The 144,179-nt window shown below is 33.8% G+C and overlaps 2 protein-coding genes across 2 annotated transcripts; one reads left to right on the top strand and one right to left on the bottom strand.

The window, feature by feature from the left end:
• The first annotated feature begins 27,407 nt into the window (after positions 1–27,407).
• LOC129226955 (forkhead box protein F1-like) lies at positions 27,408–103,376 on the top strand. Its single transcript, XM_054861584.1, has 3 exons — positions 27,408–28,740; positions 97,175–97,240; positions 103,318–103,376. Exons 1-3 carry the CDS (start codon positions 27,408–27,410, stop codon positions 103,374–103,376), a joined length of 1,458 nt encoding a protein of 485 aa, XP_054717559.1.
• A 24,268-nt stretch (positions 103,377–127,644) lies between these two features.
• LOC129226479 (uncharacterized) lies at positions 127,645–136,454 on the bottom strand. The gene is made up of 2 exons (XM_054861090.1): positions 136,352–136,454; positions 127,645–128,776 (listed from the first exon to the last, which is right to left on the bottom strand). Exon 2 carries the CDS (start codon positions 128,722–128,724, stop codon positions 127,969–127,971), a length of 756 nt encoding a protein of 251 aa, XP_054717065.1. The 5' UTR covers positions 128,725–128,776; positions 136,352–136,454; the 3' UTR covers positions 127,645–127,968.
• Between the last annotated feature and the right edge of the window lie 7,725 nt (positions 136,455–144,179).

The following is a 144,179-nucleotide window of genomic DNA, read 5'->3' as shown; positions in this document are numbered from 1 at the left end:
CATCCACATACAACGTCCTTCCTCAATTGTTTTCGACTGACCAAAGAGCTCTAGATTATGTAATAGATAATGGTCAGATATGCTGGATAGAACTGGAATTTAGCTCACAGAATGTACACGTACTCGCTGCAAGGAGAAAGAAAGTATTCTGTTTCGCACAAAGTTCAGGGTTTCTCAGACACTTTTGTGAGATATGGATCTTTCGATACAAAATTGATGGTAGCTGAAATGACTGATACTTGATTACGTAGATATTCGAAAAGTATTTTAGGCGAAAAGAGGTTACACTAATCGGGAAGCCGTAATATCGAGGACAAGTAATAGTTTTGAGTTGCTCAAAAATGTTGTTGGATCTTTTTTGCAGTATGACAGGGGTGCCCACAAAGGGGGATTATGGCGCAAGTTGCGCCATCAAAATTTGGGGGGGGGGGGGGATTTTTAAAATTGCTTTTTATTTATTGATTGATTTATTTTTATTTAAATTAGTATTTATTTTATTTTATTTTATTCTGTTTATTTTTTATTTCATTTATTTAGTTTTGTGTGTGTGTCATTGGCGTAGCACAGAAATTTTCTAATAAAATATAAAAATAATTAAATACATAAAAAAATAAAATATATTTAAAAGAATAAATAAATAAAAAATATTAAAAAGAAAAATAAATAAAAATTATTTAAAAAAAATAAATAAATAAAGAGCTAAAAACAAAAAGGGGGGAAGAGAGTGTAGTACAATTTGAGGGGGGGCTTTGCGGCATTGAACTTGGGGGGGGGGATGGGCACTCCTGCAGTATGAATAATGATGATGCAAATGTTGTATCTCTTAGTAACGAAATTAAGTTGTATATGTGTTACAGTTTTTACTGCTATCTATCTATGCTATCATATAACCTCACTCCTTAGCGCTATCTGTATAAGAACAACAACAAAAGTGGTGTTTTATCTCCAGGACGAAACATTCAAATACTCAAATAGAGTCTATCAAACTACAGTATAACCTCGCTTTGGCGATTGTCAAGGGACTGTAAAAAGCAATTGTTGAATCAAGGACATCATTAAATCGAGGAGAATATACATTCAATGCAGTTAAATCCAAACTACAGTATAACCTCGCTTTGGCGATTGTCAAGGGACTGTAAAAAGTGATTGTTAAATCAAGGATATCATTAAATCGAGGAGAATATACATTCAATGCAGTTAAATCCAAACTACAATATAATCTCGCTTTGGCGGTTGTCAAGGGACTGTAAAAAGTGATTGTTAAATCAAGGATATCATTGAATCGAGGAGAATATACATTCAATGCAGTTAAATCCAAACTAATAACCTCGCTTTGGCGATTGTCAAGGAACTGCAAAAAGTGATTGTTAAATCAAGGGTATCATTAAATCGAGGAGAATATACATTCAGTGTAGTTAAATCCGGACTAGTGAAATATATCATTAAATTGATATGAGGAAATCGTTAAATCGAAGTTATTTATTGGAATTCGAACTAAAATAGTTGAATTCTTCGCCAGTAGCGCCACTCATCCTCTGAGGGTGGTGGGGAACAATTTCTCGTTCAATTTTCAGCAGTTCAAAAATACTTAACATTAGCACATACCGGGAAATTTAAGACAAATATAAATATATAGGGGAATTTTCTTCCAACAAATAATGTTGGAAAAAGCTCCTGACGAAGATGTTTTTGATCTAGCTATTTTAAGGGTAATTTTTGAACAATTTAAAAATTTTGAGCATCAACGACAGTACGAAAAACATTTTTTTTTTTTTTTTTGTCATCGGAAAATTGCAAAGATTTTGCAGATTTTGAATATATTCTCAAGTTTTGGTTTCAAGAAATAGAAAAAAAAGTTACTGATAAAAATTCAAAGATCATGTCTCGTAGTTATGTTTGGAAAGCTCCTCTGACAAAGATTTTTTTAAATTTAGCTTTTTTAAAGGTAATTTTGGAACAAGTTAAAAATTTTGAGCATCAACGATACCAGAAAAACATTTTTTGGTCCCCAAAAATAGCAAAGATTTTGCAGCTTTTGAATATGTTTTCAATTTTTGGTTTCAAGAAATAGAAAAAAAAAGTTATTAATAAAAATTCAAATAGTCTAGGTCAGAGATAAATATGGCTGAATCAAACTGACACGAATTCAAAACGCAAATTTTTTTACCATGACTTCAGAATGGAAAAATGAGCAACTCCCGACTCCGACTCCTAGAATTTTACGACCTTCGATTTTGACTCCTGTTCTTCAAAATCAGTCCGGCTCCGATTCCGCAGTCTTAGCAGAAATACATACTCGGGAGGGAAATGACGGACTCCGTGGTTTGAAAGGTGCAACTACAGAAGTGCCCACCCCTCCCCCTAGTTCAATGGCACAAACCCCCCCCCTTTTTCTCAACCCTCTTTCCGTTTTTTATTTTTTATTTCTAGCTCTCTTTTTTATTTCATTTATTTTTTAAATATTTTTATTTATTTTCAAAAATCTTTTTTATTTATTCATTTATTTATTTATTTTTAATTTTTATTATTTTATTCGAAAAGTTCTGGGCTACGCCAATGACATACACAGACACACAGACACACACACACACACACACAAACAAACTAAATAAATAAATGAAATAAAATATAAATGAAATAAAACATTAAAAAAAATGAAAAGAATAAAAAAATTAATTTCAACTAAAAATAAACCAATAAATAAATTTAAAAAAATTAAGAATCCCTCCAAAAATTTTGACGGTGCCAACTTGCGCCATAATCCCCCCCCCTCCCCCCCGCCTCCGTGCTACTACTTCATTTGTCCGTTAATTTATTTTTTACGCGGCCATTTCATCAGATAAGAGTGGCACATTTTGTTTTAAAAAAACAGCTAAAATTATAAAAAGTCATGTTTACCACAATTTGTAGTCTTGGCTAATTTTGCAGTATTAGGAGAATATTGAACAGATGCTAGAAACTCGTTGATGGTAACCAGGAAAATAAGCTCGTTTAGTTCTGGACGGAAATTCTAGTTTATCTAAAATAGGTTCATTTATACAGATAAGGAAATGATCTTTTTTGCTTGGAACCAATTGTTTTTAAGCATATAGAATAGATAGTCGTGTCACATTCAAATCTTTCTCTCTACTACTCGTTTTATAAATTTACTGTACAAACAAAATTTTCCCCCATCACCACCTACGCACTCTTTACCCTCATAACGAAGTCATGAAGTCGTCTGCACAGCATCAGTCATCACCTATCTCAGAATGATGAGAATAGTGATCTAGAAAGGGAAAGTGCCCGATTCTTTGGGATTCTGGATGAGATAAACCAAATCAAGAATGTAAAATAAATACGGAAGATTTATTGATTTATTATACCGTTTATTTTCTACAATTTAGAATCAGTGTTAGCAGATTGATAATTATTGATATAAAATGCACTTCGCGTGCATTTCTTGAAAACACTTGTTCTTGTTATAACAACCTAAATATACCGTATATATTTCAGTAAGGGACTTAGCCGGAGTGCTTGAAGTTTCATTTACGATAACTTATTACGGAAATAAGTTAGAAATTATAAAGTAGCCATAAATATGATGCATGTATGTATGCACACACATACATAACAGCGTGTTTTAAAGCTCTTGGTAAATACTTTGTAAACTGGGGGGTTAACCCCCCTACGCAGTGGCGTAGCCAAAGGGGTCCAGGGGGTCCGGACCCCCTCCGAAATGACTAAGAGTAAATAGCCGAAAAAAATGCATTGTGTTAGTTTTAAAAAATGGAGCAAGAAAAATATGCATATATGTTTATCTTGTACAATGTATACCATACAAAAAAAAACCTTGAAGGGAAAATTGATAAAGTAAAATGGGCTTGGGGAAGGGGGGACGAAATGAGGGAGCGCTGCAAGGCGTTGAGCTTTTTTGCAATGATTCTCAATTTTTCGCTAGTGTGCGAAAATATTCTTCTCTGCAGTCTCTGAAACATTGGTTTCCCTTGTATCATTGAAGTAGATGCAAATTCTGAGAATATACCTGTTTAGAATTTAACAAAAGGCACTTCTCCTTTGTTTAGTTCCCTCCAAATTTCTTAGAATTTTGTCGATGAGTGGGTTTCCTAGGGAAATGGGGAATCTAGTTTGCATTAAATTTTGCTGCCTGTTTTAAATTCAAATGCATTGAAAATTATTACTTGTCAGAAAAAAAAAATTAAATAAAATTTTCATCTGTAAAATATATGTTGCTTATTTTGAAGAAAATCTCCACATTAATTTGTCAAATTTCCTTACCCCCCCCCCATGAAATAACTTCCTGGCCACGCCACTGATTGGACCCGTCCGAAATGAAATCCTGACTACGCCACTGGAATTACGTAGAAGATTTTCAAGGGAATGTTAGGGTATACCAGAAAAAAGAAAAAGAAAAGAAAAAACAATCATTGATTCAATTTTGTTTCAGAAGAGATTATTAAACAACAGTGTCAGTAAACTGATTAATGTTGCCAAATTGATTGATGTGCAAAACAACCTCACCTAAATCCTAGATTACCTCAAAAAAAAATTCTTTACTTCTTGGATTTTACATTTTCTAACAATAATGTGTTCAAAAAAAAAAACTTTGTACAGAATGTTACATTTTGTGTGAGAAAATATTTAAAAGTTTATTCATTAACTAGTTTCAGCTGTCCAAATCAACTCCAATTTCCTGATGCTTGTATTAACATCATGTTGGGGGGGGGGGGGGGTGATGTGACTTCATTCATAAACCGAGTGATCAGAAAATGAGCAATTCATTTCGAAAATAAAAAATGCGAATTATGATAATTTTACAGGAGAGAGGAAAAGCTTTTTCTGGCGCATGCAAAGGATGCGAACCGCACTCTTTTAGCCCAGGCAAAAATAATAATAATAATAATAATAATAATAATAACAATGATAATAAAATTAATTTGAATTTTGACATCTTGAATTCAAATTATGTTTTTCGCAATCACGAGTGTGTGTGAGTATGTAGGTGTGTGTGTTTGTGTCTGTGTGCAAGCATGATTGTCTGTGGGTATGTGTGTGTGTGTGCAGGCATGAGTGCGTGTGTATGTGCGTGTGTAGGTGTGGCGTGTGTATGTGTGTGTAGGTGTGTGCGTGTGTATGTGTGTGTAGGTGTGTGCGTGTGTATGTGTGTGTAGGTGTGTGCGTATGTGTAGGTGTGTGCGTGTGTGTAGGACATGGACGCAACCTGGAGACGGTGCTCGCAGGAGCAGCAGCATCGGAAGGGGCCAGTCGACGGTGGTGCTGCAGAGGGAGGCGGGGGGAAATAAAATTATAGGACGGCAAAAACAGTCAAATGAGAACAATAAGCAATGTGATTGCTCAAAAAAAAAGGATTTTTTTAAAAATAATTCTGTTTACATGGCTCGATGCGGATTAGACTTCTACATATAATGCAATAATAAACGGAAAATCGCATTTTTTGGACTTAATCTGTCTGGCTCTGAGGTACAGATATGTAAATCAGTAAAAAAGGACGCACATGCTTGAAATGACATCGGGTTTGATTGAAACCACGAAAAAAAAAAAAAAAAAAAAAACATACGCAGGATTATTATGCAGAATGGCGTTCCAGTTTCCACCCCATACTGCTAGACGTTGTGAAATATATCTTGTTACTTGACGTCCCAGGTCTCCAGATCGCACTTCGCATGATTATTGGCTCCGGGGATACCTGATGTCTACCTGAAGACTATCGCGATCGACCGGCATCGGTAGGTACGCTAAAAGATAACATTCAACGCCAATGTCTCAATATAATTTTGTTCGTTAATTTAATAATTGCGAATGAGGAAAGTTAAGGGGCGAAGCATTTTGAAGAATATTATTTTCAGACTGATTGGAAAATAAGGGGAAATGAAATGAATTTGCTGATTATTAATCTGCATCGGTTGAAAATTTTAGGTAACTTTAATGATTAAAAAAAAAAAAAAAAAAAAAAGAGTTCAGAATTTTTTTTTTCTCAACATTAACAAACAACTTCTCCTAATCCTAAATTGCCAAACATTGAAATGCAATGGGGCCATTTCCGAAATTTTAAAAGCATTTTGTTCTTAAAGTGTATGCTTAAAAACATAGTATTTGACAATTTTTTAAATAATTTGACAAAGTTTAAGATTTTTTAAAACTTATTTTAATCGGTGCGCAGATTCAATTTTATTTTCTGCGCTTCTGCACATGACATCACAAGTGATGAAATGCCCTTAGCGGAGAGCGCAGTATTTAAATCGCTTGTGAATTATCATGAGCTGGAAAAGCGGTCGACAGCAAGCGTAAGCATCAAGTGCACCAGTGGAGTAGCGCACCAAAGTTCATCCCTTGTGACGTCATAAGGACCACGCGCGCTATTTGAAAAATCAGACATTTTAAAAAATAATAAAAACTTAAACGTTTTGAAAATAAAAGATTTTCCTCGCTCCATGATATTTTTTTGCTCAGTCTATTAACTTCAGTGACTAAAAGTAAAACTTTTGACTGATGGAAACAACCCCGTCATTGAAACAATTTCGAATGCGGTTGTTTCTTTCAGTCAAAAGTACTACTTCCCAGCCGTGCGGGGGGCCCGCTACGCCGACCCCCCGGACGGTGGAACCTAAGGCTTACATCTAAGTGGTGGGGTGTGTGCGGAGAAAAGTACACGTGAGTAAAGATGCGAATTAAATATTGTGCTCTTCTGAATGGTAACAGTGAATGGCATTTCATCGTTTGTGATGTCATCGGCAGAAACGCTAATAATAAAAGCGTGCCGATTTAAGTATATTTTTAAAAATAAATAACTTAGTCAAATTATTTAAAAAATTGTCAGTTCTTATGTTTTTAAGCATGCTCTTTCTGATAAAAATACTTTTGAAATTTTGAAAATGACCTCATTCTTTCAATACATCTAAACCGACGTTCCTGTCGATCCCAGAATTTCAAATTCAAATAATGTCATTCCTTTGACAACACGGCTTCATACTTTGTCACATTCTATCCGGGTGGTCGCAGGGAGCGTTGTGTACGCAACCCCGGACGACTTTATTGTCGGCTGCGCGCAAGGAAGGAGGGAGAAATATACGAGTTCATTGGATTAAGCCCCGCCTCACAGCGATAGGGTGTTGACGGATCCTTCCGATTCTTTTCTCTTGCTCTTCGTGCTCTGAGATGCTCTCGTCCTTTGTGATAACGCAGACGACTCTTTTTTGGCGACATACTGCTCTTGGCGATATTTATTTCTGGGTTAGTTATTTGAAAAATGAGCACATGGGATTTTCGCTGAATGTCACATCAATAAACAGCATCTACACGAACGAATCTTCGTAAACAATATTGCCCTGCTGCAGCAGAACCTCGATTATCTGGAATTTTTTAAATCGTAACCTCGTTTAACCGACGTCGGTTTCAGGAGATAAATAGAAGATTCGTTTTCTGCTCAAGCCGGTGCGGCAAAACAAACATATGTTTTATTCTGCCAAGTGTTTCGTATAAAGTCAACTGAAACTATTATAAATTAACTACGTAATACAAGCAAACTGTTAAATCAAGTTAACTGGGATTTAACGAATAAGTAGTCATGCGACTTTATATGAATGAAAAAGAGATACGTACCCTCGTCATATTATGACTGGTGATTTTCTACAATAGGTAATACGAGGTATATCCATAAAAAAAAGAAAATTTAATTGCGATGTCGGAATAAGATATGATGGTTATTAGGTCCAATTTGCAACGGTACACTTAATATAAAGATTACTAGCTACGTGCCCGGCGTTGCACGGGCTACTTAAAAAATGAAAGAGATGTCCAACTGATGTTTTTGCATTACTCTGACATCAGTTTCTAAAGCGCTAAGGAGTAAATAAATACGCGTAATGCGAGGTTTGCAAAACACCAGTAGAGCATATTTTTGGAAAAAATCTCTTTAACGTCGATCATAGTTATCAATGACACAAGTTATGAGTATTTTCAATTAGCACAAAAGATGAAAATACATGCATTATCAACTATAATCTGTGCTCACGTTAAAATGAATAAATTCTGATAGACTATATCTGAAATATTTATGTACAATTACAATCAGCTTTTCACATAAAATGACACACACTGTTTGGTTGATTACGTGAAACTAAAGCACCAAGACTAAATAAATGCCAATAAGCATTAATTTAATACCAAGTCATCAGCTTCCAATTTAGCTTTAGTTAAAATCCTTAAAAACAATCTTTTTTGTTCAACTCTGTTTCACTTAAAGAAATCCAAACAATCTTAATTTAACATGTTCTTTTAACGATGCAAATTGTATTTCAAAAATAGAAACAGGAAGGAAAAAGAGTTATTACAATTCGAAAACTCACCCATGTGACGGGAAAAAGTCCAACAAAATAAACATAATTAATCGCACATCCTAAATGTTCCAAAATATGAGGCCGGTGAATGATAAACTTACACTACAATCAATAAACATAGCTAAAGAAACAACTTTCATATGCTGAAAAAAGTTAAGAACGTTGAATGCAAAAAAAAAAAAAAAAAAAAAAAAATTAAAAAAGGACAGACGATAAAATAAAGGCTATGTCCGAATAGAGCAATCAATTTTAAACTAATTTAAAATGAAATTCTAGATGGAAACGTTGTTTTAAGATTTGGACAGCAGCCAAAAAAACCTCCTTTAAAACAATTATTGGAATTTTACTTGCTCACACATATGCAAAATGGCAACAGGAAAGAAATAAAAATTCCTGAATAACGTTATGTTAATTAACGTTTTAATTAATATCTCCACTAATTAAAGTCGCACAATTACGAGATCGGTCCTATTGTTTTCTTTGGAAAATTTCGAATTGATCGGTATCTCGTTTGACTCCCGATTCGTAGCGGTTCTCGAGAAGATTGATCTTCAGACAGACAGAGAGACGGACGCGAACAGATTTTAATATTATAGTGGACTAGCTGCGTGCCCGGCGTTGCACGGGCTACTTAAAAATGAAAGAAATATCCGAATGATGTTTTAGTATTACTCTGACATCAGTTTCTAAAGCGCTAAGGAGTAAATAAATACGCGTAATTCAAGGTTTGCAAAACACCAGTAGAGCATATTTTTGCCGAAAATCTCTTTAACGTTAATCATAGTTATCAATGATACAAGTTATAAGTATTTTCAATAAGCACAAAAGATGAAAACATATGCATTATCAACTATAATCTGTGCTCACGTTAAAGTGAATAAATTCTGATATACTATACCTGAAATATTTATGTACAATTACAATCAGCTTTTCACATAAAATGACACACACTTTTTGGTTGAATACGTGAAACTAAAGCACCAAGACTAAATAAATACCAATAAGCATTAATTTAATACCAAGTCATCAGATTCCAAATTAGCTTCAGTTAAAATCCTTAAAAACGATCTTTTTTGTTCAACTCAGTTTCACTTAAAGAAATCCAAACAATCTTAATTTAACATGTTCTTTTAACGATACAAACTGTAGTTCAAAAATAGAAACAGGAAGGAAAAAGAGAGTTATTACAATTCGAAAACTCACCCATGTGACAGGGAAAATTCCAACAAAATAAACATAATTAGTCGCACATCCTAAATGTACCAAAATATGAGGCCGGTGAATAATAAACTTACACTACAATCAATAAACATAGCTAAAGAAACAACTTTCATATGCTGAAAAGAGTTAAGAACGTTGAATGTTAAAAATAAAAAAAAAAGACAGACGATAAAATAAAATCTATCTAAAATCTAGAGCAACCAATTTTAAGCTAATTTAAAAGGAAATTCTAGATGGAAACGTTGTTTTAAGATTTGGACAGCAGCCAAAAAATCTCTTTTAAAACAATTATTAGAATTTTACTTGCTCACCCATATGCAAAATGGCAACAGGAAAGAAATAAAAATTCCTGAATAGCGTTATGTTAATTAACGTTTTAATTAATGTCTCCGCTAATTAAAGTCGCACAATATCGAGATTGATCCTATTGTTTTCTTTGGAAAATTTCGAATTGATCCGTATCTCGTTTGACTCTCGATTCGAAGCGGTTCTCGAGAAGATCGATCTTCAGACAGACAGACAGACAGACAGACGGACGCGAACAGATTTTAATATTATAGTGGATATTTACAGTGTAAAAGATTACGGCATTTTTATTTCTAACCAATGTCCAAAGTCTTGATTATCAAAACATAACCAAATTAGAAGCTATTCCAACAATGCAAATTTTAAAAGTACATCCTGTCGTGAAACACATGATGAATTTCATTTTTTTTTTCAATCAAAGTTAAACCTTTCCTGTCATATACATCTATTTAACCTTGCAGCAGGAATTAAAAAATGGAGGGAGAAAGTTCAATCATTGGCTTAGCAAAAGCTGACCCGTAGATCCCAAGTCACGTGACTCAACAACGACGAATGGTTGGCATGTTTTGCGTGAAATCAGAGAAAGAAGCCTGATTTCTTCCAATGCTTTGCTTTAAAACCTATCACGTGACTTGGGGTCTTGGTTTCATGAATGAAAGTCTTCACTTCCTCTGTTTCATTTCTTCTCATTGATTTAAACACGTAAAATGTTGCGAGAAATCTTTTTAATAAAGAAGTAATTTACAGCCGTCATATACCATGACGGGAGCCGGAATAGCCTTGTGTGAAACTTTGATTGTTTTGGAATGCTCAAATGTAAATATTACACAGCGTAGCTAATTTTGAAACTAGCTTTAAGTAAGTGGTCCGTGGAAAGCAGGGGTGCTCCCCCTACCCAAGTTCAATAGCGCAAATCCCCCCCCCCCCCAAAAAAAAAGTTAAAACCCTCTTTACCTGTTTTATTTTTTTTTTTTTTTGCTCTTTTTCATTTTATTTATTTTTTAAAGTATTTTTTTTATTTGTTTTAACATTATTTATTTATTTACTTATTTCTTCTTCATTGTTATTATTGTTATTGTTTTGTTAGAAAGTCGCCTATCAAGGCATGGAGGGTAAAAATTGCTTCTGCATTTGAACGAAGCCATTGCCTGTTTGGTGATATTTTGATAGTTGAAATTGTAACCCAATCCAGTGGATTAACCCTAAACTCCAGTAAGTAGCGTTCATTGTTGACCATTTTATCGTTTCTTCATTCCCGTGAAATGACGCAGTCTTACCATTAAAACAGTCAAGTTACCGGATCAAGTTCAAACTTGCCACAATAAAGTCTTTCCCTGCATGTTAAACATTACCAAAACATATTATCAAATTATCATGCCGTGGCTCGAGTTTCATTGTTGAAACACGCGCCTTACTCGATCAAGGGCTATTATATATAAAAGGATTAGAAAAGTTCGGTGCTACGCCAACAACATACACATACACACACGCAAACAAAATAAATAAATAAAATGAAACATGAAGAGAGTAAAATAAAATAAAATAAATCAATAAATAAATTTAAATGAATAGAAAAAAAAATGTAACTCCCCCCCCCCCCAAATTTAAATGGCGCCAATTTGCGCAATAATCCCCCCCCCCCCCATGGGCACCCCTGGTGGAAAGCAGAAGAATTCGAATAGCGTCTCACAGTGCAAAAAATACAGTTTACCCTCTGATGATATGGAATTGGCAAACGTCCAGTTTAGACGAGTCCATCTGAATGAGGGGGGGGGGGAGTAAATATTTGATGCGCGTGTTCCACTCATTTGAATAGTGACTTTGCTTAATTTAGACAGAGGTTAACATATATCTGGAAAAGATGACATCCCCGAAAACTAATAGATGCGTCCATTTCCGCCAGTAAACCGGATGTTTGCCTTTCTATAAATCAGTAGTCAGACCGCATATTCATTTAAAAACGAACATTTGTCAATTTTTCATTTGCTATTGCAATTGTGCACATTTTATATCTATTGCATAAGAAATTTATCTAATTATTGTGCCATGCATTACGCTTTAACTTTTAATGTGATCTGATTTGTTAGATTTTATTTTGTAAAATATATAGCGCATTACTTTTACTTGAAAAGAGTAATTCATGCCCTGAATCAGATAATATTCTGAAATTAATGCATCAATTTTTGAACATACACTGTAAAAGCAAATCAGAACGTTCTTGGAAAATAATGGGCAGCTTATTTGCCCAATTTGTGACAGTAACACATCTTGCAAAAAACACAAACGTTTTCGGCTAAAATTCAGTAACATTCCTAAAATTATCTAGAAATCTTTCTGAAACATTCAGAATCTCAACGGTTAAAGCTGTGCAATAATGATAATAAAAATAATAATAATGAAACAAAAGTAAATGTCGAAAAATTAAAAATTGGAAAGTAGAGTTTTGAAATGGAGAAAAAGTCTGTCTATCGGTAGGTCTGTGTGCCTGCCCCCTCCCCCCTAAGTGAAAAATCCGATTCAATCACTTTTTTTTTGTTCGAAAGATCTGGATTCCATATTTCATTTTTAATTTTGAACACTTTTTTGTTAATTTTGAACTGTTTTAAAAAAATTTAACATTAGCGCCTACAGGGAAAATTAAAGTGAATATTAATCACGAACTTTAAGACGGATTTGCTTCTAAAAAAACTATGTAGGAAAAATCTCCCGATGAAAAACGTGTATAGAAAAGATCTTTTGACTTAAACGATTTTTCGTTCAGTTTTGAACAGTTAAAAAACCTTAAACATTAGTACCTACAAGAAAACTAAAGTCAATATAGCTCCCGGACTTAAAGGCGGATTTGCTTCAAACAAACTTTGTTGGAAAAAGCTCTTGATGATCAACAGAGTTACATGAATGTTTTCTGTTCTCATAATTTTATACATTTCTGAGCAATCGCGATTGCTTTTTGCTTTCATTTGACTGTTTTTGGCGTCCTATCATTTTATTTTCCCACCGCCACCCTCCGCACCATCACCGTCGACCGGCTCCTCACGATGCTGCTCCTACGTATAGCGAAAGCCGTCTCCAGGTTGCATCCATGTCCTACACACACGCGCATACATACACAACTACACACACACACACACACACAACACATACACACACATACATCTATACACACGCATACATACAGAAACCTACACATACACAAAAACATGCACAACACATACACACAACTACCCACACACTTATGCCAGCACACATACACAAACACACATGCCTACACACACACACATACCCCCTACACACAAACACACATACCTCCCACACACAAACACGCCTACATACACACACTCGTGATTGCGGAAAACATAATTTGAATTCAAGATGTCAAAATTTAAATTAATTTTTTTTTCTTTTCTTGCTCTGACTGCATTGTCTATCGGGGAAGCAAAAAGTGCATGTATAAGCGCAATTTAATACCTAAGTGTTCTTGGACTTCTCCAGTTATTTTTTTTCTCTTGTCATTTAAATATTCTAGTGTTAAGACATTTTTACACTACTTCCATGGTACATAATCTATCTCAATAAATCTTAAGTAATCAAGCATATTAGGTAGTATATGAAGTTTTGGTTGAAATATGCTTTTTGGACTATTTTGAAATGCAAAAGACTGAAAAAAGAATGATAATTAAAAAATTATAAATTAGCTACTTGGATTTTTTTCCATGTAATTTTAGAAAAACTTAGTTGGTCTGCCTTTTATATTTATGTATTTGATAGGAAAGCTGCATAGATTTTAAAAAAGGAAAAAACGAAAGAAAAACTATTTAGCAAACTTGCATTACCTTAAAAAATATAAGTTTCTAAATTTGTTAAATCTATAATTTATCTATAAAACTTTGCTAATTACTTTGCATTAATTAGATTTTACTCTTCGCAATAATTTGTAAAACTTATGAAAGCATTTGGGGGAAAACAATGAAATTTTTCAAAAAAAAAAAAAAAACATTTTTGAAAAAAAATCACTTTTTTTTTTTAAACACTTGGTTTAAACCAAACAACCCTGGTTAATTTAAGGACATTTTTTGAACAATTCAACTTTTTTTAACACTAAAGACAACTAGAAAAATTATTTTTGAACCGAAAAATTGAAAATATTGCGCCGATTTTAAATATAACCTCAATCTTTGATTTCAAGAAATAGGAAAAAAAAAAAAAACTATCAATAAAAATCGAAAAACATTGCTTCGTGGATGAAACATTGACGCATGTCAGAGACAAATAAATATAAATGAATCAAAACGGAATGAGTTCAAAATGCAAATGTTTTTATAAGGGCTTAGCGATGATTTCAGCACAAGATTGTTTGCCTAATTGATAATTTTTTATTTTTATTTTCTTCTATATAATTACCAGAAAATATCTCGTCAAGATATGACGGGTGAAAAGCAACTTCCTGTTTGGTGATGCTTTGATAGTTGAAATTTTAACTCTAACTCCTGTAGATTAACCCTAAACTCCAGTAGATAGTGTTCATTGTTGACCACTTTTCGGTTCTCCATTCTCAAAAATGAGTCTTACCAATAAAACAGTTAATTTACCAGATACAGTTCAGTCTCGTCAAAAAAAAAAAAAAAAAAGCATTTCCCTGCATGTCAAACATTGCCAAAGAATATTATCAAATTGTCATTCCGTGGCGCGAGTTTTATTGTTGATGAGGTCAGAGCGTTACTCGATCATTGGCTATTACATATATGAGGATTTTAACATCGTGGCATTTGATTAAGTCATTTTTTTAAAATTATCATTAGATGATACAAAGTGAAGGGATCTGCCCTCCTGCAGCCTTCTACAGTATTCGAAGAACATAGATGGTTTCCTAAGTTTATTGATAAAAATACAGAGAATGTTAATCAGAATTTATTGTTTTTATTTGAACCAGCGTACAATATCTAAACAAAACACGATCACATGTTTGACCTTGGAAAGAAAGAAAAAACCCCAATGCTGGAACGCATTTTTCACTTTAAAAATATGTAAACAGAAAAAAAGGGAGGAAATTCATGAAGCTAAACACATACAGAAATAAGCAAAACTATCTCAACATGTGATTTATTGAAAAAACAAAAAAGGCAAAAAGGGAAATTGTAAACATGAACGTTAAAATACGACAAAATTTGAAAAAGCATTTTTGACAGGTTTTTTTTTTTTTTTTTTTTTTTTTAGGGATTCACGGAGTCTCCGAAAAGGTTTTGTGAACTTTCCACTGAAGTTGTTTTTGCGCTTTTTGTCAGACTTATTTAATTCCATACCCAACACAGGTTTTTCATTGATAAAGGGGCATCTTGCCTGCCTGCAACTTTTTGTAAGAATTTGTGATGTTTTTTTACTTTATTTTACAAAAAAGGAAGTATTGCATTCGCGAAAACGTTTTCACTCAAAAATCGACCTTAATTTCCATTTTTCTCGCCCCCGAATGAAAGTTGAGTTTTTTTTTTTCGACCCGACCACACGTGGATATATGCCTAGGAACGTACAGACACCCGAAATGTCCATTTTGACGATCACCGAGTTAATTACGACGAGTTTTCTCGTGACGTCTGCATGTACGTATGTATGTGCGTATGTGTGTATGTGTGTATGTATGTCGCATAACTCAAGAACGAAATGTCCTAGAAAGTTGAAATTTGGTACGTAGACTTCTAGTGGGGTCTAGTTGTGCACCTTCCTTTTTGGTTGCATTCGGATGCTCCAAAGGGGGTCTTTTCCCCCTTTTTGGGGGGAAATCATTGTTAATTTCGATGTAAACTCAAGTTGTGTTATAATTTGGCAGACACTTGGCAATATATCGCCGGTCTTTTGGTCGCCAAGTTTTGTCGCCAACTTGGCGACAAATTTGGCGATTTTTTTTTAAATTTTTTTTTAAATGTGGTTTCAATTTGGCCACTCTTGGTGATATTTAGAGAGTAAACTATTGAATCACCTTAAAACTGCAAATAATGAGAAAAATGACATTAAATTAGAGCAAAAGGAAGTCATGTGATGCACACATCAGCTCGTTTTATCATAGTGCTATTGTTTATATATTTCACTTTTTAACACAAAAGTTTTGACTGTTTGTTCCATAAAAAGACATTAATTCGGTCACGAGCTATTTTGATGTTCATGATTATGAACTTTGCACCTCTCTAGCTCCTCAGAAGAGTGTTAATGGCTAATATAATGCTTCCTTCCCCTCCAAATAAGAATAATGACTGAAACTGTCGAAAACTGAAAAGAATTGGGAACAGACTCGGTACCAGGGGTAGTCGACCAGTGCCACCGCCTAGGCCGTGGTGACCTGATCGGTAAAGCGTCGGACTTTTGACTAGAGGGTCCAGGGTTCGATCCTCGCTGGTCGAAGACCCACCGTCTTCATAAATGGTGACAGGGGGACGTTGAATATGCTCGTGGTCACAAAGTCTTCCAAGTGAAACGATACCTCTGGGGGTACTGGACCAGGGATTGCTCAGTTTCTGGTCTGGATCAAAAAATCAGCAATCGACAAGTTTTATGATGGCAAAATGTAATGAGGCAAAGAAAAAAAATAAAAGATGAAAAACTCAAAATTATTCCTTTGTTTTTTTTTTCTTTGCAGTTAAATTGCAGCAATACGTGACAGTATGCTCAATGATTTAAAAAATATATGTATAATATTTAGACGAGGGGGCAGGCCCGGCTCCTGGCATAGGCGACCTCGGCGGCTGCCTAGGGTGGCAGATTTTAGGGGCGGCAAATTTCGAGATTGAAACTTTTTTTAAAAAGTATGAATGTCTGTTTAAGTACCATAAAATTCACTGTTTCAATGTTTAAATAAAATTAAAAATAGAGTGCTTGGATATGCAAAACATAGTTCGGAATTTAAAAAGAAATTCAATTCAATGGGAATGTTTCCTTCAGTCGAAAGTAGTACTTTTTGTCACTGAAATTAATAGAATAAGCAAAAAAAAAAACATGGACTGAGAAAATACTTTCATTTTCCCAACAGCTATTTTTTAATTATTTTTTTTTAATGTCCGGTTTTTCAAACAAAGCGTGGTCTTTATGACGTCACAAATGATGCACTATGGCGCATCTTTCTACCGCATTTCTACGTTATGATAATCAAGAAGCGAATTACAATTGCGCTCTACACTGCTATCAACCATATTTCTTTGCCAATACACGTGAGTAAAGATGCGAATTAAATATTTTGGACTGTGAATGGCAACACTGAATGGCATTTCATCATTTCTGATGTCATCGGCAGAAGCGTTAACCGATGAAAGAGCACCGATTTAAGTAATTTTTTTTTAAATATTTAACTTAAAGAAATTATTTAAAAAATGGTCAGATTCTATGTTTTTAAGCATGCTCTTTCAGAAAAAAAAATACTTTTAAAATTTCGGAAACGACCCCATTTTAGAGGCGGCAAATTGCGTGGTTTAGGTCTTTTGAAAATTTTAATATATGTTTCAGTGCCATAAGATGCACTACTTTAATGTTAGAAAAGACAATTTAAAGTGTGTACCAGTGCTTGGATATGCAAAACCCAGTTTAGAATTTAACTAGAAACTCACTTTAATTTTAAGCACTCTTTACTATTTTTTAACAATATATTATTATTTTATATTATTATTATTATTATTATTCAATGGGGGGGGAGGCAGTAGTCAATATCGCCTAGGGCGGCAAAACTACCAGAGCCTACCTGCGAGGGGGCAGCACTTGCCAACAATGCCTGGGGCGGCGAAACTACTAAAGCCGCCCCCCCCCCTAATAATAAAGCGCCATTTCATCTTCGAAGCAATTTTGCGACGATTCATCTTTCTCCTTGGTACTGAAGTTAGTATGCAATTTTTAATAATGCTTTTAAGTTTTTCAAATGTGGTTTAATATTTTTTTATACTGGTGATAAAAACAATTACGTTTGTAAAAACAAATTTTAAAAGAAGATCAAGAAAAGTTGACACTATGAGTTGATACTACAAAACATAGTCAACACTATGTTTTGACGTTTTTTAAGAGTTGGCTTTATGGTAGGCTTGCCAGACGTCCCGGTATTCAAACAAAATCACGGTGTCCCGGCCGGTTTACTTCACGTCCCGGAAAATGATAAATTTCATTAGAGATGATCAAAAAAAGTTTTAAAATAATTTACAGTGAAGAATATTTAAGGTAATTGTTTTGTCACTTGTTACATTAACGTGTAAAATTAATATTGGATTAGTTTGTGAATATTTTACAACAAGATTAAAATCAAAAGCTTTTAGCTGATGAAAAGTACATGTAAATTTTGGTCAAGTATTGTGTTTCTCATTCCGAGGGTTTTTACTTACTTGAGTAACATATAAATATAAACATGTAAGATACAAAATGTTTATGTAGATACAAAATGTTTCTTTGCTTGTGTCATGTATTATCACCCCTGGTTTTGGTTCATAATTAGTAGCCATTTATTCATAGCATGGAGAATGAACTACCCTCTAAAACCAGCCAAACATTTTTTAATAACCACGAACGGGGGGGGGGGGCGTCACAGGATAAGGGAAATGTCCCGGTGTCTTGGTGTCTGAAATGTCCCGGGTGAACATTTCAGAAATCTGGCAAGCCTACTTTATGGGGACTTGTGTTCCAAGTTGGGATTATGGACACGACTCACTTATCTTAAAAATCGAATTTTCATCAGGCCCCAACCTCCTTGCATTCAATTTCATGTTAATTATTCTCCATATGTCGGTGTTTATTTCTTTTATTCAGAGTTTTTTTTAAAGATGGCTCGAAATTTGGCAGCAAAAATAAAAACAGAAATTTAAAAGTAAAATGAAAAAAAAAATATTTTACCTTCTCTTGCAACTTTTGCACAGTTAAATCCAAAAACCAAAAGAACACCTTTTGAAGCAATCTTTATCTTTGCTAATAATAAAGCTGAAAGTCTCTCTGTCCGGAGGATGTCTGGAGGATGTCTGTAGGATGTCTGGATGTCTGGATCTCTGTGACGCGCATAGCGCCTAGATCGGTCGGCCGATTTTCATGAAATTTGGCACAAAGTTAGTTTGTAGCATGGGGGTGTGCACCTCGAAGCGATTTTTCGAAAATTCGATGTGGTTGTTTTTCTATTCCAATTTTAAGAACAAAAAAAAATCATAAGATGGACGAGTAAATTACGAAATTATCATAACGTGGAACCGTAACATGGGCACAAGCCAATTGGCGAGGTACGAAATTATCATAACGTGGAACCGTAACATGGGTACAAGCCAATTGGAGAGAAGATTCACCATATATTACATGTAAATATACAGGCGAACCAAAAGACCTTTTAATTTTTCTATTACGGGCAAAGCCGTGCGGGTACCACTAATGAGTAATAAAAGAGTAGCATTTGTGCTTTCTTTTGCTGTATTGTTCGCACTCAGTGGCGGGAATATAGCATGAGTAAGGAACTGTTTCCGAACCATTCTTCAATGAAACACACATTCATTGACATTCTTCAATGAAACACATAGTGATGGACTGATTAGTAAAGTTGAACAAACGACAATTAAGGAAGTAGATAAAACAGAAATCGAGTACTTTTGACTGTAAAATTTAATTTAGGCATGGAGGTTTGCCTCAAAAAGTTTGTACATAACACAGAAGAAAATGAAAGTGTTGCTGACGAAGAAACAGTTGATTAAGAAGCTTGAGGATTTACTATTTCATAAATCACAGAACTGTTTATTACAATTCAAAGTGAGGGATTATCTTTAATAAATGAAAAAAAAAAAAAAAAAAAAAACCAAGGATTTATTTAAACATATTTTTCCCCAAATGTTTTAGACTGTATTGTGGACATTGTCGGAAACAAAATAGTTTACACTTTCTCTAATTTTACCAGTTATTCACGAATTTGTAAAAATTAAAATATCCTACGTTTTCTTTTAAAAATATTGCGAAACCGAAACTACTGGTATATGTCGAACTTCCGATTTGTCAAAGTGTTTCTTCGGTCCCGCTAGAATCGCGTTATCGTGAATCGGCTGCGCTGTATTTTTACATCAGTGGTCTTCGTAGCATGGGTGTCACCCAGAGCGGTAATTTTTGGTTCCATCTCTTTCCCTTCGAAACTAACTTTTAATGCTTTATGTGAACCCGAAATTTGTACAATCTTCAGAAGTAACTCGTCATTATGTTTGTGGTGTGGCAAACGTTTTACTTAAAAGACAAGTATAAATTACGAACTAATTTTATATAAAATTTGCCCTAGACGCATATGTATCTCCCCCCACACAGTAATTACACAGTAATAATTTTCTTTGAAGTTTGTTAGATTAAATATAAATTTAGATAGGGAGACGACGACTCAGAATTAAGTAATTTATATTTTAACAAGCATGTTTCTTATGTGCCCTGGAAATTTGTAGTGTAAAGTCTTTTTCCCAATGCCACTGAAACAATAGGGAGAAAGACTCAATATTAAAAAAAAAAAAAAAATCATGATTGTCTTATTTACTACTTCGTAATACATTCGCTTCACCAATATGTAAATAAAAAATTTGAAAAATCTTAAATAAAAAATATCTCTGTTATTTCATCGAAATAAGTAACTAAGGAAATTTAAGACTTCCATACATAGCTGTCACATAATTTTAGCTTATTGTTTTAGTTTTAAGTAAACCAACAAGCTTCTTCGAAATTTTTCGTTCAAATCTAGTGCAGTGGTTTCCAACAAAGTGCACTTTGGCTCTTCGAGGGGGCGATAAATTCGTGAGGGGCGACCAGTGGGCGATGAGTGTTCAAAAGACAAAATAATAACAATGAAAAGTGTTGCCAGATTGGGGGTAATTTCCCCATTTTGGGGAAATCTTGTGCTCTCTGGGGAAATTTTGGGGAAATGCGTTTTGAGGGGAATTCTTTGGGGAATTTTTTTTCCCTTGGAGAAACCTGAGGGGAAAAAACCTCAGGGAAAAATAATTTTTTTCGTATTTGAATTCGCGTTTTTACATCTGGTAGTTACATGCCACTGTAGTTACATTGTTTGTATCAAACAGCGTTGGTTTACATGAAATACACCGTCAGCTCAGACATTCCATCCGAGGACTGCAGTTTCGTGCTAGCACTGATCAGCCCGGCATAGGAATTGACTGAGCTGGAGGTGGAAAACCTCTTAAGGAAGCCAAGAGTGCCAAACAAACTGGTAGCTAATATAGAAGCTCCTATAGGGCGGTAACTTGCTGAAAATAGCGTTGTTTTAGCTTTGCTCAACTTTATTGCTACGGAATTCGCATTAATGTTTTACTTGAGTAACTAGTTGATAAGTGAAACGGGTAAAAGTAAGTGAATGTGATGAAGAAAAAATTTAAATAAATATATACGAAGTTCATAGTTTAAATGTACATACAAAAGCAGAGTAGTAACTGCGAGTAGAAAAAAATATTCGGCTATTTCTTATCTCTCGGTCAGGTGCTTGTATTTATGGAAAAAAAAAAAAAAAAAAAAAAAGAGCGAAAATGGAAAAAAAAAAAAAATTGAGGAATTTCGAAAACGTATACAAAACCGATCACAAGTTAATAGAGAAACAAATTAAAAGTTCTAAAGCTTCCTCCTCACATTTAAGTGTCAGTGCTTTTAATACAGTCAGATTTCACTTTTAAAAAGCAAATTATTTCATAAAAAATGTACTTTTGTTTTTGAGAAGTACGTTAATAATCTTAGTTAAGTATGTTTTTCCCTTCAAATAGGGGAGGGTGGCCCAAAGCGGGTAGGTTTTCGAAGAACTCTCGAAGATTGTAGTTGTTTTTTGTGCAATTGTTTTATTTATTTATTTATTTATTTTTTTTATTTTATTTTACGTTCACAAACCTGTGCGATTTCGCTTTTTTTTAATTATTATTTCCTTTAAACTCGCAAACCTAAGTATCATCGGTTTTTTCTTTTTTCACTTTTTTTGCTCCCCCCGCCCTTTTTTTTTGTTTGCGCCCTTTGGGGGGGGGGGTTGGCGCCATCTCGAGGGACCCAGTCCGCCCCTGCTTACCACCCAAAGAATAAACCTATAGAGGCATTCCCTTATCCGCCACGTGATGGGGGTAGAGTGCTCCCACGAGAGACCCTTAAACTAAAAACATAATTGAATAAATAAATAAAAGGAATTTTTATGTTTTTAAAAATTTATTTTACCAAACGCTCTTTGAAGGGAAATATTTAACTAATACTATTGACGAAATTTTCAAAAGCAAAAGTACATTTTTTTACGAAATTATTTTCTTCTTTAAATTTGAATCTGGAGGAATTAAAAAATGACACTTTCAAACTTTCAATTAAAAAAGGAAAATTTATTAATTGGCAATGAATAATGAAATACTTCCTTAAGATTTAACCGCGGTGTGAGGAAGGAGCTATACTGAACTTTAAATTGCATCTTTTTTAACTCGTAATTCCTTGTTTAAACTCTGAGCAATCGGTCTCATATGCGTTTTCGTTTTCAAAATTCACTGACTCTTTGTTATTATAACTAGAAAATCGCCCGTTAAGGTACGACGGGTGAAAATTGTTTCTACATTTTAACGAAGGAATTGCCTGCTTGGTAGGCTTGCCAGGCGTCCCGGTTTTCAGACAAAATCCCGGTGTCCCGGCCGGTTTACTTCACGTCCCGGGAAAAGATAAATTTGATTACAGATGATCAAAAAAGTCTAAAAATAATTAACTGGGAAGAATGGGGTCGTTTCCAAAATGTTAAAAGTATTTTTTTCTGAAAGAGCATGCTTAAAAACATAGGACCTGACCTTTTTTAAATAATTTATTTAAGTTTAATATTTTTAAAAAATTACTTAAATCGGTGCGCTTTTATAGTTTACACTTCTGTCGTGTGACATCACAAAGGATGAAATGCCATTCAATGTTGCCATTCACAGAACAAAATATTTAATTCGCATCTTTACTCACGTGTATTGGCAACGATATGGTTGATAGCAAGCGTAGAGCGCAATTTTAATTCGCTGCTTAATTATCATAACGTGGAACCGTGGTATAAAGATGCGCCAAAATGCATCATTTGTGACGTCGTAAAGACCACGCCTTGTTTGAAAAATCGGAAATTTAAAAAAATTAATTTAAAAAAAACTGTTGGGAAAATGAAAGTTTTTTCTGGGTCCATGTAATTTTTTTTTTTTTTTTGCTCATTCTATCCATTTCAATGACTAAAAGTAGTACTTTTAACTGAAGCAAACCAATCTATTATCTAGGACAGTTCTCTCCAACCTACGGCCCGTTAACAGATTTTGTCCGGCCCGCGGGAAGCTTGCAAACTTTTTTTTCCGGGAGACAGTGTCGTTGCAAATATAATTGAGATATTATTTTTAATTAAAAATAATTACTTAAAATCTTTTTACCGCTAATTTAAATCTTTTTGAATCATTTTTTTATCGTTAACTACTTTTGCAGCACCCATCTCTCTTTTTGCTCTTTCCGAGAACAAATCTCTTTTCTTCGCGCCATATTCTCCCGTTAGCCCCCTGACATTGGGCTTTTCCTGGCCCCAGGGAAAACTGTGCTCCATTTTACAGTTTTCTACCAGAAAAAAGACTTTCTTAAAAATTCATTCTAGAGCTATGTTTTATCTTTTTACATCTTCTTACAAGTGTGAACAGACACTTTCAAAATTATGTTGAATCTAAGTATAGATTTTCTTTATCAGACGAACATTTAAAATCACTCTTAATGATCGGAACTACGAAGTTTGTCCCTGAATGGACTGAAATTTTTAGCGGCAAACAAATGCAATCCTTTCATTATGTTTTTTAGCTTTTTTAATTTTTTTTAAAAGCTTTACAGGTATTGTGTTCTTATTTATTTCCAAATTTTTAATCGTCATTAATTCAATAAAATAAATTTGTAGTCAATCATTTTGTTTTGTATCACTCTCATCAGCCTTTTTTTTTTTAAAAAAAAAAACTTCATTTTTTTTTCTGACAAAGAATACTTTTTATTTCAGTTTCCTAAACTATTCTAAATTTTACAAGACTTTCTATCGTTGTATTATTAGAGATTTACGGGCACATAAAATGTAATTTAATTTAGCTAACAGCAAATATGTATAAGGAAATTTAGCAACTTAGAAGCAAGCCCAGAAATTTTCAAAAACCACCACTGAGCGCTTAATTTAAAAAAAAAAAAAAATCAAAATATTCGCAATGTAAAGATAGAGGGGGGGGGGGGGGCTAATGCTAAACAGACCATTTGAGTTAATTATTGGACTGGCCCGCCTCGCCTCTAAAAACTTACAATGTGGCCAGAGAGTGAAAAAGGTTGGAGACCCCTGATCTAGGATAATTACTTTGTCTTTTGTAACATCAACTTGAAAAATTAATATCGGATTCGTTTGTGAGGATTTTTACAACGAGATTAAAACCAAAAGAGACTTCATAAAAAGAGTCCTTGCGAATGAAAAGTAAAAGTAAATAATGTCAAAATATTTACTCCTCATTCAAAGCGCGTTTCTTCTTACTAAAATAACTTGCTAATATTAACATGCAAGAAGAAAATTTCTTAATTTATCAGCTCGTGTCATTTTTTATTACCATTGTTTTGGGTTCCTAATTAGTAACCTTTTACTCACATCACTGAGAATAAACTGCCCTATAAACTACTGTAAAAGCCAGCCGGGGGTGTGTACGCTTTTGAATACTCACAACGCTGAGGGGGGGGAGGGTATTCCGATGTCCCGGTTGAACATTTCAGAATTCTGGCAAGCCTACTGTTTGGTGATGTTTTGATAGTTGAAATTTTAACCCAAACTGCAGTGGATTAACCCTAAACTTTAGTAGATAGCGTTCATTGTTGATCACTTTTTAGTTTCTTCATTCTCTTTAAATGAGTCGTACCAGTAAAACAGTTAAGTTACCGGATCCAGTTCAGCCTTGTCAAAATAAAACATTTCCATGCATGTCAAACATTGCCAAAAAATATTATCAAATTATAAATAATTTACAGAATTTTTGGTGTTTCAACAATGAAACAATGCTGTCATGCATGCTATGACGCGAGTTTTATTGTTCATGACGTCAGAGCGTTATTCGATCAGTGAATTGGCTATTATATATATGAGGACTTTATCTTTTAAAAGCTCATCGCCCTTCAAAAATTTATCGTCCCCAGGTTGAGAACTGCTGTATATAGGTAGTATAAGTATTTGTCCTACATTCGCATAAGGGGCATTCCAAGCTATTTTTGACATTTATGTAGAGTCCGTAACGTGACCTTTTTTGCCATAACTTTTTAGTTTACTGTTTGATTAGCATATTATTTTATTTTGATCTTTTCCTACCAACACACCAGCTCAAATTAAAATAATTTGCAAATCAAATGGCAAATTAAAAAGTTATGGCAAAAAAAGGTCACGTTACGGACTCTACATAATTTTAAAAATACCGTGGAATGCCCCTTAAATATTTCAACTATTTGTTGCTATTGCTAAGATAAACTTACTGAATATGCCATGCCTTGCCTTCAATCTTCGAGCTGAACCGAACCATTGCTTCGGTCACTCGTCTGGTCAGTGCTAATTCTATATTAGCTACCAGTTTGTTTGGCACTCTTGGCTTCCTAAAGAGGTTTTCCACCTCCAGCTCAGTCACTTCCTCTGCCGGACTGATGAGTGCTAATAAGCACGAAACTGCAGTCCTCGGCTGGAATGACTGAGCTGGAGGTATATTTCATGTACTTCAAAAGGTATTAGTCTACAAAATAAAGTTCTGCAACTTCAAGAGTAAATAAACAAACAAAAAACAATAATAACATTTTAAGGCAAATTTTGTTGCAGAACAACAAAGCTCACGCCCGCTCATATATAAAAACAGCAATTTTACAATGGCGGGAAGAGAAAGGGGGAGGAGGCAATTAAATCTCCTAAATGACGGGCGGGGGGGGGGGGGGAATGGTGATCAAGCTTTTATTTCAATGAGCTTCTGTTTTTCCCTTTCCTTACAAAAATAAAATGAAACAAATTCATACCTCTTTATTACGGTAAAGCATAACTTTTGTGACATTAACATGTTTAGGTAACTATTTTACAACTCTTGCAAATGATGAATGTGTTTATTTGTACTTTTAAAAGTAAAATGGCCGATTTCTTGGTCCAGCTTCTTAAAAGTTCAATGACACAATGGATTTTTTTTTTTTTAAAGACCTATTTTAAATGAGGAAATTCCACAGTTACATTATCGTCTGATGTTTAGTAAGAAAATGCATTTACGCGAAACAATCGATTTGCTGCCGACGACACTTTTATTTTGTTTACATTCCATTTCACCTATCGACAACTTCAAACCGGAAACTAAAGGCTCATTTACCAAAGCATCCAGAACCTATTCGATTTCCGGAGGATTTGCGAAAAGCAAAACCAACAAGTGGCGAAAATAGACGCCAATTGTGCTTGAAATTATTTAAAGAAAAGTGATTCCTTTCCCCCCTTTTGCGGGATTTCTCTCCAAAAAAGAAAGGTGGAGGAGGGATGGAAACAGAAACTCCTTGTTGACCGGGGAAAGGAAATGATAGCAACCCTACGAAGCCAACCAAGATGCTGTTTCGTCATCGGAAGGATAGAAGATGGAAGTCAAGAGATAGTAAGAAGAGAAAAGAGAGAGAACTTTGGAGCTCCGACGGAGAGGGGATGGACACATTTTACCACCAGATTCAGTTTATTCCGAAGAATCATTGTGCGCCGTTTGTCACGTTTTTATCCATGCGCGGATTTGGTTGCCATTCTACAAGCTGTCATTGTCGACGGATAGCCATTGTTGTTAAAAGTTGTGTTTTATTGCTAACGGTGGACAGTTTATGGCGATCTTTGGATTTTTTTCTTGGTTATTGAGTTGCTTCAATGCGATTTGTTAAGTGTTTGGTGAAAGCATTACTATTTATAGAAGAACTGAATGCAAAGTTGTTTGTTTATTTGTAATTTTCGAAAGCTCTGTTGATGACTTGATGAACATTTCGAATGGAATTTGAATATTTTACCTTCTTATTTTCAAAATGATGACCACTACTCAACAATTCCATGGTGTTTCGATTTTGAAAATTTCTTACTCATAAAGTAAACTTTTGTTAACATTCGGAAATTTTTATATGACTTTGGAAAATCTTGCAAAATTTTAAATTAATTTGCTTCACGCGATGAAGTTAGAAGATCAAGTGCTCTCATACGGAATGGAAATACCTAAAAATATGGCTAAAGACGCCGAATATAATAATCATATTCATGACTCTCGTTCCAACAGCAATGTCAACATGAGTGTAAATATGGAAATGCAGGATTATGTGCCACACATAGATCGAAGAGAAAGTTTGTCAGCTTGTGTGGAAGCTTCTCTCATGGATAACAATAGAAACAATTTGGAGAGGACTTACAGCAACATTTATCAGCGAGTTCAACCTCCTTGCTACGAAAGCAATCAACATTTAGAAGATGCTCAAGAAAAGTACTGCGTTTCACCATATGCACAATCCGAAATCGTCAACAGACCATTAAGGAGTAACGACATGCTAGAAACGACGCAGTGTCAAAGAATTAAGGAAGAATTTGCGAATATTAGTCTCGAAACGGGGCAAGGTGTTGAGGAGAGTGGTATGAAATCTTGCATTGAAACGGGTAATGTCATGATGAAAGAAAATGATATAGGTGACAGCAAACCTAGCATTGTTCAGGATAAAATGGAAGACGGAAAGGAAAAGGATATCAGCGGGCCTAAAAAGACAGGTGCTGGGATGAGAAGATTGGAAAAACCACCGTTTTCTTACATAGCCCTGATCGTAATGGCCATTCAGAGCTCTCCTACGAAGCGATTGACTTTAAATGAAATTTACGAATTTCTGCAGCAAAGGTTTTCTTTTTTCCGTGGCTCATACCAAGGATGGAAGAATTCTGTCAGGCATAACTTATCATTAAATGATTGCTTCATCAAGCTTCCCAAAGGTCTTGGTCGGCCAGGTAAAGGCCATTACTGGACTGTCGATCCAGCCAGTGTCACCGTTTTCCAAGATGGTTCATCCAAAAGGAGACCGAGGGGATTTCGAAGGAAGTGCCAAGACATGCAAAGATACACGATGTTCTACCAAGGTGTTCCTAGTCCACCCATGATGGGATTTGACATGATGAACCAAGCAAATCTACCATGTGGTCCATACCCAGAAAATGCATTCGCTAACATATTTCAATCATATCCACCAGACAGCGAGGACATGAAACGAAATTCGAGAATAGCCGTCAGAAGAAAATGTGCGGTGCCTTTTTATCCATATTACTACCAAAACCCCAACCCCAGTGGCTCAATGGTAGGGTACGATGGTATTCCTCAACAGAACCCGAACATCCCTACCGGATCCGGCATCCAGCCTTGCCTGAGCCCGGACCAGATGATGATTCCGGGAGTCAGTACCGGATCATCACCCCATTACGGCTACCCGTTGGCCCCCGGGAACAACACTTCAGCGATTAATTTCGGAACGAGCGGTGGACATTACATGACTAGTTGCGCGGTGTCTACGGCATCCTCCGGGATGTCGCCTTTGAGTTCCCCCGTGGCGGGCTCGGATTTCGGCGGCATAGCCACCACGGCCACCCCGTCGATTGCGTACGCCGCGGAATTATCGTCTGCGTCGTGGGTCGGGATGGGGGCCGTGGAGCAGACGGAACGCATCAAGCATCCTCTAAGTCCGGCGAGCAGTGTGACCAGTTCACTCTCACCCAACACCGCCACCCCCACAACACCAGCGACCAGTGAAGGGGGCAATAATTATGCTGTTGCTTCTTGCCCAGAGCAGATTTGCCAAAGGGTCATGAGCAATGAGTCGGCCGAAATGCAGCAAATCGGTGGTGAGTCTAACTTCTAACTTTTTCTTTTTGCTGTTTCATGTTTCAAAATACAAGAGAACGTCGAAAATCCGAACGTCAAAAATACGAAACATAAAAAAAAAAAAAAAAAAAAAAAACCGAACGCACTCCCATAAAAGTTATAATTAACTTTCCTCTTCATTCGGTAAACAATGAGAGTCAATTTGAGTTATATTTTGTTGAGAAATGTAATTACATATTGCAGTGTTAATTACTGTGTTGTATATTATTTAAATGGATACTGACTAACCAGTTTAGTTGATTAAATGGTATATCATTTTCCTAAACGGGCATTTTCTCGGTTATTTTCTAAAATTCGAACAGTTTGAAGATCCGAAACGATCTATGATCCCAATCAGTTCAGATTACTGACGTTCTGCTGTAATAACCGTGAAGCAATATTTGTTGTTCTCTTGCGAGATAACTCTTTCATATATGACGTAAACTGGAAAAAAAAAAAAAAAAAAGAAAGAAAAGGTTTTGAGAATATTTTTCATATTTCAACTTCTTTTTTCTCCTTTTCCAATTTGTTTAAAAATAGTCTTCTAGCTATGTAACACTTTAAAGACTTTTAATTAATCTCTAGTTTGTACTTGTAACTTACAAGTACAAATAGAGATTAATCAAGTCTTACAAGTTGTAAGAAAACTTGTTGAGGTTGTTTAAATTTGGTTGAGGTTGTTAAAAGAGTGCACATTCCTGGAGAAGGGGGAGGGGGGGGGCATAAAAATTTCAAGGGAGACTTGAGTGTTTTGAAAAAATAAAATTAAAAGTTAAACGTAACCACGATTTACTCAATTTTGTGGTCATGTGTAAATCTAACCGACTAAGCTGCGAAATTGAGTGGAGTTACACGTCAAACTCACCTAGATCCTAAATTACCTGAAACAATTTTTTTCTTTGGTTTTTAAATTTCATCTGTCTCAATAATATGTTCCAAAAAAAAAGGTTTTTTTTGCAGTAATATACGTTTGGTGTGTAAATCTGTCTGTATTTTTATTTAATAACCACCTGCCTCGTCAATCTAAAACATCCGATTGCAATATTTGTTATGAAAACAAATGGCGGGGGGGGGGGGCACAGTATTTGAAATGTTGAAGAACCCTGGTCTGAATTATTGTACAGCAAATGTTGAATTTCTTCCTGCAAATGCAAATGAAGATTTTTTCCAAAGAATACTTTAATTGATTTTTTAATTTTTTTAATTATTGGGCTAGCAAATTTTAAGTTGAAGAAACGAAATATTGCAGTTTTTAGTCACTGACATTATTTATTTCTTTTCCTGCCTTACATTTAAAATATTTGTGGCATTTTAAAGACCTTTAACTAATCTATAATGTGTAACTTTTAAGAGAACTTTTGAGGTGGTCTTAATTATTGCACAGCAGATATAAAAATCCGTTTCTTCATCTTAAGTATTTTGGAAAAGGAATACTTTGTTGCATATTTTGAATTTGATAATTACTCGACACGCAAATTTTATATCAAACGAACGAAACATTGCGGTTTTCATGATTATATTTCATTCATTTTATAAATTTTATTTAAATTTATATATCCAACATCGTATTGAAAGATCAAGTGTTGAAATAAAAGTACTTGTACAATTAATAAGAAAACAAATGCATGTGTTCATGAAACATTACTGCGAGATTTCGAACAAATTTCGTTTTGAAGATTCATACTCTTCTTAACCTTTTTGTTGAATAAGTAAAAAAAATGCCCATATGTTGGGGCCCACATTATTCTAAAAACGTGTTAAAAACAAATGAATTTTTCAGGAAAATGTAAAAAATTTGATGAGTATGATTGATATTAGTATGAAAATACATGTATAATCAAGGCTCGTCATTTCAAAAAATTTCAGGGGGGGGGGTAGGGCAAAGGGTTTGCATTCCATACCATTTTGTTCCATACAACAAAATATATTCTAAAATGCATAATTTCTTTATGTTTCTAAATTCCTGGGGGAGGGGGGGGGACAATTGACCCCCACCCCCTTGATCGCTCAAAATGACGGGCCAGTTTTAATCATGTATGTAGTTGAAGAAAAGAGAATTTTGAGAGCGCTCACTTAATTCGCCATACATTAGCAGTTGATCTTGTTAATATCAAAACAGTAAATATGGGTCATTATTTAAAAAAACCCCGCAAGTTTTTGAAGTTGGAATTCATGAAAAAAAAAATAATTTTTTAAAAAGTTAATTTATATTGTTTCTTTTAGGCACCTTTTTACTCTCACATAGTTTGGCCCATTCTTTACTGGTTCTTTTGTAACTTTCTTTTGTAGTTAAAATTTTGGATATGAACGGAGGGTAACGGATCGCAAATATATATTTCAAATGTTATTTTTAAACTTTTCATTTAAATAAACTTGCATCTTGTATAAGGAACACGATTTGAACTGATTAAAATGTACACATCTTTCTTAAAATGGATTTTTAAAAAAAGTTGTATGCTCCATTTCTGATTGTATACCCTCCATTACATCTATACTGTAACGGAGGATACAAATGCTTATGTTTTGCTATGCACATTGTGTTGATTTAGGGTTAACGCAACATGTTATTTAGAATTTACTAAAAAAAAAAGTGATTCAATTTTAACTATAAATTTTTTTTTTTGAAAGCCAACAATTCTTTCCTTTTTTAATCAAGATTGGAGGACACGCAAAGTTAAGGACCTATTTGACTTCAAAGAGAATAATGCTGAAATTCTTTCACACTAAGTTGTTTAGCTTCACTATGAAGACCCAGTGTTGAAAAGGGCTAACTTGTGATTCTAAACCTCTGTAATGAGCTGCCAGTACTGCCCTCTAAAGGAAATTCTATTACTTAATTAAATCCTGAACAGAGAATACAAAAAATACTGTGACAGTGATTCAAAAGATTATGAATGCTATAAATTTTTTTATTTTATAACATAATTTTTGATAAAAAACCATGAAATGATTCAAATTCCACTATTAAATCTGTTACATTTTTTTGCATTGAGTAAATAAATGAAAAAGTGCATGGGAGGAAATGTGTTGTGACATATAACGGAGGCATACAAGTATCCCTCCATTTAGTGAAAAAAATATTTAAAAATATTATAATATTATTAATTAGCAATGATCGTTTTCAAAATTTGTTATACTTTTCTAAACCTCATAAAAAAAGTGTTTAAAAATAAATTTTTGAAACTAACCCTGGACCTAAAAAAGCGTGTTTTTTGTAGAATGACCCATATATGCGATACATCGAAATCATTAATAACCACAAACGAAAGTACAGTAAACCCTTCTTCATATATCACGCTTATCGGGAGACAACGAAAACGCATCCGAAAACGAAATGCAGTTCACAACCTCGGATTATCCGGACTAACTGGGATCGAAGGCATTCCGGATAACCGAAACTCCGGATATTTCGGATAATAAGCAAAACAGATTCTTAAATAAGCGAACTTATCCTTTATTACAGTTAGTGGCGCACACAGAAATTTTTCAAGGTGAGGGTCCAGCGTTAAAAGTCCTATTTTCATATCGTACCCCAATGTGCCGTCAAACGAATATATTTACTTGACTTTATCGATTCTCGAGAACCAAAAACAGTAAAAAATAAATTATTGAGTAAAAAATTAGCACTAATTATTAAAAAATATTAATAACAAATGCTAAATTAAATCACCAGAAAGCTAAAGGGTTTATGGATTCACTTCTCTCATTATTCCAAAATGAAAACAGCGAAGCAAATTCATGTATAGCACCAAGTGCCAAGTCTGAAGACCAAGAAAAATCTCATTTTGATCTTCAATTACAAAACTAAAAACATGATTATTATACGGTATTCATCAGTGTGGCTCCATTGACTTACAAAATATCGTAGAATAAAATCTAGTTTTCTAGTTCGTTTTTCGGTTTTGTTTATAACTTCCTCAGTGTGACGGTCACATTGTTTGCATTCAGCAGTGCCATGAAACGTTCATTATATACAGTACTTCTTAAGTACGTTTTTAGCCTTCTCTTAAATCGAGAAAAATATCTGGCTTGTACAATTCGTTTTAGGAAAAGTGCACGGGTTTTTTTTTTTTTTTTTTTTCAATCTTCTAACGGGAGGATTTTACTTTTTCACTTATTAGAACTGAAAGTTTTTATGTTTTCATTAAAAAAATATCTTACGTATAAAATACATAGAATCATAAATCGAAAAAAAAAAAAAAAAATGCTAGAGCTATGGGAGAGATCCGGACCCCCTCCCTTGTGTGGGCCACTGGTTACAAAAAAAAGCAAAGCTTTGATACAAAATTACCTAGTATCGTTTCTCGCAAATACTTTATTTATTTATAGTTTTAGCTGCTGTGTTGTTGCACTGACACTCAGAGTGCGCTATTATGTTTGTCAGATTATCGGGGTTACCTCCCTCTCCCCGAAGAGCAAGGGCACACCCAGTAGCGTAAATAGGGGCTGGCAATAGTGGCTCTCTCCAGGGGCGCAGCAGACGAGGGGGGGGGGGGTTGACTGATTTATAAAAAAAAATTAAATTTTTTTTTTGATTATAAAATTTGAAAAATGTTTAAAATTTTTTTTAAAAAAAACGCATATATATATATATATATATATATATATATATATATATATATATATAACATGTACTGAGAAGGAGCATTGAGCATCATTGAAAACAATTCTAAAAACGAAAATAAGAAAAAAGAATTACGATGCAGCCTCCTATTTGTCGAATCAATAAATCAAAATGTTCCAGAAAGGAAAAAAAAATTTTTTTTTTGAAGGTCACAATGACCTCCGGTGACTTACCATGTGGGCGACCCTGGGGGGGGGGGCACAATTTCTTTAGTTTGCCAGGGGTGCTAGACCCCGTAGTTACTGGGTACTCCGTAGTTACTACCCCCGCTTCTGGGATTACCCCTTTAAAACACCGCACCCTAAAAATTCCAACCGCACAGTCTGCGCCATGACCCCCCCCCTCCCTGGGTGGGCACCCCTTAGATAAGTATTGTACTTTATTGTGCGTTCTATGCAGGAGTTGTACGTTCAATCAAAACAAAAACCGAATATTGCCGTATTTATTGTTTCGTTCTTGCAATTATATAATTGAAAATTATTATTTAAGTAAATATATTTTTTGTAACTCTACAAATGTGGTCCGGATAAACGAGGCTCTACGGTAGAACCGAAATCATATAAGTGACGACTCAATTAACATGCAAATTGATGACATGTGCACCAACAAAAAGAATGGTTTTTAATCATATTGGGATGATTTTCTTGATAAAACGAAAAGGAACGAAAAAGACTAATAAAAGAAAAAAACTTGCTCACCAATTGTTCTTGTAAAATGAAAAGAAAAATAATTTATAATATGTCCCTTGTTTATGGAGGAATTCGAATCGAATGTTGTAGCTTGCATTGCAATGAATTCAGATGCACGGAAAATATACCAGTTTGTTCATCTAAGGGGGGAGGGGGAATCTTTTATTTTTTCCCGACGGTTTCAATTTCCGTTTTAAAGCAAAAAAAAAGAATCTCTATATATTCTTCGAATGGGGGGATAGATCGTGGGATTTCAGGTCCCTTTATCTTGTCTCATTTTTATAATTACAGTTAAGTCAATTTAAAGTTAAGAAACTTTTAAACTGTATCTTCACGGTCACAAGTTAAGCTTGCGGCATCTAGTGAACTGCTTCAGAAAAAGTTTTATTTGTTTTTTTAAATGTTTAACTATTGGGATTATTTAGTATTTAAATAAAAATTTAAATAATTTCGAAATATGATGCATCTTATTTAGTACAAAATTCAAGTTCTCTGATTGGGAGAAAGCAATGAACAGGGGGGAGCGCTCTCATTGGCTGTCTGCAAAGCCGGTTGGCCTCTTTTCAGGGCATTGTTATTAATTTTTAAATTTAGTGATTTTTAGTTGAAAAAATCGGTAATTAATGATTTATTTATTACTGATGGTAATTATAGGGAAAGGTCGGGTCACCATAGCAAAATTTAGTATGGTAGCGTTTCTGTGACATTAGAACTTGGAGTGATATTCATTTTTCCAAGTTCTTGAATTATTGTTTTGATAGTGGTTGTTAGAGTTTGTAGGAGAGGATTTTCTGAAATGTTTGAGACTTTATTAGTATTTTTAGTTTGAAGAGTTTCTAAAGTCTTGGGGATAATGTTTTCATTTTTAGCTTTTAGATTTTTTCTTAGATCTAATTTTTTCAATAACTGCCAGTCTAGCTGGACAGTTTGAATAATTTGCAGTGTGTTGGGCACCACAGTTAATGCATTTGGGGTTTATTTTTGTATCACTTTTGCTGCAGTGTGATGTTTTGTGTTCCCCAGCGCACACTAAGCAAACTGGAGGACGATTACATCCGAATGAAGAGTGATTGTATTGCTGACAGTTCCAGCATTGCTTGACATTATTTAATGGAATCAGTTTTTCTGTGGAGATTGGAATTTCTCCCAACTTTTTTATTTCCCAAATATTTTTATTTGAGCTATTTTCATTTAAGTGAATTAGGAACAGTGGAAGTTTTCTCTTTTCTGGTCCTTTGTGTAGTTGTGAAGGATGTATTATTGAAAAATTATTTTCTTCAAGTTTTTCTTTTATCCATTCTAGTCAGCACTAATTGGGAGGCCTCTTAGGATAACTTTCATAATTTTTTCAGTTTTAAGTCTTATGGTGTGGGTGTGAAATTTTATTTTCTGTGAGAAAATTTTTGAGTTTATGGTATGCTTCAATGTTAGGTGCATAGCATAATAGTTTATCATTTTTTATTTTCCCGGAAATGGTTTCATTTGCAACGTTTGAGTACATTTTTAGTTTTTCTTCTATATTTTTTGTGTCATCTACCCAAATGGGAGGGATTTGTGTTCTTTTTGGTTTTCCAGTATCCTGGAGTGAACTTGATTTATTATCAGAAGTTAAGTTTTCAGATGTGTTTATATCAAGTTCATTCTTGTTTTGGGAGACAAAGGAAAAGCACCAAAAATCCAAATGAGCGATATAGAGACTGGCTACACTGTATTTCCCATTTATTTTTGAAGCGTTCTATAACGAAAGCCTAAAACTGCCGCCGATTGTTAAAGCAATTGTATTATTTTTTTAGACAAGAAGTTCGTATAAGTGTAAGTAAGCCTACTTTCCCCTTTTATGTGACATTAGCACACCCTTTCTATTTCTCTTTCTCACCCGATGGGCGTAGACTGCCCATCAATTTGTTAAAATATATTTTTTCAACGATTAAAACAATTATATTAAATATAATATCTTTTAAATAAAAATAGAAACATTACTGCTATGAAAGTGAAATAAAAAATAATCAATAAAAATTGTTGGTGTTTATTTCAGCCGTTCAAATTATTAGTGTTTTTAATTGTAAAAACCTTTAATCAAGCACGTAATATGTCAGAGTACAAACGTAAGAAAAAAAAATGTATAGTTGGATTACGAAAATTTCACTTGATGCCTTTAACTTTAATAAACTGAATACGAACAAATATGTACAAAGACAATATATATTTTTTAACATATATTTTTTAAGGACTCTCTATCTTAAGAAGTTTTTATTTTTGAGCTCAGTATATTCCCCTCTCCCCTCCCCCTTTAAAGAAGAAGCGTTGTTCCTTCTTTTGCAAAACAAGACCAAAAAGAAAAAAAAAAAGTATTATTAACCTTAAAAGTTAAGGGTTAAATAAAATATTTATCGCTCAATAATCGTTGGCATCAAGAATAAAATCGAATCGTTTGCGGTTTTTTCTTTTGCATGGAAAACAAAGTGTTCGAAATTTTCTTAATTCGTTCATTGAATCTGAATGTGAAACCAACCACTGAAATTCATCAATAAAAATCTACATTTTTTTTTTTTCGTTTTTACCAAAACCCTGTAACTTTTTCTTCTTCCTTCTAGAATCGAAAACTCAAAATGTTTGCAATATTTGAAAAATTTTCATTTTTCAGTGCAAACATTTTATTTTCGACATTACTATTAACCCCCATCTTAGATAAATAGGTTTGAATTTCTCTCGTACACTGTGGGGGAAAAAAATGTGGTAAACTAGAAAATCTTCAGGAACTGGGGATTCCATAATTTTTACTGTTCAAGGCAAGGCCGCAGAGAGCTAAGGTGGGCCCCTTGTCAGTTATGCCGCCGGGCCCCTCCCGCGACTCAAAAAAGAGGAAAAAAAAAAGAAAAGGGTGAAAAGAAGAAAAAAGGGGGTAAAAGAAAAGAAAAGGAGGAAAAGAAGAAAAAAGAGGGACAGAGGCGTAGCTAGACCCGACTTTTTTTTGGGGGGGGGGGTTCTTCTTATATATATATATATATATATATACTAGCCGCCTGCGGCGACCAGCTGGTCCGCCTTTTTACGCCAGGGGTGCCGCCTTCGGCGGCTGCTTAAACAACTTAGCGACGACATTAATCAATGTTTTTCTCTATAAATCAGTATTATCATTCATTTTTTTACGCCAATGTTGCCGCCATCGGCGGCTGCTTAAATTAATTTCGTGGCGGTGTCAATCAATCTACATCTATCTATAACATTAATAATTTGAATAAAATATTTTCTAGATCTGTCTCCAGTTTCGTCGTTTGGAATATTTTTAAAGGAGGGGGAGGGGAGACGCAAACGACGTACTCTTCATGCAAATTTTGTCGAAAAATAACAAAAAACACTTCCACTTTTATGTGAAAGCATTGTTTTTTCAAAGTCATGGTGTATGTGGGGGAGGGAGGGGGCATTGACACCCAATGTGCAAGCAGCCACCTACGGCGGCTGTTTGGCTAACTTGTCATTTTCCTTTTTACTTCAAGTTTGCCGCCTTCGGCGGTTGTTTAAATAAATTTGGCAGCAGTATTAATCAATCCATCTCTATCATTTTTTTTGTGCCATTCACATTTTTACGCCAAGATTGCCGCCTTCGGCGGAAAACTACCTTTACAATCTATCTCTACATTTTCTTATCCATCTCTATTTATTTTGACCTCCTCACCCATTTCCTAATAAAAACAAAGAACACTCAAAAAACCGCTTTTTTTCATTAAAGTAGAGCAAAAAAAAAAAAAAAAAAGCTCAAATTCCCCGTAGTGTGCAAAAAGTAGCGTTTGACAAAGATAAAAAAAATCTCGCTGTTTTTATTGAATTAATGCGCACAACTATGAAATGTAACGTAATATAGATGCAGCGAAAGGTCCAGCTTTGGGGGGGGGGGGCGGATGGAAAAAGAAATAAATGCAGTCCCTAAATAAAACAAAAAAAAAAAAAGGAAAGAAAAAAAGCAAGCGCTGCCGAAAAAAACACGTGGTCAACACGTCAGAAAATGAAGTAAGCTATATAGTAAAAAAAAACGATTAACATTGCTTGCGATTAAGATTCCATCGTAAATATCGAATCGAAACCCAAGTAGTGACGTCACAGGCATAAAAGATTGAAGAACGCTTTTTTCGACTGATGCGTGAAAGGACATGATGTGTTCAGCATTAAAAATATTGTTAAAAAAAAACTATTGCGTATTTTTAAGAACTTTTTTCTTTTGAAGAGGGCGAAATGGTTTTACTATTACCAACTTAAATTTCAAAAATGAGGCTTTGATACTTCTCGCAGGATGATATTAGAAAAAAATAAAACCCAGGAAAACATGCAAATTAAAGGTTTTTTCAAAAATTCATAAAAAATACAAAAATTGCTCTATCTTCAAAATTTTTTTGTTCATCATATTTAAAATTAAATTTCCGACACTATAGTATCAAAAATATTTGTCAGGCGCGATTGGTTCGGGGTCTGTGAGGTTAAAAGTACTAAAAAGTGCTAAAAATCACATAAAACATTAAATTACTTTTTTTCTAATTAAAACATCAAAAATCGAAGCCCGAGGTGCACAACTTCAGCAAAAACTACACCTGTATACCAAATTTCATCTTTCTTCCTTACCGTTTTCCCGGGATGCGCGCCACACACACACACAAACATCTTATTTTATTATATGTATAGATATATATATATAATGTGTGTGTGTGTGTGTGTAAATTTTTTTAGTATTAAAAAAATAAGAGGGAGGTGAATCTTACATACTTTGGAATGGGGTGCCACAATTCCGATACTTGTGTCAAACAAAACAAAAGCAAAGAATTTTTTATTTTTTTAATGTTATGGAAAATTCAACTTTTTTTTCTTTTCCCTCCATTTAATTTAAAGTGAAATTTTCTTGCAACGTCTTGTCAAAACCAGTCTATCCAAATCAGGGGGAAATCAAATATCTGATGAGCGTGTTCCGTTCATTTCAGTGTGACTGCTTAATTTAGAGGCTAACACACATCTACAAAAGCTGGCATCCCTGAAAGCTATTCTATTCAAGAGTCACAACTGACTACAACTGTATTTATGTCGAGGACTGCATACAAAGTTCCTTGCCTCCATTATTTTATATACCGATAGATGGCAGCACCATCACCGGATCGAACAGTTAATGAGAATTTAGAACTAGTCCAAGAGCTAATAGCTACCTGGTACTAGCACCCCCAGAGGTATCGTTTCACTTGGAGGACATTGAGACCACGAGCATATTTAACGTCGCCCAGTCCCCTTTAATGACGACGGTGGGTCTTCGACCAGCGGGGATCGAACCCGAGCCCCTCCGGCCCCGAGTCCAATGCCCTACCGATCAGGCTACCACGGCCCTCTCCCTGAAAGCTAATAGATAATTCCATTTGGGGGCGTGGTAGCCCGATCGGTAGAGTGTCGGATTCGGGGCCGGAGGGTCCTGGGTTCGAACCTCGATGGTCGAAGACCCACCGTCGTCATTAAAGGGGACTGGGCGACGTTAAATATGCTCGTGGTCTCAATGTCCTCCAAGTGAAACGATACCTCTGGGGGGTGCTAGCACCAGGTAGCTATTAGCTCCTGAACTAATTCTAAATTCTCATTAACTGTTCGATCCGGTGATGGTGCTGCCATCTATCGGTATATAAAATAATGGAGGCAAGGCACTTTGTATGCAGTCCTCGACATAAATACAGTTGTAGTCAGTTGTGACTCTGAATAGGAATAGGAATAATTCCATTTCCGCCTGTAAACTGGATGTTTGACTTTCAATCTCATCGGTGGTCAGACTATAAAGATATTATATTTATAAAGATATATCTATAAAGATATTTATTTTTAATTTTATTAGCTGCTTTAGAGTTTACATAAATATCTATTTGAGAGAGCAACAGCAATTTTCGGGTATTATAAACAGAAGTCTTTTTTATTTTCTACTTTTTAATCCGAACCAAGCTAATAGAAATAATCTAGATTCATCTCGTTTTTAAACATTTTATTCATGTAATGCTATGCAGTTTTTCTTTTGAATTAAAATAAAATTACCTTCAGAAGGGTCCAATGGGACTAACGCTGCTTTACAGACTGTACTTCGTTTTCTTCAGACGACGTTAACTTTCTCTTTTTAGGGCAATCCTTTTCGTCATTTTAATTTTTTTCCTTGAGTTGAAAAAAGCTTGTTATCGGTCTTGTTCGTTTCATTATGCAACAACTTTCACTTAGAATGTACTACTTTAAACAGACTGTACGTTTCCAAAAGAATACGCAGTAAATACTGGTTGAAGAATCAATGTGATTGCAATGGATACTCTGGTTAGCAAATGTAGTTTTGACTATGACCTATGACACACGCGAGAACAGACCAACAAAAACCTCTATCGTCTCGAATTCCGGTTATGCTATCATTTTCGGATTCGAAGCCCAATGATCTTCAAAGCAGCAAACAAAAACATTTTCTTCAACTCAGAAACAGAGGAATTGTCTTCAGGAGCTGAGGAGGCAGTAAAAATGCGTTCCACGAATAGGCTTTCCAGGAAGATTAACCAAAGGACAGTCGTTTCGCGCACTTTCTTGGAAGAAGAGTTAAGGGGTGAAATTCACAGGTTTGGCACGTTAAGATGAACATTAAAGTTCATGGTTAAAGGACATTCAAGTTAAAAGCCATTTCGCTCTGTTATCTGGATTAGTACTGTTCTTTGGTTGCTCTCTTTCTTAAAATTGTGATTCCTTAGAAAACCGAAATGATAGGAGTGAAAAGAAAGTATAAGTTTTTTTTTTCCAAGTGATGAAAAAAGGAAAATCGTAGACTACTGGTCAAGTTAGATTTGCTGCAATTGCTAACCTCAAGAGGATAAATAATTAATCCAAAAAATAAAAAGAAAAAAATCAGGGACCAAAAAGCAATAAAAGACTTTTCTTGAAAAAGATATGCTTAAAGTTTCTTTTACTGTCAAAATGATTCCTTAAACTCGCAATAAAGCACTTAATAATGTAATAATAGAATAAATATCTACAAAACTAATAAAGAGGAATTTTAATCAAGAGCCCATATTGTCTTTAGTATCGATTTAAAATTTTCACCTTCATATTTCAAATTTATGTAAAAAATTTCTTAAAGCCTCCGTAATTCAAAACCTCTTTATCTCGATTTTTTTAATGGGAAATTCGAAATATACAGATTCGACTGTATGCAATATTCCCACTGCGCGGCTCATAAAAGTAAACATATTTAACAATTTGCAGAATCTATGACAAAGAAAGGCTGCCTATACGTGGATTTAACAAACAATCTCATTTCTAAAGCAAAGTGTGAAATTTCACTCAATTATCAAAAAATTGTTGCAGCAGAGGGAGGCGTCTTTATACTTGAAGGTCACTCATGGAGCAGATTTTCAATGGCATTGGGGGGGGGGGGAGCGAAGTGAATTTTTGACCTTTGTTACACAGAAAAAAGTTGTAGTGATTTTTTTCTTTTTCTTCTTTTTCTTCTTTTTTTCTTTCTCTTCCCTCTTCTTTTTCTCTTTTTTTTGAGACTAACGTTTTGGGGGGGGGGGTTGTCCCCCAAAACCCCCCTTAGCTACGCCCTTGAAGAGGGAACAAGAAAAGAAAAGGGGGAAAAAGAAAAGAATAGGGAAAAAAAGAAGAAAAAGGGGGGGGGAATCAAAGAATCAAAACTGCTTACTAGAAAACAATTAACTATATTTTAAGTGCCACGACAGTCAATGCCAAAAGAGTTAACTTTACTCAATCCTTACGTTTTTTCTTATTCGGAGGTTCCCCCCTTTTTCTTTCTTTCTTCCTTTTTTCCTTTCTTTTTTTCTTTCCTTCTTTTCTTTCTATTTTTTTACGTCAGTGTTGCAGCCCCCTCCTAGGCCCAGGCCCCTAGTTTCCGACTAGGCTGACATGGCCTCTTGTCGGGCCTGGTTCAAGGATACCACTTTGAAAAAAAGTAATATTGTCACTTTACTTAAGAAGACGTTGTATCGGTCCCTATAACAGTTTCTAAAACCCCAGCTTCCTAAAAATTACCGGAAAAAAAAAACATTGTAGGTGCTAATGTTAAACATTTTTTATTTGTTAAAAGCCGTGCAAGCAAATCAAAATTTAGCTGCAGTTTTACTTTTGAAGTTCTTTCCGGTAAAGTTAATCAACTCCTTTAAAATACAAGATTTAAAAATCCCCCCTCGCGCCGCGAGTTTTGTCCTTAAAGTTTCTTTTGACTGTTCAAAATTAAAGTCAAAAAATGTTCAAATGAAAAAAATGAAGCTTGGGAGTGAGATGTCATTACCAGCCAGGAATATTTTCGCCAAGTCAATAATTTTACGGTCAGTATAAAAAAAAATAAATAATAACCTAAAATTATACTCGCCGCATCGGAAAATCGCTCGTCTGTCTGGAGTAAATTATGCAATTTTCCCGCCCACCCTCGGTCGTGGTGAAAGTGATTCCTGGAAACAGTCACAGTCCTCGAGGAGGACCATTCTTTAAAAGCTCATTATAAAGATTTCCCTCGTCCCATAAACCTACTATCAAAATGTTTTCTTTTTATTTTTTTAGACTTTCGCTGAATTCGTTTATTTTATTTGTTGACTTATTCCTTTCTTTAGCAGTATCTTATGCGAATCTTCTTTGATGCTCTTCTTTTTATTTTTTTTCACAAAAGGAAGAAAAAACTAAACTTGAAATTTGGCAAAAGAAAAAAAAAGTAAGACACATTATCGAGTAAATCAGGGTATATCGCCGCAACCGGGATTGATGCCGCACCCCCTGTAATTCTTGTAATTATCAACGTAATGCAATCAAACGCACAGTACTGGTGCAAAATGAAATTTCCTTACTCTATGTATGTATAGCGTGAGTTTCTTTTCGGTGATTACGCTTAGCTGTGCGATCCTTATATTTTGGGTTTTGTGTATAATTTTCCAACTGAAACTTTTAAATACCTTAACTTTGAAATAGTTCTTATTCTTTCAGTATATTAAAATTTACAATTTTGAACTCAAAACTAAAGTGTAAGATTTGCATTGTGTACTGTGTGTATGAATATGCCATTCTCTTTTAAAAGTGAACTTGATCTAACCATGTCTTATTTTAATATGTTACCGACTTTTATATAACTGCAGTAGAATTGTCGGTTTTAATGCAATGAACTTTTTGAGCAGTCACATTGCTTATTGTTCTCATTTGAATGTTTTTGGCGCCCTATAATTTTATTCCCCCCCCCCCCCCCGCCTCCCTCTGCAGCACCACTGTCGACCGGCCCCTTCCGATGCTGCTGCTCCAGCGAGCACCGTCTACAGGTTGCGTCCATATCCTACACACACGCACACACCTACACACACATACACACGCACACACCTACACACGCACACACCTACACACACATACACACGCACACACCTACACACGCACATACACACGCACTCATGCCTGCACACACGCATACATACACTCATGCCTACACACACATACCCACACACAATCATGCTTGCACACAGACCCAAACACACACACCTACATACTCACACAGGGGCGGCATTTCAACATTTCATTTGGGGGGTCGAGTTTTTTAAACATGAATTTTCTCAATATGGAATAAAATACCAGTACATTTTTTTAAGTAAGGTCATTAAAGAAATTCAAATTTTAATTTCCACGCTTTTAATTTATTTGATAGTAAACTGTAACGGAAAAGATCTTGATACTGCCGTTTCTAAAGTAAATTTTTAATGTTCGATTTTTGGAATCCAAAAAAAAAAGAAGAAAATCTTGGTACTATATTCCGTCAATGTCCAGTGGCATTCTCTTGGCAGTATAGCTGAAGATGAAAGTCTTGCTTGTCCCATCATGCACCAAAAAAAAAAAAAAAATCTCTAACCTTCTGAGACACGAAAATGATCTTTCACAGTTAGCTGAGTTGATTGGAATTGGTGAAAAATAATTGAAGCTACAAAGTTATGTTAGAAAATGCATCTTTAAAATTTTTCTCTTAAAAAAAAACACGCAAGTTTAAAATTTGTGCTCTAGTCTTCATTTTTCATCATTGAAGTACACTGGCTCTTCACAAAACAATTCTTTTTGCTTCGTTCAACAACTTTTACATGTAACTGAAATATTTTATTTATCTTGCTCAATAACCTGCACATATAATATTAAACTTAGATTTATCACTAAATCTTGTGTTAATTTCATTAGAAACTGAATGAATCTATTATTTGATACAAAATATTGAGCCAAACATAGGACTTAGCATCATCATGTGAATTTTTGTCACTTTTTTAAATATTTTTTTAAATGGGTCTAATAATTCCAAATTAACAAGAAACTTGTAATAGGAGCTCAATCAAGAGTTCTAACTTTAACTTTTGAATACCATTTTGTACCTCTCAGTTAAAGAAATACAAAAGTAAACCCAACAAAAGTACTTGTTGATGCACGAATTTTTTTCAAAAATAGCGTGTCTTTTGTAAGAAGTTTCCATGAAAGTATACAATGTATTGAATTGCTCAAATATGCCTCTTAACAGAAGGAATCAATGTTCACTCACTAACTGAACGTACATTTTAAATATAATCGCAACAATGAACTCAAAATACCAAGGAACTTCTCGTAAAAATCGGGCCAGTCACACCTGTGCACTGCCCTTTCACATTAGAAGCAGAAGCATCATCTTAACTCTGAACTTAAAAGTATGAGGCATTTAACCCATATGAGGAAATTTCTTCTTCAGTTGAAACAAACTTATTCTCCATCTGTGTTTTATTCTGGAAGTTCTGAAAATGATTCATGAATTTCTAAGTTATTACCCTAAATAGCGAAAAACAGTTGCTCGTGTCTGGACAGGTCTCGAATTTCATCAACTTTTACTAAAGATCGCCTGCAGATTTTTTCTTTTTTTTAATTATTGCATATGATCACTGATTCGCGCGTTATGTGAATTGAATTTCCCGATTTCTTAATATTTTGCGCAAAATATTTGGGGGTGCAACCCGCCCCCTCTTGCTCCCCCTATTTGCCGCCCCTATACTCACACACACTCGTGATTGCGAAAAACATAATTTGAATCCAAGATGTCAAAACTCAAATTATTTTTTTATTTCTTCTTTTTCTTAACAACAACAATCTTTGAGATTATTTGTTTTAGACATTGGTGGATGGTTAAGTGCAAGTACCAAAACCACAGCACAAGAGTGAGTGAGGCAAAGGCCGTAGACGGGTTTATTTGTCAAAATGTGCCATTGTGCGACTTTTACGACTCGCACTTGGAGGATCATTTTGGCGTCGAAGAAAAAAAAAGCCAAATTTTCAGCTCTTTTTCTCAAACGACCTTCGAGTTTTTCATGAAAAACCTGTTTTTTCGATTTTTTCATAGTAAAATTCAAAATTAATGAATGATAGTTCTTTTCCTTATTTTAAGCAATAAAATACGTTGTAATCATAACTTTTAAACGAAAAGCCAATTTTTGGCGACGAAAATAAAATGTAAATATATTTTTTTCAATGCGTTTCTGAAAAGTATCACCTCCCCAAATTTTGTCAGAAAATTTCTTTTATACTACTCTACATTCAGGATTTGTATCGAATTTTTTGAAATGGTGGAGCAATACGAAAAAAATTAGTTTTTTTTCTTTTTACAAAATTTTGCGTTCAAACAAATTTGAATCTTTTTTATTGGTAAAAAATACATAAAAAATATTTTTTAACGAAAATATCATCTTACCAGAGTAAAAACTTAAAGAAAACCACAAAAAAACTAAGCAGATTCTGCATGAAATGATTACTATTGTGACCTCAGAAAAATTCTTTAAACCGTCTGAATGCAGTAGCACGAGATAGACATTAATTAGCTAAGCTGATTGCATCCGTTGAACTCACTCGTTTCGATCTAATTCTAATAACTTTATGCGGGATATATCTTAGATTTTTATCGTTTTCTTTACGTTTTTTCTCAGGTAAAACTATAGTTTCTAATTAAAATATTCCACTTACTTCGCTACTTTTTAAAAAATAATAAATAAAAAGCATGCACACAGTTTGAGGTTTGAACGAAAAAAATTCGATAAGTTTCTCAGATTAACAAATTAGCTCATTTGAACATGGGATACTACCTGGAATTGTCATTTCTTTCTTTTCTTTTTGAAACCGTTTTTACAAACATTCTCTGAAAGAAAGGAAAAAAAGTTGAAAGATTCAAATTTTTATAATTCGGCTATTTGTAAAATGCAATGTCGTTCATTTTTAATGAAATACTGTCCCCGCTTAATTGGGTAACGGATAAACGAATACCCCGCTTATACGAGTAAAACCTCCCGGAACCGAATATTTCCCCATAGACGCAATGTTCAACATTCCCTCTTGATTTTCCCCGGATAATGAAATAATATAGATCAGCTGTGGCAAATATTTTTGCTCAGCAAAATTTTGAATTAATTAAATGGGAAATTGAAGTAAAAATTAAAAGTAACATTTTTCGCCGACAACGGACGAAAACAATAACGTTCGTATTCCATCGAAAAATTTCCTATTTTTTTTTACCTTTTTTTTTGTCTGTGCCATTGCAAAAAAGAAAATAATAATAATAACGCAGTCGATAATTAAATTAAATAACACAAAGAAATATACACATTTTAGATGATAGTAAATTGATAAATACTAAATGTAAAACACAGTAGACGAGGAGGAAGAAAAAAAAAAGAGTCCGAAAAGGGTTCCCAAAAGACCTTGAACAAGCAAGCCATTACTATGGAATTTTTCAAAAAAGAATGTTCTAGAAAAGGTCTAGAAACAGATTTCATAACTCAAGTTGTGAATTTCTTTTAAAAGTTTTCACACGTACTTGCAATATACATACCAATTATTAAATTATTTTGTTGTTTATTTAACTTTGTTCAAAACCTTTTTGTCAATAACATTAATTATTTCCTTTATATAGCTATTGATTAATTATTATTACGTTTTAAGACAAATGTTGTCAACCTAGAAAGGAAAAGAAATTTCTCCGCTTAATCGAATAAAATTTCTTGGAACCGACGATAGTCGATTAAGCGGGGCTCACGTGCTGGACAAAATGACCGTTTTCCGTGGAATGGCCCATACTTGTTTGTATCGAACTACTCGCTACTCTGTTTTTTTTTTTTTGTGTTTTTTTTTTTTTGAAGAGTATTGCGCTACACTACAAACTACTAAAAATGTAGCTACTACGGTGGCGTCGCTACTTGTAGCGTGCTGCCTCCGACCACTGGTTTGGACTTCGCACGCGTTTGACCCAAAACTTTTAAAATGTCCACTTATATTCCTTTGCTTCTCACTTTGATATTATCAGAGCCCTTCTTGGAACAGATTGTCAAATCGATTAAATATACAAATGCGCACTTACTTAGAACGCCATTGGAACACAAAACTTTTAGACGCATTACAATTGGTAAATTTAGAACAAACAGCGCACTTAATGTTGCGTGTAACAGATATAGGTTTGAACTCATTATTTGAGGTGAGAAATTGAGTAATCAGTAACCATACCAACAATTCAGAATTTCTTAAGGTTGTTAAAGAAAATCTTTTAATCATTGGAGTGGGCGGGGAAGGTGGTGTATAGTTGAAACATTCATTATGCTTGAATTTCTGTTGAACTTAGCAATAGATGTAGTCGCAGTTTTTAAGGGGGAAAATTTTACAGCAAGCTGAAAATAAAAATAAATTCAGAACGTGCGTCGTTTAATGAACTAATACCAGTGAATTCGAAAAATCTTTCATGAAAGCCATTTTAATTTTTTTCTGAAATTTTACTTATGGAAATAGAAATTTATGTGTGCAATTTAACATTATGATCTATTGATATCAAGTTTTTCCAAATCTTGAGTCTATTTTCCCTTATGCCAACAGCAATTTTGTCACATAAGCAAATACAGTGGCTCCCAAAAGTGTTCGTACACCTTGAGATTTTGTAGTAAAACCAAAATAACGCAAAACTGAATTCGAATATGAAGTCCAATTTTTTTTCGCACCATTCCAATGCCATTCTGAATAAAACCCAGTAGTTTCTTTCAAAATAGTGCCAGCTTTTATTTTTGAAATTTGTCGAAAAACGAAGAGACAGAGAAAAAGTACGCCACAAAAGTCATCGTACACTGAAATATTTTCGAATAAATTCATGATTAAAATTATCATATGTCGTTTTTTTATTATTTTTGCATTGTATTGACCCTTAAAAGTCATTTGGCTTTAATTTTTTGTTTATTTATTCCTAATATTCTGCTTATTATTTTTAAATGGCTGGTATGCGTAGAAAACAACAAACACTATTCGAAATTTGTTTTTTCCCTCATAGTAGCCACAAATTGGTTTGAAATGTTCCTAAATTAGTTAATTTATACAATTATATAGTGAAGTGCTTGATAAAATGCTTTTAAGACAAGAATCAGATCGAAAACAAGGTAAGAAAAGGTCAACTGGCAAAGTTAATAAAGCATATCGGAGGTTTACAGTTAAAGAAATTATGAAAAATACGCATTTGAGTGCTGAAAAAGTTTCTGCATAGTTGAATGAAACATTTTACGTTTAATTTTCACCTAAAATTGTTCGCCAAGTTCTCTGGTTAGTTGCATTATAGTGCCTATAGTTGCATTAAAGGGGACCTCTTCCCGCAGAAATTTTCTTGTTCATGCGAAAAACACTAAGCTCACGCTTTCCGTCGTAAAATAAATGATAAATAAGCTCAAAACGTTTTGGAACAAAGTCGTACTTATAGAGGAAAATAAATTTAATATTTTGGGTTGAATTGTTGTATAATTGTCAATAGAAGAAAAAATGAGGAATTTAATCTTAGGAACTTAGCTGGATCAGTTAATCAGGACGGTGAGGTGTTCTTGGGTGAGGGTGCATAACTGTAGCAGGACTTAGAAATTTTGAATTTTTTGATGAAATAATAAATCATGCTGTTCATTTAAATATTTTAAAAAACAATTTCAAATTATTAGCCCAAAATTTGCTAATCGGAAACAACTTTTTTTTTAAATCAAAATAACGATTAGAAGTACACGTTTGCGTTTGGAGCCTCAAAAGTTGTCCTTAAACGTAGAAACATCTCTTCAGTCGCCAGATTTAAACTTAATGGAACATATTTGGAAACATCTGGTGGCTAGATTACGAAAATACACCATTGAAACGAAAAGTGAACTAGAAACAGTAAGACTCGAAGTGCGGCTGAATACTTAATCAGAAATTGCAGAAAAAAAAAAGAAAAAACAATGAAATCTATTCCCAGACGTTTAAAAGCTGTTGTTGATACTCCATGATACTCTACTAAATAATAATTTTATAAAAAGTTAGATTATTTACTAATTTTTTGACATTTTTTCAAAGTGTACAAAGACTGTTGTGAGATAAAATTTCCGGTACTTTTTGGTTTTTGATTTTTAAAAAATTTAGTTTTAATGTTTTTTAAAAAAATTTCGTGTAATTTTGTTAAAAATAGATCATATATCTTATAATTAAATACCTATTCCAAAATATTAATTCTAACCAATGCATAGGGCCCTATTTCATTGAAAGTCGTAGGTGTACGAACACTTTTGGGAGCCACTGTATAATTGTTACACTAGCATGCTTTAACTGCTATATTTCTGACTGAAGATATCTTTAAGCCCGATTTTTTCAAAGCATAATTTTCACTGGATTTTTCAGTATGTATCTGGAATATTGGACAAATTTTACACTGTATATATATATATATATATATATATATATATATATATATATATATATATATATATATATATATATATATATATATATATATATTTTCTTCATTAGAATCTGTTTACCTAAATTATTTGTATTTGTGTTTGCCCAGTGGTCGAAATTCTACCATATTTATAGCTGAAAATTTGAGAAAACTTATATGAATTTTCCTGTTTCCAGCATTTTTTTCCTACTCTTATGCATTCTGTTATTTCACATTTCGAAACATACAATTTCTATATGTATAAAAAACCAATTTTTACTTCAATTTTGCTTTTTATATGTTATTCTCAAAATAAAATGAATGAAAGGGGATATTTCGATAATTGGGAAAAAGGCGTGGTCATCAACTTCTTGGAGTGAATAATTTTATTTCGGTTACCATATTGCTTTGTGATAACCCTATGCAAATAGATACCTCCCTACTTTTTGTATTATCAGTGGCGTCCAAACAATAAAAGTATTTTTCACTTTTTAGTGCAATTACGGGCAGCAGTTTTAAAGTCGATTTTTTTTTCTTTTTCAAAAAAATATTTTTTTTGGAAACCGATATATTTTATCGTTATCATATTGTGACGGGCACACTTAAAACGATCGGTGGGCGCAATGGCGCCCGCGGGGATAAAGTTGGGGGTCGGGCCGCCGAGAGCCAAGGCGTGCCCCTTGTCAGTTTGGTCGCTGGGCCCCCTATTCAAGGGCGCCCATATAGGAGAGCAAGGGGGGCTCAAGCCCCCCTTTGAAATGAGAATTTCCTTGCATGTAGTGCTTTTTTCTTTGCAAAAATTTATTGAAATTTCTTTTCCAGCCATTAATGAATAAGTTATTAAAAATGTCAAATTTTACTATCTCTAATCTGTACTGACAGCGGTTTCCATAGGGAAAATATTTTGCTAAACCCATGGGGAAATTTTTGAGCCCCTTAAAATTTTGCGCGGGTGTCCTTACCCTAATCCCATAAAACTTATAAAATGTATGCTACATTAATTTTGATCCAGGCCCCTAGATTCCGATTAGGCTGACATGTTCTCTCATTGGGCTTGGTTGGGGATCCCTGCCATAGAATATTACAATTTAGGGCAGAAAATCTCAACAACTTCAAACCACTATTCGAGACTATCTTTTAATCGATATCTTAAGAATGAAAATGTGGATGACACAATAAACTGTGTACAGTGTTGCCAACTTATTTTGTAAAGTTACCTGTAGAAAACGGAAACTTACCAGCCAAGGGCGCCCATGTGGGGGGTGAGCAAGTGGAGGGTTCAAGCCCCCCCCCCCTAGAAATTAGAACTGCCTTGCTTTTAGTATTTTTTTCTTTGCAAAAATGTAAATACATTTCTTCGCCAGCTCTTAATGATTAAGTTATTAAAAACGTCAAAATTTTAATAACTCTAATCAGCGCTAAAATCAGTTTAAGTGGGGAAAATATCCTGCTAAACCATGGGGAAAATATCTGAGCTCTTCCTTACAATTTTGCATAAGGGCGCCCTTGTACCAGCATCGTGCTTCTTTGGAGCTTCTACATTTTCGGAAGTTAGGTGTATGAAATAGTATGATGTGGATCAAAGTTCACAAAAATTACAAGGTTGTAAACCTAAATCACTGTACAGGAAGATAAAACACCCGACAATTTTAGCACATTTTAATTCTTCATACAAGGAACCATATGTATATATACATTTTTTTTTTTTACTGAAAAAAAATGGGTGTCGTAAAGACACACGATAGAAGCGAAACTTTTATTTTTCCTTTTTTTGCATTCTGAACTATCACTTCAACCGCACGTTTTCCTCACACCACGCTGTTGTTTTTTCTGCACCTGACTAACGCACATTCACAACAAAATTGTATTTAATTTTATTGACGAAAATACATTATAAACGTCGAGAAAACTAAACAATTTTCGAAATCAGCTTTTTAATTGTTGCCAAAAACATAATTAAAAAAATAGTGATTATAAAGTTAATTTTTTTAGTAAAAGTTAACAAACTAATTTCAAGATTGAACTTAAGTTTTGTAGATTTCACTTTTACACTGATGACTTGACTTAAAAAGAAGAAACTTTCAAGTCAAGTCATTTTCAAGTCAAGAAAAAGAAGAAATTTTCAAAAACCTGCCTTCTTTAAAAAGTTCAAAATGAACAAAATCCCCAAATATATACCTGCTTAATTTCAGCATTCAAAATCGTTTGTTAAATTTATTAACAAATCTAACTTTATAGTTTACCATTATTTTTCATTGTTTTTGGCATCATTTAAAAAACAACTACGTCGCTTCCGACAAAAATAAAAAAGGTTAAGATCAAAATTTCAAAGTCCTCTCATAAAGAATTTCACTTCAATTGTTTCAAAATACATAAAAACTTTAAGTACTTTCAAAAATAAATACTAGTTCTGTCTTCGGAAAAAAAATCAATTATATCGTTTCGCATTGTTCGGGGTAAACGAGTAGCAAGTGACGAAAGAGGAAAATTATATTTAGTTTTGTTTATATTTAAACCGGAAATGATTTTCTTCAAGTTCAGCATCTTTTAAGTCATTGAACTTCTACTCGTAATAACACTTGACGAAAAACGACCCATCTGTAAAATGAATCATTTTCTTTATTTTCAACTTTTAAGAAAAACCAATCAATTTGACATTCCTCCCGTGTTCACGATACCGTTGACAAGAGTACTTCCTCAAACAATAAGTAATTTAATGAACAAAGTCAAAAGAGAGAATTCGTAAAATTTCTTTTGGATTGTGTTTCGAAAAGAGGAAAAAACACTTTTTGCTTAGTTTTTACAACTATTATTTTTATTTGAAATGTACTTAAGCGACTTTATACATAGAAGGGGAATGTGGGAAAAAGTTTTCACTTCGCTAAGATAACTTAACATTTTCAAAATGAACAAATTGAAATTTTGTTTTGAAAATTACAATACATAAGGAAATAACACTGTATTTCAAATAAAACTTGCATTGAAATATTATTTTGATTTTTGGCATTAAATTTGTGCCCTCACTTTTTTTTTTCATGGGGAAGGTGAAATATAAAATCCTTTCCTAATGAAATATTTTCCAGCTGATTATAAAAAAAATATTTTTGATCAAATGAATGAATAAATAAAATAATTAATTAATGAATAAATTGATAATCAAAAAAGAAACAAATTAATTAATTAATGTATTAGAAAAAATAAATGACTGAATGGAACAGTGAATGATGAAGAAGGTAAGGGAATAAATAAATGAATAAGGGAATTATTTAGTGAAGGTATTAATAAAATTTATTAATAAATTCACGTAAGTGATTTAATAAATAGAACATACTCAAACTGAACTATTTTGCTTTGCCCCTACGAACTTGTAATTAGACGGAATATCATTTGAAGTTCAAACGTTTAAAATCTTAAAACTTTTAAACAATTAAACTCTCCCGACGTTTCATTAAATTTGAAGATTCTCAAATGCTTCCCTTTCTCTTCTCAAAAAAACCCCTTCCTCTCTTCTCCAAAAAAGAGAGGGATTTAGTGATCAAAATTTCATGACTAATCCCTTCAGTAAAACGATCGCGATCTGAAAAACAAATTTTTTTCACACACAAGTATCGTAATAAAATACGTTTCATCATTTTTGAAACATGATGATTTCATTTTCATCATTTGTATTACTATTATTCCCCGAAAAGTGAGGCAAAACGTTCTCGATTTTTCTCTAAACTTCCTAAATTTTCACCTGCTGCAAGAAACGTTTATCACCACTTGTATGTGTTAGGTGAAAAGAGACGTTTACCTCTTTTAAAACGTTTCTGTTGTTCCAGACCTAAACCCTGATGGGTTTTTTTTTTTTTTTTACTAATCACGAACTGCATGTTGTTTTCACTTGACCGTTGAATGACGTCCGCGTCTTTTGATTGTTATTTTTCTATGTTTATAATGCAGGCGTCTATGTGCCTCGCATTCGAATTATTTATAAACGGCCCTTCTCGATTTTACATAATCCTTTTTACGCGAACGCAGCATCTAGCACACATCCAGCCCCTGGCATTCAATTGAATTTTGACGCCTTGAATTCAAATTATGGTTGCGATAAAAGCCATTAGTAGAAACGAGAAACCCAACGAGCTCAATCGCAATTCGTGATTGCAAAAAGCATAATTTGAATAAAAAGTCTCAAAATTGAAACTTTTTTTTTTTTTGAACTTTAAAGTGGTAAAGTATTCCGAAATTTGTATCCTGCCGGTTTTCCAAACGCCAAATTTCGTGGCTTACAGACTTAATTAAAAATAATTCTAGTTATATTTCATAAATCTCTTTTACGCTCTAACTTTTGTCATTAAATTTTTTAATGAAAAGCCTCCCCAATTTTACGTTCAAGGGCTATTCCACAGAAACGCATGCACTTTGTCTCACATGTCACAGATTTAATTTCAAAATGTGTAATATTTTTTTTTTCTTTTTGCCTAAGAAATTACATTTTTATGTGTGGTCTCTTAGGCAAAAGATCTTTGCTTATTACAATTTTAAATATATTATACTTTTCGCGCGAAATATAAAACTCAAGCGTCGGACAAAATGCCCGATTTTCTGTAAAATGACTCACAGTTTTTTTTTTTTTGAAAAGTATACCATTCAATAAAATTGCAACAACACATTCAGAGGATATATTGCTAGAATTGAGAATTTTAAATCAGATGTCCAAAAGCGTATCCCACACGTGGCAGGTATACTTAATTAAAAAAAAAAAAATAATAAATAAAAAATAAAGTTTTTTTGCTTAAGGAATCACAGCAGTCGAGTATTTTTGCTTGGTCAACAAATTTTTATCTTTCAACCCTGATTAATTTGTGCAGGCATCTCTTGTGTAACACGGTTAATTAGTAAGGTGCTATGTCGAAGCCGTGTTATAAGAAACTTATTTATAATAATTAATTAAAATATTGTTTTATTGTTTTAATATATTTTAAATAAATTATGTGCATACACAACTTAAAGCAGAGCAATATGTATCGTGTTTTATCAAAACCCTGATTTTAAACGCATTTACAACAGTATTTCACGCATTGAAAATCGAAAATAAGCTTTAAAACCCGTGTTTCGTGCTATATGATGAATAAATGTATGAATGAAAGCAAATTCTATTGATCATATAGATTTCTCCAGAAATGTGTTTGGCGAAACTAACGAACCCCTAAACAAAAATCTGGTTATGGCCCTGGTAGGTTTTCTTATCGGTGTTTCAAAAAAACTGTTTTTCAGCTAGAGTCCAGCCCCCCCCCCCCACTCCTTTTTTTTATAGACTTTCTACTAGTATTATAATGTAAAAGTTTTAACTTCTTACTCAAATTTTAAGAAGGTGCTCAATGACCCCTTCATTTAACATTAACCATTGCATAGTAAATGCCACAAATTTAGAAACAATTAATTTTTCCAGTTGTTTTTATGTAAATAATTATTGTATTGCAATGTATATGCATATTACTAGTGTATTTTATAATATGTAGCATTGTTTTTTCAATTCAATGTATTTTTTAATCCCACTCCCCATACTTAGGAAGTTTGGGGGAGGGGGTGGAGCACCCTCTTTCAGTTGAAGTAGGAAGCTAAAATTCTTCCAGTATATTACTGTCTATGAGTCTAAAAATATTGAGAGGTGTCCCGTTATCTAGGAGAAACTTTTTTTTTTACATGTATTTTTGAACCACCTTAATGGCCCTACATGCAGTAACAAAATACCAATTTTGAAGCATTTTGTATACCAAGTTCATTTCTAAGTTTGAAAAAGATCAATCCAAAACTGGAGGAAAATTCTCTCAGTTGATTCTGAAATATATGAACTAAATTTGGGTTTTCCACCATACATTTACTGAGACATCCTGAACTGAGACGTAACTTCCAGGGTATGGTCCAGATTCAGCTTCACAAGCTATTTGAAACTTAAATGAATTTAGTCGTTTCTAACAAATATTAGTTCATTTATGAGAAAAGATTATATATATATATATATATATATATATATATATATATATTATTTCTGTAGCCTGTTTTTGGTTTCTGCGCCAGATTTTCCTCAATTCTTGATCTATTTCTTTGATTTGCACCTTATTTTAAAGCTTATGGTGCTGGCTACTGACGAAAAATAGACCCACGGTCTAAAAATTGTTTTTTTCAGCCGAAAAACGCGTTTTAAAGAACCAGAATGAGGTTTTCGATCAAATTTATAACTTTAACTTGCACTGTGAGCAACAGAGCTGAATAGCTTGATTGGCAGAGCGTTCTCTTCTTAATCAGGAGAATGCGTGTTCGGGACCACGTCCGGACAACCTGCATCAAAAAATTAGAGAAATATCGCGTATTACATGAGCACTTATTTAAGTAAATAACATATATGAGGAAATAGAATAAATGAGAAGGAAACGCTCCTTGCTCTTATGAAAACTTGATGTGACTTTGTGCTAAATTACTTCTGAAATGTTCGTTTTTTTTTTTTTTAAAGCTTTGGCTCTGGTTAGAAAATTAAAGCATAATGTAAGCGAAAATATAAGTAACAGGTTTAAGATTTCAGACTACAATAGAATTGTTTTTTGTTCAGAAAAAAATAATAAATCGTATATTGAAATATATATTCTTCTAATGAGTTTTTGACTCTTTGTACAAATAAAAAAATTACTACCTCAATTTGAAGAGTAAAATATATATTTTTTCTTCTTTTTGCTAAAAAACAAATAGCTTATCACATTTTTACTACATTCGAAAGCATAGTTCAATTTATTTTGTATTTTAACCGTGCTGTTAAATGATGAACACGTGCTGCCATCTAAGTTATAACGGTTCAAGCAGCCCGCGGTAACAAATTGTAAAAATTTTCAAAAATAAAAACATTTTTCTTCAATATCTTATCTTATATATTATTCCCCTCACATTTTAAAACTTATCAGGCGCTAATGACGAAAAATAGACTTACGGTCGAAAAATCAAGTTTTCAAAAAACGCCCCTTGCTGTCTCAAAACCTTGATGCAGCCTGTAGTTCTTATGCATTTTTTTAAAAGCAAAGTTCTAATGCAGTTTTCCATTTATTTACGTCACTTTCGGCAAAAAAAAAAAAAAAAAAAATAGCCTGTGTGTGTGTTCATATTTTAATAAAGCTTAAAAGCACTGAACTTAGTTGTTCGGTTAAATTGATAAGTTTTTTTCGGTAGAGCGTTCGGCTATAAACTATCTGAACTTCGGGCAAGTTTGGGCTGTCCGACATAATATCAAATTTATATTAGTATTACGCATTACATGTACTCATAACATACAAACGTAATAAAATAAATGCAGTGGGAATGCTACTTGGTTTTTCGACTTCTTTATGCAGGTTACAGTTATCATCCGGATAAGTTGACTGTTAATCGAAGGGTGTTCTTCCTTTTTTTAAAGCTTTGACTCCATCCAGACCACTAAGCATAATGTAATTACAAAAAAGCATTCGATTTGCCTCAAGGGAATCCTTTTTGTGCAGAAAAACATTTTCATTGTATGCTAAAATGTAGATTTTTCTAATATTAGTGTTCAACCTTTTGTACAAATGAAAAAAAAAATACGCCGGCCAAATTGAAACTACGAGTTTCACCCAGTAAACCTTTAATTTTTTATTCGTGCGAATGCGATATAAAACATTAAAATTATTATCAACGTCATTCGTAAGAAACCATTTTCTACTCCTCTGCTTTCTGCTGAAAAAAAAAAAAAAATTGTCTACGTTCGAAAAAATACACTTAAAACGGATTCAGGTTAACTGGTTTTGGTTTTGAATTTTAAGTGTTCGATTAAAAGAGAAACATGTGCGGGAATTTAAGCCGTAACGGTTAAAGCAGCCTGCTACGGGAAATAGTTCAATATTCAAAAATAAAAACACTTATTTTCAATCTAATTTATTACTTCTCTAGAATGTTTGTTTCAATTGCTACGTCAGATTATCGTCATTCTTTAATCAAATTCCATGTTATACGAATAATTTTAAATCGTATCATGCTGGCTAATGACAAAACATAGACGCATAATCTGATTACTTTTTTTCGGCAAAAAGCTTTTTGCTGTTTTTTACTACGCATTCCTTCAATGAATAGCATTCGAAAAGGAAGGCGCAATTGCTAGGTTTGTTGGAGTGTCGTGCTGTTAATCAGAATGGCGCCAATTCGAATCCGTGCCAATAAATATCTCTTTAATGTTTCTTTTTTTTCCCGTCAGATGCTCACATGGGCAGGACTGTATTTGCCACAACCTGTTTTTTCACATGCACAATTACTGCTTTTTCACAAGTTCCTACTCAGCCACACTTTTAATGATATTTATGTTAGCATTGAAATTACGTACAACCAAAAGGTGAGCGATGATCAAATTATCACAACGTTATCTTTAACGAGGTTTTGTTACCGATGTCTTCAAATTACATGCCTTTTCTTGTGCGCTTACTTTTTCCGTGTACTTTTTTTCGGTTCTTCTTCATAATGTTCTTCCTTTGAAATTTTTAAAGAGCGAAATGCCTTGTGAACCGATTTGAAGCACAGTGCGGAGTTCCGCACAGGTCAACTAGTATATGCCTCACATTACATATATATATATATATATATATATATATATATATATATATATATATACATATATATATATATATCTATATATACATATATATATATATACATACATATATATATATATATATATATATATATATATATATGTATATTAGTTTACGGAAAAAGTTAATTACAAAAGGGGAAAAAATGAGTTAGCAAATATATATAGATTATTTATAATTAATCATTGAGTTCTAATCAACTTAGTTTTACTTTTACTTAAAAGAGAGAAAAGGTACATAAATCCAAACATAGAAGGATTTTTAATTTATGAAGCTCTAAATTTGGAAGGTGATGATGCGAATGAAAAAAAAAAACACTTCTGAATTTGCAAGAACGAATAGAAACTTTGTATTATTGGCTTGATGGAGATGATGTTAAAGCAATTGTTAATACTGAGGTTGGAACATGGGAGTGATAATGGTTCTCCCTGAGCCAATTTTAAATAGATACCGCTGCCAGTGTTTCCAATTTCTCTTAAACTTTGGATAATTTTTGGATAATTTACCAAAATTGTTCAACTCACCTTTATATGTAAAAGTAAAATATATGCCTATAGGCTTTCAATAAATTTCACAGATATTCGTCATACATATTTAAATGATAGTAGATATCTCATACGAGGATGCATTTACAAAAAAAAAATACTAAAAATTTACATACTTTATCAAGTATCACCTTTTACCTCTTTTTTTAAATATATTTTTTATTTAAATTTAAATGAAAGTGGGGTAGTCCACTTACCCCGTATTATGAGGCAAGTGGGACAGCCATCTGAATTTAAAAAAAAAGAAAAAAAGAATCATTTAAAAAATTTAAAGCATTATTTTAGAAAATAACGTTGCATCTTAGCTTATTAATAATGTTCAAACTAAAATAAGTCAATAACTTAAAATGTTTCGTTTCAAAACTTTTGTAAAGACTTCAAAGACGAACTTTTTAAAAAAGGGGTTTCACTTACCCCAACCAACCCAACAATTTTTTTAAATTGCGTTGTATCAAAGCAGTGCAATATTAAATTCAGCGTTTCTACCGTGTAATATCGAAACCGTGTTATAATAATCGCAAATGTTGTACCGTGTAATATCGAAACCGTGTTATAATAATCGCAAATTTTGTACCGTGTAATATCGAAACCGTGTTATAATATTCGCAAATTTTGTACCGTGTAATATCGAAACCGTGTTATAATATTCGCAAATTTTGTACCGTGTAATATCGAAACCGTGTTATAATAATCACAAATTTTGTACCGTGTAATATCGAAACCATGTTATAATAATCGCAAATTTTGTACCGTGTAATATCGAAACCGTGTTATAAAAATCGCAAATTTTGTACCGTGTAATATCGAAACCGTGTTATAATAATCGCAAATTTTGTACCGTGTACTATCGAAACCGTGTTATAATAATCGCAAATTTTGTACCGTGTAATATCGAAACCATGTTGTACAAGTACCGTGTTATACGTGGGACGCCTGTATACAGTTCAAGAAATTATAGTGAAAATTTAGTCCAAATTGTCCCACATGTAAAAAGGTGGGATCACCCACAAGACTTTCAAATGGGGTTATTTCCTTCAGTTAAAAGTAGTACTTTTTGTCACTGAAATTTATAGAATAAGTAAAAAATAAAAAAAAAATAAATAAATAATAATAGCAACATGGACTCAGAAAATACTTTTATTTTCCCAACAGTTATTTTTTAGTTAATTTTTTAAAATGTCCGATTCTTCAAACAAGGCATGGTCTTTAAGACGTCACAAATTATGCACTATGGCACCCGCATTTCCACGTTATTATTATCAAGAAGCGAATTACAAGTGCGCTCTATGCTTGCTATCAACCACATCGTTGCCAATACACGTGAGTAAAGATGTGAATTAAATATTTTGGACCGTGAATGGCAACACTGAATGGCATTTCATCATTTGTGATGTCATCGGCAGAAGCGTTAAACGATGAAAGAGCACCGATTTAAGTAATTTTTTAAAAATATTAAACTTAAAGAAATTGCTTTAAAAATGTCATATTTTATGTCTTTAAGCATGCTCTTTCAGAAAAAAAAAAAAAAAAAACTTAAAATTTTGGAAACGACCCCATTTTTAACCGACTTCAAAAAGGAGGCGGTTATCAGTTCATACCGTATGTATGTTTTTTTTTTTTTTGTTTGTCCACTCATAGCGTCTCACCTAGTGAACCGATTTTGATGATTCTTTTTTTAATGGATAGGGATGGCTCAACTTAGGTCCCATTACTTTGTTTGACCATATTTGTTCTTTAGAAAAAAAGTTATGGGCAAAAAACAGTAAATTTTATGCATGATTAAAATGATATTGTAGCGAAGTTCGCACTTTTCATCCGTGGATAACGGTGGCTCAGTGGTAGAATTCTCGCCTTCCACACGAGCGACCCGGGTTCAAATCCCGACTAGGATAAAGTGAATTTTACTAAAATTTCGTTTCTACTGTTTCCCGTATTTTCTCGAATGTTCTATTAATTTCTGTATCTTTCCAAGTCTGGAAAGTTCCAGCACTTTCTCAAGTTGTATATAAGGAGATGTAACGTTCATTCGTGGTTCTGAATAAAGATCTCGAGTTGAGACTAACGAGTATTCGCTTCATTTGGCTTTCACATTGTCTTCGCTATCTTCATCTACACGACAATATGAAACTCATTGTTATAAAAGTTTGGTGCCATATAACAGTAACATTAATAGTAATTGTAATGATAATTTTGAATAAAGGCTTTTCTAAAGCAATACAGTGATATAGACCGAACTTCTTACTAGGTAACTTCTTACTTTTACTGAAATATCTACATTTACACTAAAAAGAATGAAATAAAAAAATTTTGAAAAAAAAATAGAACCGACTTCAAAATTGCTCTAAAAAGTGAAAAATAATTTTATTCTTTAAACACCATCGATAATACTTTTAAACATAATTTTTGAAGTTGGCGCAAAAACAAAAAGTAAAATCCATTGTAACCATGCTTCGTTCATATTTTTATCAAAAAATCATCCAAAGTTAGGAACGAAACATTTATATCGTTACTCAAATATGCTGTCATCAATGCGTAATGCATGTGGTAGTGAAGAAACTGGACCTGGTTAAATTTATACTTGTAGTTGAGTTATGGCTGTGAATGATTTTATCGATCGTTTTTGCGCCAACTTCAAAAATTATGTTTAAAAGTATTATCGATGGTGTTTAAAGAATAAAATTATTTTTCACTTTTTAGAGCAATTTTGAAGTCGGTTCTATTTTTTTTTTTTTTCAAAATTTTTTATCTTTAAATGTTGGCGGCTATGCTATATTTCAATTAAATTGGACCGCTGTCGAAATTATACCAGAATCACGCGGTATTTTTGAATAACAACGTTTTCAGCGATATATTTAATTTATTCTCGGAAGTAGATTCACTCCTCCGTCATCGTGTTGCACGCAGCGATTGGCTGTCGTTATCGGAAGGGAAAATTGTTATTGAAAATAGCTGATGCATGAGTGTCTGAAAAGGTTGATGAAATTCTAGAAGAGGTATTGACCGTTTTGGAGAATTTCGAAACAAATGCTTTAACAGCAGCTTTTATGTCAAAGCAACATCTAGTTATGCTGAAGTGACGTATGATGTGTCAGAAAACACGAACGATATTTAATTTTTTACCTAATCTTGCTCGTCGGAAACGAAATGATTAGTTATCATCATAAATGTTTATAATATTTCATTAAAGTTTAGGTAAATACGGATTTATATTTTTAAAAAATTAATTACTCGAAAAAATACACCCGGCAAGGTATGACGGGTGAAAATTGCTTCTTCATTTGAGTGAAGCGACTGTCTGTTTGAGGATATTTTGATCGTTGAAATTTCGTGTCGCATAACTTCCTTGGCATAACTAGGGTTATTCTTCTTTTCTGGCGAAATCAGCGAGGTCGAAGTAGCCCGGTCAATTTAGACATAAAAATAGTGATCAAATAACAAAAATTCCGGAAAAGCTAAATTTTTGTAGGGACCTTGGGCTTACTATTACAAATAAGGTGCCAAAAGTCCCTATCGATCCCATGTGCGCTAAAAAAGTTATTCGGGGTCAAAGGTCAAAATGTTAGGTTTTTTGGATTTTTCTTAAAAACGGTAAGTTTAATCGAAAAGTACCGCAGACCACAGTTATAGATCTCAAAATTCTCTATAAAAATGGTCCTTATGATTTTTTTCTCCAAGACCAAACCTTCCCAGATATTGCGTACTCTAAAAATGCAGCCAGTCATTTACAGAATCCCCTCTACTTGCATGGCCTTGAATAACATCTGGATATTCTAGTCCATGTGGCATCGTTCACATACCCAAAGGGGCCGGACGTACTAAGGGCATGGGCGCACCCCTCAATATCGCGGAGCCCCCCCCCCCTAAGAAGCAAGAGTCCTCCTCCAAAAACTGAGAAAAATACCCCTCAAAACAACCCCCTTTTAAATGTTTTTTGAGCTCTCAAACTGTAACCACATTTCATACAATAAAACATAGTTTGGCTGGCGAGTTGCATTATTATCTTCACTTCTGACAATGTTTGGCCTTAGTGATACATTGTGAGTAAGATTTCTGGATTCTAATCTGACTCTAAGAAATCCATCTCTCTTGGTTAGACAACAAACTGTGTTTGACGCTTCTTTGTCTAATTTTACGCATCGTCTCACTCCTCTAATGTAACGTGAGGTATTGGAAATCATATAATTCAGTAGTTACGCCCTCAAGCACCATTTCTTTTGTAGCTTTATCTGATATTCCTTTTTTAAGAAGATGGTCCGAGTTTTCCCACTTCTGCTTATCAAAGAACTCAAGTTGAAATCTGAAATTGTAAATTTTCGCTATACAATCGAATTTTTTAAACTTGCCATCGTTCTATGTTTGGATCATCAGCTCTTGTTCTGCAAACTGGTTACTTTGAGAATCTAAAAAATATAACACTAGGCATTGCGGATGACCATCATCAGAGAACTTATTTCAAAACGGATTACGACGATCAGTTCGAAGATGGACAATGAACATGTATAATTCCAGATTTCAATTTTGAAGCAGAGACTGCTATGAGCTCATCGATAAGCAGAACTGGTAAAACTCGGCAGCTTCCTCTTTCAAAAAGGGGACTTCCGATAAAACTTTGAAAGAAATTGCTTGGTGGCTTACCTACTGAGTAGTATGGTTTTCAAAACTTCACGTCATACTAAAGCAGCGAGACGATAGGTAAAATAAGAAAAAGAAGTGTCAGGTACTCAAAACCTCACATGTCATACTAATGCAGTGAGACGATAGGTAAAAAAAGAAAAATAAATGTCAGGTACAGTTTGCTGCCTAACCAAAAGGGATGGATTTGATCGAGTCAGATTAGAATCTAGAAATATTAAGCTACAATACCATCAAGCCACAATTTCAATCAAGACTGAAAATTATGAGAAGTAAAATAGTTCAACTCGCATGCCAAACTTATGTTTTATTGTAATCAATGTGGTTACAATTTGAGGGCTCAAAACCCATCAAAATTTCTTTAGCAACGTCTTTTGTTTCAAAGGGTGACTGATGTGGGCTGTTGCAAGCCACATTATTTTAAAATTTTTATACTTAACCTTTGAACTCTATCATAGGTAAATTTGACATTTTGAGCGAAAGTTATCTGCTAAGTGGAGAATTAAACGTTTTTTTACTAGATAAGAAATGCTTTTATTACTTTTTTTTTTCGTATCTATGTAAGAATTAATTAATATGAAAGCAAACTTTTACAAATCATAACTTCTAATATTTTTTTCTCTAAGTACGGAGCAACACGATGTTATTCAATTCTGACTATATTGGTCAAATTCAAGACTCAACGCATGTGTGAAACTTTAAAATACAGTTTATTATTAAAATGATCTTATGCAATGTGTAATCTACACAAAAAGCCTACTCTTAAGAGCGATAACATTAAATTTCTCAAATTTTGATATTTGATGAAATTATTATAACTTTTTCCAGTTTTTATGCATTTTGGTCAACTTCAAGGCGCGAGCGACACCTCAAGATATTTTTTGCGGTCGAAATCCTTTTGTTGAACCAAATATCTCTACAAAAAGCAACTTTTCCGGGCTATTACTTAGCGTTTATCAGATTTTGAATTTTTTCAATCCACCCTAATGAGCATGGCCAGTACTTCAAAAGTAAGTCCACCTCGAACAAGAGCGGGATTAAGTGAATCTGAATCCAGCTTTTGTTGTAAAAAACACTGCTTATTTTGTGGCGAGGAAGCGGATGAAGAGGCTTAGAAGAACAAAACGCAGAATTATCGCAGAAAAATTTATAAAGTTTCCACACTTACATTCAAAGAATCCCTTTTAAAATTAGCTAAAGATCGTTCTGAGGTGTGTCAAAAGCTGCTCTTGCACGTTTTAATTTTGAGTATGATTTAGTCGCTGCTTTATGAATTTTTCTTTCATTATTCTGCGTTTTCTTCTTCTCAGCCTCCTCATCCGCTTTACAGCCACAAAATAAGCTGTGTTTTTAAAAACAAAAGCTGAATTCAAATTCACTTAATCGCGCTACAGTACGAGGAGGACTTACTTTTGAAGTACTAGCCTCTTTATCCTCACGTTGCTGCAGAGATTGAATTTTTCCGGGTGTATGATTTTCTGCAATCCACGCGAATTGTAACGGACTTGACTTCTTAAATAATCAGCATTCTTAGAACTTCTCCCGAGACTTGCATCGATTAAAGTTGGCATTCCACAACTGCCCAGCACAACAGTTTCACCTTCAGTCAAAAGTTTATTGCAAATAAAGCGAAATTGTGACATTTTTTCTTAAATATTGATCAGCACAAACAACAGTAGACGCTTGTGATAAATACGTTTATTCACTCGAACTGCACGTTTAACTCTAAAAGAAGCAGGTACGTCAGGGGTGTCCTCCCCCCCAGGAGGGGTCATGGCCCAGACTGCGCCATCGAAATTTTTAGGGGGATTGTTTTGAGGGGTATTTTTTATTTGGGGGGAGGCATGCTTTTGGGGGATTTCCGCGAAAATGAGGGGGTGCGCCTTTGCTCTTTGTGGGTTGGGCACCTCTGGGTACGTGAACGATGCCACACGGACTAGAATAGCCAGATGTTATTCAAGGCCACGCGAGTAGAGGGGATTCTGTAAATGACTGGCTGTCTTTTGAGAGTACGCAATATCTGGGAAGGTTTGGTCTTGGAGAAAAAAATCATAAGGACCATTTTTATAGAGAATTTTGAGATCTACCCAACTTTGGTCTGCGGTACTTTTCGATGAAACTTACCGTTTTTGAGAAAAATCCAAAAAACCTAAAATTTTGTCCTTTGACCCCGAATAACTTTTTTAGCGCACATGGGATCGATGGGGACTTTCGGCACTTTATTTGTAATGCTAAACCCAAGGTCTCTACAAAAATTTAGCTTTCCCGGAATTTTTGTTATTTCCATTGTCTAAATTGACCGGACTAAAGTACATTAGCTCTTTTTAGTGCGAAAAAATTGGCAACAGTTGAAAAAAATATCAAGAATACATACTGTCTAACGGCTAATATCCGGTTTATAGGCGGAAATGGACGTATCTATTAGTTTACAGGGGTGGTAGTTTGTTATAGATGTGCGCTTTTGATTCTTGATTATTTAGACGCACTTTTGTACAAATGGCGATTCATTCACTGCAAGCATTCTTTTAAGTCTAAACTATATTCGATCTATATTCTTACTACAAAAATTATTACATAATTTTGAGCTTACCATTTTGATTTTACATTTCCTGACGATATGAAAACATTTTCCTTTCTTTTTGTTGTTTCCATAGAAACTCTGATTCCACTCTTTTTTAACTTGGAAAATGCAATGAATTAATTAGGCACTAGTGACATTATAAAACGCGTGTATCAAAATCCCATCGCTATTTTCTCTTCTCCCCTGCTAGATTCATTCAGATGGGATCGTCTTTACTTGGCCGATTGCCAAATTACATACAATCCGTGGTCAAACAGTATCTGCTATTTTCTCGTAAAAATATACGCAAAATTCAATAAACATTTTCAATTTTAAAGTAATTTATTTTAAATATAACTTTATTGCTGGTGACGTCAGAGTGTTACTCGATCAGTGATTTTGGCTATGATATAAATCAGGATTGTTCGTTTAATTTTGTGAGCTAGCCCAAGGATCAACTTGATGTAATGTGAAAGAGAGAGAGAGAGAGTTAAAACCAAAGTAACACATAACACAGAAAAATCTGTGACATGAATCCAAAAAGAGGGGGAGAAATTGAATGAATACATTCAAGTAGGGGAATGTGGGGTAAAGTGAAAAAGTGGGGCAAAGTGAAGTGACGAAATATTTACTGTTTTTAGCGCCGCATATCTGGTAATATTTAATCCATGTACATGTAGTAAACACATGTCGTACGTTCCAGTCAAGAAAATGTTATGTCTGAAGATCAAAGCTTATGATAACACAGGCAATTTTCTAAAATTGATGCAGACATTGTAATAATTTGTTGCAATTCAAAAATTATTTTTGTTATTACAAATTGGTAAAGATTATGTTCTTAACATTTTAAATATTTATTGAGGCTTACGAATACTTGGTGCAGTATTTATTTGTTGAGCAATCACGATTGCTTATTGTTCTCACTTGACAGTTTTGATGTCCTATGATTTTATTTTCCTCCCGCCACCCTCTGCACCATCACCGTCGATCGGCTTCTCACTATGCTGCTCCTATAGCGAAAGCCGTCTCCAGGTTGCGTCCATATCCTACACACACACACGCATGCCTGCGCACAGACACACACACACACACACACACACATACACATACACACACTCATGCCTGCACACAGGCACACACACACATACACATACACACACTCATGCCTGCACACAGACACAAGCACATATGTCTACATACACACACACACACACGAACGCCTACACACAGACACACACACACATACACATACACACACTCATGCCTGCACACAGACACAAACACATATGCCTACATACACACACACACGAACGCCTACACACACACGCGCGGACACACAGCACTGCATACACAACACGCACACACATGCATGCATACATACACACACACGCGCTCGTGATTGCGAAAAACATAATTTGAATTCAAGGTGCCAAAAATTCAAATTAATATAATTTTTAATATTAAGCTCATTTTTATTTTATTTCAAATGTTTTGTACAGTTAATCAAGTGGATGGGACAAAATAAAAAATAGAGTTCATTTCATTTACTTATTCAATCATAATCAATAACGTATTTATTTATTAATTCATTCATTTTCATTCCTTCTTCATTTAATTATTCACTTAGGGGATAAGTGGGTACATTGAGACAGGGAGAACAGCGAGACAACTGCAATATATTTTCTGCTTGGATATTTCCAGCCTGGAAAAACTTTTCAAAAGTCAGGTCGACATACTGTGAACTATGTTACCGAAAAAAGTTTGCTTTCAAGTGTCACGTACGAAAAACGAGCTGATGTGTGCATCACATGACTTCCTTTTACTCCAATTTAATGTCATTTCCCCATTATTCGCTATTTTAATGTGATTCAATATTTATTCTCTAAATATCACCAACAATGGCCAAATTGAAACCAAAAAAAAAAAAAAAATCCGCCAAATTTGTCGCCAAGTTGGCGACAAAACTTGGCGACCAAAAGACTGGCGATATATCGCCAAGTGTCCGACAAATTATAACGCCACTTGAGTTTACATCGAAATTAACAATGATTTCCCCCCAAAAAGGTGCAAAAGACCCCCTTAGGAACATCCGAAAGCAACCAAAAGGGGAGGTGCACAACTAGACCCCACTACGAGTCTATGTACCAAATTTCAACTTTCTAGGACATACCATTTTTGAGTTATGCGAGATACATACGCACATACGCACATACGCACATACACACATACGCACATACATACAGACGTCACGAGAAAAGTCGTTGTAATTACCTCGGTGATGGTCAAAATGGATATTTCGCGTGTCTATACATTCTTAGGCACTTTTCCGCATGTGGTCGAATCGAAAAAAAAACTCAACATTCATTTGGGGGTGAGCAAAATGGAAATTAAGGGCGATTTTTGAGTGAAAATTTTTTCGCGAATACAATACTTCCTTTTTTGTAAAAGGAAGTAATAACTATGTCTTCATACATGTAGTCCGCGTAGCGGGCCCCCCGCACGGCTGGGTGCGACGGTCTACACGGCTGGGTAGACGGTCTGAGCCGGAGGTGGAAAACCTCTTAAGGAAGCTAAGAGTGCCAAACAAACTAGTAGCTAATATAGAATTAGCGCAGACTAGACGAGTGATCGAAGCAGTGGTTCGGTTCAACTCGAGGATTGAAGGCAAGGCATGGTATATTCAGTAAATTACCGGGGGGGGGGGAATAGCCAGGGCTAAAGCAGAAATACATGAAATACACCGCCAGCTCAGTCATTTCCAGCCGAGGACTGCAGTTTCGTGCTTATTAGCACTCATCAGCCCGACATAGGAAAGTGACTGAGCTGGAGATGGAAAACCTTTTATGGAAGCCAAGAGGGCCAAACAAACTGGTAGCTAATATAGAATTAGCACAGACCAGACGAGTGACCGAAGCAATGGTTCGGTTCAACTCGAGGATTGAAGGCAAGGCATGGTATATTCAGTAAATTACCGGGGGGGGGGGAATAGCCAGGGCTAAAGCAGAAATACATGAAATACCCCGCCAGTATTCATGTATTTCTGCTTTAGCCCTGGCTATTGGGCGGTAATTTACTGAACATGTCTTCATAGTTTGAACCCATCGAAGTAAAATGTCTCCATTGCTTGTTGAACTGTTTCTAAACTGCAAGATACATTTTACAGACTGGTGTTAGTAATCTTACATTAGCTTATTAACTAACGTTCCTTTTAGCAGTAGAATGATGTTAATTTTCTTTGTCTGAGAAGGGCAACCTTTGAGTTTATCTTTCGCAATGAGGGAAAGGTGAGACTCCCCCGCTCTCATAGCTCTTTTATATTAAAAGTGGGGAAATAGTGCATTTAATTAAATTTAATTGCTACTATCCTGTTGATGCACAATAATAAAACATGTTTCAACGCCCTACATCAATAAAATAAGGATGCTTGAATGGAATAATGACTTATATAGCTGCATAATATCAAATAAATAAATCTGTACTTATTCCATTTAAATTATTTTTTTATTGTTTATTTGCAATATGTTAAATAATATTTATTCACATTTCAAAATTTCAACATGCCTAGAAAAAAGGATGTCAGATAAGGCATTTTCAATCAAGACGAATCAATTTAGGTACAGGTTGCATCAAGCTTTCGTAACATCAAGGAGCCTTCCTACCTCATCTATTTTATTGCCTCTCATGCGTTATTAACTTTATTTTTAGTGTTCGTGTAATGCGTAATATTTGTTTAATTTTTCAATGCAGATCGTCCGGGCTGGGCCCGAGCCATCTATCTTCTTGTTACCAGTCGAACGCTGTGTCGATCGAGCCATTCAGCTCTGTCGGTTTCAGCGCATGTTAAACTTATAAATTTAACCGAAAACCTCAGTCCGGAGCTTTAAAAAACAGGTTTTTTTGACTGAAAAAATTTTTTTTAGACCGCGGGTATATTTTTCGTCCTTAGCCTGCACGATACGCTTTAAAATGAGGGGTAAATCAAAGAAATCTATCAGGAAATGAGAAAAATCTCGCGTTGCGACAAAGAACAGGCTACAGAAATAATGTATATAAGGATAATTATTACATTAATTACTTATCTTATTCTTAACATTTTAATATTTTTTGCAGCAGTTCTTTAACACCAAGTTAAGTTTTATGTATATATTTATTTTTATTATTATTCTTATTATTATATTTTGCTGAAATAGGGGAAAAAACCCTTAGTCGTTCGCAAAACTTTTTCACGCGCATTCGGAAGGTTGTAAAAAAAAAAAATGAAAGTCAATAGGTTAAAAACTTTACTGGTCCGAAAAAAAAATCACATGCTTTAATAATCCGCAATGCAAAGGGTGTCTTTCTTTCTTTCTTTTTTTTCTTTGCAAAAAAAAAAAAAAAAGAAGGAGAAAGAAAGATGTGTACAGATGGGAGTGGGGACACCACCGGTCCGCGATTTTTTTTTCAAAAGCTCTTGCCAATCAGCAGATCAAAAAAGGTTGAGAAACTCGGTAGTAGACCTACCTCCACGTGGTGCTCTAGGGCAACGTATCAAAACGGCAGAATGATCTGCAATAGTAGCATGCGTTCTCAATGCGGTTCAATTCAAAACCTTATTTTTCTCTATTACTGTGTAAACTGTTGAGTGATTTTTCGCCTTGATCCTCCCTCTTTCTCACCAGTTTAAATAAAGCTACAAATTCTACTCGACTACGACTCAGTACTGCAGTATTGAATTTCACTCGAAGAGGGGAAAATGAAATTCCGCAAAAGAATAACCCAAAATATCAAAATTCGCTGTAAAGAGGAAAATGAATCCAAAAATGGAAATATCATCAAAATCAGAGTTAGTAGCTGATCAAATTTTTCAGTTTTTCAAAGTTCGGAGTTAAAACCTGGATGTTAGTTTTAATTGTGAGTAATTTACTTACATTATTCTCTTTTAGAAGGGTAAAGTTACTACCAATGGACCAATTAACAAAATGATTCTTAAAACCTCCACATTTGACATCGTTATATTTGTCTCAATAACACTAAATATTACTTTTCATACTGCACATGTCTAATAATAGATGTTAACAATGGAGTCGTTTCCGAAATTTTAAAAGTATTTTTTTCTGAAAGAGCATACTTAAAAACATAGGATCTGACTATTTTTTAAATAATTTCTTTGTTTAATATTTCTTAAAAATTACTTAAATCGGTGCTCTTTTATCGTTTAATGCTTCTGCCGACGACGTCACAAATGATGAAATGCTATTCAGTGTTGCCATTCACGGTCCAAAATATTTAATTCGCATCTTTACTCACGCGTATTGGCAACGATATGGTTGGTAGCAAGCGTAGAGCGCAATTTTAATTCGCTGCTTGATTATCATAACGTGGAAACGTAGTAGTAAGATGCGGCAAAGGGCATCATTTGTGACGTCATAAAGACCACGCCTTGTTTGAAAAATTGGACATTTAAAAAAATCAATTTAAAAAAAACTGTTGGGAAAATGAAAGTATTTTCTGTATCCATGTTATTTTTTTTGCTAATTCTATAAATTTTAATGACTAAAAGTAGTTAGTACTTATGACTGAAGGAAACCACCCCATTATGAAATGTTATGTGAATATTAGACAAGGAAAAAATAAATGCCTTGGGCCAATTAAGGGAATCGGTCGCATTCTTTGAGCCGGGGAAGTTGCTATGAATGGGCCAGCGGCTATTTTACTTCTCGAAGCAGTATCACCGCAATACAAGTCAATAAAATACAGGGTTGGCATAAAAGAATATCCCGGTCTTAAAAATTTACATTTCATAAACTATTACTTAGATTTATAAATGATACATAAAAATAAAGATAAACTGTCCAAGTTTTTTTTCACTCAAAAATGTCCGATGCGGGCTCCTTTCGTAACGCGACACACATCTATAACATACATTTTGGAGTGTTTCACTGTCAATTTTTCGTAATGCTACGCATATGGCATGTTTTAGTTCTTGCAATATTGTAGGCCGTGGTGGTGTATAAAGTCTTTGACGAAATCTCGTGAAAGACTTTATTACTCATAAAAAAATTAAACTAGTATGTTGTGGCCATCACGAAACTTTCTTCTATATATTTTTTTTTTTTTTCTGATCCCGCCCCATGCTTGACGAGGAAGCAATATTCCCAACAAAAACAAAATGACACATGCAAAAACTTGACGACCATCCCAATGTCTGAATTATTGCAAAAGCAAAGCAAAGAGCGAAAATTGAAAGTTATTTTAAAAGCCTTGCTTGAATGAATTACAAATATTTTATTTGTTAACAAACATAAGATGGCAACAGTTCAAAATTTTAAATCATTGAGATAATATTTCCTGGGGCCGTGGTAGCCTGATCGGTAGGGCATTGGACTCGGGGCCGGAGGGGCTCGGGTTCGATCCCCGCTGGTCGAAGACCCACCGTCGTCATTAAAGGGGACTGGGCGACGTTAAATATGCTCGTGGTCTCAATGTCCTCCAAGTGAAACGATAGCTCTGGGGGTGCTAGTACCAGGTAGCTATTAGCTCTTGGACTAGTTCTAAATTCTCATTAACTGTTCGATCCGGTGATGGTGCTGCCATCTATCGGTATATAAAATAATGGAGGCAAGGCACTAGTATGCAGACCTCGACATAAATACAGTTGTAGTCAGTTATGACTCTTGAATAGAATAATATTTCCTATCATTTCCATACAATTAAAATCACGAGAAATACGCAGACGACAATCTATTACGATTTATCTTTCTTATTGTTGCATTAATAAAAATATTTTTATTCGCAAAAAAAAAAAAAAAATCAACACCTCTTGGAGCGATCGGCGTCAAAATAGAACCAAAGCCTGTTTACATATGGATTCACATATATTCCAAATTTCAACCAGAACGTAGCATTACTTCTTGAGATAGGGCACTCAAAATGGAAAAAAAGAACGGGTGATTGCGCTACCCCCCTTTTAGCTGTTGACACAAAAATAAAATCAGTTCTTATACCCACTAAGGGCTACTTGCCGATAAATTTTTCTTTCATTCCGTTCATTATTTCTTGAGATACAGCAGTCACAATTGACGACAAAAAACGTTCTACAGCTCAACCCCCGTTTGAGTTATTGACACCAAAATTGAATCAGCACCTGTTCCTGTTAATACCAACATATGGACCAAATTTTGTTTGATTCCGCCAGTAACTTCCTGAGGAATAGCAAGCACGCGTAACTCGAAAAACGTCCCATTGCTCCACCCCCCTTAGAGGAATTCGCGCCAAAAACTAATGGGCACAAGTTCACATAGGGGCACATATGTGTACTAAATTTCGTTCGATTTCATGCGGTAGTTTTTGTTGTAGAGCGGCCACAAAAAACTGGTCACACACAGACGTGACACACATACATACACACACACATACATACACACACACACAGACAGACAGACATTTTCCAAAAATGGTCGAAATGGACTCAGCACACCTCAAAATGTTCGAATCCGTCAAAATTCGAAATTCGAAAATTTGCACGAATCCAATACTTTCTTCTATATATTAGATATAGAAGAAAGTAAAAAGAAAAAAAAAACATTTGGTTAGATTTGACTGGTGTGACCAAACAACCCCTTCTGAAGGAATTTCTGGCTGCGCTAGTGCGGAACGTGCACGTTTAAGTAGTTACGTACGTTCAAAAAAACTTGGACGGTTTTTTTTAGTTTTATGTATCATTTATAGTGCTAGGTATAATAGTTTATGAAATATCATTTTTTAAAACCGGGATATTCTTTTTATTTATGCTAACCCTATACCTCTGTTTTATTTATGCTAACCCAACTATTTGAGCATGAGTCATACACACAAAATGCTCATTGGAAGATAAATACGAATTACTGAGCATATTCTGTAGCATGTAAATGATTGCATTTCTTTTTAATGATCCGCTTATCAGAGGATCGTTCACGTTTTTGATCCGTTTAATTGAACTGGCTCATTTGAACGACTTCGTTCGTTTAACAAAGTTGCAGGTGATATCTTTAAGAAAATTACTCACATACACTTAAAATATTTCATAGATTTTTTTTTTACATTGTTTTGAGGAAAAGGAATTTAAATTACCAAATGCTTAGAAAATATACCAATAAAAATTTAATCAAGAAATATTTTATTTAGGTTTAGATGTATAAAGTAATTGAAGTTTGTTTTGTAAGCTTTTTCTCGGTAACCGATGCCCGACATGTTATTCCAAAAGTCGCAGGTTCGATTCCTGCATGGTGCAGAATTAAATAGTAAAATTTCAATAAATAAAAAAGCGAATAAAATGGGCATGATGCCAAAGCAAATTGATATTTGATCTTAAAAATATAAAAAATAAAAAATCACCGAATACCCCCCCCCCAAAAAAAAAAAAATTTGTGAAGTTCATCTTAAAAATATAAAAATATAAATAAATTAAAAATCGCCGAATACGGTCATATTTTATTTTTTGAAGGGGAAAATGAAGCAAAAAGTGATTTTGAATGTGTAAAATGACAGTAACATCAAAAGTTAGAAAAACAAGAAGTTCTGTGTAGAATTAAACGAGCCTACTTTCCCGTATACCAATATCGACTTTCTAGTATCTGATCAGTATTCTCAAAATTAGCTAAAATCGTAAATTATTTCAAACATATTTTTTTAATATTTTAAGCTGATTTCGAGAAATAAAGTATGCCTCGCTCATCTTAAGAATTAGATACGAAAATATTAAATAAAAGAACAAATAAAATAGCAGCATCTTTTAAACAAAGCAGCAAAATACATTTTTTCCATCAAAAAACAATCTTCAACCGCTTTCAAAAAGGAAAAAAAGAACTGAAATTAAAAGCTCATCAAAATAATCATATCAAAAAAAAAAAATCATTTGTTTTTCCCCTGTTGCCAAAAATTTTTTTAAGAATGAATTAATGTACTTTCAGAAAAATAAATAAAAACAATAAAATGTCAACTTAAAGAAATAATTTTCATTGTCGAAAAAAAATCGTCTGCGCATATCTTTATGTAGAAACATAAAGGACTCTGAATTTCTCCGCCAAAAACTAAATACATAAATTAAAACTTTAGCTTGGAAATAAAATCAAAACATATTTAAAACAATTATTTCACAGTAAACCCACGGTTGTGGAGTCAGAGTCGGAGTCCATCTGATTTTGGGACAAACGAGTTAGATTCGAGAGCCGAAAGTTTTAAATTCAAAGACTCGGAGTTGGAATCGGTCATTTCCCCAAAAAGTCCGCAAGTCTGCCAATATTTGCAGAGACGGAGTAGGACTTATTATTTGATACAGGAGTTGGAGTCAGAGTCGAATTTCCAAGAGTCGGAGTCTGCCATTTTTCCTCCGTGCATAAATGTTTGCCAAAGCTACGAAGTCAGATTCAAAGTCGAGAAGTCGGAGTCCGAGTAATTTTCGGGCACAGGAGTCGGAGTCAGGAGCAACAAAAATGTCGGAGTCGGGAGTAGTTCGTCAAAGCTATTTCCAACAAAGTTTGTTTGAAGTAAATTCGCCTTTAAGTTCGGAATCTATATTGACTTTCAGTTTCCCCGTAGGCGTTAAGAGATTTGAACTGTTCAAAATTGAACGAAAACTTGTTCAAATCAAAAAGATATTTTTGATACATGTTTTTCATCAAAAGCTTTTCCCCACAAAGTTTGTTTGGAGCCACTTCGCCTCTAAGTTAAAGATTTATTTTTGCCTTGAATTTCCCCGTAGGCGCTAATGTTAAGTTTTTTTAACTGTTCAAAATTGAACGAAAAATTGTTCAAATCAAAAAATGAATTATGGGAATGAGATGTCCTCGCCGAGATCTTTCTAACAAAAAAAAATTGTTCGAATCGGACTATTCATTCAAAAGTTATTAGGGGGGGGGGGACAGACAGACAGACCGACAGACATTTTCCCCAATCTCAATACCCTACTTTCCAATTTTTAATTTTTCAATATTTATCTAACCATTTTATTTATTTTTGACTTTTTTTTTTGTTTTTCGGGATATTTTTAAGATGCATTAAGCCTTCTTTCATGTTTTTTTCTTCTTTCTCTGACTTTTACTGGGAAAGTAGGCTAAAAAATGAAATTTTGATATTAAATGAGATTGACAGAGCTATATACAAAAGAAAAAAAAGGCATTGTTCAAGAGAACGACTGGTTCATTTTTTATGAGATCGTACTGCACCGTTCATGTTAAGGAGTCATTCTGTTAAACCCGTTCGTTCATGATCGACACATCCCTACTTTACATTGACATATAATCGTGTTTTCATTACATGCTACTTTATAAAGTCATTAATAAGTAAAGAAGTTCAGGAGCCCAGTCTTCAAGTCTCATTTGCACACGTAAACAGGGTTGGCAAAAACTCGGGGTTTTTTAAAAAGCTCATGGACCCAGGGTATTTTGGATTTTTTAAAATAAAACCCAAAATAACCCAACTAAAAATGGGTTTTTTAAAAAGAAATGTGGTTTTTTTTTTTTTTTGTCTTTTTGTTTTTTCAAAAAAAAAAAAAAAAAACATTGGGTCCAATCCGGCCAACCATGCACGTAAATAGTCTTAATTCCTATCAAAAATGATAAAATTCGCCTGAATGTGATAAGAATTTATCAAATTTATCGATTTTATTTAAAAAAATATATGGGAGCTCATAAGTGCTGAGTTCCTGTTAACTTCCTATTTAGCACCTACTATCCATGACAATAAAATAAAGGATGTGACTCAACAAAGGAACCTGTCCGTTCTCCTAATTCGCGTATATCAAATACCGCTATTTTTGTTCGATACACCCCTGCTCATGTGACGTACTTAAAACTAAAAAAAAACTAAAAATCAGTACCTCTGCAAAAAAGAGCACCGTTGGGGAATGTGGGGCAAAGTGAAATGGTGAAATATTTAGTCTGCTTTTAGCGCCACCTATCTAGTAATATTTTAACAACGTAGTAACATATGTAGTCTATTCCAGTCAAGAAACAATTACCTCTGAAAATCATAGAAAATATAATATAAGCAATTTTCAAAAATTGATACTCATATTGTAATATTTTGTTGTAAGTCGAAAATATTTTTTGGCATTATTAAATGATAAAGTTCTTGTAATTAATTTTTGAAATATTAATTGAGGCCTTCTAATATTCGGTGCAGTATTTATTTAGTTATATTAAGCTTATTTGTATTTTAAATATTTTGTACAATTAGACAAGTTTATGTACGGGCAAAGTGAAATAGTTAATTTCGTTTAATTATTCAATCATTTATTAAATCTCTTACGTATTCTGTATTAATTGCTTTATTTACGTACCTTAAATTAGTAATTCTCTTATTCATTCATTCGTTCACTTATTTTTTATTCATTTACTCACTCACTTATTTGTCCTCGTACATTAATTAATTAATTTAGTTGTTCGTTTATCTTTTTCTGTAACTTTTCATTTATTTATTCAACCTTTTATTTGCAGATTCTTTTGTTCAAAAATATTTTTATAATCGAATAGAAAGTATTTCATTAGAAAAATATTTCGCTTTTCACTTTGCCCCATAAAAAAAAGTAAAAGTTTTCCACTTTTTTTTTTTAAAGCGAAAATTTACTGCCAAAAATAAAAACACTATTTCAGTGAAAGTTTTATTATTAAATACAGTGTTTTTCTTTATGTACTGTAATTTTCAAAACAAATTTCCAATTTGTTCATTTTGAAAAAGCTCAGTCATCTTAACTATTTCACTTTGCCCCACATTCCTCTACTAATTGCAAACACGCGGTTCAAATTTTAAGATAAATAATGGATATTTTGATTAAATTATTTGTTAATCTCGTCCCCTGCGCTTATTATAACACATATACAGTAAAACCCCTCTAATGCGGACACCAACGAGACAAATTTTTTTGTCCACAATAGAGGGGTGTCCACAGGACAGGGGTTTAATAATGTTATATGCATTGGAATCGGGGAATTAAAAAATGTCCGTATAAAAAGGGTGTCTGCACTTAAGGGATGTCCTTTAGGATGAGTTTTACTGTATATTGTTTAGTTCGATATTTCCCTTTTAGTACATTCTCCTCATTAACTTATATGAAAATAGCTAACTATGCTTTTACAGAATTAACTAACAAGCTAGCAAAAAAGTTACGTCAAGTTAACTTTTTTGCTAGCTTGTCGGTAAAGCTAGCTTGTTGTGGCAATAAAAGAAATAATAATAATAATAATAAGTGATAGAACATAAATTATATTATTCAAAAAAAATACAATCATAAAAATTAAGTTTTTTCGTGAAATAAACACGCAAAACTAACATTGGAACGTAATTAATTTCAAAATGAAAAACAAATCAACTTACCTCACTTAAAAATTGATGCAGCAATTGAACATTTGTAATCCATTTTTTATTCACAAAGTATCCAAAAGTCTTGCGATTACTGTGAAGCGTTCTTAGACTAGTTCTCATAATGTAAAAACTTGGATCTGGATAACGATAGACTATTTCTAGGAAGCAGCCATTTAATTTAGGAATCATAATTCTTGACTGAAGATAGCGAATTCCTGTTTGAAAATATCCATTCATTTTTGAAAAATCACAAAAGTATCAATAAACCTTTGACCGAAATCGAACTTGATGTTTTAATGCAATGGTGCTGGTGTTTCGTTCCATAGCGTTACATATAAATGTAACGTAAAGTTCACTTTACCATTGTTGATATGTACGACATCAGGACTCAAGATTGAACTTCCACAGTTTATGTGTGCTGCATCAGTACACTGGAATAAATTTTCACTCTTCATATGCATTAGATCCAAGTCAAAGCATGAAAATCTATTTTCACTCTTCGTAGATCCGAATCAAAACATTAGAATCAAGTTTTACTCTTCATATGTGTTAGATGTGAATCAAAACAATAGGGTAAAATATGCTTTAGATTCGAGTAAAACATCAGAATGAATGTTTACTCTTCATATGCGTTAGATCCGAAGCAAAACATTAGAATACATGTTCACTCTTCATATGCATTAGATTCGAATCAAAACATTAGAATAAATTTTCGCTCTTCATCTGCGCTAGATTCCGAATCAAAACATCGGAATACATGTTCACTCTTCATATGCATTAGATTCGAATCAAAACAGTAGAATTAATTTTTGCTCTTCATCTGTGCTAGATTCCGAATCAAAACATCAGAATACATGTTCACTCTTCATATGCATTAGATTCGAATCAAAAGATTAGAATAAATTTTCGCTCTTCATCTGCGCTAGATTCCGAATCAAAACATCAGAATACATGTTCACTCTTCATATGCATTCGATCCAAATCAAAACACCAAAAAACTTTCTCACTTCATCTACTTTATATCCGCATCAAAACATTAGAATAAATTCTAATTCCCAGAAAAAAGATCTTGCATTAGTTTTTACTTTGGTAGACACTGCCGAAACACCACACCGCAAATGCCCATAGCCATCTGCAGCCGAGAAACTTTTCCAAATGAACCTAAATAGAGCCGGGTTATTCTTTAGTATCAACACATTTTGTTTATACACTATAGTTTACTTTTGAAGGAATGGAAAGTTTATTTGAACAGAAAGGCTGATAAGTCAAAGACAGGGGAATGCTTCTTCAATCTGTTGAAAAATCACAAACTGAGGCAAAATATAAGTTCCTCAGCGGCACTTGGTTGTTGGTGTTTCTATTTGGAAGATAAAATGCAATTATGTAAAGAGATGTTGTTGAGAGGACATCTGAAAGTAATATATACAACTTGCCGCTTTTAATGTATACAGATGCCCGATGCCTGCCTATGTTTACTGGAGCGTAAGGTAAACAATTAAATTGCGGTTGGCGCGCGTATCAAGTGAGGAAATGAATCGCGATTTGAACGAATGATTGGATGGTGTTTAGTAAATATTTTGTCTGCGAAAAATGGATATTTAGAGTTACTTACAAATTAGTTTAGTAAGTTTTATTTTAATTCATGATCTGATGTTGGTACTTTAAAATGCTTTCTGGTATGTCTAGGATAATTTCTTTAGTTGTTTATGAAGTACATTGAAATTTCCGTTAATAACGTGTGGATAGTGAGTGATTTACTCAACTTATGAAGTCATTTACGGTAAAACCTGTCTACAACAATACTGTTAGGACCCAGGGTTGGCTGGATCGGACCCAATTGGGTTGGATCCAATGGGTTTTTTTTTTGAAAAAACCCATTTAAAAAAACCCATTATTTAGCCCACTTTTGGGTTTTTTTAAATTTTCTGAGAAGTTTTTAAAAAAATTAATTAATTTAAATATTTTCACAATTTAAACTTCTTTTTTATTTGTTCTTCACCACAGACAGTGGACATAAAAAATGAATTTTGAACTTTAATAGTATTTCTTAACTCTTGACGGCATTAAAAAAATACTTCGAAGATTTTAAATAAATATATTTAACTTTTTTCTTTAACTGGTCAATAAGTATCTCAAATTATCTTGACTAAGTCCTGTCACGTCTGATTTTCTCAATATTTGTAGATTGTACAGAGGAAACGACTCTAGCTAAAAGGCTTTCATGTGAATTATTTTCTGCAAACCAACACGTCACAAATCCCGAATAAACAAGGTATATTGTTTAGAAATTAACAGGTTTCACAAACGGTCGGATAGAAAACAGAATAGGATGTACAGTATTTTCACTATCTTATGAAAAAGTTTAATATTTCTTACTCTGTACACAGAAATAGAAAAACAGGCAACATAAAATTCAAAGAAATGTCTTGATTAAGCTGGAATTCAGTCAAAAGGGATTTTAATTACTTGAGGTTCTACAGTAGTTTTGCAGAACAAAATGAAATACAATAAAGTAAAATGCAAAAAAAAAAAAAAAAAAAAATAGTAATTACAAACGAACAATACATTTTCTCACTCGAGAAGTAACTTTGCCTTAACTGTTGGTAATCATGGAAATTAAAAAATCTGAAACTTCACCATTCTTGGGTTTCGCCGTTTTTTTAATTTTCTTCAGAAAACGCTGAATTTTTCAGCTTTTTTTTTTACCCCAAGACAATTTTTGTTCTTTGTCTATATACTTAGCTACAATATGCTACAAGTTCCCGACATTTTCCCTAATAAAAGAAAAAAAAACCCACATTTCTTTTAAAAAACCCAGCTTTAGTTGGGTTTTTTGGGTTTTATTTAAAAAAAAAAAACAAAAAAACCCTGGGTCCATGGGCTTTTAAAAAAAACCCGGGATTTTGACAACTCTGTTAGGACCTAAAAAAATATCGTAATGGACAGGTTATCGTTATAGACAGTTTGATTATTCATGCTGACATATTGCTGGGGCCAAAAAAGTAATAATTGTTATAGACAGGTTATCGTTATAGACAGGTTTCACTGTACTTCAGAGATAGTTTAAAGCAGGAGTTCCCAAACTTTTCTGACTCGCGGCACCCTTTGATGAAATTCTACATATGTATATATTGAAAATATGAGAACTTTGTGGCATTCTTCGCCCCTCCCTGCGGTACCCCAGGGTGCCGCGGCACTCACTTTGGGAACCTCTGGTTACTGACTTAAATTAACGTTATTTATTTCTATTTTTGCAAAACAGTAAAACCCCTCTAAGGCGAATACTAAAGAGACAAAAGTTTTGTCCGTACAACAGAACAGAAGGGTGTCCTCAAGAAAAGTTTTTTTTTTTTTTTAATTTTATTTGTTTTATTTATTTTATTTATGTTATTCATTTTATTTTATTTATTTATTCTTTACTCTTAAAAATATTTTTATATTATATTCTTTCCATATTTTTTTAATTTAATAGATTTTTAAATACAGTAAAACCTCTCTAAGGCGGACACTAGCGGTACAAAAGTTTTTGTCCGTATCAGAGGGGTGTCCGCAAGAGAGGGGTTTTACAATTTTATTTGTTTATTTTATTTTATTTATTTTTTTACTCTCAACAAAAATATCTCTCCATCCTTAATATTTTCTCTTTAAATATCTTTTTTTTCACAAATGACAGTAATTTCATAATTAACCTGTGAAAAGGCGATTCTTTTGAACACTAACTAATGCGTTATGATTGAACACTAGTCTTCAATGTTTTATTAGTATCTACAGTGAACCCTCATTACTCCGAATCCTATTAAACCGGACTTCGCTTAGTTCGAAGAGCCATTTATAATGTGTAAATAAATGAAGGGTTAGCGAAATAATGTATTTTCGTAGGCCGTACTTTTTATTTTTGCAATTTTCTCTTATGCAGTTTTATACTCATATTTCGTTCGCTTGATATCAAAACACAATTTTTACTGCGTATACCAGTTTGTTTATGTACTTTGGTTAAATTTTAGGGTTATTTTGTTTAATCCGTACTTCCATTAATTAGGACGACCTGGGTCCCCTATTTGTCCGGATTTACGAGGTTCTACAGTAGTAGATTATCTTCTAACCAATATCTTCGAATCAAGAGGGGAAATCAACTCTTTTTTCCCCTCTTTACGTTGTTTTCTCTTTATTTCCCGATTTTTTTTTATATAAAAATCAAATTAATGGATACTTCGCTGAAAGTTCCTTGCAGTCCGAACAAAAGCTATGAACAATTAAATGCGGCCTGGAAAACTTATCTAGTTTGTGGTCTTCCTCCGTGAAATCTACAATGCAGATAATGGAACGCTCTTCCGAATTGAAAAATATAACCACAAAGGAAAAGTCGGTCCTCCTCCCTTTCTGGAACCACACACTCCAGCGAGGACAGCAGAATTCACTTTTCCTCATCACCTGACACCCAACTTCACTCACACTCTTCCCAACTATCTATCTTGAAGCACTTCAGAAATCTTTTCCACAATGGCACTCAAGTCGGGAAAGAATTGTTAACTTCTTGAAGCCGTTGGATGAGATGGCTACTTTATTATTTGTTGCTTTTTCTTATATAAGAGCACACTGAAGGGTATAATTTTGAGCTTGAAACCATCTTCCGGTGATATATTTTCCAGCTTTGCTTGAGTAATTTTATTAACATAACTAGTGGTGCCCGCATGGCTTTGCCCGTAGTACAAAATTAAAAGGTCATTTGGTTCGCCTGTATATTTACGAATAATGGATGATGAATTTCTTCCAATTTGCTATGTTCATTTGCTCGCCCATGGTCGCATCTGGTAGTTTGCTTGTCCACGTTATGGTAATTTGTTCCTCCACGTGGTGATAATTTGCTCGGTAAAATGTTCTTAAAATTAGAATACGAAAAGAACAAAATCGAATTTTCAAAAAATCGCTAAGAGGTGCTCACTCCTATGATACGAACTAATTTTGTGCCAAATTTCATGAAAATCGGCTGAACGTCTAGACGTTATGCGCCAAGGACGCCCATATGCAAAATTGTAAGGGGGGGGGGCGCTCAGATATTTTCCCCATGGGTTAGGAGGGTATTTTCTCCATGGAAACAGATTTCAGGACAGATTAGAGTCATTAAAATATTTCATTTGTAATAACTTATTCATTAATGGCCAGAGAATAAATGTTTTCACATTTTTGCAACGAAAAAAGTACCAAAAGCAAGGAAGTTATAATTTCAAAGTGGGGGCTCGAGCCCCCCCGCCTTGCCCCCCTATATGGGTGCCCTTGTTATGCGCGTAACAGACATCCAGACAGAGATCCAGAGACACAGCTTTATTATTAGTAAATATAAAGATAATTTCCTTTACCTTTTCCTTCAAATGAGCATTTGCAATGATTACTGGTATTGGAGGCAAGGGCACGCAAAACGGGAAAAGGATTTTGCCATTTATGTGTTTTCAAGTTTTTAGTATTTTTTAAGACGAAACCTTGCTCTAAAAAATTGGTTGATTGGTTTGATTGTTTTTCTTTTTCTTTTTTTTTTTGGCACTAGAGCCTTAGTAGACTGTACTGCGCCAAACGGTTGTTAAATAGTGGAAGGAAGAACCAAAAAAGTGAGATTTATTAAGTAGCATAGGACATAAAACTTCTAAAATTTTGAAGAATTTGCCGAAATAAACACATACGGACAGGATATGCAACACTGTATGATTGACAATTAAAAATTCTTTTGTTATATTTAATTTCTTAAAAAGTTTCCGCGAGTTGAATCAGTGTTTCGGAACCTGTTAGCATTTGCAATCAAGTTTCCCAAACATAATCTTTAGCAATATACTCTAAAAGTATAGTTATGATGTAGTTATAGTTATGATAGTCGATAGGGACTGGGAATTTATAGAAACCTTTACCAAGTGAAGATATTTGTAACCAGACAACAATACGCAATACACAAAAGTACATTGTGTGGTGAATGGAAAGTTGTTTCTGCCCTGATAATTTAAAGAATAAAGTATAAGTGCACTTCTATTTATATATGCATAGGTGTTTTAAAAAGATCTATAAAAGTGTCGATATAATACACAGAATGTCCTTAAAACATCTAAAAAGGTTTATAAATCAAAAATAGTTCTTATAACTAAGCAAAATAATTCAAACAACACTATTTATTTTCTAAATTAACATAGAATCATAACATACTAACAACATTCATACGAAAAGTACAAACTAACATAGAATCATATTAAAAATTTTAGGGGAAACATGTGAATATGGGGCACATGTGAACATGTTTTACTGAGACAACTCCAAACAAAAAAACCTCTTTCAGTCCTACCTCTTGGCCTAACTTTTAGAGCAATGGGCCATTTTACGTTTTTGTGGTAGTAACTTCTTTGTTTTAGCAGATGTTGTATGTAATTTTATCAGTCTTTTAATCGCAAAAACATATTTTAAACTCACTATTAGGAAGAACTTAATTATTGAAAATCATTATATAAACATTCAATTAAATTTATATCAATGTTTAAACTTTTTTTATCAAATTAAAAATTCCTTATTTTTGTAACTTAATTCAAGGTAGATGATGGAATGCTTGTGAACACAACATCTAGGGGCACATATGAACAGTTCCCATATTCTCTGCGTAATATTAATATTAGTGTAATGTAATATAAGTGTAAAAATATTTGTACATATTTGTTATTATTTTTACTCAATCAGTTTGTAAATTTATTGTTAAATATTATAATTATTACTAAATATTGCTTTATTTATTTGTATTACCTTTTATTTATTTATTTATTTATTTTTATTTTATTTTATTTATTTATTTTTTTTTGTTACTCAATAGTTGGGCAACAATTTGGTGTTATAGAATACTTACAGAAATGAAAAATACAAAAAATGTTCTCATTTAGTTAAAAACTGAAGTTTAAAGTCATATATTTGGGATAAAATATTTTCTTAATGACAAAATTACTGTGCAATTAAATTTGTACAGTATGCAGTACAGGTTACATACTCAATGTAACTGATATATACGTAGGGGAGGGTGGCTCAAAGCGGGTAGGCATTCGTAAGCCGCCGCATGGTGTACAAGCTGTAATGCATGTGTTTGTCGTTGTTTACCCGAACACCCCCGAGTTCCAATCAGTCACAGCGAAACAGCAGTGAAGAGGCATGGCGTATCCAGGCATAAAGTAAGAAAATTTATACACATATCTAAAACTAAAGGTATGTAATTTGTGATTAGTCGAAGACCAGTTTATTTTTTTAAATGCCAATAATATTACGTTATTCTGACGCCATCCACCTACATACAAACAACGATGTTCATTTTGTTTGTTTCTTTTTCAAATCTAAGGTTATAATTATTGAAATAAAAAACATGCCTTTGGGCAAAGCGAGTATAAGATTTATTTAATCATATAATTATTAATAATTTCTTGACACATATGCTGCCTCAGATTTTCTATTTCATTAAGATACGTACAGGTTTAAAAAGTTATTTTTTATGATGACAATTAAATAGTCTATTAATTTAATCAGTTTTTTTTATATTTTATGAACAAATTCGCTGACTTAGAGTTTCAATTTAAATTGGATAAATATAACTTTTTCACGTAAATTTTTATACTGGCAGTTAGCTAGTCAAATAGTTTAATCATTTATAACATCATATTTGATTGGCAAATGTATTAAAATACAATTAGTTAAGCTTACTCGCTTTACCCGAACGGCTTTCCCGCTTTAGGCCCCCTGATAGGACAAAGCGGGCTTTTCAAGTGTTTGTAATGCTTGAGAATAAATAAATATTGGGTCTGAAATAATGCAAAAAGCACTTCAAAGTTCAAGAACCCTGTTAGGAAATAAAACCGAAATTGTAGCGATAAAAAGAGAAAAACTATCATTTTTGTTCGTTCTTCGTTAAACTACCCGCTTTGGGCCACCCTACCCTCTGTGTTTCATATCTTTTAAAATATGATGCTTGTCCTGCATTTTTTAATCGAATTCATATCTGCCCCAGACTTGTTCGCATGTGCTCCCAGGGGCACATGTGAACAAATGAAGAATTTTTTTTAAAAAATGCGATAAATTAAAAAGATGCTTTTTAAAATCTCAAAAAAATCTAGGATGGAAAGAAACAACTATTCATTCATTGGGACATTTTTGCGCTGAGAAATAGATAATTATTTTTAATAAATTTTTCACATGGGCCCCTTTTTGCCCTATATTCCAAGTAATTGGAATTTATTTTTATTGTAGTTAAAAACATTCGTGTTATATTCCAAAAAGCAAACAGATTGTTAATTTTTCGTGTAAAAATGACCCAATACAAAAAGAAATCCTATAACTTATTTTAAAAATATTAAACAAAATTTAAAAACAATGCAAATTAAAAAAATATATATTAGTATTATTATTATGCCTTAAATTGTACAATTGTAAATGAAATGAATCAATTTTTACAGCGTTTAGAACTAAAAATCTAAAAGTTATTTTGCTTATGTTGTTTGTAATTGATTTCTGTTATTTTGGTTTATTAATCTGCATGGCCTAAATACCGTAGTTTTTGTTTTTCCGGCCAAGTATAGCGGTTGCGTTTAATTTATGTGTCGAAGCGAAATATATGTATAAAAAATAAATAAGCAAATTAATTTACGTAAAATACTCTCGCCTTGTCTGAAAAATCTTGCGCCAGTGGCGAGTAAATCATGCAATCTTCAATTCTGCTAATTGATTTTAACACTTGTATTTCAACTCTAGAATAGAATGAAAAGTTTTCACCAAAGTTATCTTTTGCTTAAGAGTTAGTCAAAAGGATTTGTCTGTTTTTGACCTACTTCGATAACGCTTGTGATCGAAAATAATCAGATTGAGTGAACTTAGATGTGATTATCTGATTCCTTGATCAAACTTGCCTTCGAGTTCATTAAATATAAGACTAAAGGAATGTTTTTATTGAGCAATCAAGACTGCCTGTGTATGTCACTTTGCTGGGCATGGACGTTTCTCATTCTATTGCGGTTAGCAGACAGCAGCTACATAAACTATAGCAACAAACAGGGGCGTGCACAGAAACTTTGGGGCCCGTCACAAATGACTTTTCCAGGCTCGCCTCCATATTGTTTACCCCTATATTTCACGCCTAGTATATTGGGCTTGCTTCAGGCTCGGGCCCGTGCCAACAGGTGTCCCCCCTCCCAGTGCACGCCTGTGGCAACAAATGCAGTGAAACGTATTTTCTCTGGAGCTTTATAATATCAGATCCATTTTCAAATACAGTGTTGAATTAATACTGTTAATTCACAATTCAAGTAAATGTAGGAAATGTTCTACTCTGGGCATTCTTTGAGCAGCTATAAGTGGGTTAATGGCTGCTCAAAGAAGTAAAACCAAGATACGGTGGATATGACCTGTCCATTGAAATGTTTACCTTGTCTGCGCAAAATTGCAATGTTTTGCCTCTTTGGAACTGTAGTCTCTGGATGCTGTAACTGAACTGTTCTGCATTTGCTTCAAATCAAGTTGCTAACTAGCAAATTTTAATTCTCGAGACAATTGAGGCAGTGAGAAGCAAAGGGATGCAAGTGGCAAAATTGAAAATTTTGAGTAAACCAATACAAATGGTAGGTGAAAATCTCCTCTGTCTTGTGGCAAGAGGTAGTACTAGTAGCCTTGGTAGGTGCTGCTTTACAGCATGATTTAGAAAAACTTTTCAATGAAAGTCTACCGAGGAAGCAATCTTTAAACGCGTTTTACTCAAAACTTGAAAACGACCACTTACATCCCTTTGCTTCTCACTGTCTCAATTAGTGCAGCCAAAATTTTGTCCTGTTGGCGAGTTCGGTGTGTAATGGATGACATCTTTCACTCGCTTTGCAAATGGATGTCCTGCGCATACAGACGATGAAATCACCGAGTATCTTCTATTACTAGCCAAGGCTTTAAATTTGGCGCTATTCTTAAAACTTCGAAAGACTTTAAGACCTCATATCTCGATAATGGGGGCACGAGGGCAAGTAATATCTCAATATGCTCTTTTGATTGTTCACTTTTTTAACGTTTTTCATTATTATTGTTCACGTGTTTCGCTGGTTAGTAGCATATATTTATAACTATTCTAAAATTGGTAACACAACTTAAACTCAGGGATTCTGGGGGAAGGGACCTTCAACACCCCTTTCCCCTACATATCGCACCTATTCGTGGCTATTTTCAAAAAATTCAACTTTCAATTCTCCTCTATCGTTACGTAGCAGGGGTGCCCTTCCCGCAAATACTCCTCCCCCCCCCCCCCAAATTTTTCTCAACCCTCTTTCCCTTTTTTAAATTTATTTATTTTTAAATAATTTTATTTATTTATTTATTTTTAATTATTATTATTATTCTATTAGAAAAGTTCTGACTTTTAATGTCATACATACACATACACACACACACACACACACACACAAACGAGGAAAAAATAATGAAATAAAAGATAAACTGAATAAATAAAATAAAATGAAAAATTGAAATTTAAAAATAAATCAATAAATACATTTAATTGAATATCATTAAAAAAAATTTAAAATACCCCCCAAAAATTTTGATAACGCAACTTGCGCCATACCCCCCACCCTACGGGCACTCCTGATCACGCATAAACGGAAAGCACCCTTTTGCCTCCTGCTTTCCGAAATAAATCCGCGCAGGACAATTTACAGTCCAAAAAAAAGTCGTAAAGTGACTGTAAATGCGACTCAAATAACCCGCGGACATTAAAGATGTCGTCAAAACGCCGTCGCCGCCGCTAATTGTGGCATCATTCTTTTTCCTAATACGAAATGAGATCTCCGATGCCACGCGCTTTGAACTTGTCTCCACTCCATCACTCTGCAGCATCTCCCTCTGCATTGCACAGTTATTTTCAGTAATTAACCCCGCGAATGATGAATTGAACCACTAACGAGGACCGTTTAAAAACGGAGGTTTGGAAAAAAGTTTTGAGGCTCGGGAAAATCGAAGTGTTAATCTTGGCAATTTTTCGGTTCTTGCAGAAGATTTTTTTTAATTTAGAATTTATGTGCTGAGTTATTTTTCTTATTGTTGACTTTGTCTTATCATAAGCCTTACGAAGGGACGATATGAATTTGATATTCCAGAATTTTTTTTAAAAATATGCTTTATGCAGTCCACACTCGTTATAATGACCTCTGAAGTCCAAACAAAATCAGTCGCTATAACGACGAGAGGTCGTTGTAACGCATTACATGTTACTTAATCCTTTTTTAAAATGAACGAATAACTTCTCATAGCTATGCTTCGTTTTAAAAGAAAATCAAGGAAATAACAAAGTAACAAAATATTTTTTTAAAATTTTTTGTTAGTTTCTTTCTTTTTTTAAAAATTTTCTGCTGCAATTGTGATTTTTTGACTATTTCAAAAAAATATCATTTGTAATGTCAGCCATTTGTGTGCGGTTTTCAACACTTCTTAGACCCTATATGAACAAATAATTCTTTTCAATGGAAATATTTTATCTTTACAAACATAAATGTTTAAATATTAGTTTTCGAATAGGTAGTCCAGAGGTTAATACAAAATTTAAACTAGATTTGGACGTTACATTGGAATGAGCGTTTCAGTTCGATCGCTCTAATGGACGGTAAAATAACATTGCATCCATGGAATAGGAAATAAGACTTTATACATCGGTCGTTATAACGGAAGTTTCGCAGTAATAGGAGGTCATTCTATAGAACGTTAACTGTATAAACATATATATCGAGAGCACTGAATCCCACTGTGTAATTAATTAAAAAGCTTTTATATTCAATATGCATGCACTCTTTCATGAACTGGTTATTTCAAATATTCAGAAACCTTCAAAAAAAAAAAAAAAAAAAAGAGAGAAAAAGAAAGAAAAGAAAATGGCGCACTATACCCATTTGAAAATATATTCCCATTCCTCATTAGGCAAAACAAATTTTAAGTTATACAGGATTTTTTGTCATAGAATTGCTAGAATCTTTGATGAAAAGTTCTTACTTTGTGTTGTGTTAGGATTGGCAATAATAATTTTATAAAGCCAAGGCCTCTGGGGGGACTTACCCCCCCCCCTCGCTTTGCTGTTAGTCAAAAGATATTTCTGACTTCAAAACTATTTGATCACTTTTATTCTTAGATCTCCCTTTACTACTCATTATGAACTAATATGATAAACAAATTATTAGCTAAAGTAAGTATAATAAATTATTACTTACTAATAATTATTACGAAAGTAAACAGCCTTTTAATTCACAAGCTTTTACTTCGGCTTAAAAAGTTCAATGACCATTCTTATTTTTTATTCATATTTTGATCTCTATGCTCCGAATAAATTTCCACATTTAATGCTCTCAGTGAAACTTCAAAAATAAACCAATGTTAAGAAAAGAGATCTTAACATCCTATTTACTGAAGTAAGAATGTCAATCGTAAGGTATCATTTTTGATCTAAAAATGGAGCGAACATTTTTGTATATTGTTTCTACGAGTAAAAATACCGAAATCATATTTTCATAAATTTGAGTATTTTAAAACGTTTAGGTATTATTTCTTATTTGAAAAGCGTTGTACTCGTTTTTAGATTTTGAATCATGTTTTGGTGGGGTTTTTTGAACAATCACGATTGCTTATTGTTCTCATTTGACTGTTTTGAATTCCTATCATTTTATTTTCCCACCAGCACCCTCTGCAGCATCACCGTCGGCCGGCTCCTCACGATGCTGCTCCTCTAGCGAAAGCCATCTCCAGGTTGCGTCCATATCCTACACACATGCGCATCATACACAATTACACACACACGCACACACACACATACACAAAAACACATACACACACAAACACATACACACAACTGCCCACACATTCATGCCTGCACACAGACACAAACACATATGCCTACACACATACACATACCCTCCACACACACATTCATACACACAACTACCCACACACTTATGTCTGCACACAGACACAAACACAAATGCCTACACACACATACACATACCCTCTTACACACAAACACAAATACCCCCCACACACAAACACACGCGCCCACATACACACACTCGTGATTGCGAAAAACATAATTTGAATTCAAGATGTCAAATTCAAATTAAATTTTTTTCTTTTTTTTTTTTCTTTTTCTTTTTGAGCAATCACAATTGCTTATTGTTCTCATTTGACCGTTTTTGGCATCTGACTCCTTTTTCAGCTTGGAACAGGGGCCTCTGCAGAGCCGCCACCCATCGGCATCTGCAGGTGCGCTTCCTCTGGTCCTGACCACTGTCCCCCGGAATCCGGTGGCGTACATATCCTCCTACACACACGCGAGCTCATACACACTCTCACACACACGCGCGAGCCTTTACACACACTCACCTTTGCACACATACACCCACGCCTACGTTCATACACGCAGGTGTACGCACACACACAAGCCTAGACTACACATGCACGCACGCAAGCCTACACACACACACAAGCCTAGACTACACATGCACGCACGCAAGCTTACACACACACACAACTATACAAATGTAACTGACCAGGAGGAGCGGCAGGCTTGAGGGGACAGAAACCGTTTCTAGAAACAATACTCCAATAAGTAGTAGTTAGTATAAGTTATAATGCCAATGAGTAGGGTCCTGCCGAAACTCGTGATTGCGAAAAACATAATTTGAATTAAAAATTTCGGAATTCAAATTAGTTTTATATATATATATATATATATTTTTTACTTTTCATTAAATTATATGTTTAATGCTGTGAGTAAAGTAACTCTTTTTCTGTTAAGTTCCATGTTTTATGCTGTTAACATACCTTCTTGAATTTGATAATTGCAACCGAGGTTAGAACTTGAGATATGTATTAAAATAATATTTTCGAGTAAGAATTTTAATCGTGAAACACTACTTGAGGTTTAAAGATCGAAAGATCATTTTTATGTATGTTTAATTTTTTTTACTCCATTACGTTCTGTAATTAATGATCTCAGTAACTGAAACCACAGGTAAAAATTGAGATACTGAAATCATATATTCTTAAATAGGAAGGAGTGTTTTAAACGTAATATTTCTGGTTTAAAGCTAGCGAAATCGTCTTTTATATATTGTTTTCATGTTTTGATTTTTTTACTCCATCGAGTTTTGGGTTTAATAGTCTCAGTGAAACTTTAAGAATTTAGTAACTGAAACTCCTCGTAGATATTGAGATAATAAAATAATATTTTCTCGAGTAAGAAATTTAATCACGAGACATTATTTCTGGTTTAAAAATCGAGGAATCGTTATGCATTGATTTTTTTTCTCTATTAAGTTCTGTGTTTAATGACCTCAGTGAAACTTTAAGAATTAAATCAGAAGTAGAAATTGAGTTTTAATCGTGATGCACTATTTCTGGTTTAAAGATCGGAAGATCATTTTTTTTTTATTTAGGGTTGCCATTGGCGACTAAAAAGGCGACTTTTGCGACTATTTCTTACCTTAGGCGACTATGGCAACTTTTTTGGCAAAAAACAGGCCATAAACGACTATTTTTTTAAAACACGGCGACTTTTTGCTATAAAAAAGCGACTATTTTTTCATTTTTTATGAAATTCACTGAAAAAGAAATAGGAAGAACGATTTTGAACCAATCAGTTGCATTCCAACACACTATGGATATTGCATCATACAGTTTTCAGCCAATAGCATTTCGCCGGACGGCGAAACGTGTCGATCTACTGAGGTCGAATTCAAATGCAAAATTTTCGTTTTCTGTAATAAAATTGCATTATTAATAATGATCTCCAGTGCTTTGACTTAAGTTATCCTAATATGTACGAAAAAAAACTAAAGCCGTTCTTGTTTGTTAACATTCTAGCGTTGAACACGTTCTTCGCCGAAAATTGCATGCCGTGTTCGAAATTGAAATCTTTTAGCATCCGGTTAGTGTTTGAACTATTTTAAAAGGTCTTAGATATTTTAAATTATGCAATCTTAGGGCAATTTATTTTGGTTTTTATTTCAATAATTTCTTAATTTTTTTTAAAACTTTGCTCTTAAGTTGTTATTAGTTACGTATTTTCGTAAAAATACGAAAATTAAAACTAGCAAACTTCCTTACTTTTAAATTTATGTCAAAAATAAATATTTTCAAAGCTACTTGAACTGAATTTTCCTGTTTTTAAGTTCACATAGAAATGAAAATATAGAGAACAAACACTCAAGCGTTGAACACGTGCTTCGCCGAAAATGTCTTGCAGCGCTCGAAATTTTAATCTTTTAGCATCCAGTTAGTGTTTTAATATTTTTAAATGGTCTTAGATGTTTTAACTTTATGCCATCTTAAAGCAATTTATTTTGATTTTTATTTCAATAATTTCTTATTTTTTTAAAGCTTTGTTCTTAAGTTGTTATTAGTTACGTATTTTCGGACAAAAACGAAATTTCAAACTAGCAAACTTGTTTATCTTCAAATTTATTCCCAAAATAAATATTTTCAAAGCTACTCTAATTTAATTTTCTTGTTTTTTGAAGTTCACATAGAAATGAACGTAACTAAAAATTTAAACTCTAGGAGAAATTCATATGAAAATGAAAATTTGACTCCTTTTAGCTGGAAACTGCTTCAAGTGATCACTAATAGCACTAAAATATAAAATATAAAAAAATGTAATGAAAATTGATTTAACAATTAACAACTCATAAATTTACTTGAATGTTCATGTATTGGTTTGCAATAATTAAGTTTAGCTTATTAGGTAATTTAAAATATGTTTTCACATGTAGAAATCTGATAACATTACATCAGCATCTGCTAAAACAAAAAACCTGTCACTACAGGAACATAAACTGGGTCCTTGCCCTAAAAGTTAGGCTAAGAAGTAGAACTGGCCCTGCCATTATTTAAGAATTTTTTAAGATGTTTTGCTTGACGTTGTCATGGTGCCATGTTCACATGTGCCCCCCCCCCCTCCCCTATACTAGTTTGTTGTTTACTTGGCTTATTTCAGAAGCCATTTTACCTATTACATTAATTACTTTCCCTTACAGCTATTGCTTAATTATTACATTTAAATAGTAGTATGAAAAAACTGTCTCATTTTAGTTCACAGTTCTTAATTTTTAAAAACGACTAGACTTTGAAATACACAAATCAACGATCAGCATTGAAAAAAAAAATCAACATTTAAATGTATTGACAATTTAAAATTTAAAATGCATGGGAAAGTGTCAATACTGTCTCCTAACTTAAATACTTTGAAGACTCATGAATATGTTTTACAAGTTCAAACTCAATTTATAATTCCTTTGTCTTGACTTAAAAAAGATCTTCATTAAATTCTATTATTATTAGTACCATTAAAAAATTCTGAATGAACCAAGTTAATCTTGAAAAAAAAAATATTATGTTTGGGAAAATAAGTTTTTATTGTCTTGTAGTTACTATAGGTAGTCATCTTTTGATTGTGTGACACAATGTATTTTTTGAATTTGTAAGTATTTAAAAAAAAAAATTTAAATACCAACTTCATTACTATTCTGAGAGTTGCTTTTTTGAAGTAGTAGTTCCAGTAAAAAATGTTGAATGATGTTAAAACACATGTTAGATCTGAGAAATTAAGTTTTGATTTTTTTCTTTTTTTGCATTTACTATAAATAGCTATGTTTTAAGATTTTCTGTTGTGTGATTTTGTTACACTAAGTATTTTTTGAGTTAGTAAATAGTTAAAAGAAATTGGAAAAAGCAACTAAATGGGTGAGAAATGCAACTTAATCATTGTGCTGAGGAGACTATTTAGGCGACTTATTTTTACAAATTAGGCTACTAAAGCAACTATTTTGAAGCAAAATTTGGATGGCAACCCTATTATTTGATTTCATATTTTTTTTTTTTTTACTCCTTTAAGTTATGTGTTTATTGATCTCAGTGAAACTTTTTAAATTTAAGTAACCGAAACTATCTGTAGAAATATAGATACTAATATCATCTTTTCAAAAGTAAGAGTGTTTTAAACCTTATGTACTATTTGTGTATTAAAAACTGAATGATGATTTGAATATTTTCGATTTTTGTTTTGGTATCTTTATCACTCTATAAACTTCTCTTTCATGCCCTCAGTAAAACTTCGGGAATTTGAAAATTGAAACCAGAGTTCGGAACCGAGATACTGAACGACGACAGCGTAGTTTTGATCCCCCCCCCCCCTCATGTTCTCCTACTATTAGACCACACACGCTGACGTGGTCTCCGCAGAAGGGAGCTTTGTCGATTCAGGAGCAATTCGTATCTTTTAAGATAAACTGAGCACAGATTGCAGCGACTGCATTTCGGCGAGTCGGAAAATAAAACGGTTAGAAAAAAATATTAAGCGCTAAAAACCAAGATATCTTGTTCTTTTCTTCCTGTTTCCTTCGCTGAGATCCCATGAAATACAGGCGTTAAAAATATATTGGCAGAAGTAGTGGTGGAGCGAATAGCTTTTTTTCCAGATGGAAAATTTTTATGATAAACACTGTCCACATTATTTGTTGTAGCAGTCAGAGACCTGGGGGGACTTAGTTCTTTTCTGGGTTAAGATGATACATCGTATTCCGTCACTGAAGTGGGGGATACACATTCCATAGGCTTTACGCGTAGATTATATACATTGTACAGTAAAATCCCTCTAATGCGGACACTAACGGGACAAATTTTTTTGTCCGCAATAGAGAGGTGTCCGTAGGACAGGGGTTTAATAATGTTATTTGCATTGGAACTGGGGAATTAAAAATTGTCCGCATAAGAAGGGTTTCCGCCTTTGAGGGGTGTCTGTTGGGAGGGGTTTTACTCTTCTGTACTCAACAGGGATGCTCATCCCTCCCTAAAAATGTTATCACCAAATTTCTACTACAAGTTTATTAATAAAAAGGAGCTTTTGAAGTTAATGAACAAAAAACTGTTAGCCTAGTTTGAGTGTGTTCAGTCATGTACACGAAATTAATTAATATGTAGTCGTAGTGTGTTTACTTACGAGAGTTCCGAGAGAGGGGGGACTGCTGCGTTCTGCAAGTACTTAAGCAAGAACTTTTAAATTCCTCATAAATGTGCTTTATTTTTGAATTAAAATATCGTTACTCGTTATTCAATCTCCATTATATTTAACGTTTTAGCTGGATAGCACCGCGGACCCCCTGGCATGGACTCACGGACACCCAGGGTCCGCGGACCACAATTTGGAAAACTCTGGTCTAGAATGATTTAATTTAAAAGAATAATATCTTTCAGTTTTTAATACCGACATCATTTTAAAGATGACGTCATTAAAACGTCATATGCAAATATTCATCATCAAAAGTAATCTATATTGTACATGATGAATTCATTAGTTTATTGTAATAATTATTGTTCATAGTAGCTAAAAAAAAATACTTTAGTCTTAAACTCAAACAAAGCAGAGAATTGACTAAATCGTTTTATCAGACTACATCCTCGTAATCAACATTATATTGTCCTTGTGATAATAGGTATACTATGATTAAGATTAAAAAACAACGTAAATAAAGCACAAATATTGGAGAAAAATACATTGGAGAAATTTTTTCTCCAATATTTGCGCTTTATTTACGTTGTTTTTTCACCTTAATCATATTGTAGCACAAAGCTTATATGATAATTTTTCATTTAATAGGTATACTAATTATTTCTCTTCTTTTACAGCCGAGAATTCCCCTGTAGGATCATGGTCTGTTCGTCTGTCGAGTATTACACCAACGAACTGCAACCGTAACTATTCTATGAACGTCACTCAGTCAGGAACCACATCACCTTCACAAAACGTCAGCCTTCCATCCATGACATCACTCTGCAATTCACTGACTACTAGCATGCATGCCTCACCAGACCCAACTTACACCGATAGTAAATATTTCTTATGTGCCGGTGGCAGCAGCAATTACGCACAGTAGAATAATGACGTTGAAATCTGTTGATACGTTTAGAGGTTCGTTTTGCGTTAATGGAATTTTAAAAGGATATTATTTTTGTATTTTTGATACTTTTTAAACAGCGGGAAAGTGTAATTGAAGAAATATTTATCATTTGGCAGGTCTCGCACGCAGTTTTGGAAGCACTAAAAGTCACCTTGAAAAGCTCACAAACGTTATGAACGTCGAATTATTTTATTGTAGTCAAGTTCACAGTCATTTCCAAGCAGTGAACTCTAAGAGAAACGTAGTGAAGGAGAAAATATTGTATCTGCACCTTAGAACAACAACAAACTATTTCAGATTTCAACCAGATTTAATTAGTTTTAGAAATTTGCTCACGAAGGAATAAAATTTTCAGTGCAACACCAATGTGATTCAGCGCCCTTGTATTGAGTTATAGTAATCACAGTTACCTGTGTCCTAACCAGGAAATCATACAACAGTGTGATATTGAAAACAATTTAAATAAGTATCAATGTAAGAAGTTACTTTGAAAGAACATAGTAGAACATGTTTCTAGACGCATATGTCATTTGCTCTCGCGTCCCTGTAATCAAAATACAAGGTCTTAAATTTTAAGAAAAGTCACCAAATTTAGCGAGTTTCGGTGAGCAATAGAAGATATCTCTTTCACCTCCTGCCAGATGGAGACGGTGAAGTCGCGTGTTTACCTAAAATCTCCCGGCAATGTTTAAATTTGGCGCGTTTCTTAACATTTCGTCCGACTTTAAGACCTCTTATCTCGATAAACGGGGGAACGAGGGCAAAAACTTTTTGTGTCAAAAAGTGTTTCAACAGCTCTTTTGAATATTACCTTTCATAACTTTTTCCGTTATTACACAATTCGTGTGGTTCCTTGGTAAGGATTTGTATTTTTTTTTTTTTTTTTCAAAAATCGGGATCTTTATTTAGAGATTAAACAAACCAAGATCACTTGTGATTTAAGTACAACTAAAATTATTTGTTTTTTCAACAATGGGTATATTTATTTAGAGATAAAAAACCAAGATCACTTATGGTTTAAGCGCGACAAAAATTATTTGTATTTTCAGCAATGAGTGTCTTTATTTAGAGATTTAAAAAAGACCAAGATCACTTGTGGTTTAAGTGCAGCAAAAATTATTTGTGTTTTTAACAATGAGTATCTTTATTTAGAGTTTAAACAAACCAAGATCACTTGTGATTTAAGTACAACTAAAATCATTTGTTTTTTCAACAATGAGTATCTTTGTTTAGAGATTTAAAGAAAACCAAGATCACTTGTGGTTTAAGTGCAACAAAAATTATTTGTTTTTCAACAATGAGTATCTTTATTTAGAGATTAAACAAACCAAGATCACTTGTGATTTAAGTACAACTAAAATCATTTGTTTTTTCAACAATGAGTATCTTTGTTTAGAGATTTAAAGAAAACCAAGATCACTTGTGGTTTAAGTGCAACAAAAATTATTTGTTTTTTTCCAACAATGAGTATCTTTATTTAGAGATTTAAAAAACCAAGATTATTTGTAGTTTAAGTGCAAAAAAAAAATTGTTTTTTTTTTTTTTTTTTTTTTCAACTATGAGTATTTTTATTTAGAGATTAAACGAACCAAGATCACTTGTGATTTAAGTACAGCTAATATTATTTGTTTTTTGAACAATGAGTATCTTTATTTAGAGATTTAAAAAAATAGATCACTTGTGATTTTAGTGTAACTAAAATTATATAATTTTATACATACATTCATCCAAACTGATTGAAAAAAAAAAAACAAATCTTTGGTAGAGATAAAATCTGTAAATAATTAAGGTATTTTCCCTCATCTTCTTTGGAAATTGATATTTTTGACATAGGGTGGTTGTTGTTTCAAAGTCTAGATGCCACGTAGAAAGTTGGAAATATCAAGTCGCCCCTGAAGATATAGAAAAGATTGAATCACGCTTCGAATAACTCTCAGCGAACGTGATAAATCATTTTTGTGTGTAAAAATATTAAATTAAATGACAAATGCTCATTATAAAGTCATTATAAACTGTACATAAGATTATGTAGTAGAAAGGAAAGGAACTGGTTTTGAAATTAAACATTTTATTCATTGTGTTTGAAATTATCTTTATATACATTTTATTTCACTGCCCACTGTCAAATATTTTATCCTGTGCAGTTTTTGTCAAAATTATTCTTTGTTTTTGCTTAATTATTCATGAGTAAACAGTTGTTCTTTTTATATTTATATTTTTGTAACATTATCTTGAGTGGACTACGTAATATCGTAGAAATTTCAAGAAAATGTTGATTTTTAAAAGCAGATTTGTTTTTTCTTTGAATGTACATTTTGTTATGTTGAAATTTTATTTATATTAATGAAAAGCTAAATATTATTTATGTACTACTCTTGCATTGAATGTTTTCTCATTCATCATATACTTACTTTTTTGTAATTACTTCTTCAACTACCAAGAAACAAACAGAAAAGACTCTGTATGATAGCGCAAATTAGGGATCATTCAAATAAAAAAAATTTCTTTCTAAATTGGTGTTTTGATTTTTATTTAATGGTTGACTTCATTTTGTGAGTGAAGTTTCTTTCATACCCAGTCGTAAATATGATTTAAAACAGTTTGTAAAATGTATTCAATATAAGTGCTACTTTTTAACACTGTTAATAATTAGCATTGTTGAAAAGTAGTGATGGGGTTGTTTCCTTCAGTCAAAAGTACTACTTTTAGTCACTGAAATTGATAGAATAAGTAAAAAAATAACACGGAGCCAGAAAACTTTTATTTTCCCAAAAATGATTTTTTTATTTAATTTTTTTAAATGTACGATTTAAAAAATAAGTCGTAGTCTTTTATGACGTCACAAGTGATGTACTTTGTTGCGCTAAATGTTTACGCTTTTTTGTCCACCGCGTTGCCAGGTTATGGTAATTTACACTCTGCGCTAATGGCATTTCATCACTTGTGATGTCATGTGCGGAAGCGTAAAAAATGAAATTCAACTCTGCGCACCGATTAAAATGATTGTTAAAAAACATTAAACTTTGCCAAATTATTCAAAAAATGATTGAATCCCATGTTTTTAAATACTCCTAAAATTTTGGAAACAATCCCACATTATATTGCTACCAAACATTGAACAAATATGACATTCCTCCGATGAGATATCTCAAACTTCAGATTTTCTTAAAATTGAAATATTACCGAAACTATTTCAGAACCGGACTACGCACGTCTATGAGCCAAATTTCATTCAAATCTGTCAAACCGACTGACTTTGTGTAGCGAACATACATACATAAATTCGTACATATACTATCTGCTTAAGGTTGCTTTGGAATTGACAAACGGCCAGTTTAGACGAGCCTATTCGAATGAGAAGGAAGAGGAAAATTTTGATGTTCGTGTTTCATTCATGTCAATGTAACTTTGCTTAATTCAAAGCCTAACACGCATTTGTATAAGCTGCCATTCCTGCAAAACAATAGACTTGTCCATTTTCGTCTCTAAACCGGATATTCACCTTTCCATGTCATCAATGGTCAGATAGTAGTTGGGGCTAGGGTAACCTGGCAGCATTGTGAAGGCTACGCAGATCCTGATCACAGCATACGACGCTGCCGGGTTAGGTTTGCCCCAACTACAGATACATACAAACGAGGTCCTTTGTTAGATACTACTTCATTTTGAATTGAAACTCAAAAAAATACTTTTGAGCTTATGATACCAACTAAAACGTTTAATTAAAATGAACTAAGATAACTGTAAAATTATATAATTTCATTATAAGGAAATTTTCTTAAAACGAATTTTTTGACTGGAACCAATCCATTTCGTTGGAGAGGGACTCCACTGTGTTTGTAAAATATCTATGCATACGCAGTTAAAAAATTTCCTGAAATTTTACGGTAAAACTACTGGCATCCTCGTTGCCAATACTTTTTACTGTAAAATCTTATTTTACTGTAAAATTTTACTGTAGAAAAAAAAACAGAGTGCTGTGGTTAGTTACTGAAGTAGGAAAGAGCGAAATGCTAGTATCGGGGTTTGAAATTAGGGTCTCTGATTCATAGACCAGTTCTATAACCCCTACACCGATTAGTGTTGGACCTGGAGCAAAATGGAGAATTATACGCTTCACTCCATAAGTCACGTGGTGTGCCGATTAGCGATGCAATCGCTTGCTTTTTCCGTTAAAATGTGCTGTAAAATGTTTATTTGCTAATGTAAATTTTGCAGACATATTTACCGTAAAAGTTTCGTGATTTTTTTAGTGTAATATCCATTTATTGACACAAGAAAAAAATAAGAATATTCATCAATGAGCAGAATATTCACTGCACGCAATTTCAGAATCTGAGTTCGAAGCAGTGCATTTCAGCATCACTCTTAAAAGATTCTGTCTTTTCTTGTTTCTTAATCCTCCGCTCTTTATCCATTTTTTTTTCTTTTGAAGTTCTTTGGTCCGCAGACGATAGAGAAGGGGGTGCGAGAGGGAGAAAGACGGCGAAGAATTGTTGACAGACACATCTTCTGCTTTTGCCAGAAGTCCAAAGGCCTTTCCGAGCGCTAAAGCAACAACATAACCTGCTATTCTTAGATCGGTTTTCTCTACAAAAAAACCCTTCCGGTTTTGCGAAAGAGTCGGCTAATGCATCCTTTTCAAGAAATTTTCAACCATTCTTAGCTGCATACGCCTGAATTTATTGAATTAAGGGGAATTGGTACTCTAAAACCTTTTTACTTCCTTTTATAAAAAAGGAAGTATTGTATTCGCGAAAAAATTTTCACCCAAAAATCGGTCTTCATTTCCATTTTGCTCACCCCCAAATGAATGTTGAGTTTTTTTTCCAACCCGACCACAATAGGATATGTGCCTAGGAACGTACAGACACCCGAAATATCCATTTTGACGACCCCCTAGTTAATTACAACGAGTTTTCTCGTGACGTCTGTATGTACGTATGTGTGTATGTATGTCGCATAACTCAAGAACGGAATGTCCTAGAAAGTTGAAATTTGGTACGTAGACTCCAAGTGGGGTCTATAGTTGTGAACCTTCTTTTTTGGTTGCTTTCGGATGCTTCAAAGGGAGTCTTTTCCCCTTTTTGAGGGGAAATCATTGTTAATTTCGATGTAAACTCAAGTGGTGTTATAATTTGGCGGACACTTGGCGATATATCGCCAGTCTTTTGGTCGCGCAGTTTTGTCGCCAACTTGGTAACAAATTTGGGGATTTTTTTTTTAAAATCTGGTTTTGATTTGGCCACTGTTGGTGATATTTAGAGAGCAAACTATTGAATCACATTAAAATTGCCAATAATGGGAAAATGACATTAAATTGGAGTAAAAGGAAGTCATGTGATGCACACATCAGCTCGTTTAAAAGATTTTAGTTCAAATATTCAAATCAAGAGCCTTCAGGTGACACCGAATTCATGTTTCTTTTGGATTGAAAGTAACTAAATATAAATATTAACTGCACTGGAACGTATTAAAATGTCGTACAGTTTTACTTTCAAACTTGGTTTTCTCAAAACGTCAATTTTATGGACTCTGGTTCCTTTTTCTAGAAAACTACTTTACATATTACTTTGAAAGTTTCCCCATATTTTATTTATACGTTCATAATCATACTGAAGTGAGATTTTTGCTTTAAGACTCGCACTTTTTCTTAAACAGCTGTTTTTATAGTCCGTTTCCCCCCCCCCCCTCAAGAACTTGCTATGGGGTAATATTTAAAAAATAATGAAATGAATAGAATTTCCTTAAAATGTCACCTCAGTAGACTCTTAGACATCTCTTGAAAACACTGAAAATTTCTCTCATTAAAACTTCTTGTGAATAAGGTGCATAAAGTTTAGCAATTTAACATTAATGCAGCTTATGCAGAGTACCGACTCTTCTTGAAAATATGGAACATAATTTTAGTTGCTATATGTGAATGTTAGTTTCTAAATCCGAAGACCTTGAATGTTACTTTAAATGTTTCCCAAATTTTGAATAAAACTAAAAACTATGCACAAAACTGTGAGATAGCTTTAACATAAAACAGTCCTAGAATTATAGCTTACCTAAATATGTATCAGAGATGCATATTTTCTTAATGCAAGAATGAGAAATGATGAAATTTAAGCGTTTGACAAGGATTGGGACTAAATGTTTACAAAAACGCAAAAAAATAAGCACAGATATGAAACATAAGATCGAATTGAAAGAGTTTACTCCGGACCTCATTACTGAATAGGCCCAGTGGTGTTTGTTCCCATGGGGGCCCATACGGCGCATACTCCATATGCGCCGTATACTCTCAAACATTTTTTAGACATATAGCGTATACTCCATATGCGCCGTATACTCTCAAACATTTTTTAGACACATATAGCGTATACTCTCAAGCATTTTTAGACACATAGCCTATACACTCAAACATTTTTTAGACACATAGCCTATGCTCTCAAACATTTTTTAGACACATAGCGTATACTCTCAAACATTTTTTAGACACATAGCGTATACTCTCAAACATTTTTAGACACATAGCGTATACTCAAACATTTTTTAGACACATAGCGTATACCCTCAAGCTTCAAAAATATAATATTATGACATATTAGATATAGGATCGCATACACATATTGTGCGAATGGATTACTGAGAGTATACGCTCAGAAAAATTGATGAGGACATCATTGAATAGGGCAATAAGGTCCTGGCCTAGAAGTGAGCCTCCAAATTGCTTAAATTATTTGAGTCAAAGTCTAAAATTGTAAGGGTTGGCTATAAAGGGACCCCGAAAAGCATTTAACCTAGCGCTCCCTGATACCTTAATCGGGTCCTGAGTGTACCTGAAATATAACGTAAAAAGAAAATACGGGTTAAGTACGGTATAACCGTACGGCAGGTCGAACCTAGAGGTGGGGATTTACCATATCGCAATTGAGAGTGGCCCCCCACAACATAAGGGCCCCAAAGATATATTGTATACAGAATTGCAGATAATTCTACAATATCTAATAACACTTTTAGCAAAAGTCAATAAAATTTTACTCTCATTGTGAATATAAAGAAAAATTTATTAAAATTTTTCAGGGGAGAGCGTTTAGATTTTTGAAATTTCGGATTTTCTACGCCCGGATTTTTGATGTTCGGATTTGTAACGTTCAGATTTTTGCCGTTTCGGATTTTCGCCGTTCGGATTTTTGTCGTTTCGAATTTTTGACGTTTTGGATATTCGACGTTCGGATTATCGACGTTCTTCTGTGTAACCAGATTCCTATTACAGTCTAACTCGCTAAAACGAGCCCTGTATTTGTTTGGTACCTACAATCTATGGGAGCATAACTCGCTTTTAACGAGCAAACCCCGTTTAAAGCGAGCAATATTTTTGTAACTCATAAATTTCAATTTAATTCCTGCGCAGCTTATCATTTCTTGGAAAAATCCCTTTAACATAGAGTTGCGACATGGGTAGCAAAACATCGATGTTTCGAAACATCGATGTTAGAAATTAAAACATCGATGCTATTGATACATCGACCAAAAAACATCGATGTTTCCAAACATCGATGTTTTAAAACATCGATCTTTTTATCAATGTATAACATACATTTTTGAATATACTACACTAATTTAAGCAATACAAAAGAATACGTACCCGTAGAATATATTGAAAATACTGAACCTCAGTTCATGAATTCAAGAATAGTTTCGCGACATCTTGGTATTATAACAGGACAAAAATTGGTGATAAGATACGCACCGATTAATACAAGCTAGTTATTGTAATAATGGAATATTGTCAAACTGAATGAAACAAAGTAAATTTACATCAAAAAAGTATTTAAGAAAAAATGTATCATAGCACTTACCGTCAGTTGAATGATGAGAAAAAGTTGTGCTAATTATTTTAAAAATACCAAGTTCATTCTAAATATTATTTTTAAGAGCAAGAAATATGTATTGTACTGTTAGTTAATAATTAAACACAAATTGTAATAGAGGGACGACTTGTTGGGAGAAATCGATAAGTAACCCCGAATATTGGTGTTGAGTTTGGAGAAAAAGAAGTTTGTTTACTGTTTACCCAGAAGCGCATTTCTCTTTTCGCAGACAATCCCACCACTCAGAGAAACATCTCTTTCCAAAGGAACAGAAGTTGCCATCACTATCAAATACTTTAAATGAACTTTTACGATCTCTGAATTTTTAAAGTTATAATTTTCACCGGAGTAACGTATAGGATTTTCCTTTAGTTTAAGAACTGGAGCCTTGAAATAGACTGCAAGTTCTGGCACCAGACTTCCAGTGTCAGGTTCTTCCAATAGTTTTGACCTCTTCCTCGCTCTCTAGTTAATCTTCTACTATCTTGTAGTGATCTTCCCCAAAATCATCCTCTACACAGAAAATTTGATCTTATAAAATGGGTTCAAAAATGATTTTTTTTTTTGGCAATTCCATAAGTAAATTTAATTACCTAGCGAGAAAATTGGAGCAAATTTTATGATAATTTCCCATTAAAATGCAAAACCATCTACATCGGAAAAACATCGAAACCAAAACATCGATTGTCCAAAAACATCGAAAGTAAAACATCGATGCTAAAAACATCGATGTTTTAACAAAAACATCGATGTTTTAACAAAAACATCGATGTTTCCAAAACATCGTCATCGATGTCGCACCCCTACTTTAACATTCCGAAGTTCACCGAAAGTTAGGGATGGGTCAGAGATTCTGAAACAAGTGATGACGACCCATTTTTCAAAATTTGTGATGCAGAGAAGCATTTGAGAACTATATATTTATTGACACCAATGTTATCACTTCCGAAGTACTTACTTCTGAAGCAAATGCAGGCGAAAAATAAAATGGGAGGGGGGGGGGGAAGCGATGATGATGAAGAATGTGAAAAATTTGAAGTTCAACTACTCTCTACAAACTTGATGGCTTTAGATGTGCAGAAAAACTATTTTCTTTACCAGGAGTGTGAATAACGATGTTTCTTTTGCTGTGAATATTCCTCAAAAAAGAAAAAAAAAAGATAAATTAATTTGAATCATGGCTTTTTGAATTCAAATTATGTTTTTCGCAATTACGAGTGTGTGTGTGTTTATGCCTGTATGCAGGCATGAGTGTGTGTGCATGTAAGAGTGTGTATGTATGCGTTTGTGTCTGTGTGCACAGCATGAGTATGTGTGTGTATAGGTATGTGTATGTATGCGTGTGTGTTTGTGTCTGTATGCAGCTATGAGTGTGTGTGCATGTAGGCATGGGTGTTTGTGTGCCGGCATGACTGTGTGTGTGTGTGTCAAAGTGCAAGCATGAGTGTGTGTGTGCAGGTGTGTGTATGTATGCGTGTGTATGTTGGATATGGACGCAAACTGGAGACGGTTTTCGCTGGAGGAGCAGCATCAAGAGGAGCCGGTCGACGGTGGTGCTGCAGAGGGAGGCGGGGGGGGGGGGAATAAAATCCTAGGAATTCAAAACTGTCAAGTGAGAACAATAAGCAATCGTGATTGCTCAAAAAACAATAACACACGAATGAGACAATAAGATAGTTCAAAGCAAATTAATCAACTTCTTTGGTACTGTACCCGAAAAAAAAAAAAAAAAAAGAAAAGAAAAACTCGAACCAAACCAAATAAATGTGTATGATTTTTTATGATTTTTTTCGGAAACGCGTTTTTCTACGAGCACTCGGTTTTTCCGAGCGAATATCGCTGTCCCTCCATGCTCGTTTTAAGCGAGTTCAACTGTATTAGGCAGAAATGCGCTCGTATGATTCCACTCATAATTTTCTGAAGCAACTTTCTTCACGAATTTGAAAAATGAGAATTACGAAAAAAATCGTCCGTTTGTTAGGTCGTAAGTGTCTTCATAAAATGTTCGCATTTGACAGAGCGCAAAGAGTTTTATCGTTATTGCTGCCCATGATGTCAGACTCGGTTACCACAAATCTCATGATTCAGAAAGTCGACTTACTGGGTCACTAATGTTGATCCCGGGTTTAGATTAAACCCATTAAAAGAGGATATGGCGAGGAAAGGTGATTGTAATTCCAGTTGAAATGTTTACAAATTGAAAGTGACAAATGTGCAGAATGGGGGTTGTAGGATGGGGATGATTCCTACCGGCGCGCAGTCAAATTTTTGAGAAGTTTTCCTTCTTATGGGTCATTATTGCGAAAATAGTTCAGCTCATGTAGGAGATTTTGAAATTTTTTCAGTAAATTTTAACTGTTAGGAGAAATTTATCAATTGTTTTGTCGGTTCTCCAAATGTGTGAACAGATATAATTTTTTAAGAGCACGAATATATTCTTTGGAAAAAGAAGAAGAATATTACGTCTCCCAGCCACAAATCATTTGGGGTTGAAATGTAATTAAAGAATGCAAAACAACATAACATATCAGTTACTTTGGTGGTTAGAAAAATTGCATCACCCTCGCATTTTCACAACAATGGGATTATTTGAGAAGGTCCATTTCTGAACCTGAGTGTGAGTTTAGAGAAAAAAATTACTTAACCCCATGTCAATTTAAGTCTAATGGCAGGATAAAGGTTTTCAAATTGTTACTTACCAGTTTTGCTATATGGCACGGAGCAGAATCATCCTGTAAAATGACGTTTGGAACTGAAGTAAAGTGATCCCGGATACTAGGAAGCAATTTCTCCTCCAAAATGCCAATATACACCTCAGCGTTTACTGTTCCTTGCACAAAGTGATGTCCACCAACTCCTTGATCAGAAATACATCCCCAAATCATCTGGGATACGGAATGCTTGATTGTGTGTTGAATGCAGTCGGGATGATATTCCTCTCCTTTGCGGCGCGGTTGATGCAATTTTTTTTTTACCACCACTGTATATTGTATCGCTTACATAAAAAAAAATAAGTTGCAACATAAATTGAGGGGGGAAAATTCCGTTTTTTATTAATGTACCGATATTTTCTATGAGCTACGATTTAGAAAAAATATATATATAACAAAAACAATCACATTAAATCCGGTAAAATTTTAAGAAGACGCTGTAAAACTTCCCTGCTGAGTTGTGTAGCTTCGTTGAATTCTACATCCAACGAACGTGGCGAGTCTAAGGCCTTACACACACGAGTTAGTTGAATCAAATTTTCGAAAAAGTTGCCTGTCGACCAGTTGTTTTTGTTGTCTTCACACGAAACAACTTAGTTGCACTGGAGAGTTGTGTGGAGAAACAAAGATCATCACAAAATACAGTCCTACTATTAAAATAATGGCGAGTCAGTTAAAAATCGAGAAAATTGCTCTTAGTTACGCGGAATGACTCATTTGGTACAAAATGAAATGTATATGAAGAAATAAAAGTTCTAAATACAACATGCAATATCACAATTATAATATGAGTGGGTCAGTTAAAGTTTCCCGGAATGACTGTGCTGGTTGGTATAAAATGAAATGTGTGGAGAAACATAGGTCCTGAAAAAAATACAGTCCTACTATTTAAATATGAGTGGGTCAGGTAAAAACAGAGAAAAATGGCTCAAAGTTACCCGTAATGATTGTACTGGTATAAAATGAAATGTGTGGAGAAACGAAGGTTCTAAAAACAAAATATATTATCACTATTGAAATATGAGTGGGTCAGATAAAATGGAGAAAATTGGCTCTAAGTTACCCGGAATGACTGCACTGGTATAAAATGAACTGTGTGGAGAAACGAAGGTTCTCAAAACGAAACAATATTACTAATAAAATATGAGTGGGTCTGTTAAAAATAGAGAAAATTGGCTCAAGTTACCAGGAATGGCTGTACTAGTAAAAAAATGAAATGTGAAGAAACAAAAGTCCTAAAAATACAATATTACCATTAAAATATGAGTGGGTCAATTAAAAATAGAAAAAATTGTCTCTAAGTTACCCGGAATGATTGCGCTGGTTGGTATAAAATAAAATGTGTGAATAAACAAAGGTCCTCAAAAAAATAGTCCAACTATTAAAATATGAGTGGACCAGATAAAAACAGAGAAAATTGCTCTAAGTTACCCGGAATGAATGTACTGGTTTAAAATGAAATGTGTGGAGAAACGAAGGTCCTGAAAACAAGATATATTATAACTATTAAAATATGAGTGGGTCAGATAAAATGGAGAAAACTGGCTCTAAGTTACCCGAAATGACTGTACTGGTTGGCATAAAGATAATACTGGGTAAATTTAAAATAGAGACAATTGGCTCTAAGTTGTCCGGAATGACTGTGCTGGTAAGAAATAAAATATGTGGTGAAACAAAAGTCCTCAAAAAAAAAAAAAGAAGAAGAAGAAGAAAGAAACACATGCACATTTGAGGCATATTCAGCTGTTCAGAAAGAAGCAATCGACACCTATTTTAAATCAACCACCAGTCAAAAGTATCCTAAACGCAAAATTCCTTTCGAAAAATTCCAAGATCTTTGAATCCTAATTTATGGGATTGTTTTTTTTGCTTGTAATACTATCTTATCACGCAGGCATCTGCTAAAAGAGAGGGAGGAAGAAAAAAAGAAGAAACTGTGGTATTCGAAAACAGAGCCATCTCCTTTGGGAAGCCCAGAGCGCGACATTGTCAACAGGTCTTGCCGAACCTATACCCTTTTAGCTCGTAACTAACTTGTCGCGACGCAGACGACAGATCAAATGGGTGGGTGGTTACCAGACCCCCTACGTAGAGACGCTTAAAATCGTCTGTTTATGGTCTTATCGAGAACTACACGTGGAACGTTTCCAGTTACGCGAGAGGGCTATTAAAGTGAATTAGGGGTGGATGCAGATGGTCGAATATATTGTGAGCAGGGAATGGAGTTGTGTCCTTGATTGTAATGGCCATTTTATGCGCCTCAGGGCAGTATTAAAAATTTCGGTAAATTTAGAGCGAAACCGAATTTAATCTTGTCCTTAAAACTATAAGCGATTAGTTATGGGGTTGTTTCCATCAGTCAAAAGTACTAGTTTTAGTCACTGAAGTTGGTAGAATGAGCTCAATACATAACATGGAGCGAAAAAAAACTGTTATTGTCAAAGAGATTAATGTTTTAAAATGTCCGATGTTTTAAATAAGACGTGGTTTTTATGACGTCACAAGTGATAAACTTAGCCGCGCTATTCCACTGGCGTGCTGTATGCTCGCAAAGGGAATTAAATATTGCGTTTTGCGTTAATGGCATCAGTGTGTGAATGGCGTTTCATCACTTTACGCTTCTGCTCGTGACATCACTTGTGATATCATGCGCAGAAGCGTAAAAAATAAAATTAAAATAATTTTTAAAAGATATTAAACTTTATCAAAGTATTTAAAAAATGGTCAAATCCTATGTTTTTAAGCATGCTCTTTCAAAAAAAAAAACTTTAAAAATTTCGGAACCGACTCCATTGCTGATGCAAATACACCCAAATTCAGAATTTCGCTTGAAAACAGTATTATTCATTTTGGGCAATGCTCCAGCAATAGGAACATTTTAATATCTTTATCATTACTCTAAAAATATTAATAAGAAAACACCCTACTTTATTTATTTACATTGGTAACCTAGCTTTCAAAGATCATAGATATTTTTAAAAGCCAAATTATTACAAATATGTAAAATGCCGTTGTTATCTCTTATATAATGAAAAACTGAGCGTATCTATGTATCTATGTATGTCCAAGCTTCTTCTCCCGAACGACAGTGAACTGACCATCGAACCAGGTATCGATGGATTCGTAATCTTCCCGTCTTCATGTTTGGCTATTTAACACAATCCTCCGATAATAATTAGCGGAGATATCAATTAAAAACTATAAAGTATGGCTCTTAGATTTCAAAATTAAATCCCTATTTTTCGAAGACTTTGATCCATTCAAATTATTATTCAGTGCTTCATCTCAAATTTCCGCAACAATGCTCTTATTAAAATGTATAGCGTGAAGAAAATCATTGAGATAAAAGATCTGTTGCCATTTTTTTCTCGAATATGAACAGGTAAAATTCTTGTTTTTGTTTTGAGGCTTTTCCTGTAATCAGAGGATTTAAAATGTTTACTTTTTGGGGTTTTCCCGCAATCTGCCGCAAAATTTCACTTTTTTTTTTTTGGTTCAAGCCTGAGTGTTGAACTTGCGTCACTTGATATAACTTATATTTTTGAGGTGGACCGTGCAAAGCCGGGCGACGCAGCTAGTATGTATCTAATTTTTGTTGCCGTCTATTGCTCCTCAGACAATTTCTCAAATATAGTTATTAACAAAATGATAAAATAAAAAAGTAATAAAGAACATTATACAATACTTTATTGAGTTGGCAGCTCTTCAGCTTTTAATGCATCATAAAAAAGAAATAAATAAACAAAATGTGTTATTTCACTAAAGATATGTAGTTTGAAACCCATCCCTTAATTTTCAATTCTTGCCGTTTTTTAAGGATTTTAATTCAGAAAACCATTCTAGCAAAAAGCATCTACAGAACATTGTGTGAACAGTGAAATCCCGTTACAACGAACCTCAAGGACCCTCAAATTTTGTTCGTTGAAACGGAAATTTCGTTGGGTTGGTATTCGTTGCAACGGAATTTCACTGTGCAGTGGCCGCCGCTTATATAAATCGTATTTGTTCTAAATAGTTTTAATTCCACAAAGCGGCTGATTCAATAAAGCGGCTAATTCAATAACGCTGGATTTTGTTCTGAGTTTGACAATTTGATTCATTAAAGCAGCTGATTCAGTTAACCTCTGATTCCATTAACCGGCGTCCACTGTACATGCAAAAGTTACTTTTGTACAAATATATCCCAGAGATGTCCATCCCCCCCTCAATTGCTAAGAAGAATCCCCCTGATGAATGAACCACCCACCTCTGCCCAAATGGAACCAAATACCCTCTAAAATCCCCCTGAAAAATTTAGCCCATATAGCATCGTTTCTGGACAACCTCCAGTGTTTTACAACCTTGCCGATCTTTAAAATGGGAAGCTGTTGTCTTCCCTAGATTTAGCAACTTATGTCACGATCTCGGTGTCCTCAAAAACTTGGGATAAAATCATTCAAAAAATAAATAAATAAATCCCGCGGAAAGAAAACATAATCTTAGGAATAATGTCAACGTCAAAATAGCCTGACTAGTAAAGGGCAAACTGTGTTCATTCCTTAACTGAAAGTTAACTTTTCAAAAAACCATATTGAAAATGAAAATGCCACCGAGGAGTGAAAGAGGACAGATCACTAAATTAAAGATTTTCAATAATATTTTTTTGATTTCGAAGAGAAGACTACACTGTAAAAAACGAACTGAAGTGAGCATCACACGACTTCCTTTTACTCCAATTTAATGTCATTTTCTCATTATTGGCAGTTTTAATGTGATTCAATAGTTTACTCTCTAAATATCACCAACAGTGGCCAAATTAAAAGCAGTTTAAAAAAAAAACATTAAAATTTTTTTTTAAATCGCTAAATTTGTCGCCAAGTTGGCGAAAACACTTGGCGACCAAAAGACTGTCGATATATCGCCAAGTGTCCGCCAAATTATAACACTATTTGAGTTTACATCGAAATTAACAATGATTTCCCCCCCAAAAGGGGCAAAAGACCCCCTTAGGAGCATTCGAATGTAACCAAAAAGGGAGGTGCACAACTAGACCCCACTAGGAGTCTACGTACCAAATTTCAACTTTATAGGACATTACGATCTTGAGTTATGCGACATACATACGTACATACGCACGTACGCACATACGCACGTACTTACAGACGTCACGAGAAAACTCATTTTTTTTCCCTCGGGAATCGTCAAAATGGTTATTTCGCGTGTCTATATGTTCTTAGGCACTTATCCACATGTTTCGAGTAGAAAAAAAAAAAAAAAACAAAACTCATCATTCATTCATGGGTGAGCAAAATGGAAATTAAGGTCGATTTTTGATTGAAATTTTTTTCGCAAATACAATACTTCCTTTTTTTAAAAGGAAGTAAAAATGTGCAAGGTTACCAGTATTAAAACGTTACACGAATTCTGAAGTGTGTAGTTGCATCATTGTTTAGAAAAGTCAAATAGTTGGGGGAACCTTGCATTGCACTATGGTTTCAGTAGAATTCAAAGCGCCTGCGTAAATATCATAATCGGCGCAGAGCAATAAAGATGACTCATTTGTATATTAAAATAAATAAATATTGTACATTAAATATTTGAAAATTGGTTGTTAAAAAGCATGAACTTGTTAAATTGTTCGAGAAAGTCAGATGAAAGCTTAGTTTTTACGAATGTGTAACCTTTCAAGCAATTTCTCTATAATCATACAGAAAATGCTGGATTAACCTTACGTAGAAATGAGTGAGACGTTACCCCATAGTTACATTACCATGGTGTAACCTTCCACAAGCGATGTGTAACTTTACACCAGTTACATCAGTTAAATTACTCCAGAGCAGTGGAGGCAGCTAAGCTGCCACCGATTTCATGGAGTAAGGCTACACATATTTTTTTAGTGTAGTGATGCCACACCGATGCCGATGTTTTCGAAACACTGATATATTTTTTATATGATATTTTTGTTCAAGCATCGACGTTTTACCATCGATGTATTACGATCAACGTTTTAATTTTTGCCATCAATACGTTAGAGAAGATGTTTTTCTACACTGTAAAAAATTTTGTGTAACCTTACTCCATAAAATAGGTGGCAGCTTAGCTGCCTGCACTGCTCTAGAGTATCTTAATTGACATAATTGGTGTAAAATTTCACATCGTTTGTGGAAGGTTACACCACGGTAATTAAGCGTAACTATAGCGTAACTATAACGTAACTATAGCATAACGTTTCACTCATTTTTGAGTAAGTTTATGCCATCATTTTCTGAATGGTTACAGAGCAATTGTTTGAAAGGTAACATATTAGCAAAAATTAAGCTTCCATCTGACTTTCATGAACGAGAACTCATTTTTAAGTGTAAATAAGTTGTTTTATATTTCAAATTAAATATTCGATGGTTTAAATTATCCTAATATATTAAACTAGCTGCGTTGCCCGGCTTTGCCCGGTCTACCTTTAAAATAACCCTTGTGTCAAGTGAAGTACATTCAATAACTAGGCTTAAATGAAAGAAAAAAAACCATCATGCAAAATTTCCCCTCCAAACAATGACGACAGATATTAAAATACTTTCAAGAAATTAAAATAAAATGAGAAAGATGGATTGAAAAAGCGTAACCATGGAAACACAAAATAAAATAAGTTTAAGAGAAGAAAATGGGAAAGAAGGAAATAAACAATGGATTCAAGAAGCGTTACCGTGGAAACGCAAAATAAAATGGCTAAAAACTTGAATAGAGAACAGATTTTTGAATTTCCTTTTATTCGCTTGTAACTTTTTTTCTAATTGCGATAGAGGGTTTAACTTTCGACCACAGGTCGAGTTAGATCTGGAGTGAAAAAAGGAACTCTTTCCAATGGTGTCAAAATGAAAACTGGGAGAGACAATTCCTTCACTTTTTATTGATAGATTTAATGAAGGAAGTAGTGCCTAAATGTCAGTTAAGCCTAAAAAAATTCGAGCTAAAAACGCAAATAACTCCCGCCGCAATTAAGTTAGAATATTGAAACAAATTACGTAGAACGCGGAAAATTCTACCCTTTCCAACGATATGTAATTTTAACATATGCAAGTAATTTTTCTCCCCCATATTCGAGAATTTATATGAAAATTGGGCCTAAATTGGAATTAAAAAAGAACTACTGGTCGAATTTGTTTCGAACAGGTCTGCAAACCTCAGGACTTAAAGGAACAAACTGCGAACATTTCAGCGAAATCGGCCGGGCGAAATTCAAACACACAGACGCTTTTTGGAGACTTCGTTGTAGAGATGATCATGTGCAAACTTCCTTCTATACGATTTAAATTGTAAGTATAAAAATAAATTAGTAGATTACAATACTTGAAATTCTTTATCAATGTATTAAAGTAAATCTTGCTAGAAACCCTTTTGTTTTCGGTCTTCCTTACAGCTTTTGCTTTCAATCATTCGTTTATTCAATATTTATCACGTTCATACTTTTTCACATCTAATATGCACCAATCAACTTTACACCAATTCAAACCTTTTTTTTTTTTGATATACAAACAAGACATTTTTATAGCACTAAGAGAGGAAATAACACCCAGGATACCTGAGTAGGATCAAATCAGTACCGCAAGTCTCACAGATAAGTCGCAAAGCAATGAGGGGAACCCATATAGGGGGGGGGGGGCAAGTGGGGGCTCAAGCCTCATATATATATAATAGCGAATGATCGAGTAACGCTGAGGTAATCAACATTAAAACTCGCGCCACGACATGATAGTTTGATAATATTTTTGGTAATACTTGGCATGCAGGGAAATGCTTTATTTTGACAGGGCTGAACTGAATCCTGTGACGTAGCTGTTTTACTGTAAGACTGTCATTTTAGGAGAATGAAGAAACGTAAAAATGGTCAACAATGACCCCTATCTACTGGAGTTAAGGATTAATCCACTGGAGTTAGGGTTAAAACTTGAACTATTAAAATATCACCAAACAGGCAATGGCGGCGGTTAATTGTAGAAGCAAATTTTCACCCGTCATACCTTGACGGGCGATTTTGGGGTTGTGTTATAAAGATGGAAATACCTATGGATGACCTAAAATAGTACGTTGAAAGTTTGTGGAGAAATGACATAAAAGATCCACCTCGAAAAAAATGTCTCGCTATGGCCTAGTAGCGTAGTATGCATTATAGCGCATCTTCAATTCTCGAAGACGAAAAAAAAGTCTTTTTTTTTTTAACAGTTTACTTTTCGCTAGCGATTCGGAACCAATTAGGGTGGTATGCTGCTGAGCATCAACTATATCCCTTGTCCCCAGTGGCCGTGCTGCTATGCAATGACTCGATGACATAGAAGGTACACTGGAAGGGGGTTCACGATGACACACGACGGTCATAATTTCTCCCGCCGCGATGAAAGTGCAGAACCAAGCCCCCGATTAAAGAGAGGTCCATTTCGGGACGAATCTCTGCCAAAAGTGATGACAGATCATAAAGGGCGGAAGGTTATCTGATAATAGACGCTTTATCTGCGGTTCAGAAAATTCTTCTCCATTAATCTGAATTTTTTTTTTTTTTCTTCTTTTTCTTTCCTGCCTGAAAAGGGAATGCAGAAATCGACATCAGAATGATGAAGAATGAAGAAAAAATGGAGTTGCTTTCGCAGGAATGATAACGGAGGATGGACTGCTTCGAAGTGTTATCTTCGTCAGCAGAATGAATTAATTTCATTGATCCGAATGGGAAGCATACTGATGGAAATACAATAAATAAACAGCGAGCAGGAGCTCCCCGAATTAAAATTTTTGGTAGGGCAGAAATTCTGAATTTGCCGAATGGAACTCCAAATTTCGCCGAATGGTTATAATTTTGCCGAATGGAACTCCAAATTTTGCCGAATGATGAAAGTTTTGCCGAATGGAACTCCAAATTTCGCCGAATGATGTTAGTTGTGCAGAATGGAACTCCGAATTTCGCCGAATGACGATAGTTTTGCTGAGTGGAACTCCGAATTTCGCCAAATGACGATAATTTTGCCGAATCGCAGACAAAATTTGCCAAATAAGGAAATTTTTGAAGGTCACAGACATCCCTTGACTCCATGTTTGCGAGATGTATTTACTCTTCACCAAAAGAGTTTCTGTATTAAGTGGAACCATTTTATAAGTGTTAAATCAGCATACTAAAATTTTGTATCTCATCAAAATGTCGGAGGGAAAAGAGGAGGCAAACAAAATATCACTTCTAAAAAAGTGATTTTCCAGTTTCATCCCGTCTCATTCTTCTTCTGATCTATGACTAATTTAAAAAGTTTTAAATAAATTCATGAAAGAAGGCCTGTCTGGGGTAAAATTGCCAGTAAAAGCAGAAATAAAGCTGGAAATAAAGTAATATAATAAGAAACAAGAAATCTGAAAGTAGGTTAGTCCTGGGACGGAAAAATGTGTGCGTGTGTCTGACCTTTTGATTGACTATGTTCGAAAGAAAACATTTTTTTCTTGTGTGTGTGTACTGTGTATGTGTTTAATGGAAATCTCATTCCTATGTTTTTTTTTTATTTGAACAAGTTTTCGTTTAATCTGAACAATGCAAGAAAAAAAAAAAAAAAAACTCTAGAGAAATTTGATTCATACATAAATCCTGATCTAATAGACCTATCTGTTTCCTCGATCCTGTTCGCTTTCAATAAACTTTCTAGAAATACCTTACGAGAAAAAAATATATATCTATATATTCTTTGATCTGATAATTTAAGGGGATTGTTTTTTTTTTTTTTTTTTGCGGAGAACGCAAAACCTTTGAAAGTTATCGCCTACTAGAGTGACTTTTATTAAAAGGACCAATGACATTAGACGCAGATATGACTTTTTTTCACCAAGGAATCGAAGAAATTGTTGAGATTACGAACATTTTTTTGCTATAAGTCATTACAAACAGTTTTACCTGATTTATTTTTCGCTCAAAAAGGAATTGTAAACAAGTTTAATTTTTAAACAAATCACTACTAAGCCCGAAAACTCGTTTCCATTCTAAATTTCTGTGCTAATATTTCTGTTTGCTTAATTTAGCGACGATTAAGAATGAAATAGAATGTGCTGAATGGAATAAATGGACAGCAGTTTCAACTTATTCTGCTTGAAACTAAGAATACTTCTAAAATCATGCTTAAAATTTGAGTTTACTTTTTTGTTTGTTTTCCCTGATTAGTTTTAAAATTTTAAACGGTTTTTGTTTTATTAGTGTTTTAAAATTTGGTTTTTCTTAAAGTTATATACTGATTGCTTAAACATCGAAAACATATTCCCTATTCAAAACATTATTGTTTAGGATTGCTATACCGGACCAAAAATGCAATACCTTCGGTATTCGGTATTTTTTAAAACGTGATACCGAAATATCAGTATTAGTGTTGGCTAGAGATGTAAAATTTCCGGAAATTTTGAAGTGGTGGAAAAAAAACGGTTTTTACCGGTTTTTTCGGAAAAAATTGGAAAAAATGGAAAATTTGATTTCTTTATGAATAAAATTTGGGTTTCTTAATAGCTCTGTGTTTCTTGTAACATATAAGGGGTTAAGCATTAAAAAATATATGCTATTCACACATCTTTTTCTACTTGACAGAAATACACATAAAGGTAAGATTAATTAGAAGAAAAAACCTTTTTGTTTACAACTGAGTAGAGGGCTTTCATGGTCAAACCCAGAAATAAGTCAAGTCGTGACTCAACCAATAATATTTGGTAATGTGTGTCTAATCATAACAATTACATTTTCTATTTTAGATTGGCTTTGAAACTTCTGAAATCTTTGAGTTTCAAGCATGATTGATTTTTTTTTTTTTTTGGAAGAAAAATAATACGATGTTACAGTCTGAAAATGAAAACTATTGAGTTTTGATTTTTTCCATCCAGTCTAAGTCCAAATCAAAACTAAATTGGTTTTTCTTAAGCTGAACCAAAATTAAACTGAAGTTTAAGTTTATTCATACGGCCGTGCTAAGCACAGTAGTAAAAGTACTCATACCAGCCCTTTTGAACAAATTTGAGTTATTATAACTAAGTTGTTCTGTTTCGTATTTTACTTAATAAATAAAATGTTTTAGGGTCATTTGATCAAGAGCTATTGTTTTGAAAAATTCTTTAAAAAAAAAAAAATCTATCTGAATCAAATATATGGAAGAGCCACACTTTTAAATACAATATCTCAGTTTGAGTCCCCTTTTTTGCTTAGCACGGCGGTATACAGGGTGCGGTAAAAAAAAATATCGGACAAAAATTGTATCATCGAATGGAAGAAAGGTAATTTAATTTTAATGAGTACCTAATTTATTTTTGTTTCTCACTTTATAAGGAAATAATTTACAATATATTACCTAGTTTATGTATTGTTTCTCGGTTTTCTTACAATTTTAAGGGAAATACCTGCTATTTTAAGTTGTTTAACCAAGTAGAACGACAGTTCGTTTGCTTGTTGTGCCTTGACAAACAGTATTTGAAACGGCATGCCGTTTCAAGTGGCTTGGAAACAGAGGCGTAGCTAGACCCGACTTTCGGGGGGGGGGGGAGGTTACTTCTTTTATTTTATATATATATATATATATATATATATATATATCGATAGATATAGTAGATAGATATATATATATATATATATAGATAGATAGATAGATAATATATGTGTGTGTGTGTAAACTTTTTTTAGTACTGGCTGAATACTGGCTGACATTTTCGACAAATCGATGTGATTGCGGTGGATACTCCTGGTTAGCAAAGGTCGTTTGAACTATGACAGCACAACGCCAACAAAAACCTTATGTCTCGAATTCCGGCTATGCTATCATTTTCGGATTTGAGGCCCAATGATCTTTAAAGCAGCAAGCAAAAGCATTTTCTTCAACTCGAAACAGAAATGGTTGAGGGGGCAAAACAGGGAGAAATGCGTTCCACGAATAGGTTTTCTAGGAAAATTAACAAAAGGACAATCGTTTCGAGCAATTTGTTGGAAGAAGAGTAAAGGGGTGAAATTCATAGGTTGAGTATTAGTTGCATTATGGATGAGTATTTCAAGTTCATGGTTAAAGGTTATTCAAGTTAAAAGCCATTTTGCTCTGTTATCTGGTTTAGTACTGTTCTTTGGTCGCTCTCTTTCTAAAAATTATGATTCCTTATAGAAAACCGAGATGATAGGAGTGAGAAGAAAGTTTAAGATTTTTTCAAGTAAAGAAAAAAGAAAAATCCTAGAATATTGGCCAGGTTAGATTTGCAGCAGTTGTTAACCTCAAGAGGATAAATAATTAATCAAAAAAAGAAAAAGAAAAAAGAAAAATCAGGCACCAAAAAGCAATAAATGACTTTTTCCTGAAAAAGATATGCTTAAAGTTTCTTTTACTGTCAAAATGATTCCTTAAACTCGCAATAAATCACTTAATAATGTAATAATAGAATAAAGACCTAACAAAACTAATACAGAGGAATTTTGATCATGAGCCCAATATTGTCTTTAGTATCGATTTCAAACTTTCACCATCATATTCCAAATTTCTATAAAGTTTCTTAAAGCTCCCGTATCTTAAAACCTCTATCTCGATTTTTTTCCTTCCTGTGAAATTCAAAATATACAGATTCAACTGTATGTAATATTCCCACTGCGCCGCTCATAAAATTAAACATATTTAACAATTTGCAGAATCTATGACAAAAAAAGTTCACATATACGTGGATTTAACAAATCAATCTCCTTTCTAAAGCGAAGAGTGAAATTTCACTCAATTATCAAAAAAATGTCGCAGCAGAGTGAGGAGTGAGGCGTCTTTACGCTTGAGGGTCACTCATGGAGCTGATTTTCAATGGCACTGGGGGGGGGGGGGGGGGGGAGCAAAGTAAATTTTTGACCATTGTTATTCAGAAAAAAGTCGTTTTGATTTTTTTTTTCTTTTTCTTCTCTTTCTTTTTCTTCTCTTTTTTATTTCTTATCTTTTTTTTCTCTTCTCCTTTCTTTCTCTTCTCTTTTCTTTCTTTCTCTCTCTCTCCTTTTTTTGAGACAAACATTTCGGGGGGGGGGTTGTCCCCAAACCCCCCCCCCTCAGCTACGCCCCTGCAACTTGGAAATGATAGTCGATGCCCGGATAGTGTACAAAAACTCTGTGAACATTTCAGTTAATCGTCAGGTCATCCAAAAGTGAGTTCAATGAAATCCTCGAGTTTGCGCGAGAGAAGTCGTTTGTGGGAATTTGTGACCGATAAGTGCGACTTAGGGGAAAAACAGCTCAAACAGAAGTTTTGCAAGTTCCAAAAATTTAGGCATTCCGTATGACTCTAAAGATGCCAGAAACTGTTGAGACGGGCCCGCAAGTCCACGCTGGAACCACCTTTCACTGATTTACCGTTCAACCGGTTCAAATCCCCAAGAACCATATGATTTGGTCTGTAGACAGCATAGGCTCCCATATAGGGGAGAAAGTGGGGCTCCAGCCCTGCCCCCTCCCCCTTTGGAAATGGAAATTTCCTTCCTTTTAATGCTTTTTTCTTTGTAAAAATGTAAAAACATTTTTTCTCCAGCCATTAATGAATTAGTTATCAAAAATGTTAAATTTTATTAGCTCTTATCTGTACTAAAGTCGGTTTCCATGGGGAAAATATCCTGCTAAACCATGGGGAAACTATCAGAGCCCCCCCCCCCCCTTGAAATTTTGCATATGGGTTCTCTTGGTAGACACTCCAAGCACCTTAGAAAGAGTTAGATATCGCCGAAATCCGAAGTCAGATTTGGTTTGAGATGGAATCATGACAAGCGACAAAAAAAAAACTCTAGTTTTTGTGGATGAGGGCCGTAAAATAAATCAAAAAGTGAACCAGAAGGACATTTTAGAAGTTATTGTACTTCTGTGGGCCTAAGAGCACTTTAGCATTGTAGACTGGACATTTTCCTTTAACTCCAAATCGATTCATATGGACAAAAAGACAAGAGTGCAAACCCCGAAGAGTTCCTATTTTTCCTACTTTTTCCTACTTTTTAGAGCTTTCTCCTTATTTTCCTACTTTTTCCTTTTTTTTCCACTACTTTTTCTTTCTTTAGTATAGCACTTCTAATTGTGCATTGATTCTTATTTTTACAATGCCGCACCAATAATTTCCTGCATGTTTTGATTTTGAAAAGTAAAAGGAACAAACGGATCCTTAGCTTTTCATTGAATGACTACAGTAATTTCTGGGAGGAACGCCACGGCGTTTGTGTGTTTAAAAGTTAAATTTTCGTAAGTGACTTTTTTTTTACCGTTGCGGCGTTTATGATCGACTTTTCTTTTTATCGCCCCGACTTCAGGCCTACTGTATTAACGAAACTAAAAAAAGTAGATACTGGCACATTCTGATGCAATTATATATTATTTACTCATCAATTAGAAGCTTTGATTAAAGTTAACGGCCGACTGTTAAAAAAGTGCGGGAAAAAACGAATTTCCTATTCGCCAATTTTTTGTATGATTACAAGTGAAATGGAACTCTATTTGAACAGAAAGGCAATGTAAAACCTTAAAAGGAACATAAGGAAGCAAAAAATGAAACACTTGTACACTGTACATATTTTATTGATGTTAGTACAACATAAAAGCGACAGATCATAGAAATTCGCAAAAACGGACCACTTCAAAAATAATCGCGGAAACTTTTTTCGTACATAAATATGATTATTGTTCATTCTAAATCGTAAACATATTATAAATTTATAAAATTTCATTTTCTTTCCTTGCTAAGAGTGTAATTGCAAAAAAAAAAAAAAAAAAAAAAAAAAAAAACGCAAAAGTTCCCGATTTTTGAAGAAAAATCAAAAATCAATTTAAATGCAATATTTTGATTTTATTTCTTCACATTTTTAAAACTTGGGGGATAGAGCTACAAATTAGTATGTATTTTTTTTTCTTTTTAATGGGTATTTTCTACTCTGATACATCATCAATATCGAGGAGTTGCTCATCATTTTTATGTGCTGTGTTTATGGCAATTGACATTTCTGAGCATTTGAAATATATTTTTTTGACAGACTCCTACTTTTTTCGGGGTGCGGCAATTATACTGATGCGGCGTATCTACTGTAAGTCAAAGTTCAAATTAATTATTATTTTTTTGGGGGTTGTTTTCGTATTTTTTTTAAAAAGCTAGTTATATTTTCTCTTCTAGGTACGTTTTTTCCCCAATATTTGCATCATCTTTAACGATTTACTCTTGATCAGGATAAATTTGTGGTGACTTTTTAAGCCTTTGGTTTAAAACTTACGAATAACTTAACTAAATTTGAAATTTATTCATTTCTTTTATTAGTTATCTTTTCAAAATTCTTTATACTCATGCAAATATCTCACAGTATTTTCCAAGTCGTCATGCCTTTCCTCTATGCAAATTTTCAAGGAACTATAAAATTTATGAATATTTTCTCGTCAAGTTTATTGATAAATAGTGAGAGAGGATCGTACACCAATACCGGGGAAAACATCTTTTGTTACACAAGCAAGAAAAGGTTTTTCTTGAAGTTCAGTACAGTTGAGAGCAATATTTAAAAAATGTTTCACAAAGGATTGCTGCAAATTGATTGAATTTTTCATTCACAATAAAAAAGTGCTGAGCAGAAACGCACAAAAATGCGATTCATTGCACTATCTGCTAATGAAAAGATCATTTTGTATTCGTTCCGGTACTTTTTATTCATTGAAAAGTGAATTTAACATTTTTTTTAAGAATTCAGAACTTTCTCCTGCATACTAACCATATCGGTAAAAACTAGATTAAATATGAAAACACAAACAAATAAAATACAAACTAGGTTTAGAAAAAGGGATTTGTGCTGGTTGTGTTTTGATGTATGTCAATGGGCTCGTTTCCAAAATTTTAAAAGTATTTTTTTCTGAAAGAGAATGCTTAAAAACATATAATCTGACCATTTTTTAAACAATTTCTTTAAGTTCAATATTTTAAAAAAATTACTTAAATCAGTGCTCTTTCATCGTTTAACGCTTCTGCCGATGACATCACAAATGATGAAGTGCCGTTCAGTGTTGCTATTCACGGTCCAAAATATTTAATTCGCATTTTTACTCACATGTACTGGCAAGTGGCAATGATATGGTTGATAGCAAGCGTAGAGCGCAATTGTACTTCGTTTCTTGAATATTATAACGTGGAAATGCGGTAGAAAGATGCGCCATAGTGCATCATTTGTGACGTCATAAAGACCACGCCTTGTTTGAAGAATCGGACATTTTAAAAAGTTAATTCAAAAATAACTGTTCGGAAAATGAAAGTATTTTCTGAGTCCATGTTATTATTTTTGCTTATTCTATCCATTTCAGTGACAAAAAGTAGTACTTTTGACTGAAGGAAACAACCCCATTGAGGCAGTGAGAAGCAAAGGGATGCAAGTGGACTATTTTAAGTTTTGAGTAAACGCGTTTAAAGATCAGATCCTAGGTAGGCTTTCATTGAATTTTTTTTTCTAAATCATGCTATACAGCAGCACTTACCAGGGCTACTAGTACCATCTCTTGCACCGAGACAGAGGAGAGGTTCACCTACCATTTGTACTGGTTATCTCCAAATTTTTAATTTTGCCACTTGCATCCCTTTGCTTCTCACTATCTCAATTAGCCTTTTTTGGAAGAAAATGGAAAATAATCATTCTAAAATTTCATCTTATTAAGGATGCAGAGGCAAGGCGCTGAGAATCCGTAGACCTCTCACAACCTAGTAGTCGTAAGATTCAGATCAAATCAAATAGAAAACGGAACTAATTTAATCAATATTCTTTGACTTCAGAGCTGACGTAAAACTCTCCGATGTCTCACAAGAATTTTAATGCTTTGTGGCGCCATCTAACGATGAATATATAAAAGAACACAAATTCTGGGAAATATAACTATCCAGAATAGCAGTAAAATAATTATGCAGCTTTAAAATGATCCATATAGATATGAACTGAAGTATGAAAGATGGATATTTTATGATGAAATATAGAAAAGTGATATGTTGCTATATAACTGTAGAATGAATAAAGTGTGAAAGAAGACCCGAGAATTTAAGAAATTATAGACTACAAGAGTTTCGCTGCATTAATTCATTGTTTTTGGATTTAATTAGTTTCATAAGGTATCAATTATTTTGAAAAACCAAGAAATTAAACGTAATTGTTAAATAGTAATTTTTAAAAAATGTTCAGCTAGAAAATGTAGTTATGGTGCTGCCATCTATTAGCAAGAGTCACCAAAGCAGCACGAATTAATCGTTAAAACAGCATGTATTCAATGCTTCTGGTCCTTTATTTAGCATATAAATAACTTTTACACAATATTTTTTCTTATCACTTGGTAATTAACAAGAAGAATGCGAAAAGCTATTTATTTTCGTTCAATTTTAAAATCTTCGAAGAATAAATTATATCAATATCTTCATTCTTTATTTATTAATTTTTGTATAAATTTAATATGGATCAGGGGTAGAACATTTATAAATTGATTCCAACTGAATTTACTAAAAAACTTTGTTTTATTCTCAATTTCGCTTACTTTTTGTCAAAGTTTAGTTTTGGCGAGCAAAACTAACACAATCAAGTTATATTTGTTTAACAGTTAACAAGTAAAACAATCAAAGTTATATATTTGTTTAAGTGTAAGCGATTGCATAAAGAGTGCAAATGCATCAATACTATAATTGTAGGGAAAACATTAGATAAGAACGAATTTTATGCATTTTATGGAAAAAGAGTTTCTGCTAATATTTCAATGATTTAGACTCAGTGCAATTATGTCTTCGAAAATTATGAAACAGTAGTCTTGGGGGAAATTACGCAATCTGACGAGGACATTACACGACTTTCTAATCCAGAGGTTCCCAAACTTCAGACCTTCACGGACCCCCTCCGGAAAAATCATGAACTTTGCGGACCCCCCCCCCCCCCCCCCACCCGCAGCTCGCGCAAAAAGAAACAATTTGACGTTGTTAAATCTATTTTTTCCTAATATTACGCTTTCTTACGCTTTTTTTCCTTTAAATTTAATTTATTCATTGCACGATATATTTTTTTCAGAGCTCTTGTCTGGTTTTCATTTTTTACTTTAGTATTTTGAGTTATGGTAGAGGAAAAATTCTATTTGAAATTCAACCGGGAATGAAAATCTTATCATCAAGATTCTACAACAATTTACTAAGAACGAGCTGATGTGTGCATCACATGAATACCTTTTACTCCAATTTAATGTCATTTCCCCATTACTGGCAATTTTAAAGTGATTCAATAGTTTACTCTCTACAAAAACACAAACAGTGACCTAATTGAAACAGTTAAAAAAAAAACACCAGATTTGTCGCCAAGTTGGCGAAAAAACTTGGCAGCCAAAAGACTGGCGATATATCGCCAAGTGTCCGCCAAATTATAACACCACTTGAGTTTACATCGAAATTAACAATGATATCCCCCCACAAATGGGCAAAAGACCCCTTTAGAAACACCCGAATGCAACCAGAAGAGGAGGTGCACAACTAGACCCCACTAGGAAGGAGTCTACGTACCAAATTTCAACTTTCTAGGGCTTACCGTTCTTGAGTTATGCGACACACATACGCACATCCGCATATACATACATACATACATACAGACGTCATGAGAAAGTGCGTTGTAATTAACTCGGGAATCGTCATTATGGATATTTCGCGTGTCTATGCGTTCTCAGGCACGTGTGGTCGAGTTGAAAAAAAAATTCAATATTTATTCGGTGGTGAGTAAAATGGAAATTAAGGTCGATTTCTGAGTGGAAATTTTTCGCGAATACAATACTTCCTTTTTTGTAAAAGGAAGTAAAAATGAACTTTTGAAGCTAGGGAACAAAACACTGTTAGCCTAGTTTAAGTGTGTTAAGTTATGCACACACAATTAATTAATGTGTAGTGTGCTGAGTTCCGAGGGGAAAGTGGGCTGCTGCGTCCTGCGTGCACTTAAGCAAAAACTTTTTTATTTCTTATAAATGTGCTTTCTATTTGAAATAAAATACCATTACTCCTCCTTCAATCTCAGTTATATATTACGTTTTATCTGCATAGCAACGCGGACCCCCCTGGCATGGACTCGCGGACCCCCGGACCGCAGTTTGGGAAGTTCTAATCCACCAATTAAATGATCGATTTTTTTTTTAAAGTTGAAATTACAATTTACAATTTGTTTTAATGAAGTTACAATTTATCATTGAATGAAAAAAAATATATTTCATTATGTGACACAATAAATTTATTACAATACTGAATTTTTTGCAAGGAAAATATTCCGAGCTTTGCGGAAAAATCGGCAATTTATAACTGAAGGGTAACATGAAAGATTTTTTTTTATGCGGCACAATAGATTTATTGCAATGTTTAATTTTTTGCAAGGAAAATTTCCCGAAACAAAATTTCCGGAAAGATTTCAATTCCGTAAAAATTTTCTCCACTTTTATATAACAAGTATTTCTGATGGAAAGGAAAATGACATCTGCACGAACAGAATTTCCTAAAATAAACTTTAGTCTCTATTACCCTCTTTAGAAGAGATCTCGCGTCTGCAAAAACAAAGAGAGAGAGAAATAGAACTAACACATTCAAAAGTTGTTTTTTAAGGTAAAAATATTTTATTCTATTTTGAAAAAAGCAAGTGACACAAATTGAACCTTAAAAATACCATAAATGCCTGATGTTTAATATTAAACACATATGACCTGTTACCTGTTTTTTGAAGTTGAATTGACTCACGTCAATTTTAGAAATGACAATTTTAAAAGTATCACATTTAAAAATTAAAACATACATTTAAAACATAGTAATACACATTTAAAAACTTCTACAATGCTAAATTCGTTAGACATTCTATGCAAAAAACACTCCCTTATTTGTCATTATTCCTCTCCCTCCTCCTCAGATATATTTGGTCTATTTAGTTAAACTAAAAGATCCACTTCTATCGCTTCCAACTGTAGTATTCCTTCCTGTTAGACCAACGAATCTGTTTTGAGACTTGACTCCATTTTTATTCTGAGACCTCTGATTTCCTGTTGCTGAGCCAAAAAATCTTCCGCGTTGCTCAAACCCATTCTGAGTTCCACTCTGATTTCTACTTCTTCTTCCAGGTCTTCCTTGATAATCAGTTCCTCCTTGATGACTGTCTGGATTCCTGCTTCTTCCACCTGCTGAATCAGCAACCCCTCCTTGCTGCCCGGAAACACTTCCTGATCCCCTTTCAGCACCTCCTGATGCAAATCTAAACCCTCCCTGTTGGCCGACTCCATTTCCTCCTTGAAAATCTCTTCCACCTTCGAATGTACCTCCTTGGCCACTTTGCTGTCCACGTTGGATGCCACCGCCGTTTGGAGGAATAGGTTGTGGATTATTTTGAGGTGATCTTCCCTCATATCCTCCTGATGTACTTCTAAATCCACTTTGTTGATTATATGTGTTTCTGGTCTCAAAATTGCTTCCTCCCTGGGGTGTACCTCCAACTCCACTGTGTCTTCCTGCCTGGATGCCACCGTCATTTGGGAAAGCAGGTTGTTGGTTGCCTCCAAATGCTCCTCCACCAAATGTTCCACGTGAATTTCCGTTTCCAAATCCGTTATCATATCCATTTTGGTATCCATTTCCAACCTCAGAATGGCCCTGCCATCTTTGTCCATCCCATTCCTGTGGGTGGGGTGGAGGTCCTCCAAAGCTGGGTGGCGGTCCTGGTGCAGGAGGGTGGTTCTGGCCATAAACTTCGGAAGGGTAACATAAGCAGATTATGCCATTAATTGCAAGGAAAATCTGTTCGAAAGAAAAGTAAAAAAAATCAAAATGATACTGGTGTTAAAAAAAAGACTTCAAATTTTTTATTTTACTGGTAAAAAATGTTGAACATCAACATTAATGGAACTTTTAGATTCTGCGAGTGAATTTGCATAGCAACCAGCATTATTGTAGTTTAAATACTATTCGCAGAAAATTATTGTTTAATTCTGTAGGATCATGTAATCATGGTATTTCTTCGTGTAATATATATTCATGGTATTTCTTCGCATAATCATATGATTGCTAGGGAATTTCTTCATGTAATCAACGGATGACGTAATACTTGGGCATTTCCTCAACTTGCTGCCGATATAGTCACGTGATGTTGTGGCACAAGGCAGAATAGAGTAAGACGTAGACGGGCGAAGACGGTCGCCAAAGGAATATATGTGTTTTGTGTGTGTTATCTATGTTTTGTGTCGTCTATTTTGTTGAATAAACGCTTTATGTTTACAATGGCTTGGAGTCATGTCCCGTAACTCTAGAGTGAATGTTTGAAAATAAAATTGTTGTACTACATGTATAACGATTATTTACATGAATGATAAGAGCATTAGAAAGAACACACAAGAAATTAACACACATTTACTCAATTGTGTAAAATCCTTTTTTTTTCCGAGAAACGTATTCCTGTAATTAGCTCAGCAAATTTTGAAAAAGTGCAGGGTTTGTTATAAATTTTTATTTCAAAAATTAACCAATGAGTAATGAAATAAAAAGTTTTTAAATGCATAAAAAATAATAGTGAAAGAATTTTATAAATTGAAATTCTTTAGGATAAACATGATTGAAATAATTCTATTATAGGATCGACGTGTTAATAATTTCAGTCAAAAAGCATTTCTTGAAAAACTATTACTTCAAACAGCATATATGACGTCATGATTAGCTAAAAAATATTTTTTACAAATCATTTTTCCATATTATATTTATAAATCATGAAAGCGAAATACATGTTAATGAACTTTGTTTTAACTTTGCACTTCAACAAACGTTTCTTTTCCCGGTAAACAGGTTTTACATTTTTCGTTGTGCTCACTGTTACAGCAGAATTAAGGTAAGTGCGCCAAATAAGGCAAATCTAAGGCTCAGGGCCTTATATCTCGCTCATTTATGATTCAAATGACTCCCAAGCACATTCATGACCCATGCAAAATAAGAAAATAATAATTTCATGTGAAAAGTTTAAATTATATTTGTCAGTAGTATAACAAAAATGGTGAATTACCCCTATTAGGAACACGGATATCCTAAAAGGCTAACTCTGAACAACACGAAAAAGTATCATCAAAATTCAAAAATTTTTTTGAAGTCCTTACTGTCTATATAAGGGGCCATTCATTAATTACGCAATAATGATTTTGGCAATTTTTGACTCCCCTCCCCCCATGTAAGGGTATGTAAGATTTTCATCCCCCCCCCCATCTTACGTAAGATTCCATTTCGTTTTTCAAAATAATAAAATAATGTATCTTAAATCACTGAAATTGTTATTAAATTCATTATTATAAATTTTTTTTTAAACATTTTTGAGCAAAGAAATCTCTACATAATATAAAATGAAGTCCCCAAAAAGCGTCTGTGTGTTTGAACTCGCAAAACTCGAGAACTACCCGGCCAATTGCGCTGAAATTTTCGCAGTTTGTTCCTTTAAGTCCTGAAAAGGTTTGCAGACCAGTTCGAATAAAATTCGATGAATAGTTCTTTTTTTATTCCAATTTACGTCCAATTTTCACATAAATTCTCAAATATGGGGGTGAAAAATTACTTGCACATATTAATATTACATATCGTTAGAAAGGGTAGCATTTTCCGCATTCTACGCAATTTGTTTCAATGCTCTAACTTTATTACGACGGGAGTTATTTGCGTTTTTATCTCGAATTTTTTTAGGCTTAGCTGAAATTTAGGCGCTACTTTCTTCATCAAATAAATGAATAAAAAGTGAAGGAGTTGTCCCACAGCTTTCTTTTTGGCGCCATTGGAAAAAGCTACCTTTTTTACTTCAGATCTAACTCGACTTATGGTCGAAAAAATAAGCTTTTGTCTCGAAAGGAAAAAAAAGTTACAAGCCTTTTTAAATCAAGTTTAAGAAATCTCGAATTCTATTCAAATTGTGAACCATTTTCTTTCGCATTTTAGTTCCTTAAACTTATTTTATTTTGTGTTTCGATGGTCACGCATTTTAAATCCATCTTTCTGGATTTAATTTCTTACAGGCATTTTAATATCTGTCGTCATTGTTTGGAAGGGAAATCATGATGTTTTTTTTTTTTATTTATTTTTACGCCCGATTGTTAATACGTCACTTGACACAATTTTTATTTTTAAGGTAGACCGGGCAAAGCCGGGCAACGCAGCTAGTATTTACTATATGGAATCTAGACTGACCGTTTTTTCGACAAATATTTTTTGTACATGATGCGATACTAGTTAAAAACAGACATTTCATACAGTGCGATTATTTTGTTATATTTTACACTATTCATTCTTTGTAAAACAAGTAAAAAACAGCTCATCCTAATACGTTTTTTTCCTTCCAGAAGCAAATGAAGCAATCCCTGCCAAAGCACTTGACCGCGCGATTTCTAATATAAAAAATGGGTTGGAAAATACTACGTAAGAATGGGTCTGACCCCTTCCTCCCCCCAAGTAAGGGTATGTAGAGATTTTTCTACCCACCCTCCCCCTCGGGACGCTTACGTAATTAATGAATGACCCCTAAAAACATATTAAAACCATGTTGGTTAAACTCAAAAAAAAAAAAAAAATCAAAGATTCCATATTTAAATCCATGGAAAAGATAAATATCAATCGTCACTTTTGAGGCACTGACAATTATGTTAAACGTATTATATGAACGTTATTTTCTTCTTCTCCTTATTATTATTATTATTATTATTATTTGGTCACACTTGCGCACAGTTCGTGCACATAATTATGCGCAGCATATGCAGCACAAAATCATTCCTCCACCCGATCCTTCGGTATCTTAAGGGGACGGTGGACCTTGAAAATTTTTTCTTTTATTTATTAATTTTGAAATATGAAACTGGGCATAAAAGTTAGTAAGTTTATTAGCATGCAAAATATCAAGCAAAATAAATGCAACAAAATAAAAATTGAATCAAAATTAAAAATTTTGAAATTTAAAATAAAAATTTTAAAATGTTCCACGAGACTCAAATTTGGCTTTTTTCTCAAACAATTTGCATTTTATCAGAGAACAGAACATTGCCAAGAACTTTGGGTATCCATTTAAGGATTGGTCCATTATTAACTGCACAGTATTTTTTTTTCGCGTAAAGCAATAGTTTTTGTCGCGAATATTACATAAAAATCAAAACTTTAATATTTTTAAGCAGCATAAAATTCTCTTAAACCTTAATGCATACCCAGTTTTATCAAACTACTACCAAAGTAGCATATTCTGAAATTTGAAGCATATCGAACAAAAATTAAGTCGAATGGAGCTTTTTTCAATCTGTGTCAGCATTGATTTTTCCAGTCCGAGATAAATGACGTTCAAGTCTAATTTCACCTACATTTCATGATCTTCGTATTTTAATACCTCCCGAAAAATATTTTCTCGATGACTAAATATTTGACATTAATACCAATGTAAGAATTTATTGAAACTTCGTTTGCATGTTTGACACTCAGTTTTACTTAGTTTTTCGACTTTGTTTACATGTTTTACAGTCATTTTAATCGAAAACACGCTCTGTTTACTTTTTTTTTTTTTTAAACGGATATAACTTCGCGATAAAACATAAGATCAGCAAGAGGTTTTTTCATACGATTCAGCACACTTCATATATTGTTACTTCCACGGAATTAAAAAAATCATATTTTTGACCGATTTGAGCTATTTAGAAGGTCTACGGTCCCTTTAATAAGGACACTATAACTCTAATAATGCCATTCATGGCCTTATTTGGTTAGTCAACCTTTCTAAGGTTTTCAAATTACAGGAAGAAATGACGGTACACAGCGACATTTTTCTTTTGGAATTCGTGAACTACGTGAATTGGGCTTGCTAGAAGAATTAATAACTTTTTTTACGAGTAAACTATTTAGTGAACCATGAAGAAATAAAATTTTCTGCAAAATCATATCAGACAAATTTTGACTAGCCTCTTTTGTAATAACTGTTGCTACACTTTTTCCCGTTGATAACAAACTGCTTGTTGATAACGCTTCCTCATCAGTTAGGCTTTCTGATAAATTTACAATCTAGTGAACTTTCACTGTCCTACATAGAATAAAAAGGGTTGACCGAATTGGCCTAGATGGCTTTATTCGACTCACCCACCCTATAATATAATGCATCTCTGACCCAAAAGCTAAAACTGAAAACGAATCCCGGTCTGGCTCGTGAAAACCTCTAAGATTATTTACACTTTGGTAAAAACTAACTGCATGGTTTCATACATTGCTGCTCAACTTCCTCTGTATGTTTGAATATTGAAACTACACTCTCATCTTAAGTAAAAATTCCTTCATAAAATTCAGAAAAATGATGTAGAAGTAGGGGGAGCGTAAATACTGTGAGACACGAAGATTCAATTATATTTTTTATTATTTAAAAGTATATAAATCAATTTCTTTCAAATTGTACAATATTTATCCCTGCAATAGCTATTACAAAAGTATGTCTAGAAAAAACTACGAATTCACACAAACTAGGAAAAAAATAAAAAGAGAATGCAATTTTGTCCCACCGTTCCCCCCCCCCCCGATAGCGGGAACAGTGAGACTCATATTTTTTAGAATTAGTAAACTTTGAAATAATCTAAATTTACCTGGAAAAAGAAGAATGATTGTTGCCATTTGGTTTTGTTATGATCTATTTATATTGGCAAGGTAAATTTCATGTCGTTTTGACAGTTGACACATAGAAGTGACATCTACCGCGTATTTGTTTGGGAATGAGATAGAATGATTTAGAAGATTCTGATTATAGTAAATTGACATGAAGTTTCATAATGTGATGTAGTATTTGAAAAGGATGGAATGCTTTTATTGTAGCCTTCGTCTTTCACCAGTACAGCAGCCTCTTACCTATGTGTTTCAGAAAATCTCCAAAATAGCTTACCTGACTTTCTTATTTCTAGGCATGTTGAAATTTTTAACTGTGGAAAAATATTATTACATTTATTATATTACAATGAAGGGATTAAAAACAAAAAAATCAAATGGAATAAGTGTGCAGTGGAAATATTTATATTGTGATATTACATAGATAATGAAGAATCAAATTTATTTTTAAAAAATCAATTGCTGCATAAATGTACCCTATTAAAAATACAGTTCAATATTTCACCAAGAAATTGGTCGAATATGGCAAAAATTTAACAGCAACCTCCATACTGTTGATAAGTTTCACCAATTCGGTGGTGATTTTTCAAATGCCATTATAAAATTAGTGAAATGTTGATCTAATTTTGTGGCGAAAGTTTTAACCAATTTTTTAAATTTTTCTCAAAGAGAAGTAGTTAGAGAAGAAAAAAAAAAGATTTGGTGGGAATTAAACGCGAGTGATTTTGATTCCAACACTAAACTGGATTGATTGCACCACATAGTTTTTTTTTTTTTTGCTTATTAATGTGTTTCTAAAACGAAAAATAAAATTAAGATTTGATTTTTAAAATGGATCAATGCTTCCCATCATTTGCAATCTTAATTTCCCTCTAATGCTGTAATGCCTCTGTTAATTTTTTTTTCTTATAAAGAAAGATCAATAAATCGTAAGAGAAATTTACGATTTCGTGACTGTAGCTTAAGTTAGATTTTGCCTTATAACTTTATTTTATTTTAATGTCAAGATCTGTTTTTTTTTTAAATATTTTTTTTACATTTGAATTAATTAAATAAATTCTGCTCGTAAAAATATTTTTCATTGTGTATGATATTTGATTCAGACATTATTGTAATTTGATTTCGTTTGCAGAATTCAAGTGTTTTTATTTTTAGAAAATAGAAATATTTATGAAATGTTACATAGATTTAAAAGTTATAATTCTGTTCAAGCATCCTTATTTTGTTGATGCATGACTTTCAAAATTATTTTATCATTATTTGCATCAGCAGGCTAGTTGTCGTTATATTTCTTTCAATGCATAATTTCTCTACTCTTAATATAAAAGTGCCACGAGAGCAGCAAATTAATGATGTCTCACTGTTCCCTCATTGCAAAATATAAACTTAATAGCTGCTATTCTCAGACAGAGAAAATTAGCAAAATCATTCTACTGCTAAAATGAACGTAAATTAATTGGTTAATGCAAGATTAATAGCACCAGTTTGTAAAAGTAATCGAACAGTTTATAAACAGTGTAACAAACAATAGAGATATTTTACTTCGATGGGTTCAAACTAAGATTGCATAGTTTTTTTTCTTACATGATATATTAAACCCAACTGTGTTCTATAATATTTTTCACAGTATGTCAACCTGACTTTTCAAAAGTTTTACCTTTCTGGAAATATCCAAACAGCTAAAAAATTACTGCTGTCTCACTGTTCTCCCTGTCTCACTGTAACCAGTTCTCTCCTACATACATTTTGTAAAGCAACTTAATTTGATTAAATGGAATGCTATTATTTTCTTTAGTATTTTTGAAAATCCAAACTATGAAAATCCTAACTAAATATGGTCCCGATTAGCTCGTATTTTTAACGTTCTAATGTAATGCCATTTCATTTTTATTTTTACATCCTTTTACAAAAAAGGAAGTATTGTTTTCGCGAAAAAAATTTCACTCAAAAATCGACCTTAATTTCCATTTTACTCACCCCAGACAGAATGAATATTGAGTATTTTTTCGACTCGACCACACGTGGATAAATGCCTAAGAACGTATAGACACGCGAAATATCAATAATAACGATTCCCGAGATAATTACAACGAATTTTCTCGTGACGTCTGTAGTTACGTATATATGTATGTATGTGCGTATGTGCGTACGTATGTCGCATAACTCAAGAACAGTAAGTCCAAGAAAATTGAAATTAGGTACGTAGATTCCTAGTGGGGTCTAGTTGTTCACCTTCCCTTTTGGTTGCATTTTGGTGTTTCTAAAGGGGTCTTTTGCCCCTGTTTGGGGGGAAATCATTATCTGAGACTGGCGAAATATCGCCAGTCTTTTAGTCTGGCGTTTTTTTTAAAATCCGTTTCAATTTGGCCACTGTTGGTGATATTTAGAGAGTAAACTATCGAATCACATTAAAATTGCCAGTAATGGGGAAATGATATTAAATTGGAGTAAAAGGAAGTCATATGATGCACACATCAGCTCGCTTTATTGTAAAACAAACTTTGTAAGAAAAAATAATGTCGTGATCCAAATTATCCTCTTTTTCAAACATGAAATAAAAAACTCCTTAAACTGCTCCAAGTTAAGGCAGGAACTTTTGACGACGAATAATTTATTATTTTCAAATTTAAGGGATACACTAAAAAAATCAACGACGTAAAAAAAAGCATACTGAAAATCTACTGTTCCATATAATATTTTAAGAAATAATTTGAAACTCGAGTCACTTACCAGTATCTTCGCCATCTGAAGGAAATCTTCCGTTAGTCTTTGGAGACGTATTCGAATTTTCGTCTTCGTGCTTGTCGTGTGATATTTTAGTGGACATGCGCGTCTTTAAATATTCTGTCCGTTTTATTACCGCATAAAAACTACACATGAACTGTTGTTGCTAAACAATAGAAATGAGCAGTTTCATACCAATCGCTTAATTCTTACACTCGCGAGTGAAAGGCGAGAAAAATCCCTTGTCTTGGATCATCGTGACAGCCATTTGCAAGTAAAGCCCATTCCTTCATGCAGGCAAGAATCCTGTTGTCAGTCACGAAAGCTCAAATATGTTTAATTACTTTCGCGATAAACATTGTGTCAGGAAGATTATTTCTGATTTAATTCCCAATCTAAATATAAAATATATATTTTATGTTCATTTGCAGTCGACGGTGAAATCATTTATTTTTTGCTTGACATTGAAATATCAGATGAAATTTCTCTTGATTTCAAGATTTCAGCATTCCTGGATATTTTTCGTGGTAATGTTACGATTTGGGATGAAACGAGATTGCTTCAAGGATCTTGGAAATATAAAAACGTTCTTAGACGTAAAAGGACACTCGTAACGCATGTAATGAAAGTTAATCTTATAAAATTCAAAATGGAAAAACATCTAAATTCGTAGCTAGATTTAATTTTTCTTTTGTGTTAAAATCAACTTCAATATTAATTACGGATTTCTAATACGTTTGTTAACATTTGAAGTTAAGACCACCTCTTAAATTTTACTAAGGAAGGTCTAGGGGTTGAGCATTTTTTAAAAGTTTATTTTTTTCCTTTTTTTTTCGAATACTATTTGCAGTTTAGTAAAATTTCATTTTACACTACGATTACATATTGTACCTGCTATTGTAGAACTCCATGTTTGAAATGCATTAATGTCATGAAAACAGCGACGGAAGTGAAAATGGGTTCGCGTGTATCTTCCTTTATTTTCCACGGGCCACGCCGTGGCGGGTACCGCTAGTACTGTATATATGAAAGGCGAGTTAGCGCAACAACGCACTTTTGTTGAGCGTATTTTGCATTTTTGTAATACTCATTTATGCTGTTTCATATTTCATTCTCTTGAATTTAAATAACATTTTTACTGTATACCATCCTGCACTGTAAAAACGATTCAGAAACGTTCCTGAAAATAATAGACAGCTGATGTGTCCAGTTTCTGCCAGTAACATATTAGCAAAAACCAGGAACGTTTTCCGTTAAAATTCAGTTACCTTCATGAAATCATCCTGAAAAATCCAGAAATCTTCCCGTTTAAAGCCAGTCGTGTCTCTGGAACTTCAGAGTATCTTAGGTATGGCAAACAGCTGGGCACCTTCCTGGTTTATCAAGACAGTTTCAAATGCAGTATTGCAAACATGGCCAAAGCTGAGCCAGATTTGCAAGTAAGGATCAAGGATCTCGATTGCAATTCTTGCAAAGCTACGTAGTTCAAAACCTTACTCGCTCCCTTTGGGAACATAATGAGTCTGGTCGAGCCGTAATTGAACTGAAGCCGATACACCTTATAAATAAACTCGGTTAATCTTTAAACTGGGAGTTAAAAATATTTTTTAGAGCAGAGAGAAGTCAGCAATTCAAGAGCAATTCTTGTAGCAATTCAGGAAACTTTGTGAAAATGAGCTTGATATTTCAAGGAAGTGGATAAAAATCATTCAAATCCCGGAACTTTCCACGGAAATACTCAGTAACGTTTCGGATTTTTTTTTTTTTACAATGTGTTACTTATTGCTTAATACCTAAGCTTTGCCATCAATTAATAGTTGAAACGCACCATGGCTGACGATTCTCACTTTAGAGATAAATAAAATTTTTTGACCAGTTTGTTTGAGCTTTCAGCTTTAATGAAATGACGACGCAAGTAAGGATCAAGCATCTCACTTGATTGCAATTCTTGCAAAGCTACGTAGTCCAAAACCTTATTCGCTCCCTTTGGGAACATAATGAGTCTGGTCGAGCCGTAATTTAAACTGAAGCCGATACACCTTATAAATACTTCCAGTTAATCTTTAAACTGGGAGTTAAAAATATTTTTACAGCAGGGAGAAGTCAGGAGCAATTCTTGTAGCAATTCAGGAAACTTTTTTACTATGATCTTGATATTTCAAGGAAGTGGATAAAAATCATTAAAATCCCGAAACGTTACACGGAAATAGTAACGTTTCGGAATTTTTTTTACAGTGTGTTACTTATTGCTTAATACCTAAGCTTTGCCATCAATTAAGAGTTGAAACGCACCATGGTTGCGGACACGCACTTTAGAGATAAATGAAATTTTTCTACCAATTTGTTTGAGTTCTCAGCTTTGATGAAATGACGTCTACCCCCAGCTCGGTTATTCACTATTCCAGACAAATGAGTTCATAACAAGGACTAAACTGCAGTCTCTGGACGTGATAACCTGGCTGTCGGTAATATTGCATGACAGATCTTTTGATTAGCTATTTACAGTAGCGTCACGGGGAGCGAAGTGGTGCCCGTCCTAAAAACCCAAACTAGATTTTCATTCAATATATAAATATCGTTGAGTTCATAAAATATATAAATATTGTAAGTGAAAAAAATTCCCATAATATATCTCAAATTATTTTCAATCTATCAAATTTAAACGAAAATAGAGCACAATATTGCGGGGAGCAGGCGGTTACAAACGCGTCTAGGGCGAATTTTACGTAAAATGCATGCGTATTTTATTCTTCCCTCTTAATTTAAAATGTCGTTACACCACGAAGACAAAGAAGTTGGCTCTCAAAATTGTAAATTTCGTGTTTACACCATACATTAAAAGAGTTTTTTTTTTCTTTTTTGGCAGAGGGGTGACACAGTAAATTACCGTACACCATATTAACGTACTGGCATTTAACACATTTTGAAAGTTTAATTGTTCACTCAATCATTTCCTCAACGACAAATTTCCCCCAATTTGCAACAGAGCAATCCTCAAGCAAATCAGTTCGTTAAAAGCAAAGAAATGTACAAAAAAAAAAAAAAAAAAAAAGGAAGAAAGAAAAAAGCTGTGATAATTATTTAAGGGACGGTGGGCCTTGAATTCGGCGAAAATTGACTAAAAAATTTTGATTTTTGTGGTTTGTTGTACTTCAAACATTGCTCTTCCAAACTCAAAAAACCGCTTAGCGATGGAGCATTTTTTTACCAAAGTTACGACTGCTTAAAGTTTGCACACTAAACGATTTTTCATGAGATACTCCTATCAAACTCGACTGTTTAGTTGTAAACAAAGCAGGAAAAGTTAAATTTTAATTATCCTATTAATTTAATTAAAATATCATTTGAAATCTTGTTCTTGTAATAAAACTTGCTTCAACGACAAATAAAAACACTGAAAAAGAGGTTTTGCGAAGTAAATTTTAAAGGTAAGTGCAAAAGTATACTTTGATTGCATTTTACTCGAAACGAAATTTTCTCGATTTTCTTACCTACAGAATGCTTTATGCGACACAATTTTCGCTCAAAGTTCACGAAATTCTAAATTTAGCCTCATGTGTTACCAAATAATAAAACTTGGTAGTATACATTATAGAACCTAACTTCAGGAAGATTTTTAAAAAAATGACTAAAAATTACTAGCAGGAGAAATTTCGGGGAATTTTTTATCGAAGTACTTTTAAAAAAATTCTTAAAAAATTTATTTTTAAGGAATTTACTAATTGATACCAATTTTTCTTTGTAATGATGAATTCTTTACTAATAATAAAGCTGAAAGTCTCTCTGTCCGGAGGATGTCTGGCTGTCTGGATCTCTGTGACGCACATGGCGACTAAACCGTTCGGCCGATTTTCATGTAATTTGGCACAAAGTTAGCTTGTAGCATGGGAGTGTGCACCTCGAAGCGATTTTTCGAAAATTCGATGTGGTTCTTTTTCTATTCCTATTTTAAGAACAAAAACATCATAAGCTGGACGAGTAAATTACGAAATTATCATAACGTGGAACCGTAGCATGGGCATAAGCCAATTGGCGAGATACGAAATTATCATAACGTGGAACCGTAACATGGGTACCAGCCAATTGGCGAAAAAATTCACATACATTATTTGTAAATATACAGGCGAACCAAAAGATCTTTTAATTTTTCTATTACGGGCAAAACCATGCGGGTACCACTAGTATGTAATAAAATGAGAAAATTAAGCAAAAATGTAAAAAATTTAAGTCGCATGAAGCATTTCAAATTTTTCAAAAAATATTAATTTTTTTTTAAATTTTAAAATAAGTAAGAGCTGGCTTTTCTTTTCTTTTTGTTTTACTCTATATGTTTATGTTAAATACATATACACACAAAATCTTACGTCTCTAGTGTGAAAACTAAAAATAAAAAAAAGTCACTTAAAGTCCACCGTCCCCTTATTTAAGGAAAAACTTAAGCAGAAGAGTAATATATGCAATCAGTACCGACGGCAACTGTCAAGCATCATAAAGAAAATGTGAAACTTTGATTAGCTAATGCTCTGTCACGCCCAGTACTTAACGTCATTACCTGTCTAACACCTTCTGGAGTATATTGTTTGAATCCCGTTCTTAAGCCGCCTGTTGTACTTGTCAGTCATATTTTCCTTGCTGGGCTTCCTTATTTCAATCCTAGGTTAAGTCGACAGCTGTTTTTGCGGTCATTGACTAATTTCGATATCATCGTACAGAAGAAGTTCAAGTCAGGTTATTAGATTATCAGATCTGCCAGGGAAAATAAAGTAATATTTTTACTGCAATTGACATTAACCTGTGGAACAAATCTCTTTGTAACTTAGTATGTGCTTGGGTTTTTTTACATCCTTTTACAAAAAAGGAAGTATTGTATTCGCGAAAAAAATTTCACTCAAATTTCGGCCTTAATTTCCATTTTGCTCACCCCCGAATTATGGTGGAGTTTTTTTTTTTTTTTTTTCCAACCCGACCACACGCGGATAGGTGCCTAAGAACGTATAAAAACTCGAAGTATCCATTTTGACATTCCCCGAGTAAATTACAACGACTTTTCTCGTGACGTCCGTATGTATGTATGTATGTATGTGCGGATATACGGATGTGCGTATGTATGCCGCATAACTCATGAACGGTATGTCCTAGAAAGTTAAAATTTGGTACGTGGGCTCCTAGTGGGGTCTAGTTGTGCACCTCCTCTTTTGGTTGCATTCCAGTGTTTCTAAAGGGGTCTTTTGCCCCTTTTTGAGGGGAAACCATTGTTAATTGCGATGTATACTCAAGTGGTGTTATAATTTGGCAGACACTTGGCGATATATCGCCAGTCTTTTGGTCGCCAAATTTTCGTCGCCAAGTTGGAGACAAATTTGGCGGATTTTTTTTTTTTTTAATCTGGTTTCAATTTTGCCGCTGGTGGTGATATTTAGAGTGTAAACTATTGAATCACATTAAATTGACAATAATGGGAAAATGACATTAAAATTGGAGTAAAAGGAAGTCATGTGATGCACACATCAGCTCGTTTAATTCGTATTGTTCAATTGAAGCAGTGAGAAGCAAAGGGATGTAAGTGCCAAAATTAAAAATTTATACATAATCATAGAACTTTTCCTCTGTTTTGATACTTATAGTCTAAGATCCCACTAAGCTTGACCTAACTTCATCAAGTTTCCGAAAACTGTTAATAGATGAAGAGTAAAACTTGTAAAAAAAAACCGTGAAAGTAAGAATTTCTACCTCTTTCACGTGAACTAATCGGGGTTGCAGGGGTTGAAAGGTGCCAAAAATAAGAAATTTACCCTCATAGAGTAGCCGAAAATCGTTATCATAAATAAAGAGTAAAAGATGGAAATAAAATGCTTAAGTACGGTTGCCTACCTTTTTCGGGAGGTTAATCAGGATTGTCAAGGAATAAAAGGTTTTTAATGAGGGAGATAATTTACCCCTCATCGAGTTTCCGGAAATTGTTGTAATAATGGAAGAGTAAAAGCTGTAAATAAAACGCTAAAGTAAGGCTGCCTACCTTTTTCCCACACTAAGCAGGGTGGTCAGAGGCTAAAAGGTGGCCAAAAACGAGTAATTTACTCTCATCGAGTTTTCACATAAGTTATATAAAAACGAGCTGATGTGTGCATCACATGACTCCCTTTTACTCCAATTTAATGTCATTTTCTCATTATTGGCAGTTTTAATGTGATTCATTAGTTTACTCTCTAAATATCACCAACATTGGCCAAATTCAAACCAGATTTAAAAAATAAATGAATAAATAAAAAAGTCTTCCGAATTTTCAAAATTAATTTGAATTCTGAAATTTTGAATTCAAATTATGTGCTTCGCAATCAGGAGTTGCGACAGGACCGTACTCACTGGGGTTGCTACCCCACTCGCTTGTTTTTAGAAACGGTTTCTGCCTCTCCTCTTTGGCGGTTACGTGTGCATAGTTGTGTATGTGTAGGCTTGTGTGTTTGCTTAGATCTGTGTGTATGCACGTTGGCGTGGGTGTTTATGTGTAAAGGCGCGTGTGTGTATGTGTGGGAGTGTGTATGAGCATGCGTGTGTGTAGGACATGGACGTCACCGACCAGGAGCAGCGGCTACCGGGAGACAGTGCTCAGGACCAGAGGAGCTGCGGCTGCAGAGGACGCTGGGGTTGAAAAAGGAACCGGACATCAAGGCTGGTCAAATGAAAACAATCAGCAATCGTAAATGCTCAAAAAAAAAAAAAAAAAAAAAAAAAAAAAATCGCCAAATTTGTCGCCAAATTGGCGAAAGAACTTGGCGACCAAAAGACTGGCGATATATTGCCAAGTGTCCGCCAAATTATAACACCACTTGAGTTTACATCGAAATTAACAATGATTTCCCCCAAAAAAGGGGCAAAAGACCCCCTTTGGTGCATCCGAATGCAACCAAAAAGGGAGATGCACAGCTAGACCCCACTAGCAGTCTAAGTACCAAATTTCAACTTTCTAGGACATTCCGTTCTTGAGTGTATGTGTGTATGCGACATACATACACACATACACTCATACGCACATACGCATGTCCATACGTACATACAGACGTCACGAGAAAACTCGTTGTAATTAACTCAGGTATCGTCAAAATGGATATTTCGGGTGTCTGTACGTTCCTAGGCATATATCCACGTGTGGTCGGGTTGAAAAATAAACTCAACATTCATTCGGAGGTGAGCAAAATGGATATTAGGGCCGATTTTTGAGTGTTTTTTTTTTTTTTTTTTTCGCAAATACAATACTTTCTTTTTTTTGTAAAAGGAAGTAAAAATGTAGGTAAAAATATCCCAAAACCTATGGTATAGGATTGCCTAAGCAAAAGTGGTCCAATCCTAGGGTAGCCGTATTCAAAGTTTCAGTATTGAAACTTTGAACAATGGCAGTATTAGTTACAACAAACAATAAAAAATAACCAGTTTCTATTATTTAGAATATTGCATTGTAATCACATTAAATATTGCAGATTAATCACATTAATATAATCACATTAAAATTAAGAATGATTATAACAAGGTGGTGATTGAGTGAAAAGCTTTCAGAAAGCGCTGTAAAGTTTTTTTTATATTAAAGTATTTTTCTACAAAATATGTTTGACTTTAAATGGGGCAGTTTAGTTATTTAACTCCTGGTGTTACTGATAAATATGTTTTAAAATTGTTCTGCTCTCTGTATTCGAAAATAGATGGCAGCACTATTGAATAATAAAAATTACAGTTTTTGCAGCTTTTTTTTAATTTTTTTGATACAGGAATTCGAAAAAACATATTTTCGGCAGCTTAAATTTTCGTAGAAATAAAGACCTCCGTCATTTTGCGAGCTGAA

Source organism: Uloborus diversus, chromosome 7, assembly GCF_026930045.1.
Source record: "Uloborus diversus isolate 005 chromosome 7, Udiv.v.3.1, whole genome shotgun sequence".
Classification (NCBI taxonomy): Eukaryota; Metazoa; Arthropoda; class Arachnida; order Araneae; family Uloboridae; genus Uloborus; species Uloborus diversus.
The sequence above is the reverse complement of the archived record's forward strand: the minus strand, read 5'-3'. Positions and strand labels throughout refer to the sequence as shown.

Coding starts and splice junctions, on each gene's coding strand:
- LOC129226479 (XM_054861090.1), bottom strand. CDS start 128,724: ATGGCCAGAACCACCCTCCTGCACCAGGACCGCCACCCAGCTTTGGAG.
- LOC129226955 (XM_054861584.1), top strand. CDS start 27,408: ATGCTAGAAACGACGCAGTGTCAAAGAATTAAGGAAGAATTTGCGAAT. Junction 28,741..97,174: donor CGAAATGCAGCAAATCGGTG/GTGAGTCTAACT, acceptor CTTCTTTTACAG/CCGAGAATTCCCCTGTAGGA. Junction 97,241..103,317: donor TACACCAACGAACTGCAACC/GTAACTATTCTA, acceptor CAGCTTATGCAG/AGTACCGACTCTTCTTGAAA.